The following is a 138,978-nucleotide window of genomic DNA, read 5'->3' as shown; positions in this document are numbered from 1 at the left end:
AATCATGAGCAAAATCCAAATAAATAGACTGTAGATGACAAACAGCAACTGCAGTCAAATAATTTGGGAAAATAATTTTTTTTTTTTTAAATCTTTATTCGTTTTCATATCTTACAACAAGTGTATAATATTCAATCAAAAATAAATTTTACAAATCACTTGACATTCTTACTTGTAATCATCAAAGCATAAAAGAATCCCTCTCCACCCATCCCAGCCATTAGTAATAAACCAGTTAAAACAAATATCATATATCCCAATCCCACCCTACTTATATCCTTATATAATAAAAAAGGGGTGGTTAAGGTGTCTTAAAATAATTTCTTAAGCAGATTCATTTATATTGATGTCTGCCCAGTTATATTCTAGTGTGTCTTGTTATATATTCAGGCTAGGCTCCAGTTCAGTAAGTATTTCATGAATATTCATAGCATGGAGAATGCAGATTTCTTACTTCCAGTTCCAAACATATCTTTCGGCAGCGTTCTGCCATCTAGTGGGCTTTTAAAAATATTACTCTGAAAGAGCTGTGAAATATGTTTCAGGGCGGGGCTCACTTTTCATAGAGTTACCATAACACATTAATCTCTAGCTTTCATCAAATCCCTGCAAAATATCCACAGCCAATCACCAATTAGCTCAAGAGCTGGACCAATGGTGCTATCATGTTCAATGATTTCTCTTTTTCTACAACCTCCAGGTAACCCAGTTTCTCCTAGGACAAGCAGGATGAGTCAGCCACATATGGGTGTTGTCCCAACAGCTCCCAATTTACGGATAAGCTCTCCAATAGCTCAGAGAGATTTTTTTTTTTTTTTTTCTCTGAGCACGTGCAGTGCCCGGGCACCACTGGGCATGCCCGAGCCCTACCCATTTCCCCCCTTCTTCCCCCTAATCCCCAGTCTTTAGTTTCCGCCCGTTCCCATCGGTCGGATTTTTCCACAGCTCTCCATTTTTCTACAATCAAAACTTGTTCTACTTACCATCTTGAAGATGCCAGAAACATCAAAGAAATGTCCGCGCTGCAGGAAAAGGATGAGCACACTGGACCCTCACGAGTTGTGCGTTCGCTGCTTGGGCACAGCACACGAGGAACAGTGTTGCATGCTCTGCGTCCGTCTGTCTCCACGGGCACGCAAGCTGAGGAAGAGGGCACTGAGAGACTTCTTGAAGAGAAGTGAGGCCCGAGAATCGTCTTCCAGCAGCCATCCTCATCGGAGTGTAGCAGCGGGGGATCCACAGAAGAATCCAGTGAGGAGCCTCCAGGACGTCCTGGCTCAGTCGACCCCCCCGACTGCAACTTGCCCGGTCGAGAAATCTCTCCCGGAGGTCTTGCATGCTGTCGCTAGCCGTCGGCCCCTGCAAGAAGCCGATCGGGGTTCGCCATCCGGCCCCCCCCTCCCGAAGTCATCGGGAACACCATCGGCCTCTGCCCGAACGGGCACATCGCTGGGGGCGCCTCCCGGTCTCGCACTTACCCCCACGTGTGGACCGGAAGAGAAGCCATCTCCCTGCTCCTCCACAGCCCGATCCAGCGTGAAGCCACGCCCCCCAGCAACGAGGGAGCAGCAAATGGAAAGGGAGCCCAGGGAGAAACCAGCCTGCATGCAGCCACGCCTCCCACCAATGGAGGAGCAGCCAGCTACCGGCCTAACACGCCCCCTAGCAACGGAGGAGCCAATCCCCGATCGGCCATGCCTCCAAGCAGCAGAAGATCGCCGCCCAGGTCCGCCCCTCCTGCACAACCAGCCAACCAGCAGCCAGACCCGCCTCCCTGAAGAGAGAACTCGTCGGGGAACCCCTCCTGACATCAGCAGGCAGGGAGACTGCAGGGGCACGCCTCCCCGATCAACTCAGGATGCCGGCTCAGCTACAAGCAGCCTGAGAACGGGGCACAACGAGGCACGCTGCAGGGAGAGGAATCGGCACTCCCCCCACCAGCACACTCGGCATCGGGATGCTTCCCGATCTCCCCGGGGGGAGTCCCATCGCCGCCACCACCACCAGCGCAGCCGCAGCAGGGGTGACAGAAGGCACAATCACCACTCTCCTGCAGGACACAGATCCAGAGGGAGAGGCAGCAGGCGACCATACAGCACACCATCTCCCTCCAGCCCTTCTGCATCCTCACCACTGACCAAGCGACGCAAGGACTGCACGGAGGGAATGCCCCACCTGGAGCGTCAGACGACCGGCCAGGGGGTGGAGCGTCAGACGACCGGCCAGGGGGTTGACCATCAACAACTGGTCCAGCTTCTGACCCAGCTTCTCGCTCAGCAGGGGACCCCCCAGACACTGCAGCAGCCCAGCACCCAGATGAGCAGCGCCCAAGCTCTACAAGTTAACAGAGCCGCTGACATCGACACGGGGGACGAATCCGATGACAGCTTCTTGAGCGCCTACAACTCGGACCGATCCCCTGCGCCATCTCAAACACAGACGACAGCGAAGCCCCCGGCACAAGCACCGGAGGACCTAGCCTATCCCAAGTTTATCCAGAAACTTGCTGTCCTCCTTGGGATCCATGTGGGGGGACCACCAGAACCCACGCCAGAGGATGACGGCCTCCCAAACAGCCAGTAGCGATCCCAGTTCATACGAACCTCCTTGACTGCAGAGACAAGATTTGGCGGACCCCCTCCTCAGGGCCTCCCACATCTAAGAAACTGAGCGCGAAGTACCAGGTCCTCCCGGTCCCAGGTTTTGATAAACCGCAGCTGCCACACAACTCCATCGTGGTAGCCTCAGCGCTCAAGAGACACAAGACGGCGCGATCGGCCTCTAACGGCCCGCCTGTGAAGGACCTGAAAACCCTAGATTCCATGGGGAGAAAGACCTTCGAGGGCGCGATGCTTAACGCACGAATCGCCGCACACCAGTTCCAGATGATGCTGTACCAGGAGGCCATACAAAAAAAGATAAAACAGGCTCTACAGCTCGCCTCCCAGCCGGTACAGGATTCTCTCTCATCCCTCCTCCATGACCAAGGGGAATGCAACAAGCACCTCTTCAAGGCGGTTTTTGACGTCTTCGAGACATCCAGCCGCATCGGGGGAACGGCTATCCTAGCACGCCGCTTGGCCTGGATCCGTGCATCGGCGCTCCGCGAGGACCTCCACGAGCCCCTTGCAGATGCCCCATGCACAGGAGAACACCTGTTTGGCGACAAGGTCAAAGAGACAGTCGACAGCATTAAAAACGACTGCACCACCCTTCAAACCCTCGCTTCTGATGGACTAGAACGTTGGGCCCCTCCACGAAGACAGCAAAGGAATCGCAAGCCCTTCACTGCCAACAGACGCCACTCCGCAGCACCACGCTGGCAGCAGTCTGGGAACCTACGCTCCCAGCCATATAGAAACTCCTACGTGGACAAGCGTCGCCCAAGGGACAGGGGCAATCAAAGGCAGACTGCCCCCCCAAAGCAAAAGCAGAATCTTTGACTACCCCCCGAACCAGCAGGGGCCAGTGGGGGGCAGGATCAGATTGTTTGTGAGTGCCTGGTCCAGAATCACCACCGACCAGTGGGTCCTGAACATCATCAAACGGGGATACCGCATACGGTTCGACTCCCGCCCTCCAGAAAAACCACCGCAGCGGGCGGGGCACCCAACTTCAGACGAGCTTGTTCTCCTGCGACTAGCAGAGGACCTGCTTCGGGCAGATGCAATAGAGGCGGTGCCACCAGAGGAGATCAACATGGGGTTTTACTCCAGGTATTTTCTCGTGCCAAAGAAGGACAAGGGCAAACGCCCAATCCTGGACCTCCGTCATCTCAACAAGTGCATACACAAAGAACGCTTCCGGATGCACTCCCTGGGCACAGTCCTGCCCCTGATACAGCCCAACGACTGGCTAGCCTCGCTGGACCTACAGGACGCCTATACTCATGTGCCTATCCATCCAGCCCACAGGAAGTATCTTCGCTTCAAGATCAAAGAGAGACACTTCCAGTACAAAGCCCTACCCTTTGGACTCTCGACAGCCCCAAGGGTGTTCACAAAGTGCGTGGCCGTGGCAGCGGCACATCTTCGCCTGCAGGGAATATGCGTCCTTCCCTATCTCGACGACTGGCTGATAGTGGCCCACTCACCAGGGGAGGTCCATGCAGCCCTGACAACCACCATAACCCTCCTCCAAGAACTGGGATTCCTCATCAACTACAAGAAATCCCACCTGATACCCACCCAGAGGATATCATTCATCGGGGCAGTCATCGATACCACACAGACCAAGGCCTTTCTACCGGACGGCCGGATCGACACCTTGACATCTCTGGCCCAGCGCATCTCTGCCAGCAGCTCATCATCAGCACGCTCCTTTCTGCGTCTCCTGGGCCACATGGCGGCCGCAGTATTTGTTGTCCAACACACCAAACTACACATGAGACCCCTGCAATGGCACCTCAGACGTCACTGGAACCAGCATACCCAACCACTGACCACCAAGATTCCCATTCGCCGACCCATACACAAGACACTGCAGTGGTGGATGTCCCGAGAAAATTTAGCGAAGGGGAAACCATTCAGACCACCACCCCACCAGCTGGTGGTCACCACGGATGCCTCCAAACATGGATGGGGGGCACACCTTCTCCATCTTCGCACAGGAGACACATGGTCTGCCCAGGTGTCCTCACTCCATATCAACCTACTGGAGCTCAGGGCCATAGGGAATGCCCTCGAAACCTTCAATCAATGGGTGACAGGCAGGACAGTCCTCATCCAAACAGACAACCAGGTGGCCATGTACTACATCAACAAGCAGGGGGGCACAGGGTCAGCCTCGCTCTGCAAGGAAGCCTGCCGCATTTGGGAGTTCGCCATCGCCATTCAGTGCCCCATCCAGGCAAGCTACCTCCCGGGGGAGCAGAACGACCTGGCCGACAGTCTCAGCCGCCAGCTGGACCCCTACGAGTGGTCTCTCAACCCAGCAGTGACGAAGAAGATCTTCAGCACCTGGGGCACACCGAGCATCGACCTGTTTGCGACAGAACTGAACACAAAATGCACGATCTTCTGCTCAAAGAGACCGACCCAGCGCCGTCTCAGTCCCGACGGCCTGTCCCTGAATTGGAACCACGGACTCTTATACGCCTATCCACCAACACCTCTCATACCCAAAGTCCTGCAGAAGATCCTCCAGGACAGAGCAACGGTGATCATGATTGCCCCGTTCTGGCCCCGGCAACCATGGTTCCCGTTCCTGCAACGGATAGCGGTTCACCCACCTCTCCGCCTCCCGATCAGCGCAGATCTCATAACACAACACGGGAGCGCCACCCTCCATCACAACCTGCGCTCCCTAGCCCTGACCGCATGGATGTTGAGAGGATGAACCTACCACAAGACGTGGAGCACATTCTCATGGCAGCCAGAAGACCTTCAACCCGAAAATGCTACGGATTGAAATGGAGAAGGTTCCGCCACTGGTGCACGAACACACAGCGAGACCCTTACAACTGCCCCATACCGGACATCCTGCAGTACCTACTAAGCCTATCTCAGATGGGCCTAAAACCTACTTCCATCAAGGTCCACTTAAGCGCGATCACGGCATACCACGCTGGCTGGGACAACTCACCGGTGTCAGGACACCCGGTATTCGCAAGATTCATGAAGGGACTGTCCAATCTGCACCCACCGGTCAGACCACCACCGCCCGGATGGGACCTGAACTTGGTGCTGCATCAGCTCACCCTCGATCCCTTCGAACCCTTGGGGGAGGCAGACCCCAGATTCCTGGCTTGGAAAACCCTCTTCCTGACCGCCATTGCATCGGCCAGACGTATCAGCGAGATCCAGGCCCTGGTCCATCACCCCCCCTACACATTGATCCACGAGGACAGGGTGGTGCTCAGAACCCACCCCCGATTCTTGCCGAAGGTGGCATCAGCGTTCCACATCAACCAGTCTATCATCCTCCCCGCACTCTACATTCACCCACAGGGGGGCTCGCAGCCACTACAGCGACACCCCTTGGACTGTGTACGAACCCTGACCACCTATATTAACAGGACACAACAGACCAGACAAGCCTCACAACTGTTTGTCTCCTACGACCATAACAGGCCAGGACGGCCGGTCACCAAACACACGCTCTCGCGCTGGATATCCCAGTGCATCTCTTTCACCTACAGAAGAGCTCAGCGTGAACCGCCAGTGGGAGCCCACGCCCACCAGCTCAGAGCCGTAGCCACCACTCTGGCTCATCTACACCATACACCAATAGAGGACATCTGCAATGCAGCCACTTGGTCCTCCTTGCACACCTTTACCAAGCACTACTGCCTCGACATAGCATTCCACGCCCCGAATGCATTCGGCCAAACAGTCTTGCAAGCGGCCCTCCCCTCCCGGGAGGGACACCAACCATTACCACTGCCTTGACAAGCACTGATCAAGTAGGGGGGCACAGATACTGATTATGTGCCAGCCAGTACTACATGTCTAGACTAGAGGTTCAATATGCAAGTACTAATTGTTTCACGCAATTACGAATTGTTACTGTTTACATGCTATTACGAATTGTTACTGTTGACCAGTTATTTTTTCTCACTGTTCCTTGACGGTTATTGACCAGTTGCACTGTTCGGCAAGTATTATTGCCCAGTTAACACAGCACTTTATTAAAGAAACCTGTTTGCACAACTGAGCCTGCTTTGCCTGATTACCCTGCCCGGCTCGGCCTCCACAGCCAGGCGAGGGATGCACAGAGCGCTAAATCGCAGGTCCATTCGGTACATCCCTCGGCTAGGGAGTCACCCATATGTGGCTGACTCATCCTGCTTGTCCTAGGAGAAAGTGTAGTTACTTACCTGTAACGTAGGTTCTCCGTGGACAGCAGGATAGTCAGCCACACAACCCACCCGCCTCCCCATACGGCCGACCCGGCCACAGCTAGGAACATCCTGGGGATTAGGGGGAAGAAGGGGGGAAATGGGTAGGGCTCGGGCATGCCCAGTGGTGCCCGGGCACTGCACGTGCTCAGAGAAAAAAAAAAAAAAAAAAAATCTCTCTGAGCTATTGGAGAGCTTATCCGTAAATTGGGAGCTGTTGGGACAACACCCATATGTGGCTGACTATCCTGCTGTCCACGGAGAACCTACGTTACAGGTAAGTAACTACACTTTCTGGCAGGAGATTCTGAATAAGTCCTGTTTTGGTCTTTTTTTTTTTTTTAAATTAGACTCTCCCAAATCTCTGAATTGCAGGCTTTACTGAGAATGGTGCAGCCTCTGCTGTCACAGTCTTGTGTGGCATTGATAACATTGATGTACTGCTCAGAGGAACCAAGAACCAATGAGCACCAGAACCCAGGAGAAAGGCTTGGGAACAGGGCCATGGAATGTGATCAGCAGTAGCAGTAGCCACAGGTGGAAGTGAAGTAGGCTAGGTCTGTGGCTGCTGGGGTGAAAGGTGTGGGATGGAACTGGTAGTAGAAGCCCCTGCTGTCCATTTACTTTGATTCCAATTACAAATAGCTAATTTCATTGCAGATGCTAGCAGGAACTCGCGCCAGCCATTTTTTGTTGATGGCTCTGCATGGGGCAGGAGTGTAAGAAGATTGCTCCTGTCCTGCTTTACTGCTATGCTAAAACCCCATGCAAAGTAGCCATGTGATTGATGCACTAACATCACTTGGCTATTAAAAAAAAAGGGGGGTTTTAGTGATCGGAAAAACCGACAGTGTCTGCCTGTTAGGCTTTTTTTTTTTTTTGGGGGGGGTCTTTTTTTTTTCAATGGCACAGATATTATGCATGCATCTCCTTCAGATATGTATGGGGGCCCAGGATAATTGCCCTGCTCACACTCCCTAATGCTGTTCCTGACTACAGAAAAAAAAAAAAAAAAGTTCCCAAAAAGTAGCAAATGAGCTGCTTTGATCCGGTTAGGATTGGTTTGAACTGGTTTCAACCAGTTGAGACCAAATGGATTTATTTATTTTTATTTAAAATATTTATTAACTGCTCTATCCAACTGTGATTCTCCAGCCTGCACCATCTACTGATCCTATAGACCGAGTCTCCTGCATCATTTACCAATCCTGTAGTAGACTGAGTTTCCTGGCCTGGACTTGCCTCTATACCTTCTTGCCCCAAATGTTCTATCAGCAGGCTTTCCTTTCTCTAAAGGTGAGCACATTCTAAGTCAGTCTGTCTGTCTGTCAGACCCCAGGAGTCAGGCAAGGGTATGCCTTGCCTTCCCCTTCCAGGGTTGAATTCAAATCTTTAGGAGTCTCTCTTCCCCTCCTTTAAAAGCTCCTTTTTTTTCTGTTCCAGTTTATATGCAAATGACTATGTAAATCTGTTGAGTAAGTTCATCACAAAGGTAACCTAACACTTAGCAAGTTCGGGATAGCCTATTCCTGTCTACACCCACCTAGCCTCATGGATAGACTATCACCTCCATATCAGGAATTAGATTGACCTGGCTATCACCTGTTTACTCCTGGGCAACTATTCATGTTTCTTGGCAACCCTTGGGAGAGTTAAGCTCTGGGTATCCCTCCCTCGAAGAAGCTCACTCTCACATGATGGGGCCTACACCCCATCACACTGACAGTACCAGTTTGAACCGTGTGAACCTCAAGTAACTCTTTCAAATTAAACCATAAATTCAGACCCTCAGATCTTCTTTGCTCCTGTACCCAAGAGGGTGGAGAGCCCAAGAGGAAGATAACAAGGACTGTTTTGGAAAAGGTAGGGTTACCAGATGTCCAGGAAAACCCGGACATGTCCTCTTTTTAGAGGACTGTCCAGGTGCCTGGATGGACTTTCCAAAACCCGGCAGTTTGTCCAGGTTTGGAAAGCCCCGATGAGCTTTGGAAGGCCTCTGCACAAGTACGGATGGTCTCGCACACATCTGCGCATGCTCCAGGGGCGGGCTGGAGGCTGAACTGAGAGGGGCTGGGGTGGAAAGGGGTGGAGATGAAGGTGGAACTGGGTGGGTGTGGGGCGGCGGAACTGGGTGGGGCCATGTGTCCAGGGTTTTGCAGCCTGAATTATGGTAACCCTAGGATACAGCATGACGTCATACCCACGGTCAAACACTATGACTGGCAGCTGTGATATATGCTTAACAATGTGGACAGAAATAACTGGGTATATCAGATGACCTATTGACCTTTATCTAATGTCACTATTCCTCTGGTGTAGTCACTGGCTTAAGTAAAACACTATCATTCCGAAAGCATCTGAAAACCTGGCTTTTCTCCAAACTGTAAAGCTATCTATTTAAAATGTAAAGCTAGCTATCCTCTTCATAACCTCTAATTTCTTATTATGTCCTTCCCTCATTGAATTTACCTGTAAACTGTGCCGAGCTCTATCTTTATGGAGATGATGCGGTATACAAACTTAAGGTTTAGTTTAGTTTCTCTTCCTCTCTCTCTTTTTTTTCTCTCTCCCTCTCTTTTTTAATCTATTCCTCTCTCTTTTTTCTCTCTCTCTTTTTTTCTCTCTCTCTCTTCTTTTTTCTCTCTTTCTGTTTCTCATTCTCATTAAAAGGCATCATGTATGCAGGTAAATTAGGGAAATCCCTTTTCTTCAAATTCACTAAGCTTTGGAATAACCTCCCTGCCCTGCTGCTGAACCTAGGCTCATTCCAATTATTCCGAAAGCATCTGAAAACTTGGCTTTTCTCCAAAACGTAAAGCTATCTATTTAAAATGTAAAGCTAGCTATCCTCTTCATAACCTCTAATTTCTTATTATGTCCTTCCTTCATTTGTTGAATTTACCTGTAAACCATGCCAAGCTCTATCTTTATGGAGATGATGCAGTATACAAACTTAAGGTTTAGTTTAGTTTAGTTTAACTTAGACGACCTTTTATTAAGCTGGCCAGTATGCTTCTTATTGCAAACCCTCCCTCGGTCTGCCAGCCTCTCCTGTTCTGCTCAGGACTGATCTTAGGGGGGGATGCAAAAAGGGTAATTGCCCTGGGCTCCCACACTATGAAGCTGAAGAGGATACTGCCTGCTAGTGGGCCTTGGGGCCCCCACTCATAATTCTGCCTAGGCCCCAGAATGTTTAACACCAGCCCTGACTCTGTCTCCATGGGTTAGCTCTAGCTGGCATAAGAGAGAAACTCTCTCCTCCTGTCAGGCCTAGCTAGTCATCAGAAATGCAGCTATCCTTGTGACTTCTTGCAGCATACCTCTCCCACCCCAGACCTCCAGCACACCCGCAATACTGGGGAGGAGTCTTCTTTACAACCTCTCCGCAAAGGAGCTTCCCTAAGCCTCTTGATACAGAACCTTTGATATTTCCTTCCAAAATTTAGGATGGTGTACTCACTGCACATCTAACACAGGTCACTTTAGGATCATGAATTCCAAAATTCTCTTCATTCTAAAGAAAGAGGGAAAACTCAGGTGCCCTGACAGGTTCTAGAAGAGGGGAGTTGATGTTGAGAGTTCTACGGCTGTTAGAACTATGGGGGGAGACGAGTCTTACCTTGCTTTATCTTGATTCTTATTCTCCGCAGCTATCTTGTTTGAGTTCTGTGCCGACAACAAACAGAACCCCTGGAAAAAGTCCAAGGAAATAACAAAATCTCTAAAATATTAAAAATCTTTATTCATTTTCAAATCAAAACAACAAGTGCACAAAGTAATTCCAATATAGCACTATAATATCTAACACATAAAATCTAATAGTGTAATAACCTCCACCCATCCACCCACTCTTCATCACATTTTCAACTAAAATAGAATATACACATGTTACATAACATACTATAACATATCTTATAAAATTACTTCCCAACTCCACCCTCCCCCTTGAGTGTGCTAAATACAGCTAAGAAAGAAAAAAAAGGAAAAGAAAAGAACTGATGACTATTCATCGCAATACTTTGCCAATGGCCCCCATATCTTTACAAAGTTATTATATGTCCCTTTTTGTATCGCTATTGCTCTTTCCATCTTAAAAATATGGCATAATGAGTTCCACCAGAATGTGTGATTAAGATTCTTGTAATTTTTCCAATTATTGGTTATATGTTGAATGGCAACCCCTGTCATGACTAATAAAAGTTTGTTATTATATGACGATATTTGACTCTCTAAATCTCTAAAATAAAATAACCTTACTACGAGGGGCCGTTGAAAAGTTCTCAGCCCAACCAACAAAGTTGAGGCAGTCTCCACCAAGGGCTATACACTTAATCCAGTGATTTTCCACTTTTTTTGTTCCATATTTTTCTGACGAAATGAAAAAAATGGAAAATTACTGGACTAAGGGCTCCTTTTACTAAGCCGTTTTAGGGCATTAATGCGCAGAATAGCGCGTGCTAAATTGAGCTGGCATTAGTTCTAGCCGCGTAGCGTGGGTTTAGCATGCGCTAAAATGCTGCGTGCGCTAAAAACGCTAACGCAGCTTAGTAAAAGGAGCCCTAAGTCTATAGCCCTCAGTGGAGACTGCCCCAACTTTGTTGGTTGGGCTGAGAACTTTTCAGCGGCCCCTCATAAACAACCATCAAACTATAATAACAACATAAAATTAAATTCAGGGTAAGAGAAAATTATTAAATAAAAAAATATTTGAAAAGGATAAGGCCCGATTATGGCCGTACACACTCTGTCATTTGATAAGCAGATGCATCCGGGGACAATATCTAAGAGAAAACAGACACCTATTATCTCTCAAACATGTCCGCTTTATTGAATATTCTGTATCTCCTTTTATATCATTTTACATGGGTAAGGGTCATCAGCATATGACGTAAATGCAAACCATATGTGGACACAGATCACATGCAACTTTAAAAGAAATAACAAATCCTTTACTTATCTAAGACCAAAGTCTAGAGGTGCTTTGGCCAGCAGAGCCTTATCTAAATTTTCTTACAAATACAGCTAAGAAAACAATTAGATTCACTTTACAACAGAATAAGAAAACACATCTCTCAAACATACAATGGCCTTGTAATATATCAGCAAGAGAAGGCAAACAATGTCTGGATTAAACATAGCATAAGAACACACATCTTTTCAAACATAAATGTCCTTACATTATTACAGAGAAGGAAAAACAAACAGGGTCTGGTTTTCTTACAGCTTCAAAACACATTCTATGGAAAACTACAAGACGTGTCCCTTCAATCTTCACTGCTTTTCTGAAAGACCCATTTTGAAGAGTCAATCTTATTAACAATAGTAAATTATTCCAAACTGTGGTTGCCTGAAAAGATGTGGTGCAAAAAATATTTTTGACTGAACATTTTGTAAAGATGGGAAACTTATTATCAATTGATGCCACAAGCAGAATCTATTTCTACCAGTTTGAGGGGGTGCTGAAAAGTTTTCAGCCCAACCAACCAACTTCCTAAATTCTGAGTATTATTTTGCCACTGTAATGAAAAGAGTGTTATCTTATTTTATTAAGTGCCAATTTGCAGAAATGAAATTCTTTGTTTTGACATTGTTTTAGATCACTGATTGAATCCTATCCACATCATTCTCTTCTTGGTTGGGCTGAGAACTTTTTCGCACCCTCTCATAGCAACATTCCAGAGCTGAGATTGTGATGTCATAATGCCTCATTCCACCAATAAGAGCCAACCTCATCAGTGATGTCACAATGGCTTGATTGTCCTATACTTGGTTCATTTTTATTACAAACGAGGGAGTGCTGAAAAGTTCTCAGCAACTTCCTAAATTCTTTGTATTATTTTACCACTGTAGCTGAAAAGTGCGTTATCATATTTCATTAAGTGCCAATTTGCAGAAATGAAATTCTATGTTTTGTTATTGTTTCAGATCACTGATTAAACCATATCCACGTCATTCTCTTCTTGGTTGAGCTGAGAACCTGTCAGCATCCTCTCGTAATTAATTATGCTATAGAACTCAAATAAAAATTTTAAAACAAACATGCACATTTTAAACTGCATCCTAGCTTCTATTGGAAACCATTGCAAACTTATCAATAAAGGAGTAACCCATTCATACTTCCATGCAGAATAAAATCAGTTTTAACTGCCATATTCTGAACTGTCTACAATTTCTTCAACAAAGTCCTAGAGTGACCCAGGTAGATTACATTACAATACTCTTCTTGAGATAGTTTAATGGTCTGTGCACAAATTTGCAGAAATTAGACCCGGAAGAGACATGAGCAGCAGAAGCTGGAGAGATCCCATTAGGGAATATGCTAGGTGTAGGGGCTGAGACTAAAACAGTGCTGGTGACAGGAAGAAATTTAAAGGGCAGGGAGTCCCTAACACAAACCTAGAAGAAAAGGTGCACATGTTAGATTTAAGAAAGTTTTCGCCATGTTCCTGGAGGAAAAGTCCACAGTCTGTTATTGAGACAGACATGGGAGAAGCCACTGCTTGCCCTGGGATCAGTAGCATGGAATGTTGCTACCATTTGGGGTTTTGCCAGGTACTTGCGACCTGGATTGGCCACTGTTGGAAACAGGAAACTGGACTGGAAGGACCATTGCTCTGACCCAGTATGGCTGTTCTTATGTTTGTGTGTAGGTGCATGAAGAAGTGAAGGTCTGAACTGGAGCCAGCTCAGGTGCACTGAAGGGTGTCAGGTCAAAAGAGCGCCGGGACAAAGGTGCGCGCAGACAATTGAGCGCAAAGCGGAGGTGCGCGCCGCAGAAAATTACTGTTTTTAGGGCTCCGATGGGGGGGGCGTGGGGGGGAAACCCCCCCCACTTTACTTAATAGAGATCGCACCGCGTTGTGAGGGCGTTGTGGGGGGTTGTAACCCCCCACATTTTACTGAAAACTTCACTTTTTCCCTGTTTTTAGGGAAAAAGTTAAGTTTACAGTAAAATGTGCAGGGTTACAACCCCCCAAACCCCCCACAACGCCGGCGCGATCTCTATTAAGTAAACTGGGGGGGGGCTCCCCAACAAAACCCCCGTCGGAGCCCCTAAAAACTGTAATTTTCTTCGGCATGAAGATCATGAAGGGCATAGAAAAAATAGACAGGGACAGATTTTTCAAATTAAGGGGATCAATAAGTACAAGGGGGCACTCAGAGAAATTGAAAGGGGAGAGGTTTAGAACAAACGCCAGGAAGTTCTTTTTCACACAGAGGGTGGCGGATACATGGAACGTGCTACCAGAGGATGTGATAAACAGGAGCACGCTACAGGGGTTCAAAGAAGCTTTGGATAGGTACTTGGAAGACAAAGGGATTGAGGGGTACAGATAAGAGTAAAGGTAGATTATAGGGATGGGATTAGAGGTAGGTTACAAAATTAATCAGGGACCACTGTTCAGGCACTAGGCCTGATGGGCCGCCGCGGGAGCGGACCGCTGAGCAAGATGGACCTCTGGTCTGACTCAGCGGGGGCAACTTCTTATGTTCTTATGTTCACTCCTTCCCTTCCCCCACACTTTTGTTTTTATTGTAACCAACCCATTGTTCTCCTTTCCCTATGTTTCCAATTTTGTCTGTATTCCCGCCCCTTTTAAAATTTTTTAATAAATATTATTTTATATTGTAAACCACTGAGATTATAACCTCGGTTTTATATTTGCCGTATATCAAGTAAATTGAATTTGAAATCACAGCTAGAGTCTTAGGAATTTTCTACTGTCTCTGATTCCACACTCATAAACTATTTTTTTTAAATGATCCTTAAAAGCTGGAAAATACTAACAAACAGCAGAACATGACAGCAGGACAACAGAAATTAATTTTTTTGAAATGCAAAACGCCTGACATTTCTTACATTATTAGGACTTGCTGTCAAGTATCAGTTGCTTTGAAAGAACGAACTTGATGCCACCGCAGGGTAAACAACATGTGATAAAAACCACAGCTGTCCCACCCACACACTCGGATGTTTGGCACTTGAGCTCCCCAAACCCATGTTTTCTCTCTCCCATAGCATGCCCCATGTTGTCTTCTTTCTCTGTCTTCCGTACTGTCTTTCACCTTCAAAAAGATATAAAGAGGATGGAGTCAGTCCATTGGTCTTTGGCATAAACTGTATGGGGGCAGACTAGTATAGAACCTAGCATTATAGGAGTGTTGTTAGGAATTGTTTTCCTTACAAGCATATGCATGGATTTGCAATTGTCCATTATAGATGCTATTTAGATGCTCACTTCTCCATTCTGGCAAGCTCCTTCTGCAGCTCCTCACAGTCTTCTGGGAATTTAACTGCGTTGATCAATTCATCGGTTGCTTCCTTTTCAAGAGGATGAGATGTACAGCGTCAGCATCTTTGAGACAAACATGGCTTTTCTTGTTACATAGATCTTTTTGGACCCCTGTTAGGTTACACAAGTTAGATAGTTCTAAATCTAATAGATGCCGGCACTGTCATCTTGATATAGGGATTCTGGATCATATGCTGTTCTGTTGTCCTTTGATACTCAACTTTTGGAAGTCAATATGGGGACAGATAAATAATAATAATAATAACTTTATTTTTGTATACCGCCATACCCCAAAGAGTTCTAGGCGGTTCACATTAGTTAAACAGAGATTACAAGTGGTTACATATCAAATTGATCATAGAGTTGCAAACAGCAAGGCGAGAGTAGTTACAAGTGGTTGCATATCGAATTGATCATAGAGTTGCGAACAGCAAGGAGCGAAGTGGGGGGAGAAGAGGGAGAAGGGGGAGGGGAGTAGATCAGGACGGGGGGAGGAAGAGGGTAGAAAAGGGGCATTAAGGGTCTTGGTCTCGGAATAGGTGAGTTTTGAGTAATTTTCTAAAGTCGAGGTAGTTGTAGGCCTGGAGGACCATTTGGGCTAGCCAAGGGTTTAGTTTGGCGGCTTGGAAGGCGTAGGTTTTGTCATACTGGAATCATCAATTCCATTGACATATGAGGTAGTCATATGTGGAACATTATTGCATATTAAGCCCCCCATGGACCGCTATAAATGCCAGCTTTTCCTAATTATGACCGGGACAGCCATGCAGATGGTAACTCGTAATTTCCTTTTTGGTGGGCGAATTTATGCTCAAGCTATAGGTATGAGAAAATGAATGCTGACATGTTGGGGCATAGCAATTTAATTAAACTGGTTTGGAGCCCGTTGATATCTTTTATTACTTCATTATAATTGTCTTTTGTATTTAATTTTTGTTTTTTATTTCCACACACATCCAGGGAAGGGTGGGAGGAGGGTGGGATTCCATTACTATTTTAAATAGGGAAAGGTTATTGAAAGAATCTATGTATTTGTGTTTTTATTGATTAGTCATTGGGTGGGTGGGATAAAATGGTGGTTCATGTATGTCTGTAAGATGAATGTGCTTTTATTGATTTATTGTATGTTTATATACTTGCGTATTGCACTGTTGATATTTGGAAAATCAATAAAGAATTAAAAAAAAATAAAAGATTGTTATAAATTTGTTAAACAACACTTGTCCAAGCCTAAATCTCTGAGTTACTCCACTATTTATTCCTCTAGGAAAACAGATTCTGGTCTCTTGGCTTCCTATCTTTTAACCAGTAGTGCATTACCTTCTATCCCATGGCCTTTCAATTTCCAAAGGAGTCTCTCTCGTGAGGGTTTGTATTGCATGCCTTCAAAAATTTTGTCAGCTGGTTCTACTTTATCCACATGTTTATTCAAACCTTGAATTCTAAGAGCAAGGGATGCTGTTTTGGAGCCAACGCAAAGGGAGCAATAACTATGCTGGAGGTGCAATCTCCAGAGGGGAATGGGATGTCTTAGGGAGAGGAGGAGATAGTGGATGCTGCAGATGGTCAGACCGGATGGGCCATCATGTTTCTATGGGTTGCCAATTTCAGTTTTGCACAGTGTCACAATCCTATCCCTAAAATGCAGCTTTTGCCAGGGCAGGCTATTGTCAAGCCTGGTCCAGTGATCCAGAGGGCAAATCACGGGGATAGGATTGTGACCAAGCCTAAGGAAAAACCTAGCTTGCCCTTTAATTCAGTCAGGGCTGAGCTCCAGGGAGGAGAAGAGGAGAGTTGGGACAACCCACAACAGCCCCAGAGAGAGCTCCCTTCCCCTGGCTTCTCCCAGCTGAAGGGAATGATTAGGCTCCCAAAGACAGCTAGGGGAAATCGGCAGAAAGCTCCTCCCCCTCCAAGGGCAGGTCAGATTCCCCTGGGTTCTTTAGAGGCTGCTCTGAGAAGGAGGAGGGCAGTCTACTCAGGGCCAGACCTGGAAAGGATCTCTCCTGTTGAAGGTGTTCCTGACTGGGAAATGCAGGAGCCTGACACAGACCCTTTGGCCAGCCAGCTACTCCGTGAGGAACCCATGGAATTTGGAGAAACTTTCAGTCTGCCTGAAGAGGTGCCAATGGAAATGAGTTAAGTGGCAGGGCTGAGGGTTGTAAGATTTATAAACCTCCTGGGTTGGGTTTACACTGTGTGAGAAGGAATGTTTGATTCTTATATTCCTTTAAATGACTTGTGCTGGCTGTGACTGCCCTGCTTGAGGGAAGCAGGAGAAAAAAAAAGAAAGGAAAAAAAAACGTTTTTCTTTTTGTGCTAAACTTTGAATACCTGAAGACCAGAAGTTTAATTAGTGTTCTTTCTGGCTGTGGTAATTACCTGAGGGAAGTGAGGAGATAATTGGGGAGAATCCACTTTCCATACAAGGAGGGTTAGTGGGGCCATTCGTGGCATTCTGTTATTCAGAAAAGTTTTATAGTGGATTCACTTACTCCCCTCCCCCACATCAGTTCAGTTAAGCTGAGTGGGAAGAAGCCAGCTGAACTTCAGGGCTTGATTACAGCACTACCAGCAGTGCATGCTATATTGTTGAAAAACTATTGAAGTTTAATGAACCAGCATTTTGGATGTTTGTTTGGACTATAGGATAACTTTACTTACCTGCATTAAGGTGATAGCTGAGCCTTGAGGTTTGGATTCAGCTACATTTTTGTTTATGGATTTTCTCTATAATTGTGGAGGCAGGACTGTGTGTGAAAACAGACTCCCTCATTCCAATTCACAATAAAGCACTTGATTTTGCTCCATGAACTCATTTTTTGGTATCATTTATATTTCTTGAGTTATGAAGAGTGTTCCAGCAGGACTTCCTACCTAAAGGGAAGCACGTCGAGGGGGCGTTCAGGTGAGCGGAGACCGGAATCACTGAAGGCACAGGTACCGGCTCCGTTACAACAGGGCACCAGTTGACCTAGAGCTAGTGCCTGTTTCAACTGGAAGCCATTTTACCTGCTCAGATAAAGTGGTTGACTCTTTGGTTAACTTCTTAAAATATCTGAATTATACTTCAGTTGGCAACATGGAAAATAATTATTCTAATTTTAAGAGGCCTTTCATTCTTCTTTAAATCCTGAGATACTCAAGCTTTGTTCTCTCTCTTTAGACAAATGGAGAAGAGAAGCCTCAGGGTCCTGTATAAACAGCAAATTATCATTATTTGCAGTGATCTTTGGGTTGTTGTTTTTTTAAACCAGCCCCTTCTACAAGGGGGCGGCTGAAAAGTTCTTAGTCCAACCAACAAAGTTGGGGCAGTCTTCATTGAAGGCTATACACACCAAGTCCACTTTTTCCATTCTGTATTTTTCTGACAGATTGAAAAAAAGTGGAAAATCACTGGACTAAGTGTATAGCCCTTGATGGAGACTGCGAAAGAAAAACACACATGAAATTTATCTCCCCACCGGCTAGAGGGTGCAAATATAAGCGACACCATCAACAACTGCTATCATATCAAGCAGCCATATGGGGTAAAGACCTAGAAAAACTAATTGCACAAACAAACAACTATGAAGAATTCAGGAAACACCTAAAAACCTACCTATTCTTGAAATACCTAGGTAACGAACCGGAACATCAACCCCCCACGTAACATCATCACATACCTGATCTTGCAAACTGTTAACCCCAACCCCAACACTCTATTCAATTTACGGAACATTTCTACTTCTGTGCAAATAGCTTGGCATTTCCTGGCCTGGCAACACACAAACTGTTGCTAACATTATTAATATTATCAAATGTATACTGCTATACTCTTTAATCCATTGTACGAGATGTATACTGCTATACTCTTTAATTCATTGTACGTAAAGTTTCTCTTTATTGTATTTACATTTTCTTTCATTGTATTCACAGTTTCTTTTATTGTAAACCGCCTAGAAGTCGCAAGATAGCTGGCGGTATATAAAAATAAAGTTATTATTATTATGCCCCAACTTTGTTGGTTGGGCTGAGAACTTTTCAGCTGCCATCTATGTCTGCACTAATATAATATCCTTCATGTGTAATCTGCCTGGAACAAGCTGTATATAAGAATTGCTTTGTCTAGTTTCCCAAAACAGCCCAACGTCATCTACATGGAATGTGTGGCACAGTGGTTAAAGCTACAGCCTCAGCATTCTGGGGTTGTGGGCTCAAACCCACGCTAACACTTAATCCAAAAAAATCTCAGGAAGGACATACAAAACTCTTAAAACTAATAAATTATGCCCTATTGGAAATCATAGGAGGGACCTACCTAGACACTACCAGGTCTACCCACTGCACTCATACAAAGACTCACTTAGCACACAAACAACAAAAAAAAAGTGGAGAAAAAGCCTCAGTTCATCTTCATATGGCAAAAAACTCCACTTATAAACAACCATTACGCAAGGTCCAAAATGTATCAGTTCACTCAGCAGTGAGAAACACTATAGTAGCCATCGTAGGAACCACCTCAAAAAAAGTGGCTGCGGGGCCAGGCAGGCTTGTGCTTTTTGGATGCATGGAAGACAGTCTGGACACCGTCTCCAGCTAAGTGTTTGTTTGGTTTTTCCTGCTTACCATTGACTGTGTTTGAGACTCATATATGTGCTGCTTGCTCTACTCACATTTTTTGAAGTTTTGTTATTTGGCGTGCTAGATTTTTTTTGAGGTGGTTCCTACGATGGCTACCATAGTGTTTCTCACTGCTGAGTGAACTGATACATTTTGGACCTTGCTTAATGGTTGTTTAGAAGTGGAGTTTTTTGCCATATGAAGATGAACTGAGGCTTTTTCTCCACTTTTTTTTCTTTTTTCTTGTTGTTTGTGTGTTAAGTGAATGAGTGGGTCTTTGTATGAGTGCAGTGGGTAGACCTGGTAGTGTCTAGGTAGGTCCCTCCTATGGTTTCCAATAGGGCACAAGTCACTTAATCCCCCATTGCCCAAGGTACATTAGATAGATTGTGAGCCTGCCAGGACAGCCAGGGAAAAGTGCTTGAGTATCTGAATAAATTTGTGTAAACCGTTCTGAGCTCCCCTGGGAGAACGAGATAGAAAATTGAATAAGTAAATAGTGTGAGAAGTTTCAGCCTCTGACAACCAGAGTTGGTATTGTGACATCATAATGCCTCATTCCACCCATGCCTAAGAGCCAACCTCAGCAGTGATGTCACAATGGCTTGATTGTCCTATACTTGGCTCATTTTTACTACATTTTGATTTCTAGAGCATCATAGTGGTTAAAGCTAGAGCCTCAGCACCCTGAGGTTGTGGGTTCAAACCCTGCTGCTTCTTGTGACCCTGGGCAAGTCACTTAATCCCCCTATTGTCCCAGGTACATTTGATAGATTGTGAGCCTGCCGGGACAGACAGGGAAAAATGCTTGAGTACCTGAATAAATTCATATAAACCATTCTGAGCTCCCCTGGGAGAACGGTATAGAAAACTGAATAAATTTTTTAAAGAACACAGCATCACCCTGAAGAAAGCTACAGGAAGATGGCTGAGTTGTCAGTCAAACAAACTCCAGTGGTAGAACTGAGACCCTTGAAGGAACAAAAGTCATCTAATGTACAAATGGTGCCTATGTGCTTCTCTGCCTATTGGGGTTTTTTATGTATAAATTTTAATACATGCCTTTTTTTGAAGACCAAATCAAAGTGGTGTACATAAAATTTATTAAATAGAAATAAATCAGAATTCCATGATAAAATAGGAAAGAAACAATCATACAGTAGACAAAAGAAAACATGCATTTAATCAGTCACAAACTGCAGCCTCACCACTGGGCACTGGTGTGTTCACATTGTCCAGAAAAATTATTAATTATTAAAAAGCTAGTTGAAATAAATATATTTTCAGTGCTCTATAGGATTAGTCCGGGACATGATTAGTCATAGGCACCTATTTGTACGTTCAGGTATTTGCCCAAATATGCACCAATTTTGACAAGACCATTACTCTTGATCTTACACAGGGACCGCTGAAAAGTTCTCAGCCTCAGCCCAACCCAGAAGAGAATGATGTGGAGCCACGAACCTTACAAGTTATTCCACACTTTTCGTGACGCTTTTTGTTTCATTTCATATCATTGAAACGAAAAGTGTCACGAAAAGTGCGGAATAACTTGTAAGTTTCATGGCTCCACATCATTATTTTCTTGGTTTGGGCTGAGAACTTTTCAGTGGCCCCTCATATTGTGATGTCATAATGCCTCATTCCACCAATGCCTGAGCCAACCTCATCGGTGATGTCACAATGGCTTGGTTTCCCTATATTTGCCCATTTTCTAGATGCACTTGCCTCTTTGAAATGAAAAGAGTCACGAAAAGTGCGGAATAACTTGTAAGTTTCATGGCTCCACATCATTCTTTTCTTGGTTTGGGCTGAGAACTTTTCAGTGGCCCCTCATATTGTGATGTCATAATGCCTCATTCCACCAATGCCTGAGCCAACCTCATCGGTGATGTCACAATGGCTTGGTTTCCCTATATTTGCCCATTTTCTAGATGCACTTGCCTCTTTGAAATGAAAAGAGTCACGAAAAGTGCGGAATAACTTGTAAGTTTCATGGCTCCACATCATTATGTTCTTGGTTGGGCTGAGAACTTTTCAGTGGCCCCTGTATTCTGTACCACTTTGCCGCTATAGACAAAAGGCGGTTTAGTCAACGAATGAGTATAAGCATACTTGTAAAATGCTTAAATGACAAAAGATGCATTAAAGTCAGATTTGCATGTTTGATGATTTAACTAAATGTCAATCATTATCGGTCATTTACAAATCCCTCTTAATTGCTATAATAGTGATATTTCGAAATTTGGTTATTAAAGGACTATCATTAGCAGTTTCGTTTCCAAAGGTGCAAGTTTCGTTTCCAAAGCCAAAATGCAGAACAACATAAATTAGCTCGGGTTTCTTAATTTTCTAAACCAGCTAAAGCTTGTTGGGTTTTTTTCTTTCAAGTACTGTAGTAATTTGTACCTAAATTTCATGAAGAAGCTTTAAAGTTGGTAGATCGTTTACCTGAAAGTTGTTTCTGGGCTGGCAGTAAGATAGTGATGAATGACAAAAATACACTCTCTGAACACTGTTATTACTTAAATTTGAACAGAGTCATTAAGTAACAGCTGTCTTTAAATTGTGAACGAAAGGAGTTAAACCGAGCATTCGATTTTATTTCGTCCTGCTCCCTGTTAAAATAGCTGTTCGGTTTAACTCCTTTCGTTCACAATTTAAAGACAGCTGTTACTTTATTGACTCTGTTCAAATTTAAGTAATAACAGTGCTCAGAGAGTGTATTTTGTCACCCGCTGCCTTGAGTCAGCCCAGAAATCACTTTTATATAAAGCAGCTTCGAACTTTGTAGTATTGTCAAAAAAATGTAGGTAGAACTTGTAGACATCTTGTGAATGAAATTACCCTGATGTCTGGCTTTATGGCTTCTCAATAAAAAGATTTAAACTACAACAACAAACACCAAGCACACAAATATTTGCATCTGGACTAAGATCTTGCTAGACGAGAAACGATAAAATACACCGCTGGAGCGTGAAACCCTTGAAGAACTGGATTTAAGGAGCCCCTAAGCCCAGCTGTGGGGGTGGAGGTGGGGGAAAGAGAATTGTCCTTTAACTGACTTATTTTATTTATTTATTTATTTTTTTACTAACGCGTAGCGCGGGTTTTGGCGCCAGCAGCGGCTCATAGGAATTCCACGAGCGCCCGAGCAGTTACCGCTGCTGCCGGCGCTAAAACCTGCGCTATGCGTTAGTAAAAGAGGGGTAGAAGGAAACTCCCTTCCCCCTCCTCCGACCAAAGAGTCAGTGCAGAATGGTGGACAGATCTCGCTTGACTGCAGTATATATATATATATATATATATACATATATATATATATATATATATGTATTTACCATTTGTATTTCACCAAATCGAGTAATAAATTAACTTTATCTGCATCTAAATGCAATCCCTTGATAAAGTCCGGTGAAAATGTATTAAGATAAACCACAAAATAAGTTTAAATTTGCAATATATACGATCTGGGTAAGATGACCTATATAACATCTGCCTGCAGCTCCTGGTGTCAGCTCCACCCCTGCCTCGAGCTAAAAAAAATACCACATTAAAACCAAACCGAAGTGAGACCCACCCTGCAAACAGCTCTAGAAAGGGCAGAGAGCCAGCTTGCTGTGATGGGTGCTCCCCTACTTTACACAGATGGGATCAGTCTGGAGACGATGCTTGTAGACTACTGGAATGCAAGTTATGAGGATTACACCACTGATGAGAACTCCCGCGATGTTCCCGAAGAGTGCCTTCAAGAAGAGCTGCCTTACGGCCACGTCTACATCCCCATCCTCTACTCCATCGCCTTCTTGGTTGGCTTCTTTGGAAACCTGTTTGTGGTGGGACTGATGCTGAAGAAACAAGGATCAAGGCGCCTGGTAGACACTTTTGTCGTCAACTTGGCCATTGCAGACTTAGTCTTTGTCTGCACCCTACCCTTCTGGGCTAGGTCGGCGGCTGTAGGTAACCAGTGGCTATATGGGGCCACCCTGTGCATTGCCAGCAGCTACAGCATCACTGTAACCCGCTACTCGGGCATCCTATTTCTGATGGGCATGAGCCTGGACCGCTATCTAGCCATTGTGAGGCTGCACAAGTCACGGGCTGTGCGCACCCGGCAGTGCATCCTCCTCACCAGTTCTGGCATCTGGGCCATCTCCTTGCTGCTGGGCATCCCGACCCTGGCTTCCAGGAGGCTCCTTACCAACACGGAGACCAATTGTAGCGTCTGCAAGGACATCTCTTCTGCAGTCCTGAGCGGCACCAGACTGGCACTGCTGTTCCTCACCTTCTTCCTGCCCTTAGCCATCATTCTCTTCTGTTACTGCGCCATCGTAGCCAGACTTCGCCAGCACTGCCAGCAAGGTCGGAACCGGAGAAACTCCCTGAAGATCATCTTCACCATCGTGGGCACCTTCCTCTGCTCCTGGATGCCTTTCAACACCTTGAGCTGCATCACCCTCTTCTACAAGCTCGAGTGGCTGTCCCTGTCCTGCCGTTTCAGCCAAGCGCTGAGCTGGGGTCTCACCCTCACAAACTGTCTCGCCTTCATGAACAGCTGCATGAACCCCGTCATCTACATCTTCCTGGACCGCCACTTCCGCCAGCAGATCCTCCAGAAGTCCATCCAGCTACTCCAGAAGCCCAGGACTGCAGAGACCACCCCTGGCTCCTCCATCACCTTCTCCTCCAAAAGCAGTGCTTTATTCCCCCCCAGAGGTTAGCACTGGCCTTAGCAGAGGGCGACTGGGAAGTACCTACAAATCTAAAATGTGGCCCTACAAAGGGTTTGAGTTTGAGACCGCTGATTTAAGACCAAGGAAAATACCTATGTTGGTTTTCTGGGGCAGGGTCTCTTGCACTATGGCCTTCTGTCTTTCAGTATCTAGGGACCTGGGTTCAGTAAGGGCTGATAAAGAGTTTCTCAGAGTTGTCTTAACACACACAGTATGTGAGGGGGGGGGGGGTTATGTGGTATGTATTTGTGTTGAGGGGCAGAGTGATAGAAGTGTAGACGTTTCTGTGGGTGGTTGGTGGAGGAAGTATTAGTGTCTTATAGAACATGCCGTGTTGGAGTGTGGATATAAATTTGTGTTTGTGATGGATGGTGGTGTCTTTGTGGGTGAATAATGTTATTTTATATGTGTGAATGGAGGGACATGAATGTGATATGAAAATGTGTGTTAATTGAGAGGGTGTTCGTGCAGGAATAGGGCAAAGAGTATATTCATGTGTGCAATGTGTATGATGCAACTTATACCGTTAAGATCATGTAATCATTAAAATAAGCATTTATTAAAAATGGTCACAATGTGGAGTCCATTTAAGAATGTTGAGATGAAATAGAAGATGAGAATTCTTTTTCTTCGAGTCTAAGAGATGCTGGAGGGAACCACAGATGTAAACTTTCTTCTGGGCTTTTTTTTTTCCTTCTTCTTTTTAACAAACATACACAGGATATAATGTGCATGCTGTATAATGAACGTTTACACTCCATTTCATGTGTCAGCTGAATCTGCGTTAAGACATTTAGATGATTCTTCAACATCCTGTACTTTTTTTTTAAATTGCAAAATAGTTAAAATAAAATGTTTGGTTTATATTTAAAAATCTCCAAATGCCACGGTTATCAGAACATTGATTTTGTCGGTGATGATATGCAGAATGTTTTGGGTATCTTTCAGGGAACTTCACTTGCCCTTTTGGACTTCCATCCATCTTCCCCACCCTGTGACAACATTTTCCTTTACAAGATGTTTAGGGGCATAATCAAAAAACTAAGATGTCCAAAAAACTGCCTAAGTCAGCACTTGGACGTACTAATTGCCGGGACGTCCAAAACCCAATTTTTGAAACCAGTTTCCTGGACATCTGACAAGATGTTTCTCCCTCTGTGCATCCAGAGTTCAAGGGGGCATGTTGCAGGGTGGGGTCTGAGCGAGTGGGTGGGTTCTGGGTAAGCTTGAACTTGGACATCTTCTCGTGGTAATCAAACCTTTCCCAGGATGTCCTGGATGGATCTTACGACTAGAGATAGACTTATTTTAGAAGCATCTAAATACCACAAAGGCACCCAAACTGGATGCATGAAGGAATGACCCTCCCCCCTCACACACACACACACACACACACTCCCCCAGAGGTCACTGACCCCTCCCAATCCCCAAAGATCTGAATAAAACAGTCCATACCTGTCTCTAGAACAGCAGCAGCTGGTATAGGGGAGCCTAGTGGAGCAGCAAACAGATATGTGGAGTTACTTGGTGGGTGGTGTAGGGAACCATAATCAATAAATCATTTTAAAGATGATTATGGGGCTCAAGATGTCCAAAACCTGCCTAAGTCGGCACTTGGACATCCAAATAGCTAGGACGTCCAAGTGCCAATATTCAAAACCAACATTCTGGACATCCAGCAGAACTTTTAAGCCACTGTGCATCCAGAACTCAAAGAGGTGTGTCGAGAGGCATTGGAGAGGCTTAAACCTGGACATCCTGCAGTGATAATTAAAGTTTTCCCAGGACGTCCTAGATGGAACTTAGATGCCAGGAGTTAGACATGTTTTAGATGCATCTAAGTGCCCCAAAGGGGTGTCAGGTCAAAAGCGTGCCGAGACAAAGGCGCGCCCAGACAATTGAGCGCAGTGCGCGCCGCCGCGCCACTCTACATTACTGTTTTTAGCGCTCTGAAAGGGGGGGGCTTGAGGGGGGAACCCCCCACTTTACTTAATAGACATCACGCCGCGTTGTGGGGGCGTTGTGGGGGGTGTGGGGAGTTGTAACCCCCCACATTTTACTGAAAACTTCACTTTTTCCCTGTTTTTAGGGAAAAAGTTCAGTTTACAGTAAAATGTGGAGGGTTACAAACCCCCCCATAACGCCGGTGCGATGTCTATTAAGTAAACTGGGGGATTCCCCAACAAAACCCCCCGTCGGAGCCCCTAAAAACTGTAATTTAGAGCGGCGCGTCGGCGCACACTGCGCTCAATTGTCGGCGCGCGCTTTTGTCTTTCGCGCCATTGTCTATGAACCCCCCCAAAGGTGCCCACACTGACCACATGACCACTGAATGCATTAAGGTATGACCCCCCCCACACACACACACACACTCTCCTAATGCTCACAGACCCCCTCCCATCTCCAAAATATCCTATTTAAAAAGTACATACTTGTCTGTAGACCAGCAGCATCTGGTAAGGGAAAGCTTAGTAGAGCAACACACAGGTGTCTTAAGAAGCCTAGTGTGCTAGTGAACCATAGAGAGGAGGATCCAGACCCACTCTAACCACATTTATGGTGGAAAATGTGAGTCCACCAGAACTCACCAAAATCCTACTCTGTTTCCATATAGATGCCACCTGCAGGCGCAAGAGCTATTGGGATGAGAGACAGGTGGGTATAGTAGGTTTTGGAGGGCTCAGCATAAATTGTAAGGGGATTTTGGTGAGATGTACTTCTGGCACTCTTTATGTGAAGTTCACAGCAGTGCCCTCTAAGGTGTCCCAAGGCCCTGTTGGCATGTCTGTGTGGCCAGTTCATTGCAACGCCACGTCCCTCCCACATCGACATGGGCTGCATTTGAACGCAAATGCATTTGAATGCTTGGACACATCTGTGGTTGAAAATGCCGCATAAAGTTAGACATCTTGTCGGACAAGACGTCCAAGTAGGTGATTTTTGGGGAAAAAATGTGGACGTCCAGGATGTTTGAAAATAGCTGTTTTCCCATATGTGACTTTGGATATTTCCCATTAGACATCTAAAGTCAGACTTAGACGCCCCTCCACATCTGTATATCATCAGATTGCCCCAGCACATTATCATTATCCACTAGTCCATTATCAGATAGCCCCAGCCCTTCCACTAGACCAGTGGTTCCCAACCCTGTCCTGGAGGACCCCCAGGCCAGTCGGGTTTTCAGGATAGCCCTAATGAAAATGCATGGAGCAGATTTGCATGCCTGGCACCTTCATTATATGCAGATTTCTCTCATGCATATTCATTAGGGCTATCCTGTAAACCTAACTGGCCCGGGGGTCCTCCAGGATAGGGTTGGGAACCACAGTACTAGACCATTATCAGATTGCATGCCTCTTTTCTGGAAGCTGTTCTACAACCATTCCTGAAGTTGCCACATTTTTATGAGAGCATTTCCAAAAGTCAATTACCTGGATAAATAAACCAAAAACTGTGCCCACTCCCTCCCCAGGGATCTGCGGGGACTGTACTTGCACCTGCCGAAGAAAGAAGGCAGCTTGGGTGCAGTTAGGTAGGAGAAGGAAGTAAGACATTAAGCTATATATTTTCAAAGCTATCAGGGGAATTGTATAATGGCAAGACTTAAAATCTTTACCTTTATCTTTATTAAAAATATTTATACCACTTATACTAACCACGTCAGTTCAAGGCGTTTTACAAAATAAATTCACATCTAAAAACAAAGCCATACATAGCCATACATAGAAATCCATATTAAAATACAATAATCATAAATCTCAATCATCCCATATTTCTCACAGTGTGCCTACATTATGCTAATTTTAAAGAATGTATTGTCAAATCCTCTTCAATTGCTGTACAACTGACACATAGAATTGTCCAGTCATCTGAAAATATTACATTTAAATGCAAAAGTGGACTTCAACCAAAGAGGCTTACAATATATTTCACAGTCCTAGGCGACCAATCTCATCACAAGTGTAACTTTCAAATTATAATTCATGCAGCCATTTTCCCTCTCTTCTATAAAACCACACTAGTGTTTTCTAGTGCGGAGAGCCGCACTGAATGGCCCGAGCTGCTCCCGACGCTCATAGGAACTCAATGAAAATATATAGCTTAATGTCTTACTTCCATCTCCTACCTAACTGCACCAGTAAGTGGTGGGCCATTCCAAAGTTCTGTCAATTTAAAGGAAAAAGATTGACTACATTTCCAAATAGATTTATTTTTATCTTTAAATGAAGGAAAGGAAAGTTTCAGTCTTTGAGAACTTCTGGCAAGATGAGGTCTATGAACATTCCAACACAGAAGAACCAGAGGAATAAAGAGCTAGTGTAAACCATTTTTGGTTGGAGGGCCCAAACGAACCAAGCTCTGACCTACCCCAAAGTTCTCTTGTTGGTGATGCTGGATTGGGCAAAATATCAGTTGGGCCACGAGCCCAATGGCTCACCTCATTCCTCTGCCTGTGGTTCTTATTGGACAATTCATTTCCCTTAGATAATCGGAACAACAATTAATTCCTTGTACTTAATGGGCAAAGCCAGAATGGGACTAGTCTGTTTATTCAACCTGGCGTGAGTTGGCAATCCTACTGGGTTAGGGTTACCAGGCATCTGGATTTCCCTGAATATGTCCTCCTTTTCGATGACATGTCCGGGCCTCCGGACGGCTTTCCAAAATCCGGCGCTATGTCCGGGTTTTGAAAAGCTTCTAGTAACGAGTGACGTCGGGACGGCATCTGCGCATGCACGGAGGCCACGCAGCGACACCACGAGCATGCATGTGACGTCATTCCCTCACACCAGCGCATGCACAGATGCCGTTCCAATGAGCAAACAGGTCAAGGGGCGTGGTGGGGGCAGAACAGGGCGTGGCCATGCAGAACAGGGAGGGCCTGGGGAGGGGGGGGGGGGTGGTTTGTTCCCGAAAATCTGTTAACCCTATACTGGGTGATCTGACAAGAGCCACATTCTCTTTTCTGCTTTAGCTGAGGAATGACCAAAATCTTTTGGTTTAGATTAGAGTCAAAGTTTCCTCTATAATCAGGATTATCATATGGCTCCAGAAAAAAAAGAGGATAGATTGAGACATCCGGGTTTTACATCCATTGCTGTCTCCTTCTTCTGGAGCCATAAGCTAACCCTAGTAATGATTCCGGTGAAGCAGTCACCCGATACACTTGTGTTTTTTCCTCTAAGGCCTTCCTACATCTGTCTACCCCAAACCTTTACTTTACCCACAACAGTGCTCACTGCAGACTTCCATGTAGCACTTGCTCCCTCTGGTGTTCATTGCTGACACCATCCTCTAGCCTCACCTGCCATATGGTCCAAACAATCACTAGTGATATCTAGCATTTGGTAAATATTAGTGAGTGGTAAATAACTGAGTGAGTCAGACCTAAAAAATGGAAGAGTAGGGCTGGAATTACTTCTTCTAGTTATATAAAAGCATGTCAAATCAGAGCAGAAATATACCAGTTGGTCCATTCCATACCGTATGCTCACTTATTCCTATTCATATTGTAGTAGACTTTCCGCAAGAATTTTGAGAGAGGATGTAGTTTTGCTCAGATGATTTGAGGGTGACATCCTTTTTACATTTTTTTGGAAAAAAAATATAACCCTCACTATGCCCCCCCCCCCTGCAATGCAGCCTGTAATGAATTCAGACATTACTCTTATCTCATTCCACACTGAAAGGAGAAAAGCTCTCTCTAAAGCTCATCATAAATGTATTTTTATTAAATATATTATTTCCAATAAACTGGTCTCACCATCTTTTCACTATTAACCTCAACAAAACTTTAGAATTTGCCCTCCGTAGGTAAAACTGTATGGGTCGATATTCAAAGCAATTTAACCGGCTAGAAATGGCTCTGGTTGGTTAAATCACTTTTTCAGGACTAAACTAACTGGTCATTTTCTGTGGAACTTCACTGCCACTGAAAATGTCTGTTTAGCACCTATTTCAAAACCAGCTTGGGGGGGGGGGGGGGGGGGGAATTCCAGCGGCAAAGTTAGATCTTGGCTGGTTGAGTGCCAATATTCAGCATTTAACCAGTCAAGGTAATCACATAAATTGATCCGCTTATAAATCAGTCCTATCTTTACGTGGTGTCCAATAGCAGTTAAGTACTGAATATCTCACTTAACTGGCTATGTTTTAGCAGGCTCTGTAAACATGGAAATTCAATGCCAGAGCTTGCACAGGGCCCAGCATTGAATTTCCAGGCAGTCAGCAAATTGCTGAGAGTTGCCAGCTCAATATTGGGCCTGTAATGTCCATTAAAATAGAGGAACAGGGAGGAGGGAACAGGGGAGTGTAGGGATAGGATGGAATAAGTCATATGTAAATATATTTTGGAGGAATGATAGAAATATATATGGAAATATCACACAGTACTACCCTGAAATTCGCGGGGGTTTTGTTACATGAACCCCCGCGAATTTCGAAAAACCGCAAATATGGTTTTTAGGCAGGGGAGACAGGAGAGAGCAGCTGGAGAGGCAGGAGAGGGCAGCCGGAGCGCCAGCGAGTGATGGAAATCACTCGCTGTATGCTCCGACCGCCTCTTCCTGTACTAAAGTCGGGCCTCACCAATCAGGAGCTGCTTTGACACGCCTTACATACCTTCAAAGCCTCAAAGCCAATTGCAGCACTCTGAACGGGCTGCTTCCCTCTGCTGTTATCAGTGGTGTTGGTGGTGTTCCGGTGCACAAAGGGATGGGAGGGAGGAATAGGTATAACACGGTGGGAGCGTCGGTGGTGTTCAGGAGCACAAAGGGATGGGAGCAATAGGAATAACATGGCAAGTGTCAAGGGTAGATACCGTATTTCCCCCAAAATAAGCCCTAGTGCATTTTTGGGAGCACAAATTCATATTTTCGGGGAAACACGGTACTACGGTATTTATAATTTCATATAGTGCTGAAAAAGTGTACACCGCACTGTACATTCGGCATGCCATAGATCGGTCCCTACTCATAAGAGGTTTACAAAATAATTTGGACAGACAGATGCCAAATGACAGAAATGATCTGAGAAATATTGCTGACTTGCCTTGTCATTTGCACAGGAAAGTGTCCCTATGGCAGAAAATTACTGTCAGCAGGTGTCTGGGTGCTAGAACTCCCCCCCCCACTCCCCCCCCCCCATGATGTTTATGTTCTAGAATTCATTTCTTTCTCAACATTCCCACCGACACTGATTGGTTTCGCTCATCAGACTGGCTTTGTATGTAATGTTTCTCTGCTGCAGAGGGCATCAGCCTGGTGGGAAAGGGCTGGCTGGATCGTTTGCAGTGATTGATTTCTGGAGTTCACAAGGTATGGGAGTGAGTGTACTGGCACTTGTAGGCACCCCTCTAGCTTTGCTATGAGTCACCAGCTGCTTTTATCTCCGTTTTGACTGCAACTGTGGCAGAGTGTGTGGTTGTGAGAACTGGTGACTTTTAGAGGGCAATTAGAGGGCAGAACTACTTATCACCTAGAAGGGGGGGGTGGGGGAGGAGAGGGAGGTCAGCACAGACTACTAGAAGCTGCAGATGGTCATTTCCTAGCAAAAAGCAGCCTCTCTGGTGAGTTTTTGAAACCCTTATTCCAATCGATGGTTTTCCCCAGATACAAATAGAAGTTTCTCGGTGGAACTTTATTTAAAACAAACATTGTGATGACCAGATGAAACAGAATACTACTCTTTTTTTCTCTCAAATTGTCTTCGGTTTTAAAATGTTGTGCTGCAGTAAGGAGGTACCATTTTTAGGGGGGGGGGGGGTTAAAGATTCCCCAAGCAGTATGCGAGGGTAATCCATGGGGTGAAAGATGACTGGGCAAAGTATGAGTTGATATTTCTATTTCTATTTAAATTTATATCCTGCTATTCTCCAAGAGGTATCAAACTACAGACAATAAGCCATATCAACTACAACACAAGGACCCACAGGGTGAAGGATGCGTGAGTGCATTATAGGACAATAGCATTATCTGAGTGCTGTCTGGGGTGGTCACACAAGGGCCTGAAGGATGCCTGGTGATTAGATGCAGTATGAGGTGGTATACATGGTGAGAAAGCCCAATGTATAATATATTTGGTTATATATATGGTATGGTCCAAAAGTTTGCTCTGTTCAGACCTCACCTAGTCTACACACCTCCATCTCTGGGCACTGCTGAAAATATTTCGACATTCTTCCTTGTTAATTTATGATTGTTCTTAAAAAAACTTAATCAACATGTATTTGAATGACAGAAAGAAGAGTGTGGTATAGCGGCTAAGCTACAGCCTCAGCACCCTTAAACCCATTGCTGCTCCTTGTGCCCCTGGGCAAGTCACTTAATCCCCCCTCCATTGCCCCAGGTACATTAGATGGATTGTGAGCCCACTAGGACAGGCAGAAAAATAATGCTTAAGAAACCTGAATAATTCCTGTGTACTGTTCTGAACGCCCTTAGGAGAACAGCATAGAAAATAATATAAATAAATTAAAAAGCTTTGTAGTGTTTTTAAATGAAAAATAAATGGAAGAGTTGCCTAGTGGTTATAGCAGTGAGCTAATAAACAGGGGCAATCTACTGGTGCTCCTTGTGATCTTGGGCAAGTCACTTAACCTTCATTGCCTCAGACTAGAGAATGACAAGGGGATAAATTTGTCCCTGTCCCCACAGAAACTCAATTTCCTCCGTCCATCCTGCCCCTATTCCTGAAAGCTCTGCCTCAATGGCACAAGCCTTGAACACTTATGATTTTAAAGTGTTTGAGGCTTATGCGTTCTCTAGTACAGACTAGAGGATGACACTGGAACAAACTTTTTCCCGTCCCTGCAGGAACTCATTTTCCCGAGCCATTCCTGTGAGCTCCGTCCTCATCTGCACAAGCCTCAAACACTTTAAAATCACAAGTAGCAACATTCTAGAGCTCAGATTGTGATGTCATAAAGGCCTCATTTCCACCAATGCCTAATGCTCCGTCCTCATCTGCACAAGCCTCAAACACTTTAAAATCATAAGTAGCAACACTTAGAGCTCAAGATTGTTGATGTCTAATGCCTCATTTCACCAATGCCTAAGCTCAGTTCTCATCTGCACAAGCCTCAACACTTTAAAATCCTAAGTAGCAACATTCTAGAGCTCAGATTGTGATGTCATAATCCTCATTCCACCAATGCCTAAGCTCCCATCCTCATCTGCACAAGCCTCAAACACTTTTAAAATCATAAGTAGCAACATTCTAGAGCTCAGATTGTGATGTCATAATGCCTCATTCCACCAATGCCTAAGCTCCGTCCCTCATCTGCACAAGCCTCAAACACTTTAAAATCATAAAGTAGCAACACTTAGAGCTCAGATGTGTGATGTCATAACTGCCTCATTTCACCAATGCCTAAGCTCCGTTCTCATCTGCACAAGCCTCAAACACTTTAAAATCATAAGTAGCTACATTCTAGAGCTCAGATTGTGATGTCATAATGACTCATTCCACAATGCCTAAGCTCCATCCTCATCTGCACAAGCCTCAAAACACTTTAAAATCATAAGTAGCAACATTCTAGAGCTCAGATTGTGATGTCTTAATGCCTCATTCCCACCAATGCCTAAGACTCCGTCCTCATCTGCACAAGCCTCAAACACTTTAAAATCATAAGTAGCAACACTTAGAGCTCAGATTGTGATGTCATAATGCCTCATTCCACCAATGCCTAAGTCCGTCCTCATCCGCACAAGCTTCAAGCACTTTAAAATCATAAGTGTCCGAGGCTTGTGCGGATAAGGCAGAGCTTACAGGAATGGGGGCCAGGACAAAACTCATGGGGATGGGGAAATTGAGTTCCTGCAGGGACTTTGTCCCCATGTCATTCTCTAGTACAGACTTAGATTGTGAGCCCTCTGGGGACAGGGAGATGTGAATGTGGCTCACCTTGAGCTACTCCTGAAAAAGACGTGAGCAATATTTGAATAAATAAACTTCTCTTCTGGCATGGGCACTAGCCTGTTTTACAGAGGGACAGAGATCCTTAGAGGAACAACATTTGAACTCTGGTACTTTGGTGAGAACGTTTCTTACTGCAAGCTAAGAGCGCTGAAGGTTTAGGTTTGGTTGGGACAAACTCTAAGGTCAGCCAATCCCTATCTTGTACCATCAAAATCTCCATTCTGGACTGCTCGTTGCCTCATGCGTTGATTCTAATCTGCAAAACTCTCTGCCCACAACATAAGAACATAAGCAATCGCCTACTGCCGAGTCAGATCCATAGGTCCATCGTGCTCAGCAGTCCGCACTCGCGGCGGCCCCCCAGGTCCATGACCAGTAGTGTTCTTTCACTTAAGGACATTTTATCCTTTATAGTACCCCTCAATCCCTTTTTCCTTTAGGAACATGTCCAACCCCTTTTTAAAACCCAAAATCGTACTCTGCTCTACCACCTCCCCCGGAATCGCATTCCAGGTATCCACCACCCGCTGGCTGAAGAAGAAAATGTAGTTATTTACCTGTAACGTAGGTTCTCCGTGGATAGCAGGATAGTCAGCCACATATGGGTGTTGTACCTATCCTGCTGTCCACGGAGAACCTACGTTACAGGTAAGTAACTACACTTTTATAGTACCCCTTTAGCTATACCCCTCAATCCCCTTTTCCTTTAGGAACATGTCCAACCCCTTTTTAAAACCCAAAATCGTACTCTGCTCTACCACCTCCCCCGGAAGCGCATTCCAGGTATCCACCACCCGCTGGCTGAAGAAGAAAGTGTAGTTACTTACCTGTAACGTAGGTTCTCCGTGGACAGCAGGATAGTCAGCCACATATGGGTGTTGTCCTATCCTGCTGTCCACGGAGAACCTACGTTACAGGTAAGTAACTACACTTTATAGTACCCCTTTAGCTATACCCCTCAATCCCCTTTTCCTTTAGGAACATGTCCAACCCCTTTTTAAAACCCAAAATCGTACTCTGCTCTACCACCTCCCCCAGAAGCGCATTCCAGGTATCCACCACCCGCTGGCTGAAGAAGAACTTCCTAGCATTTGTTCTGAATCTGTCTCCCTTCAGTTTTCTTGCGTGCCCTCTTGTTTTTGTTTCCCCCGCCAGATTAAGACTCACTACAGAAGGACCCCAGTTTTGGACAGGATGAGTTTTGGGGCCCCAAATCTATCCAAAATGCAGCCAATATCTACATGACATAAAATGTAAGGACTTACCAGCCTGTCCATCTGGCTGTGTTCACGGACAACGAAGTAGGAGGGCACAGAGTGATCCTCTGTAACCCCTCACCTTTGCAGATGCATTTGCAAAATGCCTTGGTACGCTGAACCTGGCTCAGATGCCCACGGTTTCTCTCTGACTGAGAGGATGTGGTATTTGACAGCCAAAGGAGACAGACAGTGAGTCATCTTTGTCAATCTGAGGTTTCAGCGAGGGCAGCTTACAAGAGTCACCTCAGATAAGGATAGCAATTAAAGAGGGACATTTTTGATGTGACGTCCAACAAGTTTTGATGCTTTGCAGAAGACACACAAAAATCCAGTAGCGAACATGACCATTTTTTGAAACAGAAAAATGTCTCTTTTTATATTGCGAAAAAGGTCATTTCTTGGATGTGCTTGTCCTCAGTGCATCTATCTTTTTGAACCAATTAAAAAAAAAAATCATGCCCAAAAGAAAAACAAAACAAGCCATTAGGATGTAAGAGGGGTCAGCATTTTTAGTAGACTGGCCACACAGACATCCCAGCCAGTGGCGTAGTAAGGGGGAGGGGGGCGGTCTGCCTCGGTCGCCATCTTGGTGAGCGCACAGGCACCTGTCCGCCTCGCCACCCCCTGCTCCTTCCCTGCCCTACCACCACTGCCGCATGTGCTTCCTGCTTCCTTTCCCCCGTACCTCTGTAACATTCCTGGCGTGAGCAACATCCCCCGAGCTGCTGTCGTGCCAGCGGCAGGTCTTCCTCTGACATCAGTTCCTGGACCCACGCCTAGGAAGTGACATCAGAGGAACAGCCGACGCTGCTGCGACAGCAACTTAGGGGGGGTTGCTACTCGCGCCAGGAATGTTACAAAGCTATGGGGGAAAGGGAAGCGGCACGCCCGTGCAGCAGGAGGGGGTGGGGATAGAGTGGGTGGAGGGTGGGGGAGTGGAGAAGAGGGTGGGAGAGGGGCACCACCGCCCCGGGCACCTCTCACCCTTGCTGCACCACTGATCCCAGCAGAGCAGTGGGGCACCCTAGAGGGCACTGCGTTGAACTGCATAGAAAAATGCCAGGTACACATCTCAACCATAACTTTCTTATATTGCAGCGTCTCGCAAACTTTGCGGTCGGCGGCACACTAAATGCAGTGCCCCAGTCGGAAGGCACCCGGAAGTGCGTGGATGTCGATGTGATGCTGTCACACATCTGGCTGTGACCCGCTTCGGTGAAGGGATGCGGGAGGTGCGTGGAGAGAAGGAGAGACGCCGCTATGAACGTCGAAACATCAATCGACGCGCGTGCGCACTGTATCCTTGTTGGTTTTGAGGCACATAACGCATGTGCTAGCTCTTTAGGACGCGACAATCTAGCTGGAAGGAAGGGGGGAGGGATAGCTGGCCCTTAAAAGTTATATTTGATTTTGGATTTTTTTTTTTGTTATTTGGCACTGATATTTGAAATGTACAATGCGCAAGGAGAGCACGGGGTTAATCCGTGATTTTCTCGCCATGCGCATTACAAATCCAAGATTCACTCCCGCACTCGCTATCGCGTTTTCCAAAAAAATTAAAAAAAAATTTCTAACGCTTATGTACATGAAAATTTACATATACTTAAAAGTTTAGATATATTTTGGATTTTGGGAGGGGTAGATATATATTTTTAATGGGGTTCTTAACATGCACGCGTCAGTTGCAAGGCAGAAATAGTCGGCGAGGATGTAAACGACTGGTCCTCAGCAGTCGTAACTTTTTGAACAGGAAAGGCCAGTCGGTTTGGAGGAAATGGTTTCATGAATCAAAATTGACATGCCTTTTTACTCATTTGCATGCACAGATCGGATCGGGTGCGGATGTGGTCTGGAGGAAGGTTAGTGAATCGAGCCGGAGTCAGAAAGTGAGCGCAAACCGATCGATCGGTACATGATCAGTTTGCTTAGTAAATCTAGCCCTAAGTCATGTAACATAGCTGATTAGCAGCTAACTACAAACTGTGAATATTCAGCAGAGATAACATGCTATCTCCCACTGAATATTAGCAGTTAGTCAGATAAATGCTATCTAACCAGCCAGGAGCCAGATGAGCAGATTTTAGAAGAGTTGTTCATTTTCACTCTGTCCTTGAAGTATCTGTTTACTCAGGGCCCGATTCTGTATAGGGTGCCAATAACAGCGGCCGTCTAAGAAGCAGCCGCCGATCGCAAATCAGTCATGCATCGGTGTCCTCTTCAAAATCGTGCCTACACTCCCGGACAGACGCCTTAAATGTAGGCCGGCATCTCGCGTCTACCGAGACACGTACCGATGCTTGAGCCCACCCAAGGCCACTTCTGGGTGAAACCACGCCCGCGCCCCACCTTGGGCATGCTCAAACGCTTAAAAAAAAAAAATCCATGCATCCCGACTGACTGCCAAATGGCGTTAGGACACCCACCACCGCCTGCAATCGAGACGCACATTTTGAGAACCAGGCCCTCAGTGGCTTCAGTCAGCTTCAGTACAGAAAACCAAGCTGACCGCCACGCCATCGTCAGGTTTAAGTTCACCTCTTCCTGAACCCTAGGTGTCAAGTTCTGTTCTGTTTGTGGTTGCAGAAGTACGGTAACTTATTTTTCCTGTTATATGTGTGCATTGCTGATCAAGCTCTTTCAAGAGTTTGTCTCACTTTGCAAATTCAGTTGCTTCTTTTCCTATATGTGCTGGTGGTTCTCTTCCTCTTTCCTTCCTTTTGTCACAATGGTTGTCCAAGTTTAAAAAAGACTGAAATGGCTCAAATCAAAAATCCCCAAACTGGAGATAGACCGATAAGGCCGTGCCCATGTAATTTCTATTATTTATTGAGATTTATTAACCGTCTTTATGAAGAGATTCACCCAAAGCTGTGAGTTGTCTCTGATGAAATCGAAGTATCTCATATCCAGTCCTCTCCTTTGATCCAGCACTCTGGCCACTCAAGCAAAGAAATGAATCAGATTCATCTGTCAAGACCTGTCTCTGGGGAAACTATGCTGCCTCAGATTTTGCAGTGCATTGGATTCCATGAACTGTATTATTTTCTGTTTCAGCAGCATTTTCATTAATTAAGAACATAAGAACATAAGAAGTTGCCCACGCTGAGTCAGACCAGAGGTCCATCTTGCTCAGCGGTCCGCTCCCGCGGCGGCCCATCAGGCCTAGTGCCTGAACAGTGGTCCCTGATTAATTTTGTAACTTACCTCTAATCCCATCCCTATAATCTACCTTTACTCTTATCTGTACCCCTCAATCCCTTTGTCTTCCAAGTACCTATCCAAAGCTTCTTTGAACCCCTGTAGCGTGCTCCTGTTTATCACATCCTCTGGTAGCGCGTTCCATGTATCCACCACCCTCTGTGTGAAAAAGAACTTCCTGGCGTTTGTTCTAAACCTCTCCCCTTTCAATTTCTCTGAGTGCCCCCTTGTACTTATTGATCCCCTTAATTTGAAAAATCTGTCCCTGTCTATTTTTTCTATGCCCTTCATGATCTTGAAGGTTTCTATCATGTCTCCTCTAAGTCTCCGCTTTTCCAGGGAGAAAAGCCCCAGCTTTTTCAGTCTGTCAGTATATGAGAGGTCCTCCATGCCCTTTATTAGCTTAGTTGCTCTTCTCTGGACCCTCTCAAGTACCTCCATGTCTTTCTTGAGGTACGGCGACCAGAACTGAACACAGTACTCCAGGTGCGGGCGCACCATAGCACGATACAGTGGCAGGATGACTTCCTTTGTCCTGGTCGTGATACCCTTCTTAATGATACCCAACATTCTGTTTGCTTTCCTTGAGGCCATGGCACACTGCGCCGACGCCTTCAATGTTGTGTCTACCATCACTCCCAGGTCTCTTTCAAGGTCGCTCACCCCTAGCGCTGATCCCATACGAGTAGTTTATAGCTCCCATCTTTCTCCTTACTTTTCTTTTCTGGAGAGGGTAACCTCTGCCCTTCTCCAATCCTCTAGAATCATTCCTGACTCTAAAGAAGCATTGAAAAGGTCAGACAGTGGATGTTCTTTAGTTTTAGCAGTTAACTCGCATCTCGGTGGCTAACCAGGCATTTTCAGTGCCATTTAGGGCCCGTTTTACAAAGCCACAGCAGCGATGCTACCACGGTAAATGCATCAAAGCCCAGTCAGTTCTTTTTTCTTCACTCAATGTGTAATTAAACTTTGGAATTCATTGCCAGAGAATGTGGTGAAAGCAGTTAGCTTAACAGGGTTTAAAAAATGCTCTGATAATTTCCTAAATGTCTATAAGCCATTATTGAGATATCTAGGGGAAATCCACGGCTTATTCTTAGGATAAGCAGCATAAAATCTATTTTACTCCTTGGGATCTTGCCAGGTACTTGTGACTTGGGTTGGCCACTGTTGGAAACAAGATACTGGGCTTGATAGACCTTTAGTTTGTCCCAATATGGCAAACCTAAACTAAGGCATAAAGGGCAGTAACCTGCACAGAGGCAAATACCACTCTAACCACAGCTAATGATGAGAACACTCTTTCCACCCCACCATGCAGTCATCTGGGACTCATTCAACCAAGTCACAGAGGAAGCTCTTGAAAAAAAAGCCCTGAAAGACCTACAGCCTACAACCTGCCCTCTCAACCCCTGTTCAGCAAAGATAGTTAATAGAGAATGACACGGTGACAAAATTCATCACCGTTCCCGTCCCCGCGGATAACCGCGGGAAACCATCTTCATGTCATTCTTTAAGGAGAGAGGGAAGAATCAGAGTATGAATGGCCACAACCACTGACCCACAAGCTTTGCTTTGAAGAATGCTGGTGTAGAAGGACTGAGTTTGAAACAGACACTAAGAATGACAGTCTCTGGTATCCAGAGCAGATATTGTGATGTCATAATGCCTCATTCCACCAGTGCCTAAGAGCCAATCACATCAGTGATGTCACAATGGCTTCATTATCCTTGGCTCACATAAGCTCAGCCACTGACCCGCAAGCTTTGCTTTGAAGAATGCTGGTGTAGAAGGACCGAGGTTGAAATAGACACTAGAAAATGACATGGGATTATTTCCCACGGTTATCCGCCACGCGTTCATGGATGCCGTCCCTACTTCGGAAGCTTTTCAAAACCCGGACAAAGTGCAGGGTTTTGAAAAGCCGTCCGGACCCCCTTAGGGTGGTAACCCTAAAAATAGAGACAGTTCTTGTGTCCCTTCTTGATGATCTGCACAGAGACCGTGACAGGGAATCAGCCTCGATACTAGCGTTGCTGGATTTCTCAGCAGCCTTCAACACTGTAGATCATAAAATCATGCCTACAAGACTGGAAGAAACAGGTATTTGGGGAACAGTATTTACATGGTTCCAAATCCTATTTGTCAGACAGACAACAATCAGTTATGTTCAGCAATAGCACATCATTACCTTGGGCAATGATCTTTGGGGTGCCACAGGGGTCCATACTGTCTCCTATCTTATTTAGGCCTAGATTCACCAATCTGGATCGTTGTTGGGCGATTGGTGGCCGAGTTTTGCCGTGTGACCAATTCACTACAGCATGCTAATGATCTGATCGGACGCATGCCCACGGGCGATCCCACAGATCGCTGTAGAGCGATCGAGACGCATGTGCAGATTATTCTTGTTGGTCGAAGAAGTCATTTGCTCATGTGCTTGCTCTTTGCACAAGCGAGCTCAAAATAAAGGGGGAGGGGTGGCTGCAGTTTACTTGCTGGCCCTGCGAGTGGACATTTTAAAAGGAATGAGATTATGGAACAGAACACGCTGTTTGTGAAGCCACATTATGGACCCGACCACGTTTTAAACCCGCAGGTTAAAACCACGGGCTAGCACTGCGCTTTTTGCAGAATATAAGGGAGTTCGTATGCATATGTATAGATATTTTACAGTTTTATATTTTTTATTTTGATGGCTGGAGTTGTAACCTTGATACTAGGATTTCAGGGCGGCAGAGAGCAGGAGAGTCGGCAAGGAGAGAAAGCCACCGATCCTCAGCAGTCACTTCATTTTGGATCGGCAAACCCAATCGATGTTTCTTCTTCTGTTTAGTGAATCAATGGCTTCCTACTTATGCAGCCAATTTCCCCTCATTTGCATGGGATCGGATCAGGTGGGAGATTGAACGGCCAGGTTAGTGAATCGGTAGGGGTCGGGGAACAATCGCAAACTGGTCAGGACACGATCAGAGAGTTTAGTGAATCTAGGCCTTAATATCTACCTCAAACCTCAGGCTGAGCTGCTTCAGTCAATGGACACAAAATTCTGTATTATACGAAAGCATTAGTGTCATATCTAAGTTAAGTGAATGTTGTGATTTGTTCCAATTAGATGTCTCCCTTTTAATATGTATCTTTCTTATTTAATGTTTTTTAACTGTTTCATAGAAGTCCTATTAATAAGTTCCAATTTACTGATTTTGACTTTACCTCATTCTTTGTATTTATATTTGCTCTTTTTTTTTTTATATATATATAATATTTCTTTATTGAGCAAACCAGTACACACAGAACATAACAGAGTAAAGGGACATCCATCAATCCAGAAAAAATTGTACGTTTTATGCAGTACACCAACTTGGGTGAATCTCTTCATAAAGGCGATTAATAAATCCCAATAAATAAATAAAGGGGTGCAAAAGGTTTGGTTTTACACCCAGCATGTGTTAACAGCCACAGTTAATAACCTTTAGGTGTAAAACCTTCTCATTAGCTGTTGGGGTCCTCATGCAGTTAACACAGAGATTAGACTGTTCATGCACCTACTGTAAATGACAGGCCTGAAGCTGATAAGCAGAATGCACCTATCTGCCACATTAGCAGTTAACGCGTGGCATTAGCCTTGGCATTAAGTGAAAACCAAAATCCCTATCCATACAATGCTCACTAACTGGAATTTCAGTGTTAATGCAGCACTTTGGAGCCTGCTGGGAGATAGGGAAAATACTGAAGCGTGCATGATTGTTATTCAATGTATTGTAAACTAGAGAATGACACGGTGACAAAATTCATCACCGTTCCCGTCCCCGCAGATAACCGCGGGAAATAATCCCATGTCATTTTCTAGTGTCTATTTCAACCTCGGTCCTTCTACACCAGCATTCTTCAAAGCAAAGCTTGAGGGTTAGTGGTTGTGGCCATTCATACTCTGATTCTTATGTGAGCCAAGGATAATGAAGCCATTGTGACATCACTGATGTGATTGGCTCTTAGGCACTGGTGGAATGAGGCATTATGACATCACAATATCTGCTCTGGATATCAGAGACTGTCATTCTGTAGTGTCTGTTTCAACCTCAGTCCTTCTACACCAGCATTCTTCAAAGCAAAGCTTGAGGGTCAGTGGTTGTGGCCATTCATACTCTGATCCTTATGTGAGCCAAGGATAATGAAGCCATTGTGACATCACTGATGTGATTGGCTCTTAGGCACTGGTGGAATGAGGCATTATGACATCACAATATCTGCTCTGGATACCAGAGACTGTCATTCTGTAGTGTCTGTTTCAACCTCAGTCCTTCTACACCAGCATTCTTCAAAGCAAAGCTTGAGGATCTTTGGTTGTGGCCATTCATACTCTGATTCTTCCCTCTCTCCTTAAAGAATGACTTGAAGATGGTTTCCCGCGGTTATCCGCGGGGAAGGGAACGGTGATGAATTTTGTCACCTTGTCATTCTCTATTGTAAACCACTGTGGGTGAATCTCTTTATGGAAAGATTTGGGTGAATCTCTTTATGGAACGATTAGAGAGACTGGGGCTTTTTCCGCTGGAGAAGCAGAGACTTAGAGGGGACATGATAGAGACTTACAAGATCACGAAGGGCATAGAGAAAGTGGAGAGGGACAGATTCTTCAAACTTTCAACAACTACAAGAACGAGAGGGCATTTAGGAAAATGAAAAGGGAACAGATTCAGAACCAATGCTAGGAAGTTCTTCTTCACCCAACGGATAGTGGACACCTGGAACACGCTTCCAGAGGGCGTGATAGGGCAGAGTACGGTATTGGAGTTCAAGAAGGAATTGGACAATTTTCTGAAGGAAAAGGGGATAGAAGGGTATAGATAGAGGGCTACTATACGGGTCCTGGACCTGATGGGCCGCCGCACGAGCGGACTGCTGGGCATGATGGACCTCTGGTCTGACCCAGCAGAGGCACGGCTTATGTTCTTATGTTAATTTAATCCCCCAAAATAATAATAGGCTGCTAGTGTGCATTAAGGCATGGATTCTCTAACCCTGGCCTACATTTCCGATACCTATCTTTCCTGGAAGTGCAATTCTCTATGTGGTGCCATCGCGTGAGTGACATGCGATCAGCGGCCGCTTTTTAGGTGCCCACCGATATTGATGCCGCATAGAGAATCCACCTTATAAGGCACTATTTGAATTCTTATTCCTGGAATTGTCACCATGTAACAAAAATCCAATATCTAATTCCAAGATTCCAAGCTTTAGAGAATTCTTTTCTGTGTTACACCTTTAAATCATTATCTAATGTATTATAAGAGTTTATGCGGGATGGTGGTTAACGGCATGAGTGGATCCCTGACAAAGTGGTAGCGAAACATGTTGGGTCCACCAGCCCAAGCACAGTAACCCTTTTGAAGATAAGTACATATACCTCATTAGTCGCTTTAAAAGCATAAAAAGCGTTAAAAAAAAAATATATTGAGCATCACTTATTAAAATTTAAGCCTTGACCGATGAGGAGGTTACAGATGAGTCTCCCTGTTGTGAGTCATAACCTTTATGGGACGGAGGAGCGGTGTTTCTGAGGTCTATGGCTAAAGTATAAGTAGTAACATATAATGATTTAAAGGTGTAACACAGAAAATAATTCTCTAAAGCTTGGAATCTTGGAATTAGATATTGGATTTTTGTTGCATAGAGAATCCAGGCATAAATGCTCAAACATGTAGGCCCCGATTCTTTAAACGGTGCCCACAACATGGGCACCAAGGAACAAAGGGCATAGTGTACGTCAATCTTAAGTTAGGCACCATTTATAGAATCACGCCTGGCGGCATCTAAAGTGGATTTAGGCCCCAGTAGGTGTCTGAATCTTAGTCTCACCCTACTTATGCCATGGTTTCCTTGGCCTAAATAGTGGCACCTGTCCACTCTAGGCACCTATACACAAAACACACCCACAATCTGCCCCTAACCATGCCGATTTTCTGGTAGGTACCTTGGGCTAGACACCTACCCAAAATTTAGGTGCCTACCACCCAATTAATTGCAAGCCAATTATTAAGTGCTAATTTGCTTGTTATTTGGCGCTGTTTAAGCTTTTAAATAATTAAGTTAGGCACCTAGGGCTCCTTTTACAAAGGTGCGCTAGCGGTTTTAGCGCACGCTTCGCACGCGCTAAAATGCCACGCACGCTAGCCACTATTGCTTCCTTTTAAGCAGGCGGTAAGTATTCCGCGCGCTAATCCGGTGCGTGCGCTAAAAACGCTCGCGCACCTTTGTAAAAGGAGCCCCTCGATCTGCTGGGTATGCCAATCTAGGCGACTGACATTAGGCATCTTTCATAGAATCAGAACCCTAATGCAGCTTAGTAAATAGGCCCCTAAGAGAGCCAGGGGCCGACGCTCAAAATTTAATGCTGGTGTTGAGGCAATTAGTGCCAGACTAGCACATACATTAATGTGTGCAGAATGTTCAGAGGGCTCTAGCGCAGGGAACAAGGTGCGTGCCAAAGACGGCCGCCGATTCAACTTAAATATGCTCGCATAGATGTTACTGAGGTCATCTGGTATCCCCTCCCAATGCTCAGAGCACAGCGCAGAAACAAATGCTGCCCTTGACCCCCCCGGAAACTTACCGCCAGCGCAGGGGTGGCACTGAAGGTTTTGAAGAGAGAATTTCTTCAGACTTTCTCACTTGCAGCCGCCAGGGTTGTCTTCTTTTAGAAGCGGAAGGAAAGCCAGCGCGTATAAAACTCGATGCGTCTGAGTCTGAGCAAAGCAGAAAGCGCGAGCGCACATCGGCGCCTGTTTTTCTGCGCCTAAATCTAAGCTTCTCAAGTGAAAACAATTTTTGAAATGCTTATATTTAAAGGAGCAGAAGAGTGGCACCGATCCGGGCATGCGCACAAGAGCTGCGCTTACTGCACAACTCTTTTGCTGATGCGCCAGGCACAGTCCTCCTCCTCGATTTCAGTTTCATAGTGTGCATATAATTTCAATAGCATTTCTTTTGAGCATTGGTTTCTGCGCTGATCTTGCACTATGGGGGGGGAGGGGCTGCACTGCTGGCTTAAGCGTCGGACCTTTTGAGCATCGGGGCCCCAGTTTGTTAGGTACCAAATTCAAATTGGTGGACTGCCCTGTTCCCAATCAGGTCAGCAAACCCACTATTTACAAAGTCAAACTGCAGCCTTCAGAGCATACCCTGAAGAAAGCCACAGCAGGGTAGCTGAAACGTCGGTTTCTACCTGACAAGACACAGCGAGACCGGGAAATCTGCTAAACATTTTACATTTAATGAGATCCAGAAAAAAAGCGCAATGCATGTATTACGAAGTGCACCAACAGTACATCTGAGAGACTGAGGCCCAGATACTCTAAAATCACTGTAAAAAAAACCTTATGGGTCGCTGTAGTGCCTGTAACTTGTCCCATCTGAATGATGTTCAAACAACTTTGTATGCAAATGAGGTTCATAGAGGCCCGTAGAAATCCCATCTGAGCAGTTGTTGGAGAAAGCAACTGACACATGCGCAGAATAGTCCTTGGAAAGAGGCGTGAATGTGCACTTGGATATAAGCATCAATCATAGGTGTGCCTTTTAGGAGTGCATCATAGACACAAGTCATAAGGGAAGGAGAAGGGCAAAATGTGAAAAAAATATTTTTTTACACTGTTTCAGCGGTACAAGTGTTCCCCTCATGCAATCAGCAGCCCCTCCCCCCCCCCCCCAAAATACAATGACCTACCTCACATGTCAATGGGCAACCTAAGCTTTGATGCACATGGCTCAGCCGTGCCTTCAACCAAGCCGAATGTTTTACTCTACCGGACCAGCAGGCAATTTTGGAACGTTAAAAGTTGGCGCTTCATTTTGTTCATCAACAGGCGATGTCAGAGCATTGCTCAGAGCGCTAGTTTTAATATTAATGACTTCGGTGTACTACATTTACCTAGAAGAGTCCGAGTCTGCTAGAAGCTTTGAAAGACCATGGTGAGCCATTATGTGCATTGGTAGGTAAAATATTTTAGACACTAAACCAGTAAGATCTGGTTTAGCGTTGATCATTAAAGGCGCAGTGAGTTTAGAGCATTTGGATCTGAGAACATTCCCACCATACTCTGGCTCAAAAGTGGGGCTGTAATATATAGTATGGTATCTTAATGCATTCTGGGAAGGGGTAAAACGCGGACCTCACGGACCTTGCGGATCTAAACCCGCACGGCCTTAAAAATCTGAGGTCTGCGTCCGTGCCACTTGTAGTTTCTGTCTCTGATAGACCTCGATGAGATTTTAGCGCTGACGGATCCGTCTCAGCATAGGGAGAGAAAAGTATTAGGATCCGTCAGCGCTAAAATCTCACCGAGGTCTGTCAGAGCCAGAGACTAGTGCTGGAGCGGCAGAGCGGAAGCCAAGAGAGCGGGGACATAGGTTTGGGACGTGCGTTATGGAAAAGAAGTGTCCAAACGTTGCTGGGTGCTGCCGGGGTTCAGTCCGAGGATCGTAGGCATGAGGCAGATCCTCGGCTGCTTTCCTTCCTCTGAATTGCTCGATGTACCCCTCTGCTCTGCCTTTCTTGGGGAAGGGGTAAAACGCGGGCCTCAGTCTCTGACAGACCTCTAGGAGATTTTAGCGCTGACGGATCCTAATACTTTTCCCTCCCTATGCTGAGATGGACCCGTCAGCGCTAAAATCTCCTAGAGGTCTGTCAGAGATTGAAACTACAAGTGGCACGGACACAGACCTCAGATTTTTAAGGCCGTGCGGGTTTAGATCCGCGAGGTCCGTCAGGTCCGCGTTTTGCCCCCTTCCCATGCATTCTGCTTCATTTATTCAATCAAGTTCCTTATATTCAACTTGATGTATTTTATCTGTTCTATGTATTACTTCTTTCCCTGCCATGCCGGTATTTTCTGCATTATATTGTAAATGCTTTCTCTCTTTAGCTGTTTTTAAGTCCATTATTCTAATTTGTATTTTATTTGTATCCCATGTATTAGCTCACCTTGTTGTGAACCGCCTAGAACTTTTTGGGAATGGCGGTATATAAAGGGAATGGCGGTATATAAGAATAAAATTATTATTATTATAGTATGTACAAAAAGATCCTAGCTGGCCACATTCAAGCCCTAGACAGAAAATGGTGAACCGGCTCCTACTGGAGCCTCTCTTGGCACCCATGTAGCCAGTGTTATACTGATCCCAACTTTCACCAGGATGCTACACTATTTCTCTCTGCAGAAATACAACTTCAAAGTGACTTTAGTGAACTGAATGATCACCGCGCTATTAAGTTCTCTCCCTCCCCTGCAAAGATCCTGTGACTATTCCTGGCAGCAGGGATTTGACTGTTGCCCAGACAGGCTTCAGGCTTTGCCCCTCCTGGCTCGTCCGGCTCCCAGTAATCCATCACTAATGCAGCGTTAATAGGCAGCTGCCTTACACACTTCTCAGAGGAAGGACGTGGAAAAAAAAACTCTGGGCTTCCATTCTCTGGCTTTCACCTCAAGGTCTGGCACAAGAAAAGGCCTCGGCAGGGGTCTCATTGTCCTGCACAAGGCAACCCTCTGATTCCCTGGGCTCAGCCCCCCCCCCCCTCTCCCCGGCGGGCCGCTGAATCCCAGGCAGAAAGGGGATGATGCCTAGAAGTGCGACCCTCGCAAATACAGCGGAGGAGCAACCGAAATGATCTCAAGGTCACCGTGGGATTCCCAGCCTTTCGGACCTCTGTATTCCACGTGAAAACAGAACGTTCTACGATGCTCTCCATCCGCTTTGGAAGGAGCAGAAGAGAGAAAGTCCCCCCCTTTTTTCCTTGGGAGATTGGTCTGTCCCAGAGACAGATGTCTTCAGCCTGTGGGCATTTGAGATGCGGCTAATGCCTGAAGTTAAATTGAAATACTTCAGAAGATACTTTACAAGTCTGGGTGGGAGGCGGCGAGAACGGCAGGATCGGTTTGGTTCCAACAGGTGAGCGACCGCTAACAATTTCTATTTCTTTTGGGAAAGTTATCACATGTAAGTTCTTGACTTATCGCTGTAGAAATAAAAGTCACTTTTTTAGGGGGGGGGGGGATGAGATCGGTATGGCATAGGCTGAAAATCCCGAGAATCAGTGGTTTCAGAGGAGAGGTACAATTTGAAAGACTAAAGACAGTTGGGGGGGGGGGACTTACCTGGGGAGGGATGCCATTGACAAGTCCTAATAGGCATTATTGTGCAGATTGAGGGGGGGGGGCTCTTATTAATGGGTGCAACGGCTATCGGCACCCCTTCTTTCCTGCTGCATTATGTGCAGGTTTGTATTTATTATATACCCCTGGTCTTTCCTAAAAATCCTTCACGTGGAGCAAACTCCAGTAAAACAAAGGGAGAAACTACTGTATATGCCCAGGGCTGGTGAAAAGCAGGTAGGAGGCAGGGCATGCTTAAGCCAGTCTCTGGGAGCACAGGAGCTGCCCAAGTTGGCAGTTCCCTCACACTTTGCAAAACACATCTTGGGGGGAGTCTGGGCCATATTTTGTCCCTGTGCTACAAAAATTCTGACTTGTACATGAAACATGTAAGAGAATCCCTTGCTCCATAGAGCTTACAATCTAGTCAAAACAGAGGGCTATCTATAAATTTCATATAAAACTTATACTATCCGGAAAAAAAAAAAAATCCTCAGGGGACATAAACTTTTGACAAAGCAGAGTCAGATGACTCAAAAAGCTTTTGTTTTTAAACTCTGACCTCTATAAAAATGTAAATACATCTGTGCCTTGATTAGGCTTTCAATATGAGGTGAGTAAATATTTGGCAGAGTTTCAACATCTCATCAGTTCTGCCTTTAAACCAGATAAGGGCCCAGCTAATTAGTCTTTGTTTCACAGCCAGTTTTCTTTGAATGTGTATTTTTTTCTTTTCTTTTTGTGGGAAGGACACAAGGTCTAAAGCAGTGGTCTCAAACTCAAATCCTTTGCAGGGCCACATTTTGGATTTGTAGGTACTTGGAGGGCCTCAGAAAAAATAGTTGATGGCTTATTAAAGAAATGACAATTTTGCATGAGGTAAAACTCTTTCTAGTTTATAAATCTTTCCTTTTGGCTAAGTCTTAATAATAATATTGTCATTTATAGCTAAAGAAACATATGATCAAGAAACTGTTTTATTTTACTTTTGTGATTATGATAAACATACCGAGGGCCTCAAAATAGTGCCTGGCGGGCCGCAGGTTTGATCTCACTGCTCTAGGCTAAGGCTCTTTACACCTGTATTGTGATGTCATAGAACTTTATGATTATAGAAACATTGTAACATGATGGCAGATAAAGGCCAAATGGCCCATCCAGAGCATCCACTATCTCCTCTCCCTATTGGCTAAGGCTCTTAACATTTGCATATCCTCTTCCTATAGGCCAGTGGTCTCAAACTCAAACCCTTTGCAGGGCCACATTTTGGATTTGTAGGTACTTGGAGGGCCTCAGAAAAAAATAGTTAATGTCTTATTAAAGAAATGACAATTTTGCATGAGGTAAAACTCTTTATAGTTTATAAATCTTTCCTTTTGGCTAAGTCTTAATAATAATATTGTCATTTATAGCTAAAGAGACATATGATCAAGAAACTGTTTTATTTTACTTTTGTGATTATGATAAACATACCGAGGGCCTCAAAATAGTACCTGGCGGGCCGCATGTGGCCCCCGGGCCGCGATTTTGAGACCACGGTCTAAAGCAAGTTTAGCAATAAATCTTCAAAAGCTGGGGCCTTTTTACTAAGCTGTGGTAAGCACTTGGGCCCATATTCTGTAAACGGCGCCTTAAGGCAGGCACTGTAGGCGCCCCACCAGCACCTAGGTTAAGTGCAAAATGCCATTTAAAAGCACTTTTAAAATAAATTTCAGGGTGCCTATTTGTGCCTAAACCCCCCTCCCCCCAGCACCAAAATCACGCCTATGAAGGCACTTTACGATGCCTAACACCATGGTAGGCGGGGCTAACACCAGAAGTGGCGTTAGGTATCATGACGCACGTCCGCAGGCGCAATTCACTTCAAAGGTAGATGCCGGAAAGGTAGGCCTTGGGAACTCTGGCCTACATTTCCGACGCCTGCCTCTCCCAAAGGCACAATTCTATAAATGGTGCTGTTGCGTAACTGACACGCAATCGGTGGCCACCGACGAGGGCGCCATGTATAGAATCCAGGTCTAGGGACCATATTCTGTAAATGGCACCTAAGCTAATCACAAAACGCCTTTTAAAAGCTCTTTTAAAATAAATTTTAAGGTGCCTACTGGTGCCTAAGAAAATGGAGCTGGAAACACACCTATGGAGGTGCTTTACGATGCCTAACACCATGGAAGAAGTAGCTAATACCTGCAGCATCGTAAGGCGCCTCCATAAGCTCAGTTTACATCACAGGTAGGCGCCAGAACTTGAAAACCCTGGCCTACATTTCCGGCTCCTACCTTTTTTGAAGGCACAATTCTATAAACAGCGCTGTCACGTGATTGACATGCTATCAGCAATCACCGAGAACGGCATTGATTATAGAATCCAGGCCTAAATGTTTACCTCGGGTTAAAAAGGCACTACAATACTGTGGGACTTACTTAGGTGTCCTGTCCTGCTGTGTTTTGGGGATCAGCATGAGATACCCATGACCTTTTTTTTTTAATTTTATTGTTTTATAAACTAGAACAGTGTAATATATATTTGATTGAATGCAGAAAAATATTATAGAAATTACACCATTTTATACAAGTGTTGTATATAGTACCATAACTTTACCCACCCACCCTTCTATCAATTATTAATAATACAAGACATCTTTATTTATTACATTAGAATGAAGAATTAATATCAATTTCTCAATTACCTCTCCCTTCCCCCAACCCAGATGTATAAGGAAAAACTTAGAAGAAAAGTACATAAACCATTAAAGTGAAGCAGCAAATAAAGCTAATGGACTCCATACTTTGTTAAATGAAACACTGGACCCCGTGACCTTAAAAATTACTTTTTTTTTTTAGCACGGGGGGCCTGCTCTGTAAAAATCAATTAGGGCTCCTTTTATCAAGGCGCGCTAGCGGTTTAACGCACGTAATACCACGCGCTAAACCGCTGGCCGCGCTAGCCGCTAACGCCTCCATTGAGCAGGCGTTAGTTTGTAGGCCAGCGTGGGGGGTTAATGCGTGATGAAAAGTCGCGCACGTTAACCCCGCTAGCGCGACTTGATAAAAGGAGCCCTTAGTATCAACCTAGTAATGTTGGGAGTTTCTGCGACCGCGATCCATGTTTTATAGATAACTCAAAACTCGATAATTCGAGTTTTGTTTGGGAATTGGGAAATTCGATCATGTATCTGAATTCTATGTTAAGCTGTATTGGTTGAAAATAGAATTCAGGGTATGGTACAAATTGTTTGTTAACGTATTTATGTGTACGTGGATGGCATCGAAAAGGTTGATTGACCGCATTTCCTTATATACTTTGTCTCAAAGTTTATGCTCAGTCGATTCTGGAGATTTGAATGTCTCTACTCTGAAGCAAATGAGATTATATACGACTAGAGTTCGCTCGTTTATGTCGGCCTTAACACCCGGAACGATATTCACTTTATATTAGACAACAGGGAGATTTGATTACTTTTAAGAAACTATTGAAACTATACCTTTTTTGTAAATTGAAATATGAGTGTTGGGCACTTATATTTTTAACTGGGAGCTGAATGACGTGCTTCTGAGGAGGCTCTTGAAATTGTTTGTTATTTATGGATGTTTTAAGAAACTGTTGAAAACATCTCTTTTTTCAGAGGCTTTTTATTGAGCGAGTATGAAACAGTATTTAAAGAAATCAGGTAGAGAATGGATATATAATAAAGTTGTTGTTTTGGTATGTTTTATTGATTTAATATCTGTATTATAATTTTGAATGGGTTCTTTTTTTTGTTATCCGCTTAGGGTTAGGTGGACTGTAAGCAATAGGGGCATAAATGTTAATACCTATTTTACAGTATTGCGTTCAATTCTGGTCACCGTTATCTCAAAAGCAATATAGCAGAATTAGACAAGGTTCAAAGAACAGTCACCAAAATAATAAAGGGGTTGAAACTCCTCTTGTATGAGAAAAAGCTTACGAGGTTAGGGTTCTTCAGTGTGGAAGAGACGACTGAGGGGAAACATGATTGAGGTCGACAAAATCCTGATGGTGTAGAACAGGTAAAAGTGAATTGATTTTTTTACTCTTTCAAAAATTATGAAGACTAGGGGACACTCGATGAGGCTACATGGAAATACCTTTAAAACAAATAGGAGGAAACTTTTTTCCCCACTCAAAAATAGTTAAGCTCTGTAACGCTTTACTTCAAGATGTTGTAACAGCAGTTAGCATAGCCGGGTTTAATATTTACATACTCTAACACTCAAGGCAGAGTATACTTAATACATTCATAATTAAAATAAACAATGAAATGACAGACAAAAAATACTAAAACAACAAAACTGCTCATTATTATACCTGCAATGTGTTATAATCTCAAGACCTAGTCATTAAAAAAAAAGTCTGGACAAATTCCTAAAAGAAAAATCTATAGTTTGCTTTCCCTGGGATTGGCAGCACGGAATCTTGCTACTCTTTGGGGAATGATTCCGCATGGAATGCTGCTACTATTTGGGGTTCTGGAATCTTGCTACTCTTTGGGGATTGATTCCGCATGGAATGCTGCTACTATTTGGGGTTCTGGAATCTTGCTACTCTTTGGGGAATGATTCCGCATGGAATGCTGCTACTATTTGGGGTTCTGGAATCTTGCTACTTTTTGGGAATTGATTCCGCATGGAATGCTGCTACTATTTGGGGTTCTGGAATCTTGCTACTCTTTGGGGAATGATTCTGTATGGAATGCTGCTACTATTTGGGGTTCTGCCAAGTATTTGGGACCTGAATTGTCCATAGTGGAAACAGGACCATTGGTCTGACCCAGTATGTTATTCTTATGTACAGAATTATCTCTGATGTGTGAGGGGGGTAGAGGAGATGGGACTTGACATACTGCCTTTCTGTGGCTACAGTCAAAGCAGTTTATATATTAGGTACATTGTGCCAGTGGGTTTACAATCAGTACTTATTTTGTACCTGGAGCAATAGAGAGATAATTGACTTGCCCAAATCACAAGAAACTGCAGTGGGACTTGAACCTGGCTCCCTTAGGCCACTGTGCTAGCCCTTAGGCTCCTCCTCCACATAACAATAAAGGCACACAGCAGTTCTATAAAAGCCAATATATTACATGTCATTGTGGGGAGGGGTGGGAGCCTAGGAAGAAGCGTAAGGATCAACTTTTCAAAATGATTAGGGATGCTAAGCTCTAAACAAATTGCCCTCACTGGACAGCGAAGGTGTTTGCTCCTTATGGGGTATGCTCAAGTACCCATAGAGTTGGCACGGATGTGTGTGTGTGGGGGGGGGGGGAGAACTTTCAAACGGAGTGAGGTAGATTAATAGCTAGTAAAGAAGGCTACTCTTTCTGCCTAATCTAATCTAATCTAATCTAAGCCTTAAATTTATATACCGCATCATCTCCACGGAGGTGAAGCTCGGCACGGTTTACAAGCTAAGAAATATAATAAGAGGGAGGGGGAAGGATTTACATGAGCGTATATAAATAGAGGGAAGAGAAGGGGGGGGGGAAAAGTATTATATATTAGAGAAAAGCCAGGTTTTCAGTTTGCGGAATAATTGAAGGGAGCCCAGGTTCCTCTTGTCAGCTTTGTCCATTTTCAGCAGAGGCTTTGATCAGGCTCTCCTCCCTTGATAAGTCTGTTGCAAGGAATGAGCTCATGACTCAAGAAGCTTCAGATGTGTTCCAATATAATATACGAGGTCAATATTTAAAAGCATTTACAGGTATTAAGCCATGTCATTTTACCATTAACTCATGCTATTTTAGCCTATGTCCCATTATACAATGAGACCTAGTTACTAATAATTAGGGTTACCAGTAAAATAATGTCTTAATAATAGCCTGTGTTGCTAACTTCCTCACTTAAACTACCATAATGAAAAAAAGAAATGTCTGAAGAAATCAAAATCACTGCTATATGTAATAAAAGTGATCCAAGTGCTGGGCAAGTAAAGCCATTGTGACATCACTGATGAAGCTGGCTCTTAGGCATTGGTGTAATGAGGCATTATGACATCACAAAATAAGCTCTGATTATCAGAGATTGAAATTTTTCACAGTAAGGGGGGGGGGGGGGGGGGGGGGGGGGGTGGGGGGGGGGGGGGGGGGGGGGGGGAGAGAGGATGTTTTACTTTATTTTTGAAGCAGTAAGTGTTGAACAAAGCAGCTTTACAAAGGTACTGCTTAAAGGCCAGGCCAGCCTAAACTGAAACAGCTGAGTTGAGGGGGAGGGTCGTTCACCAGAGCCACCCCTCATCCTGGAAAGTGTTCCAGCTTGACTTTGAATTCTGGCTCTGGCCTTTTCGCCTCCTTTGAGTGATGTCATCATTCTAGACGCTTCATAATCAGGCCAGCAGCCAGCAACAGGGCACCCCCAAAGGGACAAACCAAAGCAGTTTAACCCTTTAGGAGCCAGTTAAGACCATTTGGGATCAATAAGAGTTTTTGGCTTGTGAAAGAACCGATGGTCTCGTTAGTTGTTAGATATCAGTCAATTAGTCTCTGGGAGAAAATGTCTGCTGAGTGCAAGTTATTTGGTGTGGAGTACACATAAGGATTGTTGCAGGCTTATGATTTTTGATATGTTGTTGCTTGTTTCTCACTTATTTTGTTCATTTTGGGGCTGAGGAAAAGAGGGCTTTTTATGTCCTTCGCTAAGCTTCATCTTCTCTTGTCATCATAATCTTCTTACTTCTTCCTTTCGTCTCCAGTCTCTATCTCGATCCTCTTTTCCTCTTAGACTCCCTTCAAACTCCTCTAGTGGCCTGAGTTCCACCGATGGTGGTTCTCATATGACTTAGGCCTCACTGTACGTAGCTCCCCCTGAATCTTTGCCGCCTTTTCCTGTGCATGACAGGGCTAAAGCAATGGCAGATAAGGGGCACAAGGCCAATCTTGTCTGCCCAATGTCAACTGTGGTATAATGTATCAGACTTTAGTCAACTTTCCATGCAGAATTATGCTCAAAGTGGATAACTACTACTATTTATTACTTCTATAGCGCTGTACATTAAACTTACCACCACCACAAACCAAACACGCAGCTGCATTTTGAATTACGTGCAATGCTCTAAACCTTAAAGATGACATTCCCAAATATAACTATTACCAGTGGCTTAGTGAGGGTGAGAGGCGGCCGGGATGGTGGTGCCCCTCCCCTGCCCTCTTTCTCCCGCCCCACTCCTGCTGCACGTACAAGCCCCCTTCCCTTCCCCCGTATCTCTTAAATGTTCCTGGTGCGAGCAGCAACCCCAGCCTGCTGCTCGCACCAACATTAGCGCTTCCTCTGTCATCACTTCCTAGACGTGGGTCTAGGACATGACGTCAGAGGAAGAGCCAAGCCAGCACTGGTGCGAGCAGCAGGATGGGCGCTGCTTGCACTGGGAATGTTAAAGAAGTATGGGGGAAGGGAAGGGGCGTACACAATAGTGGGGGATGGGGAACAACCAGGGGGGCGTAGAGGAGGATGGGTGCCGGTGCCCCCACCAAAATGGTGCCTGGAGCGGACTGCCCCCCTCCTGTTCCCCCTTTACTTCGCAACTCACTACTACTAATCATTTCTTTAGCTCCGCTAAGCGTACACAGCACTGTACATCAAAACATAGACGAGACAGTCCCTGATCAAAAGAGCTTACAATCTAGTTAAGACAGACAAACTGGGCAAGAAGGTTTGTGAATGCACAGTGCTCGGGTGGGGAAATTACAGAGGGAAAGATAAGCCAGAGACTGGCGCCTAATTTCGGGACACTGTTTGGAGAATTTAGCCCTAAATGCTAGTTTATAAAAAGAGCGTGCCCTGTTTTGGGTTCAGCATGGATCCCACGCCTAACGTTTAGGTATCACACTTAACGCCTTTTAAAATCAGATGTAAAGTCAAGCATCCAACTTAGGTGCACTTTGGGCAAGTTCTGTAAATCCGCACCCAACATGCCCCTGGCCACATCCCCTTTTCAGATACATGTGATTGAAGTCAGTCGCCATATGCATGCAAATATTTAAGACTGTCCGTTAAAATCAATAATTCACTCTGACTTCGTTTAGTCAATTTATTTGCGCTCAGAAATTTGGACGTGATATATGGAATCCGGGGGTATTCACTTCTGTGCATTTGTATCAGTAATCTGGTCGTTTACATATACGTCGGTGCCCACTTCAGAGACTTAACCTTAGTACCATTTTGCCTCATTGTACAAGGCATTAGTTGGCCGCTTACCTCGGAGGTGACTGAGTGTATGTTTGAGGTGCTGTAATTTCATTGTTTATGACGACTACAATTAATCTCAGCAACGGCTGTTATCTAAGCTAAGTAGATGCGAATTCAGACTTGATTTTCTCAATCGCTAACATGAAATGATACTATGAACTGTGATAAATTGAATTATTCTGCATATCCCTAACAGTACATCAAAAGCACGTGGAAAGCACTTTATGAACTAAGGTACTTTATGAATTTAAGCATCGTGAGCACTTTATGAAATGAATGAAGATGAATTGCGATTAAATGAATTGCGATGGAATGAATTGAGAGAAATTGAGATTAGATGAATTGAGATGAATAATTGATGCACTTTAATATTAAGCACTTTAAAAGTTTTTATAGTTTTGTTTTGTAGAGTATTCGGATGGTCCCGAGTATTAGATTGGCAGGTAGATATGTATAAGGAAGATATGTATTAGTTATTTTAAATTAAAATTTTTTTAGAATATGTTTTAAAATTGTGGATGAAATAAATAGCTAGTAAGATAAATTTAAAATTGAAGGAAATAAAAAGAAGGAATAGAGTAAGTTAAATGAATTGAATTAAGTTATTTGGTAGGGAGGTGGGTCGCAAGCCAATGATGTTAAAAGGAGTACAAGAGAGGATGGTTTCTTCTTTTTGGAGAAGTCCCAATAAAATGGAAAAGATTGACTCCATGCTCTGAGGCTTGCCCCCACAGTTAAAAAATTTTAAAATTTAAAATGTAAAAAATTTAAAATTTAAAAAATTTAAAATTTAAAAATTTAAAAAATTTAAAATTTAAAAATTTAAAATTTAAAAAATTTAAAATTTAAATTATTATAGGAATTGAATTGAGGGTCTACCTACCAGTCTAAGTATTTAATGGTTTTTGAGATATATATATTGATCTATAGAATAACCATTTAATTTAAAGTTCTTTGTTATAAATTATGCCTGGACAAACTGCCCAAATCCCTACGGTGGGGTCCATTTCCGGTAGTGTTCAAGTCCAAGTTAAAAGCCTGCATTTAATAATAATAATAATAATAGCTTTATTTTTATCTCACCATACCTTGCAGGTCAGATAAGCTGCATAATATGCAGTGAGAGCGTAAAAATAAATCAGCATACACAGAAATAGTCAAACCAGAAAAAATGTAAACAAATTTGTCAAATAAATGAGTCTTCAGTGATCTTCTAAATATTTGGTATGAAAAAATGAATTCAGAAGTAAATTACTTAAGGTTTTGCTCGAGACACCTGCTTGGCATCCTTTAAAAGTCAGAAATGAAAACAGAGACTGCTTTCAACTCCTCTCACCTTGGGTTCTGCATCCCCAACCCTATATGTCATGTCTGACTGTCCAAGTTAGATTGTAAGCTCTTCTGAGCAGGGACTGTCTATTAAATATCAAAATATACAGCACTGCATAAGCCTTTCAGCTCTATATAAGTGATAAATAGTAATAATTCTAAGTATTTATTTTCAAGTTAATTAGAGATTCTTTGAGGGCATAAAAACTCGGTTTATTGGTATCTTTGTGCCACAGGTGCTATTGCTGGGTACCTTTTCCAGTGAAATCCAATATGTATGTTTTGTGCTACTTAAGAGTTGTCATTTATTCATTCAATTTTCTCTACCGTTCTCCCGGGGGAGTTTGGAATGATTTTACATGAATTTATTCAGGTACTCAAATATTTTTTTCCCTATCTGCCCTGGTGGGCTCACAATCTATCTAATGTACCTGGGGCAATGGGGGGATTTAGTGACTTGCCCAGGGTCACAAGGAGCAGTGTGGGTTTGAACCTACAACCTCAGGGTGCTGAGGCTCTAGCTTTAACCACTATGATGCTCTAGAAATCAAAATGTGGTAAAAGTGAGCCAAGTATAGGACAATCAAGCCATTGTGACATCACTGCTGAGGTTGGCTCTTAGGCATTGGTGGAATGAGGCATTATGACGTCACAATACCAGCTCTGGTTATCAGAGGCTGAAACTTGTCACACTATTTACTTATTCAATTTTCTATACTGTTCTCCCAGGAGAGCTCAGAACTGTTTACATGAATTTATTCAGGTACTCAAGCATTTTTCCCTCTCTGTCCTGGTGGGCTCACAATTTATCTAATGTACTTGGGGCAGTGGTTCACGTGTGTGTGATGACGACACGCTATTATCGGCAAAAGAAAACCCCACAAATTGTCTTTTTTTTTTTTTTTTTTCTACTCAGGTTTTGTGTTTTAACGACACACAATGACATGGGATATATGACAGCCCATCTCTAGTGTGAAATTAAATCAGGAAAGCGCAGGCCTGGCGCCTCTATTGAATCAGTAAGTGGTGATAGTAGATTTTGAGCCTGATACTCTGAAGAGGTTTTACCATTTATATCTATGGGGAAACGATTTCTAACACAGGGCGCTTGGTTTATCTTTCTGGCATCTGAATTAAGTCTCAAAATCTATTTTACTTCTGGCAAGCCCTTAACAGTTCCTCTAGGAAGATGGCAGCTCCTTTCTCTTTCCTGTAGAAATGAGGTCCTCCCCCACCAGCTTGCAATTACACAGCAATTCACTTTTTGCCCTGTTAAAGATGTGTCTTTTTTTCACTTTCCTGTGTGCATGCATGCGTTTAGATGCCTGGGTCTCCTTCCCCCCTCTCCCTTCCCCCAGCCCACCCTAAACAAACAAAAACATAGGGCAGAGAGTGGGCTGGGACTGAGCGCTCTCTTCTCTGCTCTCCAGATGTCTCTTTGTTTAGCTGGCACAGCGTCACCTGGGTGATACCCTAAGGGAGGGGGAGGAGCAGCTCTCTCTTTCCCCCCCCCCTTCCCCTAAAACAAGAGGTGCAATGAGGCCTGCGTTCCCACCTGCCCTCTGGGTACATGAAAGAGCTGCCTTTGGAAATCCACAGTAGCGAGAGAATGCGGGGACTCTCACAGGAGCGGACACGGGTGGGACCCGGCTGCTGCGTGAGGAGAGCACGTGAACTTTGCCATGCTTTTCTTTCATATCACATTCCTCTTTATCCATGTGTGGGGAACAATCTCTCAGACTGCACAGTCAGATGTTTCTCATATAAAAAGACAGACACACCCTAGCCAAGATTAAATGCTGTAAGGTGATTCCTTATGTTTCAGAGGCAGGAAGGCACAGAGGTGAGCACTTTGATCCCTTGTGGTGCAGAGGAATGGACAAGATGATTGGATTAAATGCCACAGTTAAAACTCTCCTTTAAACCAGAAAATTAATGAGGTTCCCAAATATCTCCAACACCTGAGCCCTTAGGTTACCATCACCTTAGTCTATCCAAGTCCCCAAATATCTCCAGCACCCAAGTCCCCAGGTTGCCATTTACCTCAGTTTGCCAAGTCCTGAGGCTACCAGTAGTAGTAAACAGCTAGGCCAATATTAGAGAATGACACGGGGACAAATTTGTCCCCATCCCCGCAGGAACTCAATTTGGGCTTCATCTGTCCTCAGCATGGAGAGAAGGCTGGCTAAGCAGGAGGAAGGGAGCAATAGGCAGCAATGAAATATTCCAGATAGGGGGCAGTGATGGGGAAATTTTTCCCCTGATGAGTACAGATTATATAATGGATCAAAGAGAAGCCATGCGGAGTTAAAGAATGAACAGGAAAGGGGAGGGAGAGGACATAAGAAAGCTTTTAGGAATAAGGTCAGAAGTGGTAGAGGAAAATCCAAGAAAGAGTTTGAAATCATGGAGGGTAATTTTAGGATGGAAAGAGATGAAAACCAGTGGAGGTCCGGGGGTGGGGGGTGGGGGTGTAAAGATGACACGATGCAGCTCTTCTCTATGGATAATCAGGGCAAGTCGTCCAAATGGGTCCATGAATGGATTAGCTCTCCTAAAGCTGAGAAGAGCCTAGAAATACCCTTCTGAGCATATGCTACCATGCTCCATCTGACTATTCTGACCTATTCACCCGACTATGCAGACAGATCTTGCTCTCCTGTTTATAGAGGGGGGGGGTTCTTCTTTTTAAAGTAATTCTCTCTTTCCAGTATGAGAAGGTCAACGAGGATGAACTGCAAAGATCACCTGGCGTTCCTGTGGCAATCCAGAACACAATCCCTTTGGGTCTATTCTCTATCTCTTGAGGAAGGTGGAGACATGACCCTGATCTTCAGGATTTATTTCCCTCGTGCCTACAATTACGGTGTCTTGCTCTGCTGACTTGCGTACTGGTAAGAGCGGATAGTGTTGCCGGTTTTAAGAAATGTTTGGACAATTTCCAGGAGGAAAAGTTCAGACTACAAAACCTTCAAGTCCAGACTACAAAGTCTAAACTACAAAACCTTCAAAAAAAGAAACAAATACTCTACTCTTCAAAAAATACATAAAAACCAATATAACACAACCAAACAATGTTCCGAACTCCTCCTGCATTACCAACTACTCCTTAGAAAATTAGAAAATGTTCAAACTATTCTTTAAGTACTTTCTTAATATCTTATCAGTATGATACTTCTTAATATCATAACAATTCTTATGTAATCCGCCTTGAACCGCAAGGTAAAGGCGGAATAGAAATCACTAATGTAATGTAATAGTCTGTTATTGAGAAAGACATGGGGGAAGCCACTGCTTGCCCTGGATCAGTAACATGGAATGTTGCTACACTGGGTTTTTACTAGGTACTAGCGACCTGGATTGGCCACTGTGAGAACAGGCTACTGGGCTTGATGGACCATTGGTCTGACCCAGTAAGGCTATTCTTATGTTCTTAAGAAATGAGCAGGCAAGAATTTCATGAAGGAGTGAGACCCTCTGCTTCCAACAGTGAGCTTCTCTATGCCCTTCTCCACCTAGAATGGCCAGTTGAGTTCTTGGCATCCAGCTTTTTCAGGGCCATAGCATGGAGGAAACCGCATCTCTTCCATTTGTGGGACTGGCAGCACCAGAACGAGAGCAATCCACTGAGAGAGAGTTGCCAGAGGGCTTGTACTTCTCTTGGAGTGCTAGAAGGCAGGAGACCAATGGCACAGTCCACAGCTGAGTGACCATCACCTCCTTTTGGGTTCATGAGACCTGGAAAGCTACAGGCAGGAGAAGAGAGATCCAGGAAAGGTTATGTGGCTTTAATGGGTTGTGGCATTGAAGCAGGAAGCTTGTGTTAGAGCTATGTGCTTTTAAATGTAAGCCTAAAGCAAATTTTTAGCTGCTTAGTGCTATAAGCAGATGTTATTCAAATTACCGTTGCATTAAAAAGTGTATGCTTTTGGAAAAAACTAGTCACTTTGCTACTTCGTACAGTAAAATGTTTCTATTCCTGTCAGTACGAGGGTGGGACTGGCTCATGCACCAACAGAGAAAAAAACAGCCTAGTGGACTCCACATACTCTCTTTCCTGACCCCCTCCCCCTAAATTATCCTTGGTAGTCTAGTGGACGACCCCCCCCCCCCCCCCCCCCCCCCCCCCCCCCGTTCCTTCATCTGCTCCCTACACAGCCTTAAGACGGGAGGCAGGAGTGATGCCACTTGATCCTGCCTCTATGCCGCCATCTTGAAATGCTGCCACCCTGACCACCACGCAGTGCATTGTGGATCACACTGTAATTGGTCAGCCTGTCAAATATGGTAATCATTGCCTTGGAGGAGAGGTAGTGCTGGGAACAAATGGTGAGCTGCAGGGCTCTCAGGGCATCCTTCATCCTGTGATCGCTTCCATCTCTTAATTTGGAAGGTTATCTGCTATCATCTCCCCAGCTCAGAAGAGCTGGCATATAGTCAGCAGGAATGTTCATTTCTTTAGGCTTTGCCAGGAAGGGCAGTGAAATTCCTGAAGGGGGAAGAGCCTGAATAATTGTTTGGTTAGAATGGGGAGGGGGGTGTAAAGTGTTATACAAACACATGAAAGCCTCCTCCCTTCCTCTCTTGTCACCCTCCCCCCATGTACAAAGAGACATGCATTCTCTTTCTGAAGTAGACTGGATCCCTGCGGTGCAGGTTGTGGAGGGGCTGTGGCTTTATCTGCCTTTGTTTTCAATGTTTCTGCTAATAGCCATAAGATTGATGGGGACGGTTAGTTCAGGTTTCTCCTGTATAAATAAATAATATTGGCATGAGGGTCCCATTTTAGGTGTGGTTTCAATCTTCCTTTTCAGATCCCACGATATGATTAGGCGACCCCCTGAACTCACAACTCAACACTTTTCCGTTATTTTACTTTCGTATTCTTTAGGACAGTGTTTCTCTACCAGGAGGGGTACATGCACCATTGTCAGGGGGTACGCAGCGCCAGCGCTGTATGTCTCCCAACTTCCTTCTGCCGTCATGTATCTCCCGCCTTCTCTCCCCAGCCTCCCAACCCCCACCCCGGACCAGCAGGCGGGAGCTCACTGTGTGCTTTTAACTTCTCCACACAGCTGCCGCTAGCATTAGTTTAGCCAGTGATTCCATCCGGCAGCGCAGCCCACCTCCGACGAACTAGAAAGTTGCATCATCGGAGGCGGGCCAGCCTAGCAGAGGCCCGAAGCTGCCTGATGAATCACCAGCTCAACAGTACCTCTCCTCTCCCTAGCGGCAAGCTCACTGCATGCTTCTAACTTCCCCACACAGCTTCCGCTAGCGTTTTAGGTTAGCCGCAAGTTCCGTCAGTTTTGAGGATTTATATCTGCTGTCTATATTTTGCACTATATTTGTCTATTTTTTGATAGTTGTTACTGAGATGACAATTGCATATTTTGAAGTCATCTTCCTTGACCTCTTTGAAAAAAAATGAATATAAATGATAATTAAACATTTTCTCTGCGTACAGTGTGCTTTGTGGGGTTTTTTAAAAAAAATTTTGTGGTTACCATTATATATATAATAAGATTAAATTGTGTGTATATGAAAAATGGATGGAAGAAATTGCATTACAGTTAATACTATTATTATGGGGGTGGAGTCAGGGGGTACTCGGTTGATATTTGTTAGACTTAGGGGCTACTTGGCTTGAAGAAGTCGAGAAACACTGTCCTAGCACATACACTACACTTTTCCTACAATGTACTTGTCAACCTCATGGTACCCTTCCTTCCCTGCTGCCGCCTTCTCTCGTCACACAATCTATGCCTGCTCACTCCTCTTCAGGACATATTCGGTTCGTTTTCCAGCCAGCGCTATCATCGCCTCGCTGATGTCACTGGATTGTGAGCCGGTGAAGGATTGCACAAGGCTGGTCCTTATCAGCTTAGCTAAAGAAATTTTACATTCCAACCTTGCCCAACACCCATACCCTGGACTCTAAACTCATATAAATTCTCACTCTCGGTCAACAATGAGACACAGATCAGGTCACAGGTAAATATGAGCCTCGTCTGGCTTTGTATGTAGAGTCACTGAGGCAATTATTTTATTATTTACAAAGCAGCTTCGTCATACACAGAACTATACATTCGCAGAGCAATGACTAATCTGGTTTTTTTTTTTTGTCCTGAGCTTTAACTCAATTCCAGTAAGAAATGGAACAAAGTTTGATTTAAACCTCCTCGGCTCCTTCCTCTATTGTGAACGTGAGTAAATTGTCATTTGTGATAAACACGTTGTACATAGAGAGGACTGAGGAAAGATTCATGGCCTCACCTAGTGAAAACAAGGAAGTGGAAGCGTAGTTTGAGACATAAGGCTATGTAAATTGCTGCCGTTTACATGCATGGGAGTCATCCTGTATGTGCTTCACAAGTGTGTAAAGTAGGCATTCCTGATGATCAGAATTTGGGATTGTGTAAATTCTTGCAAAACGCACAGTGTACGATAACTCAGAGGACTAAGAACAGAATTGCCACTGCTGGGTCAGACCAGTGGTCCATCATGCCCAGCATGTCCGCTCACGCGGGCGGCCCTCTGGTCTAAGACCAGCACCCTAAATAAGACTAGCCCTACCAGCGCATCGTTCTTGTTCAATAGAAACTTGTCTATCTTTGTCCTTGAATCCTTGGAGGGTGTTTTCCCCTATAACAGCCTCTGGAAGAGCGTTCCAGCTATCTACCACTCTGGGTGAAGAAGAACTTCCTTACGTTTGTACGGAATCTATCCCCTTTCAACTTTAGAGAGTGCCCTCTTGTTCTCCCTACCTTAGAAGAGGGGTGAACAACCTGTCCTTATCTACTAAGTCTATCCCTTCAGTACCTTGAATGTTTTCGATCATGTCCCCTCTCAATCTCCTCTGTTCGAGAGAGAAGAGGCCCAGTTTCTCTAATCTTTTCGCTGTACGGCAGCTCCTCCAGCCCCTTAACCATCTTAGTCGCTCTTCTCTGGACCCTTTCGAGTAGTACCGTGTCCCTTCTTCATGTACGGCGACCAGTGCTGGACGCAGTACTCCAAGGTGAGGGCGTACCATGGCCCGGTTACAGCGGCATGATAACCTTCTCTATGATCTGTTCATGATCCCCTTCTTTATCATTCCTAGCATTCTGTTTGCCCTTTTTGCTGCCGCCCGCACATTGTATGGACGGCTTCATCGACTTGTTCGATCAGAACTCCCAAGTCCCTTTCCTGGGAGGTCTCTCCAAGTACCGCCCCGGACATGTATTTACTGCTGCTTCAGAGAAGAAGGATATATACATATGTATCTGCTCTTGCTGGGTGCTCATATAACATCAGTTTATAGGAAGGAAGGTATACATCAGGGGTTCTCAACCCAGTCCTTAGGAGCGCACCCAGATAGTCAGGTTTTCAAGATCCCCCACCATGAATATGCATGAGATAAATTTATATGCACTACCTCCACTGTATGCAAATCTGTCTCATGCATATTCATTGCGTGATTTCTTGAAAACCAGAGTGGCTTGATGTGTCCCAAGGACTGGGTTGAGAACCCCTGGTATAAATGTGATTTCTAAAATTGCTGCTATCAACTTAGTAAGAGTGTGGCACAGTGGTTAAAGCTACAGCCCTCAGCACCCTGAGGATGGGGGTTAATCCCCCCATTGCCCCAGGTACATTAGATTGTGAGCCCGCTGGGACAGGCAGGAAAAAATGCTTGAGAACCTGAGTAAATTCATATAAAACTGTTCTGAACTCCCCTGAGAGAACCGTATAGAAAATTGATTAAATAAACACACTGGGGCAGTTCGGTAAGGATATCTAATGGGGTGCCATGCAAGAAGCGCTAAAATTCCATGGTGCTAATCAGTATTCTATAAGGCAGTGGTTCCCAACCCTGTCCTTGAGGACCATCAGGCCAATCGGGTTTTCAGGCTAGCCCTAATGAATATGCATGAGAGAGATTTGCATATAATGGAAGTGACAGGCATTCAATCTTCTCCATGCATATTCATTAGGGCTAGCCTGAAAAACCCAGTTGGCCTGGTGGTCCTCCAGGACAGGGTTGGGAACCACTGCTATAAGGGCATGTATGCGGGTACAGGCCCATTATAGAATAGGATAAGGCACAGCTTAAGCACAAATGTGAAGCCACCAAGACTTCCTCCATGTTAATGGCTCATACAAGGGTTCACGCCTGTGCTGTAATATTTGCATGCAATTTTGTAGCATTACATAAGCCAGGGCTGCCCAAGTCCGGTCCTCGAGATCTACTGGCAGGCCAGGTTTTCAGGATATCCACAATGAATATGCATGAGAGAGAGAGATTTGCATACCAAGAAGGCAGTGCAGGCAAATCTCTCTCATGCGTATTCTTTGAGATATCCAGAAAACCTGGCCTGCCAGTAGATCTCGAGGACCGGACTTGGGCCAGCCCTTGATATAAGATATGTGCATTTTCCCTAAAAAACAGGAAAAAGTGAAGTTTTCAGTTAAATGTGGGGGGTTACAACCCCCCACCCCCCCACACAACGCCCCCACACTGCGGGTGCGATGTCCTATTCAGTAAAGTGGGGGGGGTTCCCCCCACGCCCCCCCCCATCAGAGCACTTAAAAAACATGTAATTTTGAGCGGCTGCGCGCGCCTCCGTGCTGCGCTCAATTGTCTGGGCTCACCTTTGTCCCGGCGCGCTTTTGACCTGACACCGTATTGAATAAACCACCTAGCAGTTTTTGAGCGCTCTCTCTTTCTTGTGTTAACAAATTTTTAATCCAGTAGGGATAAAAACCATTCTTTCAGAATCAAGCTCTAGTGACATGTGGTTCTCAGGCAGCAGCGCACCCTGCATTAGCTCCTGAGACTCCCTGGAATGATCAGGCACTGGTTGAGCTGGCCCTCTTTCCCTTCACTCCTCCCTCGGGCTCAAGTCCAGACAGGTGAGTGCTGGAGGAAGTGAAGACTCACTCTAGAGTGGGAGGGAATCTGCTTGGCAGTCCGGGCAGGGAGGTTCAGAAGAGAGCTGGCATTTTTCTTTCTCTCGCTGGGCTGGGGGCACCTCTGCAGTTCCAAATGAAGGATCTCAATAGGTAGGAGCACTGAGGACTGTTTTTCTGTTTGTAGGGCACTGGGGCACAAACCTAGAGTCCTTGGCTCTACGTTCTACTGGCTGTGAAGTTTCGGACACACCTATGAGCAGAATCTCTTTATCTGCAGCCTTTGTGTGGAGCTGCTGGTCTGCAAAGTGAAGGTAAAACCCGGGTAACTGCTTCAAATTTCAGAGTCCGCAGAAAACTGGACAAGAGAGGTGATAGACACTTGCAGGCGTCTTGGTTGTCTCTTTTTTTTGCTTCCAATGTGATCCTGACTATTTAGATGCTCTCATTTGCTTGCAAGAAAGGCCAGTAAATAGACAAAGTAATTGCTGAAGGCAGAGAGGGGCAACGTGGCAATGGAAAGATACCAAGGGAAGAAAATGGGGGGGGGGGGGCAGGTGAAGGGAAAGCAGGGGGTAACAGAGGTACTGTGACCGCTGAGAAGAATTTAGGGGTGCGCGCAGACTTTCTGGTCCACTAGACCTTTCGGATGTCACTATCTGAAAACGTTTGCGAATGAAGACCGCTTCCTGGGTTTCTTTTCGTATTTGACTGTTTTAAACTTTTCGGAATGGAAGGGGGAGGGGGGGGGACACCTTTTATTATAGCTGCTGTTATTAGTTTTTAACTGGTGCCTTTCCAGTGGGTATTTCCCTACCTCCAGAGAATTTACAATCTGGTTGTACCTGAGACAAAGAAGGGTTAAATGGCTTGCCTAAGATCACAAGGAATGTCGGTGGGATTCGAGCCCTGGTCTCTCTGGTTTACAGCCTACTGCTCTAACCACTGTGTTAAAAACTTTTCTTTCTTAAAGACCCCACTTTAGCAGTTTGTGCTGTGCTCATGGTTTACATATTCATTTAGAATCCCCTACAGTCAGCACTGATATATCAGCTATTCGGCTGCCTGTGCAGTATTCATAAGTTTACACCTATCCTACTACTATGAATTAGTTCTATAGTGCTACCAGACGCATGCAGCGCAGCGCAGAGTCACAAAGAATAAGAAAACAGTCCCTGATCGAAAGAGCTTACAATCTAAACAGGCAAGACAGACAAACAGGGTGTCATGGGGGAACGGTTAATTCAGCTGGCTGGGTTGGAGGGCAGAGGGGAGTACAGGACAATGAAGCCATTGTGACATTCACTGATGAGGTTGGCTCTTATTGGTGGAATGAGGCATTATGACATCACAATCTCAGCTCTTGCTCCCCAAAGGACAAACAGGATGGCATGGATACAGTTAAGGGGAACGGTTAATCAACTGGCTGGATTGGAGGGCAGAGGAGTAGGGTTAAGGATTGAAGGCTATATCAAAAAGGTGGGTTTTGAGTCTGCTTTTAAACAAGGGAAGGGGCTTGACGGACAAACTTGGGTAATTTATTCCAGGCATAGGGGGCAGCTAGATGAAAGGAACGAAGTCTGGATTGGCAGTGGAGGAGAAGGGTAACGCTAAGAGTGACTTATCTGAGCAACAGAGTTCTCTGGGAGGTATATAAGGAGAGAGAAGCGAGGAGAGATCTTGAGGGGCAGCAGAATGAACACACTTGTAGGTCAGCAATAAGATCTTGAACTGTATGCGATGGCAGATAGGGAGCCAGTGGAGTGACTTAAGCATAGCAAGGTTGGTGTGATGTCTGCCTGTGGCTCTGATAAAGATTTGCTCTCAGCCATCTTTGTGGTCCTCATGGCTTACCGTATTTGAATTAGTATGATATCTGTATGGATCTCCAATGGAAGCCCACTCTTCAGCTTTATGTATATGGGAGTGAGTAATTCTTGTCACCTTTCTCAATTTAGAATAAATGATGGGGGGGGGGGGTTTCCCGGTTTTAGACTATTGCTCTAACCATGGGGGGAAGTTATCAATGTGGGTTATTGTTAAGCAGGTTATTTTATTATAAATCATGCTATTTTAGCAAAGGGTCTCATTGCATAAAATATGCTAAAAAATGCACAACTTGTGGTAAATAACCTATCTTAATGGTATCCCACTTTGATAACTTTTCCCCTGAGTGTTGCCGATTTATCCAGATAGAACTAACTAGACTTGAAGATTTGTGTCATAAACCAAGAAAAGGGACCAGGCCTTAGAAACTGAGTTATTCAGCCGGCTAAGTAATCAAGAAAATGCTGATTCAAATGCAACAAACCACATCTTTCTATCATTTCATTTGCCCAAGATATATAGTTTCAATTAACAAAAATATTTAGTTATAAATAGAACCCAACTGACATTGTTGCCTCCTTTCTCAAATAAGCATGCACTAAGGCTTGGTACTTTTTCTTAGATTGCGACACATATTGGGATAAGTTTACTGCTTGCTACTTGCTGAATATCGATCTCGCGGTTACCAGGGAATGACTCGTACTACCTTATTGTGCTTTTTCAACAAACAGGCCTTCTGTGTGATGATACCTGCATGAGGTCCCGAGGAAAATCTGTTTGTCAGCTCTCTGTGCTGTATTCATTCTTTACACATACTGTATTAGTGTGATGTCTGCATGTAGCTCTTCAGCTGTCTGTGCTGTGTTAGTGATTTACATGTACTAATGGCATGGGAACCAATTTGTCAGAATTATTGGGGGGTGCTAAACCCAATGGAAATTCTCTCTCCCTGGATAAGGCAGAGAAATTTTAAAAATCCCCCCCCGACCCCCGGCAAATGCAGTGCCCCCCCCCCCCGAACCTCCTGCCACGAAGGAACTCCTTACCCCCTGCCCGAAAAAAAAGGCAGGAGGGATGTCCACTCCCTCCTGCCACGAAGGCACCCCCATCCAAAAAAAGGCAGGAGGGATGCTCACTCCGTCCTGCCACCGGAGGCCCCCCTTACCCCGTAAAAGTTGGGAGCAGGAGGTACTGAGAACACCTCCAGCTAATCCTCCCTCTGACTACGACACAGGACCTTAGGCCCTGCCCCGGTGCATCATGTGATGCACGGGGAGAGGCCTAAGGCCCTGATTGGCTTAGACACTGCTTTCCCTGTCACTGCTGTTAGGGCTTTGCGCATGTGTCAGTCGCTCACTGAGTCACTGAATCGGTCGTGTTTGCGTGCAAATTGTTTGCATGCAAGCTTGTTAGTGCATCGATCGCTGTTGGGGAATAGGCCAACAGCAATCCAGTCGGTAATACCGACTGACTTTTGTGCATCTAGGCCAAAGTCCTGGACTGAATTAACGCTAACAATAATCGCTGTTAACAAGCACTTGGCAATAATTAGGAGCTGTGTGCAGATCTGTCCAAAGTCCTTTTCTATAATGTGCATGCCTAAGTTTCATAGTGTGCAACTCAAAAAGGGGGAGGGGCATAAGCAGGTCAGGGCATCGCTAGAAATTAGGAGCGGTGTTGTAAAGCACCTAACTGCCATTTACACCAGCTTTTGGCTGTCATAATGCTCACAGCCACAGTTAGGCGTACAAGGTGCGCTAAGCTGGTGTTCTATAACGGTTGTTCCATATAGAGCACCCTTTATGGAATACTACTGTAGTTTATTATAGATTAGAGAATGACATGTTCCCACATCCCTTAAGTTAACTCAACTTGTACCCCACTAATCTTCTGTAAACCGCATAGAACTTAACGGTATTGCGGTATATAAACTGTTATTATAATTATTATTATTATTATCCCTGTGGGAACTCATTTTCCCTTCCTGTCCCCAAGAGTTCTTTTCCTGCCCTAATCCTGCAAGCTCCGTCCTCATCTGGCCAAGCCACAAACATTCTAGAGCTCAGATTGTGATGTCATAATGCCTCATTCCACCAATGCCTAAGCTCCGTCCTCATCTGCACAAGCCTCAAACACTTTAAAATCATAAGGAGCAACATTCTACAGCTCAGATTGTGATGTCATAATGCCTCATTCCACCAATGCCTAAGCTCTGTTCTCATCTGCACAAGCCTCAAACACTTTAACATCATAAGTAGCAACATTCTAGAGCTCAGATTGTGATGTCATAATGCCTCATTCCATCAATGCCTAAGCTCCATCCTCATCTCCACAAGCCTCAAACACTTTAAAATCATAAGTGTTCGAGGCTTGTGCGGTTAAGGCAGAGCTTACAGGAATGGGGCAGGAACAGGGACAGCGACAAAACTCACTGGAGTAAGACGGGGAAATTAAGTTCCTGCAGGGACAGAGACAAATTTGTCCCCTTGTCTTTCTCTAGTATAGATCATCCTTGCACCTAACTTTGGGTGCCATTTATTGAGTCTAGAACCGGAGAGCTTGGGATTGGCACAAGGGGTAGATGATATGGATGGTGGATACAAAGTCACCTCTTTAATCTGTGTATTTGGAATGCATTCTTTTGTATTTGAATTTTTTAATATTTGAGGACTGTATGTATTTTTGCACTGTTGTAAGCTACTTTGGAGTGGTCTTTTGGTGACCCAGAAAGATGGTATATGAAAATGCAGATCAGATTGGTTCTTAAACCTGTCTTGGCGGACCCCCAGCCAGTCGGGTCTTCATCATATCCCTAATGAATATTGCTGAGACAGATTTGCATGTAATAGAGGTCACAGGCATGCAAATCTGCCTCATGCATATTCAGTAGGGATATGTTGAAGATCCCCCAGGACTATTTGCTGGTATTTCCTGGAGTTTTGCAGCCATTTGCTCTTCCCCCTTCCCAAGGAATGCAGTTCAGGAGAGGATTAGCTTTTCGCTATGGAGGAAAATGTTAGCACTTGCCATTGATACCAGTACTATTAATGAACTTTCAGGGAAGTTATTCATTTTAAAAAAACAATATTGCCTCTACAGGGTTCATAGACAACCCCGCGAAAGACAAAGGTGCGCGCCAACAACTGAACGCAAGACGGAGGTTTGCGCCGAAGAAAATTACAGTTTTTAGGGGCTCCGACGGGGGGTTTTGTTGGGGAGCCCCCCCAGTTTACTTAATAGAGATCGCGCCAGCGTTGTGGGGGGTTTGGGGAGTTGTAACCCTCCACATTTTACTATAAACTTAATTTTTTCCTAAAAACAAGAAAAAGTGAAGTTTTCAGTAAAATGTGGGGGGTTACAATCCCCCAAACCCCCCACAACGCGGCACGATCTCTATTAAGTAAAGGGGGGGGTTCCCCACCACGCCACCCCCGTCGGAGCCCTAAACACAGTAATTTTCTGCGGCGCGTGCCTCCACACTGCGCTTAATTGTCTGCGCGCGCCTTTGTCCCGGCGCGCTTTTGACCTGACACCCCTCTACAGTGTTCCCACTTCCTGCTAGACTCCTACAGGAAAATTAAGTCTCGTGCATCTTGCTGCAGCCAGGTGACACGTCTCTAATTAATTTTGTTTATAAAACACTATATATACAAGCATTTCTCTTTTTCACCTGAATATACACTATAACCCCATTAATTAACGGTATATGCCTGCAGGGAAGGAGCCGCCTATGAGAAATGTCAAGCAGCATAAACTACAAACATCCTTCTACAATTCAGACAGATGTTTCTGTTAAAGTCCACTTTTGTCTGGCCTGATTTCTGAGAAGTTATGGTTTGGGAGCTGCTTTTTTTATCTGATAATGTTAAAATCGGTCATATTAATTTCTCTTGATTTATCTGCAGCATTTGACACCATCGACCATTCTTTACTATTATCTAGATTAGCAGACTGTAACATCACAGGTCACGCTCTCAACTGGTTCATATCTTATTTTCATCAACGTAACTCCAAAGTCTATGCAAAAAACCAAATTTCTTCTTCAGTAACTCAAACTTTTGGAGTTCCTCAGGGCTCCATCTTATCTCCGCTATTATTCAATATCTTTCTATCCCCTCTTCTCTCTCTTGCTCAATCATTAGGATTCTCTATTTTCGCCTACGCTGAAGATATACAGCTGCTTTACCCGATTAACACTTCAAACCCTTTAGATATTACTGATCTAAATACTAAACTGGATATCTTAAGTGACTGGCTCTTCTCTAACAAACTCTCACTCAACGTCGACAAATCCTGCGGTCTCCTTCTCCCCATTAAAAAATCCGAAATATTACCAGGAACAATTTACATCAAATCCACACCTATACGTATGGATACTAAAATAAAATTATTAGGCGTCACCATAGATAGCGAACTTACATTTCATGACCACATAAGTTCTGTTGTAAAAACTTGTTTCTTCAAATTACGTATCATTCGTTCCCTCAGATCTATTTTAACTACTGACTCGATTAATACCTTAATTCATTCCTTAGTCATCTCCCACTTAGACTACTGTAATTCTCTTTTAAATGGACTCCCCCAAAAAGAACTTCGACGGTTGCAACTCATTCAAAATACCGCAATCAAACTCATTTACAGAATTGGTAAGTTCGAACACGTCACTCCTCTTCTTAAAGAGGCTCATTGGCTCCCAGTCACCCATCGGATAATTTATAAAATCATACTGCTTACTTTTAAAATTAAACATTCTCACCTGCCCTTATTTCTAGATAAACTATTAATCCCCCAAAGTTCTTCTCGTTCCTTAAGATCAACTGATCAAAAACTGCTTTTCATTCCTTCTTTAAAAGAATCCTACTACACTAGGAATACTAACTTTGCTATAACTGCCCCCACATTATGGAATTCTCTCCCTCAATTTCTTCGGGATGAAATCCAATTACCAAAATTTAAGACTAATCTTAAAACTTATCTATTTCAAGATGCCTTTGCCAAATCTTAATCTTTTCTTGGTTCACTTGTTGATCTTTTTCTCTAAACTAACCTTCTCTTCAGCGCATATCTCTCATACCACGCACCCTTACCCCTCGTGTTATATCCCTTCCCTCTATCCCATTTCTTCTAAGATTATGTAACTTTTCCCTTCCTCCCCACTCATCCTCACTATCAGGTTTGTCCGTATGTTTTATATGTTTTTTCTACTTTTTTATTTTTCTTACTAATCTTTCTAATACACCATTAAATAATTCTTCCTTTCCTATTTCAAATTTTATTGTTAACCGGTCAGATATTTGTTTTATGATCGGGATATTAAAAACCAATAAACTTGAAACTTAAACTTGAATTGAGGGGGGAATGCCCCTATGCTGCACATTGAGCTGTGGGTTTCAATGTATCCTCAACAAGGGAAGGGGTAAAACGCGGACCTCACGGACCTGACGGACCTCGCGGATCTAAACGCGTACGGCTTTAGAAATCTGAGGTCTGTGTCGAAAAATCTGAGGTCCGTGTCGGTCCGTGTCCGTGGCGCTTGTAGTTTCTGTCGCTGACAGACCTTGATGAGATTTTAGCGCTAACGGATCCGTCTCAGCATAGGGAGGGAAAAGTGTTAGGATCCATCATCGCTAAAATCTCTTCCAGGTCTGTCAGAGCCAGAGACTAGTGCTGGAGCGGCAGAGCAGAAGCCAAGAGAGCGGGGAAAAGAAGTCTCCAAACTCCAGCACTAGTCTCTGCCTCTGACAGACCTCGAAGAGATTTTTAGCGCTGACGGATCCTAACACTTTTCCCTCCCATTGCTGAGACGGATCCGTCAGCGCTAAAATCTCATCAAGGTCTGTCAGCGACAGAAACTACAAGCGCCACGGACACGGACCGACACGGACCTCAGATTTTTAAGGCCGTACGGGTTTAGATCCGCGAGGTCCATCAGGTCCGTGAGGTCCGCGTTTTACCCCTTCCCCCTCAACAATGACACCTAGATCCTTTTCCTGGCCGATGACTTCTAACACAGAACCCACCTTCACAGGTTCCTCTTCCCCACATGCATCACTTTGCATTTGCTCATCTGCCATTTTGATGCCCACTCACTCTTCCAGTCTCACAAAGTCCTCTTGCAATTCGTCACAATCCTCTTGCGGTTTAACGACTTTGAACAACTTTCGGCCTCTTTTACAAAGCCGCGCTAGCAGCCCCGAAGCCCATAGAGATTTAAAGGGCTTCGGGGCTGTTGCCACGCGGCTTTGTAAAAGAGGCCGTTTGTGCCATCAGCAAATTTAATTATCTCACTAGTTATTCCCATCTCTAGATTATTGATACATATGTTAAAAAGCAGCAGTTCCAGCACAGACCCGTAATGAACCCCACTATTTACCCTTCTCCATTGAGAATATTGACCATTTAAACGTACTTTCTGTTTTCTATTTGGTATATTTATTTATTTAAAAAGCTTTTAAGCCTGCCTAAACCTAAGCGGGTTCCAAAATGCACAAAAAAAATTTAAAAACACAACAAAATAAAATTCACATACTAGGCAGTATAATTACTCATCCTGCATCTACTTCATCCCTTTAGTCCAGGGGTAGGGAACTCCGGTCCTCGAGAGCCGTATTTCAGGATTACCCCAATGAATATGCATTGAAAGCAGTGCATGCAAATAGATCTCATGCATATTCATTGGGGAAATCCTGAAAACCCGACTGGAATACGGCTCTCAAGGACCAGAGTTCCCTACCCCTGCTTTAGTCACTGCTTCTCACCCACCTAAACAAAAAGCTTCTACAAACAGTGATGTTTTAAAAGCCTTTTCAAATCTCTGCACATCGCTGATCAGTCTTAACTGTCCAGCCAGATTGTTCCACAAACTCACCCCATCACTGAAATGGCCATGGCTCTGGTATTAGCATATTTCACCTGCTGCATCCTATTCACAGAAAGGCACATCGCCACCGCAGACCTCCATGATCGACGCCAGAAAAATAATCACCAGCGCTTGAAATGTTAATGCGAGATCTAACAGGTAACCAGTGCAGTCATCGTAAAAGAGGGATGACATGTTTAAACCTACTACCACCACCACAGATTAGACCAGGGATCTCAAAGTCCCTCCTTGAGGGCCGCAATCCAGTCAGGTTTTCAGGATTTCCCCAATGAATATGCATTGAAAGCAGTGCATGCACATAGATCTCATGCATATTCATTGGGGAAATCCTGAAAACCCGACTGGATTGTGGCCCTCGAGGAGGGACTTTGAGACCCCTGGATTAGACTCACAGCGGCTTTCTGAATCTTGACGATACCATTCCCAAATATAAAGCATTACAGTAGTCTACCCTCTGTAATTCCATACTTTGGGCCACAAGCCGACAAAATCATAAGGTGGTAACACTGGTTTCAATCTACTTAGATTAGAAGCTGCAAGTGAAAAGAAAGCAGACTTAACAACAGTTAACAATTGCTTTCTCATAGATAAAATTAAATCTAACCAGACACCTAAGACTTTTATCGTTCTCCGAACCAGAAGCATTACGGTATCCACTTCAACCACCTCGGGCCATAAAGGATCCTCAACTCTTCCCACCAATCACAGTTCGGTTTTAGCAAGATTCAAGGCTAGTTTTTGATGTACCATCCAAGCATGTACCATTCGTAAACGTGTGGAGGGCCATTTTCGGAACAACAACAACAGAAAAGGTGGTGCCCCTCCCCCATCTCCAGGCTCCTGCTTTTCACATGCTGGGACGAACAGAGAGAAATGCAGCCAAATAGTTGGCTTGTTGCTGCTCATTACTGTATTATTAAGTGATTTGCTTCCTAGAGAAATTCCTGCAGTGCTTTAGAGTTTTGCTTGTCAAAACATGACTTTTTATGTCAGATTTTACTTTTTTTAGATTTGTTTGAGCAGGGTTGACTGTTCCCTTGGGCAATGGGACAAACACAAGCATGGATCCCCCCCCCCCGCCATAACCCGCAGAACTGCCCTCCACTGTTATCCTCCCCATTCACTGCGATGCGGAAAACTGCTCCCAGGATTGATGGCATGTATGGGCTGCCAGTGAGATACACGGTGGAAGCCATTAGGGGTATGAGAATGGGGACTTGTGTACCGCCTTTTTGTGGCTTTGGCATTTCAAAGCCGGCATTTAAAGCGGTGGTGGGCACTGGAGGATTAATTGACTTGCCCACGATCACAAGGAACAGCACTGGGATTTGATCTCACAACATCTGGGTGCAGAGGCCACACCTTGCATAGAAAAACATTAATTTTTCATAACCCTTTTTGAAAATTTTGCTTTTCAATTTTGTTTGTTACGGTCTATTCCATGGATGATGAACAAAAGGGGCAATAATCAACCCATGGCAGTCAGCATTATATTATACAACAGCTACCAGTGGTGGTGGTGGTGGGGGGGGGGGGGTTTATACCTGGATACTGTCATTGAATAGAGGGGTATGAAATGGCTGTTGGCACTTATCTCTGTACCAGTAATATTCAGACTGGTACACAAATAACTACCTAGATAAAGTTAGGACAACCTTTGGCAGCTTTTGTGCTGACCTATCTGAATAGTTCTCCAGTTAGCAAACTAAATGTTTCCACTAGCCATGTAACTCCTAGCTCCACCCAGAATGCCTTGGCACTGCCTGGATAATGCCAAGGTGGTCTGACCAGGTATTTGGTGCAATTATCTGGATAGTGTTGCTGGAAACTTGGGAATGGATCTGGGGTAGGAGTTGTTTCCAGCCCGATAAAGTCTGGAATGGGACGATTCATCGTGGCCATTTCATCGCGGGACGTTTCTCCGTGGCCAGCGCCAACCCTCCCCCCTCCCGAATTATTGCAGGACGCCACCAGACTCTGCACCCTGTCCCCCCTTCCTGCCCTGTCCTCGTACCTCCTTTGCCAATCCCTGGTGGTCCAGAGGTGCAGCGGGCAGGAGTGAGCTTTCCACGCTCCTGCCCCGCTGCTAACCCGGTGGGTGGTGGCTGCTGTGAGATCTGGTTTCTTCAGCCGCTGAGCGACAGTGAGCAGGAGCGCACTATGGCGCTCCTGCTCGGCGATGAGTGGCTTCTTGACTGGCTCCCGCGAATGGTTGTGCACAAGTGAACTCTTCCTGGGAAAGGGCTGGCATTCTGACATTTAAGTGTTGAAGGAGATCATAAATGCTTGTGCCCAGTTTGAGAATTGTCCTTTAATAGCTTGGATTTGGAAAGAGGCCATTAATTAAATCTAAAATCCAATGTTGTTCCCATGTTTGAGCAAACATGGGAACACCAAGCTAATTGGTCAATTTGCACACATAGCTTTTTAAAGAGCACATCCGAGGCTCGGAAAAAGAATTCCCTCTAGATATTAAAGGAAATTGTTGTTAGGTGCCATCAACTCGTGTTCAAGTCCTAGTGACTTGATATCATCAAATTTCCATTCTACTGAAGTAGATTGCCGGGCCTTTGTTCTGTGCAGTATAAATTCAATGTTGTTGCCATTGTCGCAACAAACGCGATGCTCCGCCTCCAACTCTGCCCATCTGCTGCAGCCCAGATGGGTGGTACATCATTAGACTGACATCTCCGCTGAAACCTGTCCTCCTTGGGGAGGCCCTGCTCGTGGTGAAACTACCGATAACATAGCTTTCAGCTTGGGAAATTACCTGGGTAAATATTTGCACCGTTGCTCAAATCATGAAACTGACCTTCAGAATGAAGATAGTTACTGGACGTACAAGGGAGTACCAAGATTCTGTTATCGCCTTTCATATTCGCCTTTCATATCGCCAAATTCTGTCTAATCATGTCAGTGAGCCAGGACATCACGATTAGAGAATGACACGTCACCATTCCCGTCCCCGCGGATAACCGCGGGAAATAATTCCATGTCATTTTTTAGTATCTATTTCAACCTCAGTCCTTCTATACCAGCATTCTTCAAAGCAAAGCTTGCGGGTCAGTGGTTGTGCCCAATTATACTCTGATTCTTATGTGAGCCAAGGATAATGAAGCCATTGTGACATCACTGATGTGATTGGCTCTTAGGCACTGATGGAATGAGGCATTATGACATCACAATATCTGCTCTGGATACCAGAGACTGTCATTCTTTAGTGTCTCAACCTCAGTCCTTCTACACCAGCATTCTTCAAAGCAAAGCTTGCGGGTCAGTGGTTGTGCCCAATTATACTCTGATTCTTCCCTCTCTCCTTAAAGAATGACTTGAAGATGGTTTCCCGGGGGGACGGGAACGGTGATGAATTTTGTCACTGTGTCATTCTCTAATCACGATCCCAGAGACAATTTTTGGGATTGAAGGCAAACGTAAGCATGTAAGAGACAATTCTATAAACAACGCTGAAAAAAATTCAGCACTAAGCGCTGTTGTATAAAGAAAGCATATAGAATAGTGTTTAGCTTAGATCCCGTGTCTGACTTTGGGGTGTTGGACTTGTGCGTGCTAAAACCTGTGTAAATGCCGGCACCCAACTTAGGTGTAGTAAGACAGTATTCTGTAATTTTATTTATTCAATTTTTTAGCCTGTCCTCCCAAAGGAGCTCCCAAATCAGGTACTTAGTTATTTGTCCCTGTCTCACAGTCTATCTAATGTACCTGGGGCAGTGGAGGATTAAGTGACTTCCCCAGGGTCACAGGGAACAGCGTGGGCTTTGAACCCACAACCTCAGGGTGCTGAGGCTGTAGCTCTAACCACCTTACCACACTCTCCTCCAGTACAATATCAGAAGTGAGCCAAGTATAGAACAATGAAGCCATTGTGACATCACTGATGAGGTTGGCTTTTATTAGTGGAATGAGGCATTATGACATCAGGCAAAGAGATTGGGACTTGTATACCACCACATTCAAAGCAGCTTACATACAGGTACTTCGAGCATTTTCCCCTTTCTGTCCCGGTGGGCTCACACTCTATCTAATGTACCTGGAGCAGTTGAGGATTAAGTGACTTGCTCAGGGTCACAAGGAGCAGCACAGGGTTTGAATCCACAACCACAGGGTGCTGAGGCTGTAGCTCTAACCTCTATGCCACACTCTTCAGTGCATAATGTTTTGAAAAGCCCTTGATGTGCCCCTGGCCGCACTACGAGAGTTAGGCACTGAGTAGGGCTAGCAGATTTTTGCTGGGCAAAAAGAGGGCACACAGTGGTTGGATCTACAGCCTCAGCACCCTGGGGTTGTGGGTTCAAACCCCGCGCTGCTCCTTGTGATCCTGGGCAAGTCACTCAGTCCTCTGTAGCCCCAGGTACGTTAGCTAGATTGTGAGCCCACCGGGACAGATAGGGAAAATGCTTGAGTACCTGATTGTAAAACCGCTTAGATAACCTTGATAGGCGGTATATAAAAAAAATCCTAATAATAATAATAATAATAATCCCTCCCACAGCTCTGCCTTGTTCCATCCCCCAACCCTGGCTCCACACAGTATCTTTAGGCTGCACCTGGAGTGCATCTGCGTATGCGTGGATGTGACACGGTGACATCACACGCATGCACGCCTCAACCTCTTTTTGTTTTAGAGGCCATTCCATCTCCTTTACCATTCCTTCTCGGTACCTTTCTAGATCTTCTAAATGGGGAACCAGAATTGCAAACATATTTAAGGTGCAAAATCACCTTAGATCTCTGTAGAGGCAACTATAACATTCTCCATTTTAGTCCCCATTCCATTCTCAATAATTCCTAACATTCTATTTGCTTTTTTGACTACTGTCACTTATTCATCTGAGTAATCAACGTATTTATCCTCTACAATATATTTCACAGTTTACCAACCCAAAAATGCTTCAAACTTCAAATTGTAAAGCTTACTAGGGGGTCCTGCTTGTAGGGAGATGTGCAGAATCAGTACCAGAGGTTGTTCCTGTAGGCAGGGGTTAAATGAAACCCTGGAAGGGAAGGTTATGTACTGAAAACACTAGAGAGTTTTTGGCTTAAAGCTTCTCAGAACTGACAAGTTTCAGTGTGGTGTTTTTCCAGGTGAGTTGTAGACAGGAATTTGAAGCGACTTTCGCCTGGTTGCACACTTGGCGTGATTCACAAAGGTGTGTCTGGCTGCTGCCAGGCACAAACAAAAGTTTAAGGCTGGCCTGATGCTGAAACATCTTGGAGGGAGCCGCCTGCTGGAGCCTCGCACCATACTAGAGGAGCCAGGCATGCTGGATACTAAAACACCCACCATCTGATCATTTTTACACAGTGTCACACATATGCAAACGTGAGAGCCTAAGCTTCTGCACTCTCAAAAACACACTACATCCTGACCTCACACCTCACTATGACAGGCAGGACCTCACCTGGAGTGTTGCATTCAATTCTGGTCTCCTTATCTCAAGAAAGATAAAGCAACACTAGAAAAGGTTCAAAGAAGAGCGACCAAGATGATAAAGGAGATGGAACTCCTCTCATATGAGGAAAGACTACAAAGGGTAGGGCTCTTGAGCTTGGAAAAGAAGACGGCTGAGGGGGAGATATGATTAGAGTCTATAAAATCCTGAGTGAAGTGGAACGGGTACAAGTAGATCAATTTTTCACTCCGTCAAAAATGACAAAGACTAGGGGACACTTGATGAAGTTACAGGGAAATACTTTTAAAACCAATAGAAGGAAATATTTTTTCACTCAGAGAATAGTTAAGCTCTGGAACGTGTTGCCAGAAGATGTGGTAAGAGCAGATAGCGTAGCTGGTTTTAAGAAAGGTTTGGACAGTTTCCTGGAGGAAAAGTCCATAGCAGATCTGTTATTGAGAAAGACATGGGGGAAGCCACTGCTTGCCCAGGATTGGTAGCATGGAATATTGCTACTCTTTAGGTTTTTGTCAGGTACTAGTGACCTGGATTGGCCACTGTGAGAATGGGTTACTGAGCTTGATGGACCATTGGTCTGACCCAGTAAGGCTATTTTTATGTTCTTACATGAGCCAAGTATAGGACAATTAAGCCATTGTAACATCACTGATGAGGTTGGCTCTGAGGCACTGTGGAATGAGGCATTATGACATCACAATCTCAGCTCTGGAATGTTGCTCTCATTGGGGTTCCAGAATCTTGCTATTCTTTGAGATGTTGGAATGTTGCTACTCCTTGGGTTTTGGCCAGGTACTAGGGACCTGGATTGGCCACTGTGAGGATGGGCTACTGGGCTTGACCCAGTAAGGCTATTCTTATGTTCTTACGTAAGCCAAGTATAGGACAATTAAGACATTACAATATCACTGATGAGGTTGGCTCTGAGGCACTGTGGAATGAGGCATTATGACATCACAATCTCAGCTCTATAATGTTGCTCTCATTGGGGTTCCAGAATCTTGCTATTCTTTGAGATGTTGGAATGTTGCTACTCCTTGGGTTTTGGCCAGGTACTAGTGACCTGGATTGGCCACCGTGAGAATGGGCTACTGGGCTTGATGGACCATTGGTCTAACCCAGTAAGGCTGTTCTTATGTTCTTAAGGGCCCATTCTCTAACAGGGCGCCTACATTAACATGCCACTTGAACTCCTGAACATACAGAAGGCTGTCCCCTCCGCAGGTAATGGACACTTATAGATAAGTAAGCATCTACACACTATTCTGTAAGTAGCAGAGTTTGTAAATGAGGGGGTATTAGCATGTGCAGTTTACAGTACCCCTGTCACATTTACACAACTGAGTTAATCCAGGTCTGCGGCTGGTGTAAAGTGCACAGCTACTGGGTTACGACAATATTCTATATTTGAGTCTGGGTGCCCAGATGGCATTCTTGAACAGGTTCTCATCACATGGCAAGAGGTGCCTATAAGCACCTATAGAATTACTCCAGCACTATTTGATCATCCTCCTCTCTTTCTGCTATTGACTTCCAACATTTTTAACACCAGCCGTGTTCTACCACAGCGTCCAGCAAACCTTTCAGCGCCGCAGCACACTAATCCCAGTGCAGCGGCCGGAAGGCATCCGGAAGTGCGCGTACGTGAACTTCCGCGCATGTACAGAGGCCCTCCGGACGCAACCCTGAACCTGTAACTTCACCGGTGGGGGGATCCTGGAGGGGAGGTGCAGGGAGAGGATTAGAGATGCCGGCGAGGAGGAAAGTCTTCAGTACCGGCTGACTGCCTACAAGATGTGCCTCTCGCCGTAAGAGGCCCGTCCTGTAATAAGCCTGCACTGGCGCCTCTCCTCCTTGCTGGCATCTCGTGGCACACCTGGAATCTGCCTTGGCACACAGTTTGCAATACACACACTGTCGGCTTACTCTCAGATTTTTCCATGAGAATTAGGTCTTCTTATTCCAATGTGTGGTGGACACCTAGAATGCGCTTCCAGAGGGCGTAATAGGGCAAAGTACGGTACTGGGGTTCAAGAAAGGATTGGACAATTTCCTGCTGGAAAAGGGGATAGAGGGGTATAGATAGAGGATTACTGCACAGGTCCTGGACCTGTTGGGCCGCCGCGTGAGCGGACTGCTGGGCACGATGGACCTCAGGTCTGACCCAGCAGAGGTATTGCTTAAGTTCTTATGTTACTTTTCAGAAGCATTTCTGTGTGTTAATGTTTTACATGCAGAGATAAGCTTTTATAAAATTGATTCTAGATATGTGCCTAAAGAGAGGCATTCCTGATTGGGTTGCATTTTCCAAATGTGCACTTACACACATGCATGTAAATTTAACCCAGAAAATGTGCATGGTAAAGAAAATCACCAATGTAAGTACATTTACTGCCCCGAGGGAGTTTCAAAGCAGAAGTACACAAAGAACTTTATTGTTTTGAAATTTGCCAAGGCCCACACAGGGAAAGGTATGTGTCTGTGCAGTTATAAAATGCCCTCTAAGTTGCCAATCATCTTGATACTCTGATAGGAAAGCCAGCACCATTCAAAGCTATTTTTTTGGATATTAAAACACAGTGTCCCAATCATCGTACTCTGTTATCAAGGGCAGGCCAGCCAGTATATTCAATGCTCCATGTCCACTTTTTGCTGTATTTCAGCTATGTACTGATTCATAGCCTCTATGTCATAAATACTTAGGAGAAAAATCCAGCTCTGCCCAAACCTAGCTAATTCTTTTCTACCATATGTTAAGTGGCTTTCTGCAGCATCTTTGGAACAACAATGGCCACATCCCTAATTTCAGATATGTACAGAAAAACTGTTGCCGATTTAATGAATCCATCTAATAGCATCTGTGTTACATAAGGAAACAAGATGAAGGCAAATGATTACGGTACTCTCTATGCCCTAATTATTTATATATAAGATATATATATATATATATAATATGAGGGTTCTTCAAAAAGTTTCTGCATTTTCATATTTTTGCAGGAATGGTTGCGGCAGGAGAAGTGGTAAGAGGGTGTGTCGTAGAATGTCATGTGACCAGTCAGTCAGGCAACAGGGTGATTATGTGGAAAAGTGATGAAATTTGCTTTTGAGATATTTAATAAGTAGTTAAAAAAAATAAAAGTGCGGAAACTTTTTGAAGCTTCTTCTTATAACATGTGTGTGTTAGGTGCTATTGACGCGGGTTTAAGTCCTAGCGACTTGATGAATTACAGATCCCAAAAGAAGTCGATTTTGTGCTAGTCCAACAAGGTCCTCCGGCGCCATCCCTAGCATGGTCAATGCCCCACAACTTGGATGGCCAACGTCTCCTGTTGCAATAAAGTGGACTTGGCTCGCTTTTGATTTCCGGACGCTTATTTGTTTTCCTCAATTTCTTTCTTATTTGGAAAACAAAAAACATTGGCATTTCAACATTTTCCTGAAGGGTTTGTTTACATTTTGACATCTGGAATAAATTGCCCATGCATCAAAGTTGGGAATAGAGAGTGTGTGTTCTAGAATATTCCAGCTTCTCAAGGTAAAGAAACCATTTACAAAACGAATTTACTGCTACTAGGTTCCGAAAACGTTGAGAATTTTGCTGAGGTTTTGTGGTGCCAAAATGCCATCGTCCCAGGAGAGAAACTCCCATTGGTTGCTCCCAACTGGGGCTAGGATTCCATTGGGAGTGAGAGGAGAAAAGAGGTCCTTCTTTAGTCACTCTTATACAAGGAGCCAGATTATTGGCTGACCCCTTCCTGGGTGCGAGGCTGTCATTGGTCGAATCCTCATAACATTCTGAAGGAGTTTTTCTGGGTTAGTGGTGGGAGTCTAAAGATTGGTTTCGTGCATGGGAAAAAAGTGGGAGGGAGAAATTACCAGTGTTTCATTGAGAAACTGGAGACAATACAAATAATTGGCCTTTCAGTCAAGAAAAGGTGTGCACCAATGTCGGGCTTGCAAAATGTCCCGTAACATGTAGCCACCCTCTGGGGAGAACAGTCTTAACCGCACGTTTCTGTTGTGCAAACTGTGTGGAACATGCCATAGCGGGGTGGAAACAGAATAATAAAGATGATAATTACTTAATTGCACTTTGGTTGTCCAGGTAAAGAATCTGTGTGCTAAGGAAGGAGGGCCGACAGTGCTGTTCACTTTCCACGGCCTGGGCCTTCCACCCTTTTACCAGGCGCTGCCTTTTAATTCATGACTTCTGCCAGCACCTGCTCCAGCTTGTAAGGACTTTTATTTAGTGTTTTTCCTCCTATGGTGTAATCTGATAAGGGGAGCCAGAAGAGAGAGGACGAGGAGACTTGAACAGCAGTCCCTTTGTCAGAGCTTCTAACCTGCTGAATGTCCGCATGACCGCTTCCCAGAAATAGAACAGATTGGTGTTTTTGTAGTCCTGCTGTTTGTCTGGGGAGGGGAAAGTCTCCTGCAGAAAGAGGACGTGTCAACTGTTTTGGTATTTTTGGAGTGATGCCATTGAAGTCGGTGAAGGTATTTTCAGTAGTTTAGAATGCGACATTGCACAACCCTGGAAATCATTCTCCAGCATCAATTTGAGTCCTTTTTCTACAGAATGTCTGGATAAAACAGGACCCTCAACATTTTTCCAAATAATTACCCCCCCCACCCAAAAAAAAAAAGTCTTACTGCAGCAGAAAGTTCTGCCTGAGATTTCAGTCATTTGAGTACTTTCTTTTTCAACAGGATGGAGCTCCAGGCACAGCGTTTGCAAAACATTTGAGCTCTTAATTAAGGAAACCCCAGAATTCATTGAGCCAACAGCTCAGTGGTCTTGAAAGCTTTGTGAATGTGTCAGTGTTGAAGGAGGACATTGAATGCGAAATATGAATTTAACTAAGAACCCCCCTCCCCCATTATAACAATGTATTTTCAAGGGTCATACTAAATGTTTAAACACTTGTAAAAATATTTCAAAACTGAACAGTTTACATAAGAATTGCTGCTGCTGGTTCAGACCAGTGGTCCATCGTGCCCAGCAGTCTGCTCCCGCGGCGGCCCCTAGGTCAAAGACCAGTGCCCTAACTGCGTACATTCTTTGTCTTGAATCCCTGGAGGGTGTTTTCCCCTATAACAGACACACAAACAATCATCAGAAATCATATCTACAAACTAATACCATAGCTTATATAATAAGAATCGTGAATAATTCATCAACTGTGTAGAGAGGAAAATTATTATTGTATGTTTTTTGTTGCAGTTGAGTTTGATTTCTGGCTTATGTATCCCTGTGTCTCACTGTGCTTTGTTTCCTTTTATTTAGAAGCTCTTCATCCTTGCTCGCCTCCCAGGGCTCCCTGTGTGCGTTGTCCTCCCGTATGGAATCTGGCTCTGCAGCTCCCCAGCCACTTCCTATGGAGGGTAAAGATGAAACCAGTGACACAGACAGTGGGATCATTGTACAATCAGGTGAATACCACCAGCCATGTAGTGACTTATTTCAGACTGAGCAATAAAAAGCCATTTTTGCGTCCCACCTTAATTCTACAGAGTTGACAGGCCAGTTGACAGGCATACATCATTAGTGTAACTGGTAGGGATCCTCAAAGTCCTACTAATTGAAGACATCTTCAGCCCAAATTCCCAGTCCGTCAGACTACCGTGGCAGTTGGCGACTGTTGTCCCAGCCATCAACACCAACACCCCATGCATGATTGGTTCTCACGCAACATGTGGCTGGAAGCACAGCTATGCTGTTCTGACAGCCCAGGGGATTGGGCTGAGCTTGTCCTCAACTAGCAAAGCTTGAGGATCCCCTACCAGCCAAGATATCCCTTTTTTTAGGTTTGGTGGGAGGGTGGGAGAGAGAGAAATGCCTCATGCTCACCCATTCCACCAATTGGCCCATCCAAAAATTGCTTCCTGGCTACACTATTGCTCTGTTTTGGAGACTGCATCTCAGAAACGCTGTGGATAGAAAAGGGCCACCAAAACACTGGAGAGTGTACACCATGAGACCTGTTAAACGTGCCCAAAGAACTTATAGTCATACATGGCAGACTGAGCAGGATATATTGGGAATGGGGGGGTCATTTCAGAAATCCCAAACTGAATTGGGTGATTTGACATTTCTGGACATCACCTTATAACAGTGTCTCTGCCACAGAAAGCCAGAAGGATGCATTAGGGCCTGAATCTTCCTCTCAGGTGGTGGTATAGTGAAGCCTTTTGCCATAACATTATGTCTGTTCCTTTTTTCCATAGGGCCAGACAGTCCCCTTTCCCCCATGAAGGATTTGACTTATGCCATGAGGAAGCAGCAACAGGTCCTGGAAGAGAAACTGGAAGCCTGTCTACTGGAACTGAAAAAACTCTGCCTGCGAGAGGCGGTGAGTGGCTGACTGTTACAGTAAAAAAAAATAAAAAAATTTAAAGTATTGTTCATATTTATTCAGGAACTTGCTTAACCACCTTTCATATAAATATAACAAAGTGGCTTACCATTCCAGTGATAAAATTAACAGACCCCAAAAGACAACAATAATCAAATATTAAGAATTTTTTTTAAAAAACCTCAGTATTAACTGCATTTTTAAGTCTTTTTTAAAAAAAATTTGGGGCCAGCAAATGATTGATTTTTATCTAGATGGAATTCGTTTTGCAGAAGATGTTCAAGAGAAGATTGTCTTCTGTCCATTAGTTGCACTGCACACATAGAAATACTGTAGATATACCAGTCCCTTAAAAGAATAGTACAACTGAAAGTTTTCTTAATAGTATGTGGATAATTTATCTGGATATATGTGGATATCTTTCAGCGCTGACTGCCCTGCTACTTGTAAGAAGTACCCTGACTAATTTTTGGGTCTCTGCTTGATTATCATTTCAGTTGCCGCAATGAAATCTTTAAAAATGAGCAGTGTAAGGTTTGGTCCCATGGCTGAGGCCATAGCGTGTGTACGATCCAGATTCAGAGCGTGTTCTCTTTTCGGGATGGTCAAGTCTGGGGGCATAGTAGGGATGATTTATTGTAGTCCAAATATGATGGAGAGATGGCAGCTCTTTCTCTAGTATTGAGTAGCACCGAGGGCCTGAGTCTTGAAATGTGCATCCCGATGGCAGGAGACGGGAGGTGCCCTACTGCCATCTGGCAGCCAATCAGAATACGCATTTAAAAAAAAAAAAAAAATTGTTCGAGGAAGGACACCTACATTGTAGGCGTCTGTAGTATATCTACGGAGATGCATAGGAATGCTTAAGCAAACCCAAGGCGGGACATGGACATGGTTTCACCCAGAAGTGGCCTTGGGTGTGCTTAAGTGTTCTTACGTGTCTCTGTAGGCACGAGACAGATGCCTTAAATGTAAGCCTGCAAAATGCTCGTCTACATTTCAGGCGTCTGTTCAGCAATGTAGATGCGATTCTCTTTAGGATGCTGATGCTTGGTTGACATGTTTGCCGAGATTGTCGTCCTATAGAGAATCAGACCCTGAGTATGCCTATCCAACCCTTGTGCCTATGAGTATCCCTTTTAGTTTTTTGGACATGTCGTCATCTGAACCGCACGAAATGGCAGAAACAAACGGTAGAAAAGAAAATTATTATCTGTGTTGCAGTAGTTTATTCTGGCTTTCCAATGTTGCAGCAGAGGTTGATGCCCTTTACAAAACACACACGCCCAAGCCCTACCACAAGGATGGTTCTAGAGATGCCAAGTTACCCAGTGCCAGGAGAGAGACCAGTTCTGGGATCGAACTCGCATCCGAAGGCAGTGTGGTATTTGCAGTCCCCAATTCTGTCCATTGAAACCAGTGCAGCAGGTCCCAGAATGCTTCAGAATAGGGTTTTCAGAAATCCTGGCTGATGGAAGATCTCCCTCCTGGATCTGGGTAACCTGGCAACTCTGCATAAATAGTAAATAGAGCCTAATTGTACTGTAACAGACAGAAATGTGCACAGTTATTTTAGGATGCTTAATTCCATATTAAGGTCATCTTTCTATGGCAGCTCCCTTAAGGCCAGAACTTGCTATCTTCATACTATGAACATTTTCAGTTTAACTGTAAAAATTGTTCTGGAGGGGAGTTAAGACTATCTCATACTCGGTAACATAGCACCTTTATGTGTCGAGGACAGGTCGTTGAACTCATGATACAGCTTCGAGAACATTGACACAAAGTTAGACGTCTTTCCGTTGAACATGGGGTGCAGATTCATTTATGGATGGCATTCTCTTCTGTTGATTCTCTCTTCTTTTTTTTTTCTTCTCTTCCTGACAGGAACTGACAGGAAAATTACCCAAAGAGTTTCCAGTCAAGCCAGGAGAGAAGACCCCCAAGATCCGGAGGCGGATTGGTACCACCTTTAAGCTGGATGAGAAGATCATAACTTCCAGGACAGAAGTGGTGAGAGACCTGTCCCTGGATAAAGGGATTCCACAGACTACAGATAAGAAGGGATTTCATTGGGAAGGGGAGAAGGCTGGGAAGGAAAGGCTTATAGGGCATAGGAGAGATGCAGCATGGTTGTATATTGGTATGATATAGGAAATGGTATGACTGGACATAGAATAAGATAGATGTGTACCCTATGAGTAACATATAGCAGAAATGTGGATGGGGCATAAGAGTGCTTTGAATCTGCAGTGGACGGGTGCACCAGGCTTTCAATTGTTGAGATGTGGACTCCAGATTGATTTGGGTGGTTAGATAAAATATTTGGTCTCAGCCTGATAATGTTACCGAGGATCCAAACGTTGGTTACATACAAAAATGATGGCATATAAAGGCCAAATGGCCCATCCAGTCTGCCCATCTGTAGCATCCACTCTACCTAAGAGATCCCACATACCTGTCCCACATTTTCTTGTATTCAGACACAGTCTTTGTCTCCACCACCTCTACCAGGAGACTATAACACACATCTACCACCCTTTCTGTAAAAGAAAAAGTATTTCCTTAGATTACTCCTGAGCCTATCGCCTCTTAACTTCATCCTATGCCCTCTCATTCCGGAGCTTCCTTTCAAACGAAAGAGATTTGCTTTCATTTGTACATTGGAGTATCCATGAGGGTTTGCCATCGTAGCAGTGTCACAGCCAAGAAGAGCAATATAAGTAAAATCTAGAAATCGGTGTAAAACTTTGTATATAGAAGTTAATTAGGTGGTGCACGGTAGTGTTGGTGCTGTGATGGTCCCATCGGCAACCTTTGCTTTTGACCACTAAGCACCTGGGTTGTGGGTCTGAGCGCTTCACATCACAAAGTTAGCATTTGGATTTTTATGAGCTTGAAATGTTTAAAAATCTGTGATCGATCTGAGAATTTGTAAAAATCATAGAATTTGTATTATGATTCCCATTGAATTAGTAGTTTGGTCATCAAATGCTGTCATAAGAATTGCCGCTGCTGGGTCAGACCAGTGGTCCATTGTGCCCAGCAGGCCACTCCCACAGCGGCCCTTAGGTCAAAGACCAGTGCCCTAATTGAGTCTAGCTTTACCTGTGTACGTTCTGGTTCAGCAGGAACTTGTCTAACTTTATCTTGAATCCCTGGAGGGTGTTTTCCCCTATAACAGCCTCCGGAAGAGCATTCCAGATTTCTACCACTCTCTGGGTGAAGAAGAATTTCCTTACGTTTGTACGGAATCTATCCCCTTTCAACTTTAGAGTGCCTACCTATCTTTATCTACTAAGTATTCAGTATTTTGAATGTTTCAATCATGTCTCTTCTTTTCAAGGGAGAAGAGGCCCAGTTTCTCTAATCTTTCACTGTACGGCAACTCCTCCAGCCCCTTAACCATTTTAGTCGCTCTTCTCTGGACCCTTTCGAGTAGTAGTATGCCTTCATCATGTACAGTGGGTGACCAGTGCTGGATGCAGTATTCCAGGTGGGGGCGTACCATGGCCCAGTACAGCGGCATGATAACTTTCTCCGATCTGTTTGTGATCCCCTTCTTAATCATTCCTAGCATTCTGTTTGCCCTTTTTGCTGCCGCCGCGCATGGTGCAGACAGCTTCATTGACTTGTCTACCAGTACTCCCAAGTCTCTTTCCTGGGGGGTCTCTCCGAGTACTGCACTGGATATCCTGTATTCGTGTATAAGATTTTTGTTACCGACATGCATCACCTTACGCTTATCCATATTAAACCTCATTTGCCATGTTGCGGCCCATTTCTCGAGCGTGTTTATGTCACGTTGCAGGTCTTCGCAATCCTTCTGTGTCTTCACTACTCTGAATAACTTTGTGTCGTCTGCAAATTTAATCACCTCGCTCATCGTACCAATTTCCAGGTCGTTTATAAATATGTTGAAGAGCACGGGTCCAAGTCTTGATCCTCTTTGTTGCACAAAAGTTCTTCACCCCCCCCCTAAACTGTACTGTTCCCTTGAGTTTTTGTAGCTCAAATGCATGATCTTGTCTGGAAATCTCTGTGTTGAAGATGCAGGAGACTGCAGCATAAGGCAATTGTAGGGGAGTTCAGAGGTACGTTGCTACGGCTGATGTGTGGAGGGGGTCTCGGTACTGGCAAGACCGAGGTGCATTGGCAAAGCAATATGTCAGGAGTCTCAGATTAACAGGAGGTGGTGCTGGGCAGAACTGCAGTGCATTGTCAGAGGAGAGGGCACGGTTCTCACGGTGGAATGGTAGTGGAGAGTGAACTAGCATAGCTGGGCGTATTTGCGTCAGTGTCTGTACTTATTACACCACAGAAGTAATAAATTCACTGCAACCATGCAGTTATAAGTAAGATTATGTTCGGTGAATGATTTTAATTACTAACTAATCTCAGCTGTCTCTCCCCTTTTCAATCATTCCACTCCCCGCCCCTGGAAGGTAAGAGTTTACCTGTGAATTTGGCAGTTTGAGTTTGTCCTGGCTGTTCCTCTTGCCCTAGATCTGCAGTGGCCCAGATTTACAATCTCTGCTGCCAGACCCTAAACAGATGAAGTTGTTATTCTTAATAAAACACTCAGGGGTGTGAACACCGTGCTCAGAGGCTCCTCTCATTGTTCTTCCGCCCACGGTGCTGGCTTTGGAAGAGGAACAGGAGGGTGGAGAGACAGCGCGTTGGTGGATGAATGGAGGCTCTTGTTCCGGATCCAGTTCTGTTCTTACGCACACAGTCAGCCTTAGTCCGAGGGCTGGCTTCACCAGCAGGCAGACTAGGCAGTCACCGAGAATGGCAACTTCTTTGAGGGTGGCAAAGTAGGTCAAACCAAAATAATAAGTCTTGACAACCATATTCACCGAAAGGAGCATCATTGTGTACAGGGAGGGTGGGCAGTTTTCAAATAGCTTAAATTAGCTCAATAGCAAGTTAGTCCAACTACATTTTTACAGGATTGCTCTAGGAGGGTTGGGGTTGGCTAATCAAGGTTGTTGAGTTTACTTATCAAAATCTTTTGGGGGAAAGGTACCAGGGACCTAAAAGTCCATAAAGGATGGGGCAAGACTGAAGTTTCACCTAGGGTACATAACACCTTTGCATAGACCCTGACATGTTAATTTTGCCAGTTCAGGTTCTCCAACAATTTAATTTTCACTATCTAATCCCACTTCTTCCTGTCAGGAGCTAGAAATACAACGGAGAATAGATCTCCCCAGTAGTATTTCTTCCAAGTGAGCCAGATCAGTCACCATCAGGGAGGTGATGCTGGGTTCGATTGCAGAAGCACTGAATGTAGATTTCCCCCTGCAGGGTACAGTGCGGGCAATCACCACATCTAGGCTCTGGCCTTTGACCCCTCTAGTCGTAAACCGCATAACGTCAACTAATAGTAATTTATTCTGCTTTAATTATTTATACTGGCTGAGCCACCCTTTTCTCAGAACGCCATCCTAGAGCCAGCAGCGTGGTACGGCGGGGAGTGTGGAGGGCGGACCATCCTGGGCACCAGCACCTCTCCTCTCTGCCCTCCCGTACCTCTTATAACTCTACCCTGGCGCGAGTAGCATCTCCAGCCGCTGTTCGCAATGTCTCCTTTGCCAGCGTTGGAAATGCTTCTCGTGCCGGCGAAGAGTTAAAGAGGTACAAGAGGAGGGGGAGGGAAGTCGCACATGGCAGGGGGAGGTGGGGAAGGAGCAGGGGGCAGAGAAGAGGGCAGAGGTGCCACCACCCTGGGTACTTCTCGCCCTCGTTACACCACTGCCAAGGGCTCTTCCCGGACCAGCTGTTTGCTATGCTTGCAGACTTCTAACAACATGTTCCTCCCTGAGGCTGGGTTACTATTGTTTGTCCATTTGGATCTGATCAAACTCTTCCCTGCTGAATTTTGTACTTGTTTTTTTCCCACACCCTCCTAGACCAGAGGGCTTGGCTTGCAGAGCTCTCTCAAAATTGTTGCAGCAATGAAGATGTCACTTATTGTGTATATTACTTGAGCACCTCGCTGTCCAGCAGCATTGCACAAGTGATTTTCCTGCCGTGCACAGTCTATGTGTGTTGAGTTTCCTTTTTTTACACTTGATAATACTGCAGTGAGCCTTAAGAAGCTTCTTTGCAATTCACAAGGTAGGAGAGGGAAGAGATGGCATGAATCAGGAAAGAAAGAGGAGGAAGAGAGAGAGATTGGGGTGAGTGCCCAGATAATCACTCAGCAGAAAAGTCAAAGGTTACGGAAAAGAGCAAAGTTTTGAGTATTTTCTTGGACATATTGAGTGAAAGATTGGCTTTTGATGTACAGACTGAAGGAATGAATTCCAGAGCTGGAGGCCAAGATAGCTACACAGTAGGGAGATGGAAGGTAAAGGAGGTTGTTATCAGCTGAGCGGAGGCCATAGGATGGAGTGTAGGGGATTTGTTTTATTTTATTTAGGTTTATTAACCACCTTTTCCTGAAGAGATTCACCCAAAGCGGTACAGTGCATTGAATAGTATCTGTCCTGACAGGCTCGCAATCTAACTATGGTACCTGGGCCAAAGTAGGTATTAAGTGACTTGCCCAGAGTCACAAGGAGTAGGCTGGGATCGAACTCAGAAACTCAGGGTGTTGAGGCAGTAGCTTTAACCACTAGGGAGATTGTTGATATAGGAGGGGACAGAAAGCTGTTGACCTCTATATACTAATAAAAGGACCTTAAATTTGGTACACGTGAAGACTGGGAGCCGGTGTTCAGAGCAGAGTAGAGGTATAAAAATCAAAGGGATGAAAATTACGGAGTTGTGGATTGAGCTAATTGTAAGCATTTAAGCCTTAACCTGTGTTTCACATTTCATTTCACTCTGCAGCCTGTGAGTTATTTGAGAAAATCTCACATGTTGGTATCCCTGAGTGTAGGAACACTGCTTATTGACATTGTTAGCCCATGTGTCGTCTACTTTAGCTGTCTTTGCATTGATTGGCAGGACCCCCTGAGGTCACTGGAGAGGGACCTGGCCCTTCAGCTGCAGATTGTGGAGGCTGCACATCGCTTGTACCGGGAGGAGAACCTCACCAAACAGATTCGCAAGCATAGGAAGACCGCCCTGATAAAGGAGGAGAAGAAGCTGAAGGAATTAGAAAACAGCATTAATGACCAGCAGAAGATGGTTGGTCAGAGACCTCTCCAGAGCACAGGCACACCTGTCATAGAAGGTGAGGACAGAGACACTCACTCTATTAAAATATAGACACACCTGTCACAGAGAGTAAGAATTGAGGTACCCAAACCCTTATAATTATGGACGCCTGAAAGTCAGAACAGAGAAACTCAAACCCTTATAGAAAACGGGTCACCTGATCAGTGGAGTAGTAGAAGGGAAGGGAGGTGGCGGACCATCCCGGGTGCCATCTTTGCAGAGGGTGCTGGCAAATGCATCTCTCCTCCTCTCTGCCCCTCCCCCCCCCCCCGCGAACATTTCAAGAGGTACGCAGGGGTTGCTGAAACGGTAGGGAAGAGTTGGGGGGCACTCAAGCACCAGGAAAGAGTGGAGGGATACCCAAGCAGCGGGAAAGAGTTAGGGGGGTGCATGGCGCAATGATGCCAGTTGCCAACCTCCCTCACTATACCACTGCACCTGTCAGAGGGCGAGCACAGAGGAACTCGAACTCTCATAGAATACGGACACACCTGCCATAGAGAGTAAGCACGGAGGGACTCGGGGCACTTTCCTCACAGAAAGTGAGGAGCAGGCAGGCATCTTGTTAGTGGAGGAGCAGGTCTTCCAAGAGAGTCTCCTGGACAGATCGTAGTGCATAAACTCGCTTGATTTGATTTGTTCGAGTACACTCTGAATTTTCAAAAAAATATACATTTCATGCAAGGCAGCCCATAGTTTTCTAAAAAAAAAACAACAATTCCTTTCCACTTGGGACTTGGAACCTTTTATTCTTTAGCACTCTCCAGACCAGCAGAGGTTAATCTTTATGAATGGATATATATCCAATTATGGTCATGGTTGGATATATGCCCATTTGTAAAGATTAACCTCTACTGGTCTGGAGAAGCTAAAAGAAAGTAAATTAACAGGTAAGAACCTAATGTTTCCTTTCCCTTGTGAAATCCATAGATGAGGCTTTTAGCTTGCTCACAAGGCAACACTGGGGATATTCCAGCATGTAATAAGAACAATACAAAATTGGCTAACACACCTGATTCTTGGGGAGAGAAAGTCTAAGGAGATGGGGCAAGTCTGTAAATTAGTAAATAATGGATATCAGTATGAACCCTTAATAAATAAGTGAATGTGAACCTCTGGCTCAGGCAATATCTCACAAGGTGACCAGCACCAGACCGCAGTCTAAATGAGAATAGCCTCATACATCATATAGTCCATAATGTGTCGAAAAGAATGCAAATTACAACACACTCCCAGAACCAAATAGACTTTTTTACACCAAGGAAAAGGGGTTATACGGGCATAACACATACATACTCTCCCTGAAAACACACCTTGTGAATAAAAACTTTCCTAATAAATAAAACAATAAATATGATAAATACTATAAATATGCTAAACCCTATGGTGAACATATAAGATATAACAGTGTCTGTGTATAAAGTGCAAGAAAGGGAAATGGATAAATACCTAATAAATACTTCTAAAATAAATACAAAGTGCAAGGTGCTTTCCAATAATTCATGAAATGCAAAATATATGGCAAGAATGAGACATAAAGTGCAAATGCAAAAACCCCCACTACAAGTACCTAAATAAAGTGGGAGTGCAATCTGTAGCAGCATAGAAAACAGTATAAATATAAATATAAAGTACAAGTACAGGTCCTCGCTAACAGTCCGTTATTGGGGTCTTATCATATAAAATGCAAGTGCAAGTCCTCATTGACCGTGCGTAATATAAATAATAACAATTAAAGTTCATGAGCTGTAAAGCACCACAAACACACACACACACGCACCAAGCAAAAGTAATAAGTAATAAACACGTAACTTCAGTTACTAAACACTCAGACATACACAGACACACAACGGCTCAAATAGAGCCCAATCAAAAATGTCCTAACATCTTAAATCACTCGTGAAAATCACAACTTTAAAAGTCACTAATGAATATCACCACTCTATGAATCACCACTCGACAGAGCTCCGTTTCGCCACTTCGTCAGGAGCAGAGATTAATTTGGAAAAAATATATATAAAGTGGATGAGAAACCGACATAGACTGCTAAGTCTGTCGGTAGGAAAGATCCCACGGTTCCATAGCGTACTGCAATCAAAGACGCTAGAACTGTTTTGATATTCCAGCATAACATGGCCCTCTTTTACTAAGCCCTGGTAGAGTTTTCTACCGCGGCCTGGAGCACTAAATGCTCTGACGCTCATAGAAATTCTATGAACATCAGAGCATTTAGTGCTCCAGGCCACGGTAGAAACTTCTGTCACAGCTTAGTTAAAAGGGGGAGGGGGCATGTTAAATATGGAAGTTTACCTATAATTGCTGTTTGATGCACAAGTGTCAACTCTTTGGGGGCTGTGGGTGTTTGGGCACCCCCAGTATTAAGCAAACTACTTTAGTGTGTCCAGGAGGGCTAATTTGACCTTATTTAGCACCCCAGTCATGTCAGAGTCGGCTGCTATGGCAAAGATGCCAAGTTACTCAGTTCCAAGTAGGAGATTTTTGACCAATCCTGAATTTCTAACCAACTCATTCCGGTGGTGCATTATGAGACTCGTAGCACAGACTTAAGTGGGTGGGATCAAGCACTACAAATCTCACACTGCTTTGGGAAGTTAAGTTCAAAGCCAAGATGGGCCAAAAAACATGGCATCTCTATTACAGTTTGATAAATTTTTCCTGTCTGTCTTTTTTTAAGAATTAAACACCTCTGATGACAGTTCCCTCTCTGACTCCGCCATACTGGATGAAGGTATGTTTTCCTATTTTATAGTAATTTTTCAGTATTTATTGACCAGTTATATAATCCCGTGGTAAGGAAGTACATGTGCTGGAGAGGAGAGGTTAGGACACAACACAGTCTCATATGAAGAAAACACTTTTTTTTCTTTTTAGTTTGACTCGCACTTTACAGAAAGTTACCTTAGCCAAGCAGTACAGGCATCGGCCCTTTTCCCACAGCTCTGATGTCGGGAAAAATACGGAGTTCACCTCTCTTGCTCAGGGATCCCTCTGAATTATGCCCCGGCTCAAGCACAGATTCGCCTCCCTGCCTGAGGATTGCCCCTGTGATTGACTGCTGAGCCCAGTGCATCCTGGGAGCTGTAGTCTCTGCACTACTAGGCCAGCGCCTTCTGCTGCCCAGTGATAGACTAACAGCATTACTGAGGGAGAATCCCTGACTCTTTTACAAATTCCTTTTAGTTAGGGACCAGCTGGATAAATCAGTGGCAAGTTAGCTATAGCTGAAGATGCTGCAGAGTGAGCGTTCACAGGCCTTGGTCCCAGCAAGTGCTCAGTAGTGACACCTAGTGGTTGTACTCAGGGCATACAATTGGAAGGTTCTACGGGGGGGGGGGTCTAGGATGATTCATTGTGGCCATTTCAGTGCAGTCATTTCAGTGCGATGAACTAGTCACGATAAATCCAATTCAGCGTTTGGGGACAGTGCCCCCACACACTCCAAAATTAGACCTCCAAGCGTCAGCCCTGGAGAAGCAAGCCACAGGGCAAGGCCAGGAAGCAGGTGGCGGTGGCTGACGGGAGCCCAGGTACCAGGGAGGGGGGCTGAGGCTGGGGAGTCTCTGTCTGTGCTGCCTGAAGCTCAGCCTCCCCATAATGGGACAATTCATCATGGCCATTTCATCGCAGCTGTGCTGAAACATCCTGCTATGAAACAGCCATGATGAATCATCCCATTCTGTCTACTGGGAGCCCTGACATCTGGCCAAGAGTTATCATTTGCAGTGACGAGGCTGCATGAGTTTTAGGCAGTGAACAGTAAATGTTGAAGCCTGACCTTCTGCATTTCTTTAGCTGGGTCTGAAATCATTAAAGTCTAGGTTATCGTGACTATGCTGCCCCTTCTGGCATTTATGCATTTGCAATCTTGTCTTTCTTGGAGTCTTTGGCTCTGCAAATCCATAGATGTAGTATGAAAAATCCAGCTGAGGTAATGGCCTGGCCTAGTCTAGCCCAGGATGGCTCAGGTACTGACCCTTTCTTGGCTGAGATAGGGGCTCTGCTCCACCCAAAGGGAGTTCAATTGAGCCAGCCCAAAAAGAGCTGAGGTACTGGTCCTGTCCAGGTCAATACAGAAGGAATGGATACTACTGACCCTGCCCTGCTCAGGTATTCGTCCAACTCTGTCTTGCCAGAGGTACTAGCCTTGCCTAGGCTAGCCCAGGGAACTGATTTCCTGGCCTAGCTTGCCTGAGCTCAGGGAGCTGACATAATGGCCTGACCTGGCCCAACTAATGACTTTTGGAGGAGCAAAAGCTGATTATAGATCTGTGAAAAACCAGCATGAAAACATTCATGTTCATGAGATGGAGAATAAAGCACTTTATGAAGCTATTACCAACCCTCTCTCCTAGGAGGGAGGTTGGGCTGAAAATCCCTAGGGAAATAAAGCTGGTTTTGCCTAGGCTGGCGATAGTGTGAATACCCTGCAAGACCAGGTCTCTATTTCTCAGCAAAAGTCCTAGTAGGCTTTCTGGGATCTTTATACTGGTGTGACACTTTCTGCTGAATAAATTTAAGCTCATACCCTTCCTGCTTTACCTCACTGTCTGAGGGGTAGTCAGCTATTTCTATCTCATTGCTTTTAACCTGGTCAGCTCTCCTGATCAGGGACCGTGTTCTGCTTTTATCAATCACAGGGACAAAGCTGGCCATGGGTGTATCACACCCTGCAGCATCCATACAAGCCTCAGTATTGCAATATTTAGCTTATTCCTTCCTTATAAATCAAAGTTCTGGCTGCTGAACTAGAGTGTCAGCCAGCTCCGATGTGACTCTAGCTTTAATATCACAATCCCCTTCCACAGAGGAAACCCAGACACATCTCCCTGCAGAGACCTCAGGAGAAGCTCAGCCTCATGAACTTCCCACATGCCTAACCCAGCCTGATGTCTCCCAGAATTTGGAGGAACAGCAGCTCATCGGCCATGCATCCAGTGACACAGAGCCGTCACCTATCCAGAACAGTCCCTGGAAGGAGTCAAGTCTTGACCAGCCCTATGAGAGACCCAAGAAGCTGTTATCCAGCAGCCAGACCAGGTAATAGCATCTGTGCACATGTGGGCATGACTGTGATATCAACATGTGTACATATCCAGCTACATAATTTGAACTGCATGTTAAACTCTCTGATATGAACTATGCCATTACAATATATACCCATTTTTCATTTTTAACAAGAAAGCCAATTTTTATACCACTTATATTCTAAGTGGTTTTATATTCAGGTGCTTTATCATATTTCAGTATCTGTCCCAGCAGGCTCAAACTCTATCTAGTATACCTGGGACAATGGGGGGATTAAGTGACTTGCCCAGGGTCACAAGGATCAGCGAGGGATTTGAACCCACAACCTCAGGGTGCTGAGACTATAGCTCTAACCACTGTGCCACACATTCCCCATGCTGAATGGCTGCTTCACTGACCCATTTAAGATGCTGATACATGCTCTGTAGCTGAGCCTTGTGTGTGAGGGAAGCTTGCACTGCTGTTGCATGAGCTACTGTATCCCTGTTCTTGGTAAATAATTTTACCATGTGTGTGTGTAGGTTTTTATTCACTTCTTCTGACCACCCTGAAAGCAGCACTGCTACTGTTTTGTGCTCACGTCTTTCCTTAAAGACTGAACCCAGTCTTTGAGACACGCCCAGGTCTTCAGGATATCCACAATGAATATACATGAGACACATTTGCATGCACCACCTCCACTGTATGCAAATTTATTTCACATATATTCCTTGGGGGTATGCTGGAAAAAGTAACTAGCTGGGTTAAAAACCCCTGCCTTAAGGGAAGAGAAGAGGATCAGTAGTGACAACAACTACAGGCCCTTTTTGAGATGAGAACCAGGGGAGCTGGGTTCAGTTCCCACTGTGGCTCCTTGTGGCTCTGGGCAAGCCACTCAATCTTCTATTGCAAAGGTGTCAAAGTCGGTCCTCGAGGGCTGCAATCCAGCCGGGTTTTCAGGATTTCCCCGATGAATATGCACGAGATCTATTAGCATACCATGAAAGCAGTGCATGCAAATAGGTCTCATACATATTGATTGCAGAAATCCTGAAAACCCGACTGGATTGCGGCCCTCGAGGAGGGTGTCTGACACCCCTGCTCTATTGCCTTTAAGGATATCAGTGCCCTCATCACTTTAGATTGTAAAACCATTAGGGACCTGCATTTAATAAATATAGATCATTTTGGCTGTAATACAGAAAGGCAGTACAGTGTTCCCCCGGTCATTCGGGGTCAGTGGTTCGCGGTCCCAGTCATTCGCAGTATTTTCCGACCACGACCGCCGACCAGAAGAGGACAGCTGGAGAGGCAGGAGAGAGCAGCCGGAGCACCGGCGAGTGAAGGAAATCACTTGCTGTATGCTCCGACCGCCTCTTCCTGCACTAAAGGCGGGTCTTAACAATCAGGAGCTGCATGTCAAAGCAGCTCCTGATTGGTGAGACCCGACTTTTAGTGCAGCAAGAGGCGGTGGAGCATACAGCGAGTGATTTCCTTCACTCGCCGGCACTCCGGCTGCTCTCTCCTGCCTCTCCCACTGCCCTTTCCATTCTCCTCCACGAAAAGCCGTATTTGCTGTTTTTCAAGATTCGCGGGGGTTCCTGGAACGGAACCCCCGCGAATATCGGGGGAGTACTGTATATCATATCCAAGACTCTATAATTCAGAGGGGTTTCTACTGCTGTGGTAGATCCACCCCAGCACTGTAAATTTTATATCAGTCTAAGACAGGGGTCTCAAAGTCCATTCTTGAGGGCCGCAATCCAGTTGAGTTTTCAGGATTTCCCCAATGAATATGCATGAGATCTGTGTGCATGCACTACTTTCAATGCATATTCATTGGGGAAATCCTGAAAACCCGATTGGATTGCGGCCCTCAAGGAGGGACTTTGAGATCCCTGGTCTAAGAGCTCCACTGAACATCCCACACCCTTCTAAGGTAGAGTTGCCATATTTTTCTCCAGGAAACACATGACCCTGCCCTGATCCACCTCCAGTCCTGCCCCATTCCACCCCAACAAAGCCTCATCTCTTCTTCTGGATGAACTCCAGCTGCGTCTGGAGTTGCCTGGAGCGTGCGCGGATGTGTGTGACATCACCCACGCATGCTCAGAGGCCCTCCAGACGCGGCCGGAGCTCATCGGAGCTTTCCAGAACCCGGACAAATGCCGGATTTTGGATTGTCCGTCCAGGAGCCTGGACAATCCTCTGAAAAGAGGACATGTACGGGTTTCCCCAGATATCTGGTAACCCTATCCTAAAGTTAGCTGTGTTTTGGCTGCGACTGTTGTGTGGTGATGCTGAGCGTGTGCATTTTTGTGAAGTTTAGTGTTTTGCCGCTGGTGCTGAATCATCGGTGTTCATCGGTGGGGCCGCTTGCGTGAGAGATTTTGACAAATTGCATAATAATTAATTGGGTAATGTGCTTTCTCTCCCTATGTTCTTCAGCAGTCCATTGGTAACCCCCAGGACTACACCTCTCTCAAGTCCTGCTGACCCGCGAGTGGGAGAGAGCCCCCTTTACCATAAAATCCCCGTTGTTAAAATCACTCTGAAGAGCAGCGCCAGCGCCCCCTCCACACCAGAGATGCCGGGCAGGAGGACACAGTGCCAGTCCTTCAGGTACAGCATGTAAGAAGCTGAGCAGGGAAAGTCAGGCAGGCATCGGTGCGCGAGAGATGGGAATAAGGAACAAAATGAAAAATGCAGCTGGCATAGTCTATGTGATCTGAATCCTTTATGAAGGAGGAAGTTTATCTGGAATTGGCATAAGCGTTTGATTGTTCAACTCCATTGTTTCGCGCTGCTTGAGAGAAGCAAGTTTGGTTCGTGGTTCTTTTGTGGGAAAGGACACTTGTATCACTTAAGATGTAAATGGAAATAAAGGTTTCTGACCGGCTTAGAAAGAAGGGCATTATAACATCGAAATGTGTTGAAATGAATTGTGCTTCTCGGAGCCCTCACAGAGGGGGTCCTAGCCACCATAACTGTCCTCTTAACTTCTGCCAGGACAGAACATATGGGCGTTGGAACATGGAGGCCAGTTTTCAAAATTATCTAGTCAACTGACAAAGAAGTTAGCTGGCTAATTCACAGGATTTGAAAGCTGCCCACCAATGAGCAATTAAATATAAAAATGCATGCTTCAAGGGGTGGGATTATACAAAGGGCTCAGTGTTCGAGCAAGGCTAGTAGCTACTTTTCCCCATAGATTTTGCACCTATTCTCTGCCTTTGAAAACTGCCTTGGGCAAAATCACTCACTTGAGTTTTGCACCCGCATTGTCTGCAGAAACCTTTTCCCTAAAAAGCACATATAGTTTTGGAAAATGTAAAATTATGCATACTGCTGCCTGCCTTGACCTAATTTCACCTTGGAAATATCTCCATAAAAAACTTGCAACACAATATGCTCGGAGACCTGGACACCATATCCAGGGAAAACTCCCCATATACGGCCTCTCCATCCATCCAACCTTCTAAATGAGATAAGCGCATTACTTTTTTCAAAATAGGTGTGACAATCCAGGTCTAGCACCTTTGGCACTTAAGGTAAAGAATATGGCAATTAATATAGAGAATATGCGATGATTGGATGGAGAGGCCATGTAAATGGGGAGTTTTCCCCAGATATGGTCTCCAGGTCTCTGAGCATATTGTGATACAAGTTTGAAGGATTCATGAACCTATTTATTATTAATAATAAGTGGTGAAATCCACAAGGGAGTTGCCTTATTTTGATTGTGTTTGGACATTTATTTTGCACTCCTGTTGTTTCAAACTATTCAACCCCTTCTTGTATTTGATTTTGGTTTATTTTATTTATAACCCGCCTTTCCCAAGGCAGCTCACAATGTAAACATACATGATTTTAAAAAATACATTAAATACATGTAAAAACGCAAACAAAATAAGCAACCAGCACTTACACAAGTGCAAATGCCTTCATGCCCATATTTCATGTTACAAAATAGATGTCTCTTCAATAACTTCTTAAAAGCATCAATATTACATTGCTTTCTAATGTACAAAGGTAGCCGATTCCATTCCTGGGAGCTCCTACAGGAATTTGACCAAGTCGGCACCCAGAAATACCCCTGCATAGTCTGGGAAAAATGATGCTTTTATAGGCACATACCTTTACATGCTTATTGGATGTGCAATTTTATAAAAACCTGTTTCTGCATGTAACATGCTGCTTTTGAGGGTCCTAAAAATGAGTTGGCAAAGGGTCCGCTAACACCGAAAAGGAAAATACCTTGGAAGCAGATGCAGTAGATAAAAGAAGAATTTAATAGGTTGGTTAAAATTGTCCCCTACGTCAGTGTTTTTCAACCTTTTTACACCTATGGACCGGCAGAAATAAAAGAATTATTATGTGGACTGGCATCGGTCCACAGACCGGCGGTTGAAGAACACTGGGCTAAGTCATGGGCCAGACCCCGCCCATCTCTACCCAATCTCCACCCCAGGCCCCACCCCCATAATAGTACTAATTGTAAACTATTTTTTCTATTCATTTTTCACAGATATACAATATAATCTTATTAACAACACATAATGGATAACCACAAAATTAAAGTACACAAAGCACACTGGCAGCAGATGTAAATTCTCAAAATTGACATAATTCAATCACAAAATTCAAAAATAAAATCATTCCCCCCCCTACCTTTGTTGTCTCCCTCCCTCCATGCTATGCCTTACCTTCTGGCCTGCTCACATCTGGCCATTTTACGCCGCCCCCTGTGTTATCTTCAGGCCGGCTCCCTCTTCCTCACTGATGCAGTGCACAAAGTTGTGGGCAGCGGCTCCTTGCGCATCCCGCGCCTCATCTGGAAGCCACGGCTTCTGGTCCAGGCGCAGGACGCGCATAGGAGCCACTGCCCGTGGCTTTGTGCACTGAATCAGTGAGGAAGAGGGAGCTGGCTCGAAGATAACGCCGCATCAATCGCACCATGGGCTGGCAGTTGAAGAACACTGTTTTGGGCCTGATGCATGTGCTGGCCCTGTGGACTGGCAGGAAATTTCTGTGGACCGGCCCCGGTCCGTGGACCGGTGGTTGAAGAACACTGCTCTACGTGAGCTGCATCAGGACAAATTATTACCTTTTGGTGAAGGGTAAAGGAGATGGGACTTGATATACTGCTTTTCCTGCCTGATTTACACAATCAAACCGCCTCCTTCTCTGGTCATACTAGCCCTCTAAATTTTTCTCCGCATTTTGCCTCTTCCCTCCACTGGAGTTCCTTTCTACCCTCTCTTGCTAACTGTGTCAAGCTTTACGAATGTAGAGATGATGTGGTATACAAACCTAAGGTTTAGATTAGATTAGATTAGATTATTTTGCACCTGGGGCAATGAAGTGTTGGGTGACTTGCTCTGAGTCACAAGGAGCTGCAGAAGGAATTGAACTCGCAACCTCATGGTGCTGAGGCAGCTGCCCTAACCATTAGGCCACTCCTCCACTTGAATATGCTTCACCATTAAGCATTCTACTTGAACAGTGACCCCCCCCTGGTGTTTGGTGGTATTGTCATGTGTAATGGTGAAGTGTCTTTTACACCAATGCTAGGGTTACCATATGGCTCCAGAAAAAGGAGGACGGATTGAGACATCCGGGTTTTACTTCCATTTGTTTCAATAGAAGTAAAGCCCAGGTGTCTCTATCTGTCCTCCTTATTTCCATTGCTTTCAGTAGAAGTAAAACCCGGATGTCTCAATCCATCCTCCTTTTTCTGGAGCCATATGGTAACCCTAACCAATGCTCTTGTGAGTTTTTCCCATAGCCAGACATGGGTGGAGGTAGGGGGAGGGACTCTCACTGTAGTGACCCCTCTGTGCTTATATATTTTGTGTTTTCTTCCCTCAGGATTCAGAGCCCACAAGACCCCCTGGATACCCGGGGGAGGAGCGCAGTGCCACGAAGGCGTGTGACCTATTACACTGTGACGGTGCCGGACTATTGCTTCCCGCAACATACACTAAACCAGCATATCTCCAATCCCACCTACAACTCCAGTTCTGAGGACAGCAATTCGGACACCTCCAGCATCTCTCAGGCCACCTCCGGGGAAAACCACAGCCCTGACATGACCCCTCCACGGCCTGTGCGCCATTTGCCTACCAGATCCGCTTCCCCCATTTTTGTCAACCAGAATTTTGAGGAGTTTGATTCCTCTGCTTTCCACCGTTCCCCGCAAACTCTGTTGCCACCAGGCTACTATGCCCCTGTGGAACCGCTGCCCCGCAGCCACAGTCGTCCCCCGCTCAAGGGCACACGTCCCGCTCCTGCCATGTACGAAGAAACGATGCATGCCAGGACACAGCAACTTCTTTGCTCCCAAGGCCGAGTTGGACGCGTTCCTTCTCTGAAGGAAAGCACCAGCATGGGGCTGAGCAAGGCCATTGTTTGTGAAGAGCTGCAGAATTGGCACCAGCGCACACGACTGAGGAATGCCTCACGGCCCCGTTCACTGGACCGCCAGGGGGCCATTCGCATCCGCAGTACTTCTACCAGGGAGGCCCACTTAGCACGATCCATGACCCAGCGCATTCAGGTGAGAGGTCTATGAGAGAGGGTCTGCAGCCCTCTGTATAAACTACAGAAGCATTGCACAGCTTTTGTAATTTTCAGTGCTGTATCAGTTTATTGCAATGCCTTTTACCTTGGAATAACTAAGACAAGGTGCAAGGCATTGCAAGTTGTGCAAAGCTCAGCAGCAAGATTGATCATGGGAGTATCAAAATATGATCAGATTTCGCCCTATCTTCAACAGTTACATTGGCTGCCTGTTGTTTTCAGAACTCAAAGCAATCATGATTTGTCATCACACCTGAACTGTTTAAGAGCAAGATGACCAATTATTTACCAAATAGATCTCTGCGTTCTGAAAACTTAGCTTTACCCCCTTTTCTATTAAACTGCGCTGCTCCCGATGCTCGTATGTTGAGACCAGTAAAATGACCTGCTGTGCAGGGGTTAAATTGCCAGTCAGCTATGAAAATGCAGTTAAAAGGGCAGTTTTAGAAAATGACTTAAAACACAGTTATTTTTCTAGATACTGATCCCTCATGATTGTTTTTTGCTGAACAATTTTTATATGATAGGCTGGTGTGGCTTTCATCCTTTTATAGTCGATCTTCTGAGGATTATTTGTTCACGTTTGTTTGATCTTATTTGTTTTACTGAATTATGTACTTAAAGATATGTAAACCGTTTAGGTTTGAACAGTATAGGAATTTTTAAAATAAAAAATAAATAAAGTTTAGCTAACTGACTTACATGTTATGGATGCATCAGCCTAGGGATGCCTTCTCTCTTGGACGTTGGATGAGGGTTTTCATTAATAAGTTATTTTCTCTCGAATCTAAGTGCTTTCACTTCGATTATTGATTTTTATGTGAACCGAGTCAAGCTCCGCTTGGGGAGATGACACGGGATATAAATCCAAGATTTAGATTTAGATTAGATGCCTTCGTCATTCTTCTAGCAGATTCCATGCTTAAATTATGGACATCACGAAAAGAAAAGGATTCTGGGATTTTAACAAGTTTTAACATCTGCCCAGGGGTTTCCACAAGTGCTGTGAGTCTATAAATCTTGTCATAGGAAAAGGGTCTCAGTTCTGGGATGAATACTTGAGAGGAGGATTTTGTGGGTCTATGGATTATATGAGGTGGAGGGAATGGGGGGTCTTGGTGCTCTGTGGGTGACATTGTGAGAGGCTCCTCTTTGTGCTATGGATATGTAGCTACCTGAAGTGAGAGTGTTTGAGGGGTCTTTGAGCTGTTAAGTTCCTAGAGGTATGTTTAGGCTGAGGAGGAGAAGAGATACCCATGACATTTTTATATGTATACACTCTATATTAGTCCTTTTGGCCATATATACAAAAGAACAGTGTGTGACTACTTTTTATAAACCAATATTCTGAAGATTTTGGTCCCTAACTCTTAGAGTTAGGAGTATAGATATGTCAAAAATTCTCCCCAAGCCTCAATGTTAGGATCTTGAAATTTAAAGTTAACTAAGTATTTCCATCCCAAAGCTGAGGTGCCTAAATTCTAGGCACTAGGACACAGAAAAATGAAGCTAGATAAAGACCAAATGGCCTATCCGCAGCATCCACTCTCTCCTCCTCTCCCTAAGAGATCTCATGTGCCTGTCCCACACTTAAGAACATAAGAACATAAGAAATGCCATCACCGGATCAGACCTTCGGTCCATCAAGTCCGGCGATCCGCACACGCGGAGGCCCTGCCAGGTGTACACCTGTTGTAATTTATAGTCCACCATATCCTTACATGCCTCTCTTAAGGAGATATGCATCTAGTTTGCTCTTGAAGCCTAGGACGGTCGATTCCGCAATAATCTCATCTGGGAGGGCATTCCAGGTGTCAACCACTCTCTGAGTGAAGCAGAACTTCCTGACATTAGTCCTGAACCTGTCCCCCCTTAGCTTCATTACATGTCCTCTAGTCCGTGTCAAATTGGACAATGTAAATAATCTTCTCTGCTCTATTTTGTCGATTCCTTTCAGTATTTTGAAGGTCTCGATCATATCCCCACGCAATCTCCTTTTCTCAAGGGAGAATAATCCTAGTGTTATAAGTCTGTCCTCGTATTCCAGTTTTTCCATACCCTTCACCAGTTTTGTTGCTCGTCTCTGCACCCTCTCCAGCAGTTTTATATCCTTCTTTAGGTAGGGAGACCAATGTTGGACGCAGTATTCCAAGTGGGGTCTGACCATTGCCCTATAAAGCGGCATTATAACTTTCTCCGATCTACTCGAGATTCCTTTCTTTATCATGCCCAACATTCTATTTGCCTTCTTTGCCGCTGCCGCGCATTGTGCCGACGGCTTCAGGGTCCTATCTATCAGTACACCCAGGTCCTTTTCTTGTTCACTCTTCCCCAGAGTTGCACCTGACATTGTGTACTCGTATTCCTTATTCTTATTGCCTAAATGCATTACCTTGCATTTCTCCACATTGAACTTCATCTGCCATTTCTCCGCCCATGTTTCTAACCGACACAAGTCGCTCTGGAGTTTCTCTCTATCCTCATGCGATCTGATCGCCCGGCATAGTTTTGTATCGTCTGCAAACTTGATGATCTCACTGGATGTTCCTTCCTCCAGATCATTGATATAAATATTAAAAAGGATCGGCCCAAGTACCGAGCCCTGGGGTACTCCACTAGTCACTTTCTCCCAGTCGGAGAACTTCCCATTTATGCCCACTCTCTGCTTTCGGTTTTCCAGCCATTTGCCTATCCATCTTTGTATATCCCCCTCTATGCCATGGCTTTGTAGTTTCCTGAGAAGTCTTTCGTGTGGAACTTTGTCGAACGCTTTCTGGAAGTCCAAGTATATTATGTCCACCGGCTTCCCACTATCAATTTGCTCGTTCACGGTCTCAAAAAATTGAATTCAGACACAGTCTTTGACTTCACCACCTCTACCAGGAGATTATTCCACACCTTTACCACCCTTTCTGTAAATAGTATTTCCGTAGATTACTCTGGAGCCTGTCACCTCTTAACTTCATCCTATGTCCTCGACTCGTGCACATTGATACCTTGTAAATATTTAAACGTTTCTGCCATATCTCCCCTCTCCTGCCTTTCCTCCAAAGGCTATCTGTGCACTGTTAGGCCAATATTTAAGTAACTTCGTGCCAGTTTTCAAAGAGAACCAAGGTTGTTTCCTTTTGAAAAGCAAAGTACACAGGGCTAAAAGTGCCTGCACATAAGAAAATAAGGCTAGTCATACTGGATAAGACCAAAGGCTCATCTAGCCCGGTATCCTTTTTCCACAGTGGCCAATCCAGGTCACAAGTACCTGGCAAGAATCCCAAATAGAAGCAAGATTCCAGAACCCCAAAGAGTAGCGAGATTCCATATAGAATCCCAGAGTAGCAACATTTCATGCTACCAATCCCAGGGCAAGTTGTGGCTTCCACCATGTCTGCCTCAATATCACCCTTCACTATTCTGTGGCCTATTTGACAATTTTATTTATCCAGGAGAGCTCAGAACGGTTTACATGAGTTTATTCAGGTACTCAAACATTTTCCCTGTCTGTCCCAGCAGGCTCACAATCTATCCGGGGCAATGGGAGGATTAAGCGACTTGCCCAGGGTCACAAGGAGTAGCTTGGGTTTGAACCCACCACCCCAGGGTGCTGAGGCTGTAGCTTTAACCACTGCGCCACACTCTACCCTGAATGTGTTTTGTGTTGCCTGCCCTAAAGACTGTGGTTGGACTAAACTCTTGTGCTGTCCTACAGGTCCCTCAGCGGCATGTACTGAAGAGGACTCCAGAGGGCGCACCAGCGCAGTGGTATGATGTACAGGATGCAGAGATTGTCAGCCAGGTATAGAGGTGCTGTGCGGAAGGCACTGGGCCCTGCCACAGTCTCATATGCCATAGCAAGAGAATAGACAGTGGCTCATGGACACGTGGACTTAATCTTTCAGCAGGTGCTTGGAGAGTATCAGACTGGAAAAGGGTATAATGGGTACACCTGAAGATGCAAGCTACCTTCTTGTCTCCTGCTGCCTTCCAAGACCCAGGGCCTTCTCTTGTAAACATCTCTGTGGGAAGCGTTGATTTCAGCTCTGCTGTATGGAAGCACAGGCTTTTCTCCTGTACAGTCTGTATGTTACCTGCGGAGGACAATGTGGAGAGCAGGAAGCCCATAGAGACAGCTAAAGAGCGCAGGTGCTGCTATCATAGAAGGTAAGAAACTGGCAGGCATCTTGTCAGTGAAGGAGCACACACCTTCTCATCTGTGTGGCTGCTCAGGATGATGCTAGAAAGAAAAAAACAGTTTTATGTGGGGTTTCTGGCGCTTCCTGGTCCTGCACCTGTATATGCAGTGCCACATTTATAATCTAGGTTCGTATCTTAGCATCTCAAAGGCTAACACCCAACAGGAGCCTGTATGTGTGTAGAGCCACCAGCAGACACTCATCAGGCATGAGGCAGAGGTGCTGGAAGAAGGCAGACTCTCTTCTTCTCTTCAAATGGCTCTGCTATCCTGTAACAGCCTTCCAAGTGATTGTAACAGGACAATGTGGAAAATACTTGCGGCCACTACTGGAATGGATTACCTAAGGGGACACTTTGGGCACGGTTCTTCATTATTTCTCATACTTATTTGAAAAGTTCTTCTGCTCCTGGGCCTATGGATTTTTTTTTATTATTATTGAATAAGGCCATTATAAAACAATCAGGAATTTTTTTTTTTTTTTAAGATGTTATTTGTCTTTCAAAGTATCGGGGCTACGAGTCATCTTGGTTGTGAAGTATCCTTGAAAGTAAGGTTTTGAAAACCGACAAAGCTATATATTGAAGCCCCTCTTGCGTCTTGCTAAGCTTTGCGGTGTATTACTTATGCTTATAGCATACTGAATTTACCCCAGACAGTTGCCCCCAGGTATGTTGGGCTGGTTTATCAGAGATAGCAATATTGTGTCTGAGATGCTGGGTGTGATTGAGATTTTTGACAAATTCTGTCTCTTGGATTACAATTCTTTCTCTCTCTTTTTCTTTTGATCCAAAAATCAGTGTAAAGAAAATACAGCAAATTGGATGATGGTGTTGGAATGTAGGAGAGTTAACTATGGGATTGAAAAAGACGGCATGGATTGCGGTCTGGAACAGGGGTGAGCAACTGTGTTCCTTGAGAGCCACAACCTGGTAGGGTTTTTCACAGTGAATATGCATGAGATGTATTTACATACAATGGAAACAGAGCATGCAGATCAATTTCATGCATATTCATTGTGGAAACGGTTGTGGCCCTCAAGGATACTCACCTTGGTCTAGGGTGGGAAAGATCTTGGACTGCAAACCTCCACAGGTGAAGGTTGACCTATCTAACCTGCGGTGGTGATTGGTACCTTCTTTTACTTCCAGTGGTTAATTGTAAAGATCCCACCACTGCCACACAGTCATAAATATCTTGCTAGTTTTTTCTCCATGTCTGTTTTTGTTGACTTGAGCTCCAGGTCTGCAAAAATGGGTTTGATTTTTCTCCTTGTGGAGGAAATTAAATTTTGTGTATTAGGAGATTATATGGCTTTCCTTTTTTAAGTATTTAAAACATTTTTTTAGCTCCAAGTCAGATAATTTTGTCCTTTCTTTCCGACCAGAGCTAAGAAGCAGTATCCCTTTGTGATCAGTGATGTTTCCTGAACAGTGCTAACCTTAGCCCTGCTGTCTGCACCTGGGGACCAAGCAGTGTCATTCCTCTTTATAGGTGGCGCTGCAGGCTCTTATTACCCTTAATCCACCAATTGTTCCAATCAGTTCTGCATAGGTAGGGTTACCAGATGTCTGGGAAAACCCGGACATGTCCTGTTTAGAGGACTGTCTGGGCTCAGAAGGGTTTCCAAAACCCAGCAGTTTGTCCAGGTGCTGGAAGGCTCTGAGCTCGGGGCCACATCTGGAGGTCCTCCAGACGTGGCTCTGAGCTCGAAGGAGACATGAGGTTCACGTGGAGGCGGGGCCAGGTATCCTCTGTTTTTTTAAAGAGGAAATCCTGGTAACCCTATGCATAGGCCCTTCTGCGGGTTCTCTCTAGATCAGAGATTCCCAAACTAGTTGGCTTTTCAGGATATCCACAATGAATATGCTTGAGAGAGATTTGTGAGCATGGCCTCAATTGCATGGAAATGTCTCACATGCATATTCATTGTGGATATCCTAAAAACCCAACTGGTTAAGGATCCCTTAGGGCAGGGTTGGAAACCCCTGCTCTAGTGCTACAAAATGGTGCATAGTAGGATGATTGTGGGGGTGCTGATATCCCCTCTTTCTCCAAATATATGGGAGGATTTTATCTAGTCCATGGATAGGAAGAAGGGATAGTGCTGCTCTCTCTTTGTAGAAATAATTTGTGTGTGTAATTTGTCTTTCTAGATTCCTTGGAAAGAGGAGGCATAGTAGAATTTTCCTGCTGGCGGGGATGGGTTGGGAGGGAGTGGTAACATATATTTTTTTGACAGGGGATGTGGGATTTTGCTGATCAAAATCCAAAATGACCCCTCTGATGTATTTCTGTGACCTCTTTTGAGATCATTTCTTTGTAATGTATACATATAACCTGTGTAGTGTACTCGTGACCTAGGCTGTCTTTTTTTATATATATTAACTTATATGGAAAATGTTTTTCTGTGGTCAATGCTATGATTGTGCTGCCTATGTATGGGACCATGTTCTGAATTCTGATTAATGTCCTTGTCTGTTTTTAATAAATCTTCCTTTTGTTCTGAATTCTTTGCAATCGGTCAGAAGTAGAAGAATCCTGGATTCTTTTCAGGGACCTCTGACAAATGGTAACAGAACACAGGAAGGGGGCAGAAATGCAGTACTTGTCACTTCTTTGTTCACCTGAGCAGTCACAGTCATCAGATGATGTGGTTTAATAAGCAGAGAGGGATCCTGGACTTCAAAAGCACCAACCTGGTTGAAACAGGGAGTGCATTAGGGAGATACTGGCAGGGTGGGAAGTTCCTTATGAAGGACGGTGAGCTGATCTAAAAGAAATTACTATAAGGGTGACTGATTTTCACAAGGGTAACTTTATAAATGGGCATCGAGAGGGGAAAAAAATGTGCCTTTTGTATGCTTGTTTCATAAAGGCATCACAACCAACGCAGTAGTAAAAACTTTCACCAAGGTCTTAGAAACATGATGGCAGATAAAGGCTAAATGGCCCATCCAGTCTGCCCATCCACATTATCTCTTTCTCTCTCCAGGAGATCCCACATGCCTATCCCAGGCCCTTTTAAATTCAGACACAGTCTCTGAATCCACCACCTCTTCTGGGAGACTGTTCCATGCATCTACCACCCTTTCTGTAAAAAATTATTTCCTTAGATTACTCCGGAGCCTATCACCTCTTATTATACAGTGATATAATTTCACACTGAATTCTCACCAGAATTCCTTGTTGATCTATTTTCAATGTCCTTTTTTTAAAAAAAAATACATAAAATAAAATTACTACAGTTTATATATTGAAAGTGGTAAACAATGTGATCTAAAATAATTAAAATCAGGCACCCTCCTGACATGTTTCACTGTTGGGGGTCCAGGTTCCTGCAACCAGAATTTCAATTAATGTCTGACCATCTAGGAACTTTCACAAGGAATCTAGTGAAACTAGAGTATGTTCATTTAGCTTAGCAGGGTTTAAAAAAGATTTGGCTAATTTCCTAAAATGCTATTATTTAGATGGCTTAGGGAAGTCCACTGCTTATTCCTAGGATAAGCAGCATAAAATCTGTTTTAATACTTGGGATCTAGCTAGGTACTTGGGACCTGGGTTGGCCACTGTTAGAAACAGGATGCTGGGCTTGATGGGCCTTCAGTCTGTCCCAGTATGGCAATCCTTATGTTCTTATGTGAGTCAAGTATAGTATAATCAAGCCATTGTGACATCACTGATGAGACTGGTTCTTAGGCACTGGTGGAATGAGGCATTATGACATCACAATCTCAGCTTTGGAATGTTGCTACTCTTTAATGCACACCAGACAGGATTCATCATGGCGAGAGAAAGAGCAGACAGCATCCAAAGGATACCGGATTTAGTTTGGGTGGCAAATATTATGCACATCTTGCTCATGTTGTTGAGTATGGATGTTGAAAATTCACTTGATCAAGTATCATTGGAGTTTTTTCATGCCTGTCTTACGGGGCTATTATACAGATCCTAACTTAAGGCATGTATAAAAGTCAACTGTGGTTATTTGCAGACCATTAACCTTGAGAAAGACAGAAGAAAGAGATGTTCTCGCTTTGGATGGTAAAACACTGGAAACAGTGAATGCAAACAAAATTGAGATTTGATTGACGCTTATCATTCCTACTTTGTCCCTCCCTCATTGAGGAGATTGAAAGATATGGAGAGGTCGCAGGACATAATATGTACAAAACAGAGGCCATGAACATCTCCCTGCTAGAGCAAACAGGGGGGAGCTACTTTGAAAACAAATTTCCCTTTATGGTGGGTTTGGGATCTCTTGAATTATTTGGGAGTAATTATGGAGTCCCCCAGGGCTTGATCCTCACGCCACTTCTCTTTAACATTTTCATGACCCCTTTACCCAACCAAGCTAAAGATAAAAGATCATGGTGGATGGTTAAAGAGAAATTAGGTGATATGAATAGGCAATTTGGTTAATCTTGCTTGGTGTGTGCTGGATGCAACACAGGGCTGTGAGGGATGGGATGGGAAGGGTTTTTTTTAAGAAGAGGTTGAAAAAGAAAGAGAGAAAGGTACAAGAGGTTGTTGAAAGAGGAATCCAGGGAAGAATATCGGTTGATAGAGCGGAGAGAAGCAGTAGAGGAATGCAAATGTGAAAGTGGAAGAAAAGATAGCAAAAGACGGGTTTCAGGTATGTTGGTGAAAGGAATTGTAAAACTAAGGACTGGGTGGAGGGTAATGAAATGCTCTCCATATTGAATTTTGGTTCAGTATTTATTGGAGAAGGACTGTTGATTGTTGGGGGGAGAGGAATGGTACATGTTGGGATAGACACCACTGTTTATGGGAGAGATTTTTGCAGGACTGAATATGAGCAATGTTATAGGGCCGGCTAGGAGGTTTGGAGGAGTGTGTGGCGCAGTGGTTGGATCTACAGCATCAGCACCCTGGGGTTGTGGGTTCAAACCCTGTGCTGCTCCTTGTGACCCTGGGCAAGTCACTCAGTCCTCCATAGCCCCAGGTACGTTAGATAGATTATGAGCCCACCGGGACAGATAAGGAAAATGCTTGAGTACCTGATTGTAAAAACTGCTTAGATAACCTTGATAGGCGGTATATAAATTCTAATAAAACTTTCTAATGGTTTTGCCAAATGATCTATTTAATAGATATTTGACAGATGGGTGATTCTGTAGGGCTGGAGGAGGACAGGGGATGTCTTTGTTCATAAGTGGTAATTAAGAGGAGGCTGTAGGCCATTTACTCTGACCTTAGTGACAGAAATATTAACGGAGTCTGTACAGTAGGAAAGGATAGTGAAGTCTCTTGAATTTAACAAGTCGCAGACCTGAAGGCATGGTTTTTACCAAAGAGGGACTGCGCCAGATACATCTGGCCAGTTTTTTTGATTTGGATGACCTAAGTCAGTGGTTCCCAACCCTGTCCTGGAGGACCCCCAGGCCAGTCGGGTTTTCAGGCTAGCCCTAATGAATATGCATGAGAGAGATTTGCATATAATAGAAGGGACAGGCATGCAAATCTGCTCCATGCATATTCATTAGGGCTATCCTGAAAACCCGATTGGCCTGTGGGTCCTCCAGGACATGGTTGGGAACTACTGACCTAGATAACAAGATTAAGGGTGTGCTCTGAAGGTAGTTTACTGGCATTTGCAATCTTTGTTTCTTAGAAATGGGGCTGACATTTTCTCTCAACTGCTGTAAGTTCCTCAATGCTGCCTCTAACTATGTGCTAGGCAAATGATTACGATTTCAAATAATAATTTAGGTTAGGGCAGTGGTTCTCAACTCAATCTGTAGGCCGTAACGTAACCGGTCAGGTTTCCAGGATATCGATGAGGAATATGCATGAAATTGATTTGCAAACAATGGAGACAGTGAGGGGATGATTCTGTAAATGACATCTAAAAAAAAAAAAGGCGCCAGCCACTTCTCAATCACACTTGGGTGCCATTTGTAGACTCACGCTTAGCGGCACGTATGTAAAAATTTAGACGCCTGAAATGTAGGCAACGATGATAAAGGCCTACATTTCAGACGCCTTAGTTTTTGGAGAATCGCGCTTTGTAATGCCTAAATCATGCTCTGCCCATAGAAATGCCCACTTAGGCCTTGTGATAGGCGCCTATTGCCCAATTACATTTTTTTAACCAATTATTGAGCCTATTAAGGGTATTTTGTCAGTTAACCCTCCCCTCTTTATTACTAAACCGTGATAGCGGTTATTAGCGCAGGGAGCCGCGCTGAATGCTCCGCACTGCTCCCGACACTCATAGAGTTTCTATGAGTGGCGGGAGCAGTGCGGCGCATTCAGCGCGGCTCCCTGTGCTAATAACCGCTATCACGGTTTAGTAAAAGGGGGGTGGGGTTAAGTTTGACGTTCTGTATAGAATCAGCCCCTATCTCATGCATATTCATTGTGGATATCCTGAAAACCAAGATGGGTGTGTCTAGAGGACTGGTTTGAGAACGACTGGTTTGGGGGAAGGGGCTGTAAATGGGAACAAGAGGCCCACAAAACCCAGGGACTACAAAAAGTATTGCAGCCTACAAAGATCAACTTTTCCCTAGGACCAGTCTGACTACACAAATTGTCCTGCAGGTGCTGTATATTAAATATACAGAGCAGGCAGACCACTGTTGATCTTCAACAAGTACAAAAACCCTTTGTTCTTGCAAGAGCCAGACAGAGGATTAATGCTCTCAAAAGCCTGAAGGGAAGTAGATAGAGGGAAAACATGATTACAACATTCTCTTTTTAAAGCATTCAGCATGGACACAGAGCTTTTAAGCATGAATGAACACTGAGCAAGCAACGACACTCTTGCTGGTCCTAGCAGATTCCATTTCAATAATGTGCTAAGTAATTTCCTCTCACCAACTGTGGACCATTCTTTAAAAGGAATGCTGTGAAAGCTGATAATGAAATTCCATGGAAATAATTAAGCAGTTTTTATAACACACGGGTTCAATTTGCCCACATTACTTTTGACCTGGGGGGAGAGGGTTGAATATCGCAAAGAAAAGCAAATAGTGACTGTCTCAAATGGAGAAGATGGTCTGCAAATAAAGAAAAAAATATATATTTTTCTGCCTGAAGAAAAAGTGAGGTTTGGGTATGCAGGAGGTGGAACCGCCCTCGATACTCCCCGAGAGGAGCAAATGTAAAAATCATTTACACAGGTAAACAAGAAATTTATATATTTTAAGTCAAACATCTGAAAATCACCCTCATGGTTAAAACTCTGCCTGTTGCTCCACAGAAACTGCATATATATATATATATATATAATTCTCCATGAAAAGCTACTGAAAAAGCTTTGAGCTAAATCCAAATGCAGACAGACAGATATGGGGTAAATTCTCAAAAAGTTGTTGAAATTTAGGTGTCAGGATGGTGCACGTATGGCGTAAATTCTATTCATAGAAACATGAAAGTGGATAAAGGCTAAATGGCCCATCCAGTCTGCCCATCTACCATCCCCTCTCTCTATAGGCTAAGGCTCTTTACATCTGCATTGTGAGGTCATAGAGCATTATTGTTATAGAAACATGATGGTAGATAAAGGCAAAATGGCCCATCCACAGCATCCACTATCTCCTCCTCTCCCTAAGAGATCCCACGTGCCTGTCCCATGTTTTCTTGAATCCAGACACGGTCTTTGTCGCCACCACCTCTACTGAGAGACTATTCCACACATCTACTCATGGGAGTTCTGCATAAAATTGCTGTTTTAGAATGCTAGCATAAGTTTGCAGTTTCATGCTTAACTGCTAGGCATGTCCTTGACCCATCCATAACCCTCCCAGGTCCATGCCCCCTTGTAGTTTCATGCTATATAAATTGCGTGCCCAATTTACAAAATACTGAGTGAGGTCAGTTACATACCTAACCACCAATCAGGATGAATTAAGAACAATAATTGGCAAGTATTAAGGTTATTTTTAAAATTTAATATACTGCCTTTTTTCCAGCGATATTAAAATGGTTTACAATACAATGAATAGTAATCAGCTGCTCTAAGCATTTTCCCTGTCTGTCCCGGCAGGCTCACAGTCTCGCTATGGTACCTGGGACATTGGAGGATTAGGTGATTTGCCCAAAGTCATAAGAAGTGTGGCACTGGGATTGACCCCAGTAACCTCAGTGCTGAGGTAGCAGCTCCAACCACGACGCCACTCCTCCACTCCTAATTAAATAAGCATGTAACTGACCTTTACTCTATAAATTGTTCAGATTTAGGGGGTTCTGCATTTAGAGGACAAAAAAATAGTACACGCCAATCACATATTCAAATCTATATGTCATTTTCCATGAAAAAAGTAGCTACACATAAATTTGCCCTTTGAAATTTGATGCAAAAACTGCTGGTGTAAAGTGCCCCCTTCACTCATTCTCCCCCTTCACAACGCACAAACATCTGGCAATAGGTGTACAGTATTAACCACATTTCCTGGGTTCTCCTTCGACGCTCCCAGGCAGGAGTCTCAGTTTAAGCATGTGTGCTTAAAGGATCAAAGTTCTATTGGGTGGATATAGGGCATATGTAACTCTTTTCAACTTGCAAATTCAGATGAATTGAGGCCATTGGTTTTAAAATACAAATCTTTAATTTGTATAAAAAGAAAAATGTCTTATTGCGAAGTATGATTGTTTGGTCCCCACATAAAATGGCACACGTGGTCAGAGATTGCACTGCAAACAGGCTACAGACTTATGCAGACTGAAAGAGAATTTCTGCACAGCTGCCAGGGAGAAGCAGGAATTTCAAACCCCCAAAACCCATTTCACATCCAAAACTTTAAACGCAACAGAATTCCTGCACTTTGTCCAAAGGATGACTTCCACACACAGCTCTAACATTTTAATAGGTATTTCAGAGACTTGGTAGAAGGAGGGTATGTTATCTATGGGGTATTCAGTATAGCAATTTGAATCCACTAAAGCAGCTCGAACAAAATTAAACAAAGTATATGTAAAATGCAATTTTGCAACAAATTAACTCATGGTCTTGGACTGATTTGTGATATTTGGGGGGAGAGGGGGAGGATTAAGGAAGGAGTGACCTCTAGTGGCTATCTATGATATTAGATCTCTGGGTTCATTTCTGCTCAGTCATTTGCTGATAAGTCACCAGATCCAGATTGTGGATTCAGCTCATGGCTTTTTCAGCTTTGGACTGGCTTGAGATCCCCTAGACTAGAGCATGGAGCTTCTGGGCAGTTTTCCCTGCTCACATCCCTGCCTCCACCTCTAGAACCAATGGGCCTTATTTTACCTTGTTGAAAGCAGCAGCTGTAGGACAAATTGCAAAGCAACAACATGAAAATACTCTGAAGCTCATGTTTTGTTCTGACATGCGGTTAATTCCGGAAGAGTTTTTAATGACAAAGTTGACTTCATGAAAGTTGCTACAGTATCACTTAACTTCCATTACTATGATCCTCAGTAAATCAGGGATTGCGGCTGTGCAGTTCCTCAAATCCCCTTGCAGTCATCTTGTTGAAACATACAAAGCATTAACACAGTATGGAAGGCTAAGGAGAGGAGTTTTTGGATATTAATATGGTGCACATGGATTATGTAGATTGCTCCAGGTCTGCAATAAAGTGGATGGAGATATGGGTTAAAGATGGTCTAATTTATGATTCTTTTTTAAGGAACAAATGTTTGTTTAATGAGTCTCATGGTCCCTTTATCCTTGCCTCTTCACCTTGTTACGGGCTTAAACTGTGATAGACAATCTGTTGACTGCCTGATTATGACATGAGGAAATTATTGCAAATGAATTGTCTCTCTTGTTTGAACCAGATGATGTTCTTGATATATAAGATTATAACTGAATAAAAATAAACCCAAAACAAAAATCAAGTCTCTTTTCTTTGACCCTTTTGTTTCATACCTGCCTTCTCTGACTACTGGATCAATTTGTGCCATCTAGATGAAACATTTAAACTGTTTTGCTTTTTTATCTTGCAATTATGAGTAACATAAAAACTTCAAAAAGCTAGAAAGCAACTTGCTTAGTCTAGTGATGTACTGTGAGGCAAACCTATTACCTTTCAAATACAGGTCTAGACATGTCCACTAGAGGGCAGTCACATTTACTAGGTTTGGGAGAAACCTCTCTTAAAGAACTTTTTTAGGCCAGCCTGGAACTGGTCAGATAGTGAGAAGCAGATGAGAGGGCTCACGGAGCAGTTGGAGTATGCCAGCACGGAGGACAGATTGGAAACAATGAAAGCCGTGGCTGTATGAGGAAGACTATGGCTAGCTGAGAGGAATATGAGAACAGAACATGGTATCCACATCATGATAAAGACAATTAGGACAGTGAGTATCATGATAGTGGCCTTCTGATTAACATGGAGGTTTCCAGAAGCATGGACAACCTTAATCCTCCCACACCAGAGGGACTGGATGATCCTGGAGTAGCATAGAAGTAAGAGGAACACAAATGGGAAAAATGCAACACCTCCAAAAAGGACAAAGTACCAGAAAGTTTGATGTTCATTCATCAGTAACAAACAGTGGTGGGCTTCATCAATCACGATGACCTTCTGGTGCATCCAGTTGGGAATTGAAACAGTAAATCCCATGAGCCAGGTAAGAAGGCACACTAGGAACCTCTGGGCCTTGCTTACAGAGAAGGAGTATGTTGGATGCACCACTGCCATGTAACGTAAGATAGAAGTAGCCACCATGGTGTAGAAGCTGCAGAACATGGTCCACATGGACATGCTTTGGCTGCTGATGCAGACAGCCGAGCCCATCTCCCAGTCCTCAAAGACGAAGCTTAAAAGCATCACCGGGACATTGTAGAGTAGAAATGTCATGTCAGAGATGGTGAGGTTGACCATCAGCGTGCCAGTCATGATAGAGATATGATTACTGCTGCTGCTGCTACTCAACAGGTTATCAATGAGAACCAAGAGTATCAACACATTCCCCACAATCCCAACCACCAGGATGACACCAAAAAAAGAGGCAAATATATATTTAACCTGCATAACGGAGAGGCCAGGAAAGCTGAAGCTCTGACTATGGTGGAAGCTTGAGTTGGTACTGCTGTTGAGGGCCAGGAGAATGAAAGTGGTGGTGCTCTGAGAGTCCATATTCACCTTGGAGAGAAAAAAATCCCATCCATTTAGAGCTGCAGTATGTTCACAATAAACTCCTAGTGATCTCTGTGCTATCCAGGGGATTTTGCCTGTTAAAACTTCACTAAGCTCATCAAAAGTTTCCTCATTTACATACTCCTATCAGTTATTCACCCTGGCCTAGTTACATGACAGTAGAGCCCAACCACATAAGTGCTTTATTTTTTCAAGTCCAAGCCAGTTGAACTGATATTTTTAGATGTATAAATTGTTATGTGGTGAAAATTATCCATCTAAAAATGGGGCAAGATTTAGCATGTTCTGGGAGTGTTGCCAATTAGATGTAAAACTTATACACTCGTGCATTGTATTCAGCCACCAAGCTTAGAAATGATGCTTCTAGGTGGCCCACACAAATAGGAGATACAACCTAACATGTTAACTTAGACACTTCAAGTATATTAATGCACATTCAGGGGTACTACTTAAACAGATAAGATTTGAAAATGTCTTAAGTTCGATTTTTCAAATTACCTTTGCTCATATGGCTGAACTTCCCTGTTTCATGCTTATTGTTTGAGTCAGAATGAAAGCCAGAACAGCAGGAGAAGAAAGTATAACATTTCTTTGAAAAGGTGAGTTGATGCTTCCATGTACATCAGTATAATTTAGAGACCTCTAGTACAGAGAGAAAGGCTTGCAAGGAGGACATGTGATATGATACCAGTCACCATGAAGTGTTTTATCAGTCACGTACAGTGAGCAACCTGACACTTAAGCTTTTATTAAATCCTTCAAATAAAGTGTGTGTGTGTGGGGGGGGGAGGCTCACTCATTATGTATAACCCAAAACATTAGTGTCAAGCCTTTAAACAATACTGCCGGCAGACAATGTAAAGCCTTCAATAAAACATAGTAGATGACGGCAGATAAAGACCCGAATGGTCCATCCAGTCTGCCCAACTTGATTCAATTTAAATTTTTAAAATTTTTCCTTCTTAGCTATTTCTGGACAAGAATCCAAAGCTCTACCTGGTACTGTGCTTGGGTTCCAACTGCTGAAATCTCTTTCAAAACTGACTCCTGCCCATCTACACCCTCCCAGCCATTGAAGCCCTCCCCAGCCCAACCTCTTCCAAACGGCCATATACAGACAGACACAGACCATGCAGGTCTGCCCAGTACTGGCCTTAGTTCAATATTTAATATTATTTTCTGATTCTAGATCCTCTGTATTCATCCCACGTTTCTTTGAACTCCATCACTGTTTTCCTCTCCACCACCTCTCTTGGGTGCGCATTCCAGGCATCCACCACCGTCTCCATAAAGTAAAATTTCCTAACATTGTTCTTGAATCTACACCCCTCAAACTCAAATTATGTCCTCTGGTTTTACCATTTTTCTTTCTCTGGAAAAGATTTTGTTCTACATTAATACCCTTCAAGTATTTGAATGTCTGAATTATATCTCCCCTGTCCCTCCTTTCCTCTAGGGTATACATATTCAGGGCTTCCAGTCTTTCCTCATACGCCTTCTGGTGCAAGCCTCCTATCATTTTTGTCACCCTCCTCTGGACCGCTTCAAGTCTTCTTACGTCCTTCACCAGATAGGGTCTCCAAAACTGAATACAATACTCCAAGTGGGGCCTCACCAATGACCTGTACAGGGGCATCAACACCTTCCTTCTACTGACTACGCCTCTCTTTATACAGCCCAGAATCCTTCTGGCAGCAGCCACCGCCTTGTCACACTGTTTTTTCGCCTTTAGTTCTTCGGATACTATCACCCCAAGGTCTCTCTCCCCATCCGTGCATATCGGCTTCTCACCTCCCAGCATATACGGTTCCTTCCGATTATTAATCCCCAAATGCATTACTCTGCATTTCTTTGCATTGAATTTTAGTTGCCAGGCATTAGACCATTCCTCTAACTTTTGCAGATCCTTTTTCATATTTTCCACTCCCTCTTCGGTGTCTACTCTTACAAATCTTGGTATCATCCACAAAAAGGCAAACTTTTCCTTCTAACCCTTCAGCAATGTCACTCACAAACATATTGAACAGGATCGGCCCTAGCACCGAACCTGAGGGACTCCACTATTTATTTATTTATTTATTCAATTTTCTATCCCGTTCTCCCAGGGGAGCTTAGAACGGTTTACACGCATTTATTCAGGTACTCAAGCACTACTCACATTTCCTTCCTCCAAGCGACTTCCATTAACCACCACCCTCTGGCGTCTGTCCGACAGCCAGTTTCTAACCCAGTTCACCACTTTGGGTCCTAACTTCAGCCCTTCAAGTTTGTTCAAGAGCTTCCTATGAGGAACCGTATCAAAGGCTTTGCTGAAATCTAAGTAAATTACTCTAGGATATGCCCTCGATCCAGCTCTCCGGTCACCCAATCAAAAAATTCAATCAGGTTCGTTTGGCACGATTTACCTTTTGTAAAGCCACAGAGAAGCTACAGAATTCTGAATGAGCTGTGAAGCAGGGATGGACACTGACATCATATAAACCACATAATATAAACCACATAATATAAACCACATTAGAATAATCTAATCTTGTTAAGACAAGCACTTAAAACATTGTATATAAACCCTGTATAGGAAGATAATTGTGAAGTGTGCATAAAAGTCACATCTTGTAATTTGGGATTTTGGTGAGGTTTTTTTTTGGGGGGGGGGGGACAATCAAAACTACAAGTCCATGCATTAACCTGTCCCTTATGAAATGGAGTGATAGCTGAGGCTCATCTGCATAACATTATATTTAGGGTGACCAGCTGTTGTCCATGAATATAAGGGAGATTTAGTTGCATCGCTCCAGTAAATGTTCATGGAATTGATAATATTAAACAAAACAATAATTTACGTTATCTATAATATACAGGTCACAATATAGAATTAAATTTTACAAATATGTATGTGTATTTGGCTGCTGATGCTGCCGAACTAAGCTTTCTAATAAGGGAGTTCCCCGGGCAATAAGGGAGAGTTGGTCATTCTAGTTATAGAGGGCATCAATTTTAATTTCCGCTGTGGAAGCTATTCCCTTATATGACCCAAGAGGCACTGAGGCAGAGGTTCAGCGAGGTTGAGAATGTGAGGAAAGGACAGCTTTTGGCTTACCTGGTGTGGAAAGAAAAGGCAGCAGTGTCTGGCTGGGTGAGGATAGTGATGCTAGTGATATGGCACTAGTACAGGATTTAAAACACCTTCCCTGACCAATGGCAAGTAAGGAGGGTGGAGCTTTCATTCCAGAGAGCAGGCTGAGATCGCAAATCGGCCTCAGAGGCTAGCCTCGTGTCCTTCAGGCTTCTTGGATCTTGGATCTAGGTAGATTTTATCCTGGCAGTCAGTGGCACAGTAAGGAGGGGGGGTCCGCCCCAGGCGCAGTCTTTATAAGGGGCGCAAGCACCCATCCTCCTCTTGCCCCCCCACCCCCGCACGCATGTGCCCTTCCCTTCCCTCATACCTCTCTAATTTTCCCAATGCACGCAACATTACCAACTTGCTGCCCAAGTCAATGCCGCCTCTCTCTGACGTCACTTCTGGGCCCTGCACCTAGGATGTGACGTCTGAGGGATAGCCGACATGGCGCGGGCAGCAAGTTCATTCTGTTGTTTGCGCCTGGGAAATTTAAAAGGTACTTGGGAAGGGGGCACGCACACGGCAGGGGGGGTTGGCGGGAAGGAGCAGGAGGCGGAGAAGAGGGTGGGGGAGGAGCGTCCCTCACCCTCGCTATGCCACCGCTGGCAGTATTTATCAGTTTTCCCTTAGCCTTTGTTGCACATGCTGTACTAAATTTCTGGCTGGGATAGGGGGGAACTCACTGATGGGTTCTCCGTGGGATCAAGATTCTGTGGCTCCCGGGGGTTTCTCACTGATAGAGATGTGCGTTCCTTAGCATGCATTCAATTTGTTTAGGCAGCTGAAAACTCCTGTCCAGTTAAATCAGCACTTAACCAGAGAATGCCACTGCGTTGCTGCTAACAAGGACGTCATGGACAAAACCTTTGATAGAACGGATTGAGGAGTGTGTCTTTAAAAGGGCACAATGAATACCCAGGCCTGAATCTAACACTTTTAATTCTTGCTCCCACTCTCACCATTGCATTTCAGCTTAAAACTACAAAGTGTAGCTCATAGCCCTTGAAAGCTAGGAGCTAGGAAGTTAAAAAAAATATTCACAGCAAACACATTCTGTGACAACTCACAAGAATGGGATACAATTAATAACCAACAGGTGGATTCTCTTCTAATTCTTGGAGGGTAAAATCACAGTCTATAAAGATAGCATCTCTCACCCAGGAGACTAATTAAAAGATTACAAATGAGACCATTAGCTCTCTTTTCTCTCAACCGTCCTCTAAATAAAAACCTCATACCACTTCCTACTAGGAAAACATCTTTCTAAGGCCCAGATTCTATAAAAGACGCTGTAAGGTGTAGCACCCAAAATGTAAGGTTTTGGAGGGATAATGTTGAAGCGGTCTTACAATCCGCCAGATCCCGGGTTCGATATCCTCGCTGAAGATTCAGTAGGCAGTAAAATGAATGAAAAAGACAGCTAAGAGTGCTTGCATAAAGAATATATATACTATGCAGAAATAGGCTTAATATTACAGAAAAGCAGAATTTATACAGATACGTCAAGCATTACAATTGTAGAAATAAGCTTTACAAATACAGAGACTGACAGACGCCTAAAGTTTGACGCCTAGATTGGCGTGCCTAGCCAGTCTAGATCAGTGGCTCCCAACCCTGTCCTAGAGGACCACCAGGCCAATCGGGTTTTCAGGATAGCCCTAATGAATATGCGTGGAGCAGATTTGCATGCCTGTCACCTCCATTATATGCAGATCTTTCTAATGAATATTCATTAGGGCTAGCCTGAAAACCCGATTGGCCTAGTGGTCCTCCAGGACAGGGTTGAAAACCACTGGGTTAGATGCCTCACTATTATATAAAAAGCTCAATCGGTATTGATAATGAGCAGCTCATAACTGACAAAATTTAATTGGGTGGTAGACATCTAACTCAGTAGGCGCCTACTTATGGTTAGGGGCGGATGTCGGATGTGTTTTGCATGTAGGCGCCCAAACTGGACTTAGGCACTGGTATTTGGGACAAGAAAACCCTGGCATAAGTAGGGGGCCCCTAAAGTTGGGGTGCCTACTGGCACCTAAGTCCAGTTTAGGAGCCGCTAGGCGCGATTCTATAAATGGCGCCTAACTTACATGTGCCATGCGATAAGTGCTGCGTTCCTCTGCGCCTATCTTTTAGGCATCATTTATAGAATTGGGGCCAAAGTGCCTGCAATTTCATGGCAGATCTGAGACAGGGACAGTCCCTATCTTCAAGTTCCCTCGTGGCACACTTTAGTGGGGCACTCGGGCCTTCTGGAGCCAGAGCGGAATCGCAAGGCTGCTCTGTATATCATTGTGAAATAGGCCATGTCATTTTGAGCAGATGAGAACATCACTTAAACCAAGATCCATGCATTACAATACACGGTCTGCTAATCCCTAAGAGGGAAAATGGCAAGGAAAGACAAATCATTGTATTATGATCACATATTACATGAGAGAATGTGTCCTAATCTTCCCTGAAAACACACACTGCAAAATAGTGATAAATAAAATACATTAAGAATGGACTAGGTTCTCTTTCTTAGGTTGCAGAGCACTTTTATTTAAAGATAATTACAGGCTAAACACTCAACTATTTTCTTTGGGGATATTAGGCAAAGAGAATATGCACCAAAACAGAAATGATTTAATCCTAAATTAGTTCTTCACATTTGCTCTGTTCAGCTGTGTCAGGAATGTCCACTGTATTTTATCTTCTGGTCAGCAGACTCTCTCTCTCTTATGCTTCTGGAGAAGGTTCTTTCTTGGTTGCTTGAAAGAGTTCTTTCTTCTGAGATAGGCTCAGAAATAACCTGAATAAATATTTCTTCACAGAAACGGGATTGGGACTTGTATACTGCCTTTTTGTAGTTATACAGCCACACTCAAAGCGGTTTACATAAAAGTACATCAAGCATTTTCCTTATCTGACCCAGTGAGCCCACAATCTATGTAATATTCCTGGGACAGTGGAGGATTAAGTAACTTGCTCAAGGTCACAGGGAGCAGCATGGGGTTTTAACCCACAACCTCAGGGTGCTGAGGGTGGAGTTCTAACCACTGTGCCACACTCTTCTCCAGTACAATATCAGAAGTGAGCCAAGTATAGAACAATGAAGTCACTGTGACATCACTGATGAGGTTGGCTTTTATTGGTGGAATGAGGCATTATGACATCAGGTAAAGAGACTGGGACTTGTATACCATCACACTCAAAGCAGCTTACATACAGGTACTTCAAGCATTTTCCCTATCTGTCCCAGCAGGCTCACACTGTAATATACATGGGGCAGTGGAGGATTAAGTGACTTGCCCAGGGTCACAAGGAGCAGCACAGGGTTTGAACCCACAATCTCAGGGTGCTGAGGGTGGAGCTCTAACCACTGTGCCACACTCTCCTCCAGTACAATATCAGAAGTGAGCCAAGTATAGAACAATGAAGCCATTGTGACATCACTGATTGGCTTTTATTGGTGGAATGAGGCATTATGACATCAGGGAAAGAGACTGGGACTTGTATACCACCTTTTTGTAGTTATACAGGTACTTCAAGCATTTTCCTTATCTGTCCCAGTTGGCTCACAATCTATGTAATATACCTGGGACAGTGGAGGATTAAGTAACTTGCCCAAGGTCACAGGGAGCACCGTGGGGTTTGAACCCACAACCTAAGGGTGCTGAGGGTGTAGCTCTAAACAAGGGTGGTGATTTCATGGAACGGCCTATTGGTGGAGGTGAAAACAGTATCTGAATTTAAGACATGTGCACTCAAAGATGAGCACCCATTATGGAACAGTATTGAATGCCAATTTTGGTGTCCAGATTTGGGCGCCAGGACTTACACCTGCTGAAACCAAGTATAATTCCCGGCACCCAATGTAGGCACACAAACCTGGTATTCTATAACACTGAACACATAGTTTAAGAATGCCCCTGACCTGCCCATGTATCATGACCATGCTCCCTTATGAGTTGCACACTATGAGATTTGGGCACACATTGTTCTACAATAGCACACAGAAAGATGTGTGCCCAAATCTAAACTGGCGTTGTGTTGTGCCGCTGGAGTCATTGTGTGGCCCGAGTTGATTGGTCGCTTGAGTTTTTGTGTGTTTTGGGCAGGTCTGAGGAACCGAAACTCTGATGCAGGGAGCAGAGCTGTTAGTGGATGTTAGCGTTTGCCAGCGTCGGGAGCGAAGACTTAAACCAGCACTGGAGTCCTTTCAAACAAGCTAAGCGATGGCCCATTTTTTGGGCATTTTTTTTCTCAAGATTTGATTGTTTATTTATTTAATTTTCTATCCCGTTCTCCCAAGGGAGCTCAGAACGGTTTACATGAATTTATTCAGGTACTCAAGCATTTTTCCCTGTCTGTCCTGGGGGGGCTCACAATCTATCTAATGTACCTGGGGCAATGGGGGGATTAAGTGATTTGCCCAGGGTCACAAAGAGCAGTGTGGGTTTGAACCCAGAACCTCAGGGTGCTGAGGCTGTAGCTTTAACCACTGTGATACTCTAGAAATCAAAATGTATTAAAAATGAGCCAAGTATAGGACAATCAAGCCATTGTGACATCACTGCTGAGGTTGGCTCTTAGGCATTGGTGGAATGAGGTATTATGACATCACAATACCAGCTCTGGTTATCAGAGGCTGAAACTTGTCACACTATTTATTTATTCAATTTTCTATACCATTCTCCCAGGGGAGCTTAGAACGGTTTACATGAATTTATTCAGGTACTCAAGCATTTTTCCCTCTCTGACCTGGTAGGCTCACAATCTATCTAATGTACCTGGGGCAATGGAGGGATTAAGTGACTTGCCCAGGGTCACAAGGATCAGCATGGGTTTGAACCCACAACCCCAGGATGCTGAGGCTGTAGCTTAAACCTCTGTTCCACACACTCAGTTTCATTTATCCTTTTTGATAGTTAATGCTTTTGAAGGTTGAGAGTCACTTGTTTAAAGGCTGGGACTTTTCTAACCGGGTCCTGAAATAATTCTGCATTGTAACAGACCTTGTGATCCATTAGTCCATTGAAGTTCTGATACCTCTCTCCTTCCTTTTTTCAATACATTAATTTTGTGATGATCTCCTGAATTAGATATATATTTAAATATTTTAAAGAATTTTCAAATGATATGATACTGTCTCAATGTTATTTTTCGTATTGTGGGTTTCTAAATGGGACAGGTTGGGCACATGTATGATTTTTTGACAAATCTAAATTGGTGCCAATTGACATACGATTATTGCAACTAATTGGCTTGTTGGCCAATGTAGTTGGGCACACAGCTTGGATTGGCGCACAAGAAGCCATGCTAAAGGCCCACTTTCTTGAAACCGCTTTCAACTCTTAACTTCCCCTCACTGCTGTCAGATACCTAGACCCACTATAACCTCCCCAACCCTGACATGTCCTGTCTAAATTAGATTGTAAGCTCTTCTGAGCAGGGACTGTCTATTGTACGTTACAATGTACAGCGCTATAGAAATAATAAATAGTAGTAATATATGGAATCCGGGGACCAACGTCAACTTATGTATGCAATTTTATAGAATTAGGTGGTGGGTGTGTGGTGCAGCTTCAGCACCCTGAGGTTGTGGGTTCAAATCCCACGCTGTTCCTTTTGACCTTGGGCAAGTCACTTAATCCCCCATTGCCCCAGGTACATTAGATAGAGTGTGAGTCTACCAGGACACATAGGGAAAAATGTTTGAGTACCTGAATGTATGTTACATGGGCTATAAGTGGTACATAAATATTAAATATAATAAATGTGATCATCCAGTTACACAGGGACATATACCCTATTACTTTTGCTTATAGGTCATGGTAGGGTGTACTTTGCAATCACAGACCTTTTGCCTCTTCTACTGGAAGAAGCCTATGAGGAGAGAAAAATGGAGGGTGATTGTGATATAGGAAAGTCTTACTGTACCTAAGAACCAAAAATATTGGAGTTTAGGGGCAAACTAAAAACAGCTGCTGTGCTGTTTGTCCTAAGAAGGGAAGTATAAAGCACATTCAGATTCTGCCCGTGTCCGTGAACACAGTGTGAAACATGGCCGTGTGTGTAATTGTCCATTTATATTCCCTTCTGCAGCTTAATAAATATGAGGATAGGACAGTGGGAAATGTTCTATCACAACCGTTCACGCCCTCGGAGTTCTTCCTTCTCAAGCTTCCGAGACCGCATAGATACGTCCAGAGTTGGACAAGTCATACACTGCTAAGTAACCTCTTAGGGTTTATTGTTTGCTGATGCCAATTGTCAAATGAAAGGAAATAAATTGAAGGAAAGTAATAGTAGCAGATTGGACTATTGCAACTCTATCTACTTAAGCCTAACTAAGAAAAACCTCCACAGACTCCAACGGATTCAGAATGCCGCGGCCAAGCTCATCTTTGCTAAAAGTAAATTTGACCATGTCTCCCCGCTCCTGGCCAAGCTCCACTGGCTTCCGATAATCGCCAGGGTCCACTATAAATGCGCCTGTTTAACTTTCAAAATCCTATATGGTATCCTCCCTCCCTTTATCCCTCTTTCTTGGAATTCCTCAAACCCTAATACCACCAGATCCTCCCACAAATTAAAACTATCCTTCCCCTCGCTAAAAGGCATTTCCCACACAGGAAAGCTAGGGACCTCCCTCCACTTCAAAATCACTGAGCTCTGGAACAACCTTACCTCCCCTCTTCGGAACTTGAGCTCTCTCCAAGTTTTCCGCAAACATCTGAAAACCTGGCTTTTCTCAAAAAATGTAAGTCTCCCTCCAACTTAGGAATCAAGGAAACTCTTATATCTTGGCATCCCAAGTCCTCTAAATTTTCTTCACACTTCTACCTCTAACCCTCTGTTGTAGTTCCTTCCTATTTCTCCTACGATAAACCGCGTCGAGCTCTACGAACGTGGAGATGATGCGGTATACAAACCTAAGGATTAGATTAGATTAGATTACTAGTGGTATGAGTAACCACTGTTAAGTTACTTTCTAAAAGTTTCATTAGGAAACAGAAATGTATTACAGTTACAAGTCTAGGTAGCTTACAGTGAAAAAGTAATATATTACGCCCAACTCTGGATACGTCTTCATTTGGCTACCTCTGAAGAAAGATCCAATGTGGTCTCAAAGATTCATGTAGAATATCATTTTATGGATTATCTCCTGTTGGTATTGCAGTTTGAAGGGTAGCCAGGATTAATATGGTCAGAGGATGGTTCTTGCAGCTGCCCTGGTGGCGCTGTTATCTAAATTTTGCTTGACCAGTGTTTCAGCCTTCTTTCTGTATATTTCTTTAGGATGCTGCTGTGTTCTTCGTCTGTGTGCTTGCGGTTTTGATCCAGTACATTTGTCTAGGCCGACTGTTTCTTTGCTGTCCTTTGAGTAGCTTCCACAGTCCCATTCTGAACTGGTCAGAGAGAACAAAGTACAGGAGAGGACTCACACAGCAGTTGGCATATGCCAGCAGTGTGGACAGACTGGACATGACAAAGACGATCAGCCTCTGAGGTAGCTTGTGGAAAGCAGAGAGGCAGGTCAGCACCCAGTAGGGAATCCACATAACCACAAACACCACCACGACGATTGTGATGTTGACAGTGACCTTCCTGTTCTTGTGGATTCTGCTCTGCGCATGTAGCATATTCTTGTGGTAGCACCAGAGAGAGCGGATAATCTCCCAATAGCACCCAACCATGAGGAGTAAGGCGGGCAGGAGCGCGACGCTACCGAAGAGGATAAAGTAGAGGAACCTCTGGGCTTTGTTCATGCAGAACACACAGTAAGTGACACCCTCGATGGCAACCACCTCTTGGCTCAACCAATTGGGAACGGACACTAGAAAGCTCAAGAGCCACATGAGGGTGACCAAGACAAACCTTTGCCTCTTGCTAGAGGACAGGTTCCACTGTGGGTGCACCACCGCCAAGTAACGTAGCATGGAAGTGGCCACCATGGTGTAGAAACTGCAAAACATGGTCCACGTGGACGTGCCCTGATTGCTAATGCAGACAGCCGATCCCAGCTTCCATTCTTTGAAGGTGAAACTAAGGAGCATCACAGGAACATTGTAAAGGAGGAAGATCATGTCTGAGATGGTGACATTGGCCATGAAGGTGCTGGTCATTGTGGAGATGGGGCTGCTACTTGTGTTCCTCAGGTTGTCGATTAGCACTAGGAGCATCAGGACGTTGCCAGTGATTCCCAGCAGGAAGACCAGACCAAGGCACAGGGCTATGGCATATCGGATCTGTGTGACCAAAGAGCTGTATAAGTTAAGGTGCCCAGTGGGCACAGGGAGGGCGCCAGCCGAGTTGTTGCAGGTGAGAAGTGTTTCATTTATGGCCACTGGCTTCATGCTGATCCTGTTCATAAAAGAGAAGAAGACAAGACCTGTAAAAGAAGAATTCTCCCTGCTTCCAAGTTTTCCAAGTATATTAAAATTTTGATAAAACGATAAATCATAAATTCTAAGTGTTTTACAATAAAAAAAAGGGGGGGGGGGAACATTTAACAGACTAAGGGGTCCTTTTATCAAGCTGCGGTAGGGGTTTAACGCACGTAATACCGTGTGTTAAACCACCTGCCGCGCTAGCCGCTATCGCCTGCATTGAGCAGGCGTTAGTTTTTTAGCCAGCCACGGGGGTTAGCGCGTGATGAAATGTCCGACGCGCTAACCCCACTAGCGCGGCTTGATAAAAGGACCCCCTAAATGTAGTCTGGACAAACTTGACAGACGAAAAAACAAAAGGAAAGTGGGAAGAACTACAATTTGAAAGAAAAGAAGGCAAAGAAGGTATATAACAGAAGGGAGGTAACGGAGATCAGGTTATTAAAAGATCAAGGCAACCGCAGAACCAGATCAGCATTCATATGCATCTTTAAAAAGGAAGCGTTTGGCACTATCATCTTGAACCTGGGACATTAGATCATTTATTATATTATTGTCCTTTGATACTTCAATTTTGGAGATCCATTTGGGATCAGGTGAAGGGAAGGGGTAAAACGCGGACCTGATGGACCTCGCGGATCTAAACCCGTACGGCCTTAAAAATCTGAGGTCCGTGTCGGTCCGTGTCCGTGGCGCTTCTAATTTCTGTCGCTGACAGACCTTGATGAGATTTTAGCACTGACGGATCCGTCTCAGCATAGGGAGGGGAAAGTGTTAGGATCCGTCAGCGCTAAAAATCTCTTCGAGGTCTGTCACAGCCAGAGACTAGTGCTGGAGTTTGGAGACTTCTTTTCCATAACGCACGTCCAAAACCTATGTCCCCGCTCTCTTGGCTTCTGCTCTGCCGCTCCAGCACTAGTCTCTGGATTTGACAGACCTCGAAGAGATTTTTAGTGCTGACGGATCCTATAACCACCTCTTGCTATTTATGATCTATATTTATTGATTAGAATGCTTTAAATATGACATCAGCCATAACATAAAATTTATTATATGCAGTGCATATGTATTTATTGGTTCAAAAATGATATAGATGGGTAAAGCTGCATTTATTACCTCTGAAAAAAAAAAAAAAAAGGATATCAATTTTAATAAACTTGGAAACTTGGATTTTAGAGAGAGTACGACTTAGGTCCCTGTTATACTCCTTCCTCCTGCTGGAAACTGTTCACATGTTTTTCTTTTCCTTATTTATAAGAATTATAGAGACACCTAGATCTTTTTCTGGGGGTCACCACCCAAAAAGATCTAGGTGTCATTGTAGAAATCTTCTGCCCAATGTGCAGCGACAGCCAAAAAAACAAAAAATATTCTAGGAATTATTAGAAAAGGGATGGTAAACAAAACTAAGAATGTTATAATGCCTCTGTATCGCTCAGTGGTGCGACCTCATCTTGAGTATTGCGTTCAGTTCTGGTCTCTTTATCTCAAAAAAGATAGAGCGGCACTAGAAAAAAGTTCAAAGAGTGACCAAGATGATAAAGGGGTGGAACTCCTCTCGTTTGAGGTCAGGGCTCTTCCGCTTGGAAAAGAGATGACTAAGGAGAGATATGATTGAAGTCTACAAAATCCTACTCTGGCCTTGATCCTGATTGCCACTCAGACACGGGAAGAAAGAGTAATTGGAAGAGGAGAGACAGAAAGTGGAATCGGGTGCTTTAGGAACAGCAGAGACAGGCAGGCAGACCAGGAACCAATGTGGAACAAGTAGACGTGAATCGCTTGTTTACTCTTTCCAAAAATACTAGGATTAGGGGGTATGCTAACGAACCAGAGAAAATATTTCTTCACTCATTGTGTAATTAAACTCTGAAAATCATAGTGAAAAGATAGCTTGCCAGAGTTTAAGGAGATTTGGATATTTTCCTAAAAGAAAAGTCCATAAGCTTTTATTAAGATGGACTTACAGAAATCCACTGCTTATTCTCAGGATAAGCAGCATAATATCTCTTGTACTCTTTGTGATCTTTCCAGGTACCTGTGACCTGGGTTGGCAGCTGTTGGAAGCAGGATATTGGGCTTGATGGACCTTTGGTCTGTCCCAGTATGGTAACTAGGCTGATACAATAGTTAAGTTCAGCCATTTATCTTTTAAAACTTTCTAAAGCAGTGGTCTCAAACTCAAACCCTTAGTGGGGCCACATTTTGGATTTGTAGGTACTTGGAGGGCCGCAGAAAAAAATAGTTAATGTCTTATTAAAGAAATGACAACTTTGCATGAGGTAAAACTCTTTATAGTTAAAGGAAAGATTTATAAACTATAAAGAGTTTTACCTCAAGCAAAATTGTCATTAGCTATTTTTTCTGCGGCCCTCCAAGTACCCTATTTTTTCTGCAGCCCTCACCTTTAAAGTTTAATATCTTTCCTTTCTCAAAACTGACACATTTCAATCACTATATTGAAAATAAAATCATTTTCCCTACCTTTGTTGGCTGGTGACTTTATTTTTCTGTGCTTTTAACTATGTTTCCAGGGCCTTCTTGTCCTTTGACTGTTTTTCTCTCCGTCTTCACTTTCTGCCTTGCATCCATCTTTGACTATTTCTGACCTCAGGTCTATAATCATCATCCCTGAATATCATAGTAAATTTGCATCCATCTTTAGCATTAACTTAATATTCAATTTTTCTGCTTTCTTTTCAAAATCTATGTTTTCATGTCTTCCTTTCCCTTCTATCTCTCCCTTCTTCTGTCCCTATTTCCATGATCTGACATCTCTTTCTTTCCTTTCTCTTCCTCCCTCCTTCCTTCCTTCCTTTCCCCTGGTCTGACATCTGTCTCCTTCCCTCCCCCAACTTTTTATTTATTTCACCCTGCCCCCTTCTTTCTTTCTCACTCTCTCCATGCCCCCTTTCTTTCTATATGTCTGTCTTTCTCTCTCCGTGCCACCTTTCTTTCTTTCTCCATGCCCCTTTCTATCTGTGTCCCATCTCTCTTCTTTCTTTCTGTCTTCCTGTCCCCCCCTTTCTTTCTTTATTTCTCCCTGCCCTCCCCAAAGCCACCACCAACGGAGAACAGGCCAGCGCCGAGTTCCTAGTTCTCCCTGCTTATCTTCCCCAGCACGGGGCTGACCAATTCTCGACACCCGACGTCCATTCTAACGTTGGAGAGGAAGTTCCGGGCCGGCCAGGCAGCAATTGGCTGGCCCAGAACTTCCTCTCTGACGTTACTTGGGCCGATCCTTTTTAATATTTATATCAATGACCTGGAGGAAGGAACAACCAGTGAGATCATCAAGTTTGCAGATGATACAAAACTATGCCGGGCGATCAGATCGCAGGAGGATAGAGAGGAACTCCAGAGCGACTTGTGTCGGTTAGAAACATGGGCGGAGAAATGGCAGATGAAGTTCAATGTGGAGAAATGCAAGGTAATGCATTTAGGCAATAAGAATAAGGAATACGAGTATACAATGTCAGGTGCAACTCTGGGGAAGAGTGAACAAGAAAAGGACCTGGGTGTACTGATAGATAGGACCCTGAAGCCGTCAGCACAATGCGCGGCAGCGGCAAAGAAGGCAAATAGAATGTTGGGCATGATAAAGAAAGGAATCTCGAGTAGATCGGAGAAAGTTATAATGCCGCTTTATAGGGCAATGGTCAGACCACACTTGGAATACTGCGTCCAACATTGGTCTCCCTACCTAAAGAAGGATATAAAACTACTGGAGAGGGTGCAGAGACGAGCAACAAAACTGGTGAAGGGTATGGAGAAACTGGAATACGAGGATAGACTTATAACACTAGGATTGTTCTCCCTAGAGAAAAGGAGACTGCGTGGGGATATGATCGAGACCTTCAAAATACTGAAAGGAATCGACAAAATAGAGCAGAGAAGATTATTTACATTGTCCAATTTGACACGGACTAGAGGACATGAAATGAAGCTAAGGGGGGACAGGTTCAGGACTAATGTCAGGAAGTTCTGCTTCACTCAGAGAGTGGTTGACGCCTGGAATGCCCTCCCAGAGGAGATTATTGCGGAATCGACCGTCCTAGGCTTCAAGAGCAAACTAGATGCATATCTCCTTAAGAGAGGCATATAAAGATATGATGGACTATAAATTACGCCAGGGTACACCTGGCAGGGCCTCCGCGTGCGCGGATCGCCGGATTTGATGGACCAAAGGTCTGATCCGGAGATGGCAGTTCTTATGTTCTTATGTTCTTATGTTAGAATGGACGTCGGGTGGTGAAAATTGGTTGGCTCCGTGCTAGGGAAGATAAGCAGGGAGAGCTAAGAACTCGGTGCCAACCTGTTCCCCGATTGCGGCAGTGTTAGCCTATTCCCCGATGGTGGCAGTGGTAGCATATTCACCGGCTGTGTTGGTGGCCTGTTCCCCAATGGCGGTGACTTGGGGGAGGGCAGTGAGAAGGGAAGCATGTTGGGGACCCCTGCTTTAGGTGAGCCGCGAGCCGCACTCAAGTGGCTAATGAGCCGCAGTTTGCTGACTACTGACATAGGCCAATGTGAAGAAACACCACCACTGGAGAAATCATAGGGGGGGGGGGGATCAAAAAAAAATTCTGTGTGACAGACAATTGTAATAAATCAAAGCCTATGTGAAGAAACACCACCACAGAAGAAATCATAGGGGGTAAAAAAAAAAAAAATTTCTGTAGGACAGATAATTGCAATTTCCAAAGAAACACATTTTTCACATACTTGCCAAAGGCCTACTACAGCCCTACACTGCAACCGCCACCACAGCTTGGGATGCCCCATTGCTTGGTTCCGGTGCTTGTGGACGAGCTGCAGGGCAGAGTGAGCCATGCGCTCCGGATCCAGGCTGAGAGAGGGCGGAGGGAGGCTGAGATCGCGAGATGCACAGCGCAACCCGGCAGCCGCTCACTGACATTAATGCTGCCTAGAGACGCAAGCCAAAGCGGGCGGAGGGAGGCTGAGACTGGGAGAAGCACAGCGCCACCAGGAGGCCATTTGCCAACATTCCCTCCGACGCAAGTCAATTACAGCAGTCGCGGTCTGTACGCGATTGTCCTCTCCACAATCGGAAAACTTGTGAAGTAGAGAGGACAGACCATGGGCTGCAAAGTAGTCCCTGGGGGCATGTTTGAGACCGCTGTTCTAAAGGAATTTTGGTGAGAACCTGCTAATGCATTAACCAATTATGCTTATGAGTTACACTTTTTACTCACAGTGCATCAGCTGATGTTGCTGCAATACATTATCCTGTCTAAGGTTACAGATGAAGAAAGAATGTCTCTTCCCAGCACAAATAAATCATTATTAGAGGGCTCCTAAAGATGTGATCAGAGGCAGAATAATCACTGTTAGGAGTAAGGCTAGGACAGGAGATATTAGAACCAGCTATTAACAATATGAAATGCTAATCTTAGGTCGAGCTTTCCCCTGGGCAGCCCCTTACCTGAAAGCAGCGTCTCACCACTGGAGAGAGTTGGTATTGGGGGCGCCTTCACTCAAGGTTC

The 138,978-nt window shown here is 44.4% G+C and overlaps 4 protein-coding genes across 8 annotated transcripts; 2 read left to right on the top strand and 2 right to left on the bottom strand.

Annotated features, from left to right (window-relative positions):
• Nucleotides 1-23,357: 23,357 nt before the first annotated feature.
• Nucleotides 23,358-24,455, top strand: GPR25 (G protein-coupled receptor 25). Its single transcript, XM_033918662.1, has one exon. The coding sequence runs from the start codon at nt 23,358-23,360 to the stop codon at nt 24,453-24,455; it is 1,098 nt and encodes a 365-aa protein (XP_033774553.1).
• A 24,025-nt stretch (nt 24,456-48,480) lies between these two features.
• Nucleotides 48,481-113,380, top strand: INAVA (innate immunity activator). 5 transcript variants are annotated; one of them, XM_033918809.1, is made up of 11 exons: nt 48,487-48,790; nt 67,600-67,726; nt 86,836-86,981; nt 87,777-87,901; nt 89,792-89,917; nt 94,862-95,090; nt 97,770-97,823; nt 99,901-100,132; nt 102,548-102,721; nt 105,971-106,658; nt 110,388-113,380. In XM_033918809.1, exons 3-11 carry the CDS (start codon nt 86,891-86,893, stop codon nt 110,478-110,480), a joined length of 1,812 nt encoding a protein of 603 aa, XP_033774700.1. In that variant the 5' UTR covers nt 48,487-48,790; nt 67,600-67,726; nt 86,836-86,890; the 3' UTR covers nt 110,481-113,380. The 5 variants fall into 5 exon arrangements, with proteins under 5 accessions (XP_033774697.1, XP_033774700.1, XP_033774696.1 ...); XM_033918806.1 differs by lacking the exon at nt 67,600-67,726 and having other exon boundaries at nt 48,481-48,790; nt 102,551-102,721; XM_033918805.1 differs by lacking the exon at nt 67,600-67,726.
• Nucleotides 113,381-120,946: 7,566 nt separating this feature from the next.
• LOC117347566 (C-C chemokine receptor type 8-like) lies at nt 120,947-121,954 on the bottom strand. Its single transcript, XM_033918661.1, has one exon. The coding sequence runs from the start codon at nt 121,952-121,954 to the stop codon at nt 120,947-120,949; it is 1,008 nt and encodes a 335-aa protein (XP_033774552.1).
• Nucleotides 121,955-132,376: 10,422 nt separating this feature from the next.
• Nucleotides 132,377-133,438, bottom strand: LOC117347565 (galanin receptor type 2-like). Its single transcript, XM_033918660.1, has one exon. The coding sequence runs from the start codon at nt 133,436-133,438 to the stop codon at nt 132,377-132,379; it is 1,062 nt and encodes a 353-aa protein (XP_033774551.1).
• Between the last annotated feature and the right edge of the window lie 5,540 nt (nt 133,439-138,978).

This window comes from Geotrypetes seraphini, chromosome 13 (assembly GCF_902459505.1).
Source record: "Geotrypetes seraphini chromosome 13, aGeoSer1.1, whole genome shotgun sequence".
In the NCBI taxonomy this organism is placed as follows: Eukaryota; Metazoa; Chordata; class Amphibia; order Gymnophiona; family Dermophiidae; genus Geotrypetes; species Geotrypetes seraphini.
The sequence above is the reverse complement of the archived record's forward strand: the minus strand, read 5'-3'. Positions and strand labels throughout refer to the sequence as shown.

Bases quoted from the DNA above. Each gene is read 5' to 3' on its own strand.
- GPR25 (XM_033918662.1), top strand. From the start codon at position 23,358: ATGGGTGCTCCCCTACTTTACACAGATGGGATCAGTCTGGAGACGATG.
- LOC117347566 (XM_033918661.1), bottom strand. From the start codon at position 121,954: ATGGACTCTCAGAGCACCACCACTTTCATTCTCCTGGCCCTCAACAGC.
- INAVA (XM_033918805.1), top strand. From the start codon at position 48,690: ATGCGGCTAATGCCTGAAGTTAAATTGAAATACTTCAGAAGATACTTT. The intron at 87,902-89,791 runs GTGAGTGGCTGA...TCTTCCTGACAG, and splicing joins AACTCTGCCTGCGAGAGGCG to GAACTGACAGGAAAATTACC. The intron at 102,722-105,970 runs GTACAGCATGTA...TTCTTCCCTCAG, and splicing joins ACACAGTGCCAGTCCTTCAG to GATTCAGAGCCCACAAGACC.
- LOC117347565 (XM_033918660.1), bottom strand. From the start codon at position 133,438: ATGAAGCCAGTGGCCATAAATGAAACACTTCTCACCTGCAACAACTCG.